The 115,318-nt window shown below is 37.3% G+C and overlaps 4 protein-coding genes, 1 long non-coding RNA gene and 1 pseudogene across 6 annotated transcripts; 5 read left to right on the forward strand and 1 right to left on the reverse strand.

The window, feature by feature from the left end:
* The first annotated feature begins 6,594 nt into the window (after nt 1–6,594).
* Nucleotides 6,595–20,596, forward strand: LOC306876907 (SH3 domain-binding protein 4-like). Its single transcript, XM_079428356.1, has 5 exons — nt 6,595–6,642; nt 10,610–10,821; nt 10,903–13,256; nt 18,666–18,854; nt 19,814–20,596. The coding sequence occupies exons 2-5, from the start codon at nt 10,701–10,703 to the stop codon at nt 20,036–20,038; spliced, it is 2,889 nt and encodes a 962-aa protein (XP_079284482.1). The 5' UTR covers nt 6,595–6,642; nt 10,610–10,700; the 3' UTR covers nt 20,039–20,596.
* Nucleotides 20,597–30,131: 9,535 nt separating this feature from the next.
* Nucleotides 30,132–31,649, forward strand: LOC306877126 (ADP-ribosylation factor-like protein 4C). The gene has a single exon (XM_079428656.1). The coding sequence runs from the start codon at nt 30,433–30,435 to the stop codon at nt 31,009–31,011; it is 579 nt and encodes a 192-aa protein (XP_079284782.1). The 5' UTR covers nt 30,132–30,432; the 3' UTR covers nt 31,012–31,649.
* A 19,113-nt stretch (nt 31,650–50,762) lies between these two features.
* On the reverse strand, nt 50,763–90,055 carry LOC306876864 (transmembrane protein 163a). Its single transcript, XM_079428301.1, has 9 exons — nt 89,948–90,055; nt 86,723–86,933; nt 82,780–82,899; nt 64,509–64,552; nt 64,017–64,108; nt 56,718–56,814; nt 53,791–53,902; nt 51,657–51,798; nt 50,763–51,562 (listed from the first exon to the last, which is right to left on the reverse strand). The coding sequence occupies exons 1-9, from the start codon at nt 89,960–89,962 to the stop codon at nt 51,502–51,504; spliced, it is 894 nt and encodes a 297-aa protein (XP_079284427.1). The 5' UTR covers nt 89,963–90,055; the 3' UTR covers nt 50,763–51,501.
* Nucleotides 57,358–61,061, forward strand: LOC306876865. Its single transcript, XR_013784857.1, has 6 exons — nt 57,358–57,497; nt 57,969–58,066; nt 58,685–58,991; nt 59,219–59,379; nt 59,783–59,873; nt 60,018–61,061. It is a non-coding gene; the product is annotated as an uncharacterized lncRNA (long non-coding RNA).
* Nucleotides 87,888–97,357, forward strand: LOC306876863 (2-amino-3-carboxymuconate-6-semialdehyde decarboxylase-like). The gene is made up of 11 exons (XM_079428300.1): nt 87,888–88,821; nt 89,040–89,252; nt 89,834–89,878; nt 91,200–91,296; nt 91,491–91,540; nt 91,815–92,051; nt 92,209–92,302; nt 95,932–96,027; nt 96,175–96,347; nt 96,595–96,693; nt 96,826–97,357. Exons 2-11 carry the CDS (start codon nt 89,196–89,198, stop codon nt 96,886–96,888), a joined length of 1,011 nt encoding a protein of 336 aa, XP_079284426.1. The 5' UTR covers nt 87,888–88,821; nt 89,040–89,195; the 3' UTR covers nt 96,889–97,357.
* Nucleotides 97,358–97,778: 421 nt separating this feature from the next.
* Nucleotides 97,779–108,283, forward strand: LOC306877336 (cyclin-T2-like; annotated as a pseudogene). Its single transcript, XR_013785853.1, has 9 exons — nt 97,779–98,027; nt 98,610–98,691; nt 99,267–99,395; nt 100,498–100,558; nt 100,919–100,981; nt 101,196–101,241; nt 103,611–103,774; nt 103,883–103,953; nt 105,716–108,283. The product of XR_013785853.1 is annotated as a cyclin-T2-like (transcript).
* Nucleotides 108,284–115,318: the final 7,035 nt, after the last annotated feature.

Genomic DNA, 115,318 nt, shown 5'->3' on the forward strand with positions numbered 1-115,318 from the left:
ATACCAAAAGTACAATTACAGGGCATTTATAATAAATATGTAAATGTATTTGTAGTATACTTAGCACTAAATAATTTAATTTCAAATACATTTTAGTATTTTGTTTTCTACTAGGGACCATAGGCAAATATTTTTATATTTTTTATATACTTATACTGTATTATTCTGCTTTCAGTAAACGGGGGAAAGGGAAGTGGTGTGTGGCCAAGTATGGTGACCCATACTAGGAATTTGTGCTCTGTATTTAACCCATCCAAGTGTACACACAGTAGTGAACATACACCCGGAGCAGTGGACAGCCAATGCTGCGACGCCCGGGGAGCAGTTGGGGGTTCGGTGCCTTGCTCAAGGGTCTCACCTCAGTCGTGGTATTGATGATGGAGAGAGTGTTGCTTATTCACTCCCCCCACCTACAATCCCTGCCGGGCCTGAGACTCCAACCCACAACCTTCTGGTTACAAGTCCAACTCTCTAACCACTAGGCCACGACTACCCAAAAGATTTTTGTAAAGTGTACAATGACGTTTGTTCAGGCACATTTCATGAAAAACTCTCTATTGTTAATTGGAATAATTAACAACTTCACAACATTACATTGCACCAAAATACATCACATTTAATTTTATATATCTTTGCCTAATCATGTCCAAGATGTCATCCCTAAATATGAAACCCTGTCAGCTAGGAATGTGAAGGAAGTCTCATAAATTACTTACTAATATAGCGATGGATAAATAAATTAAGAAATGATACATTGGCCTGTTTGAAAAAGGGATACTTCACCACTTATCACGCTGGGCCTGTACTCTCCTGACAGAACAGTTTCACACCTTTAGCTCTGCTCCTGGCTCACCTCAGTGCTACTTCATACGCAGTCTGTCTGCATCGGAGGTCATGGCCACTGACTGCAAGTCCTCCATGCTCACAGTTTGTAGAGGTAAATACCTTGTAAATTTGACAGACTGTACTTTACCGTTAATGCAGCATTGATTGATTTCAAATCCACTGCTGGAGTTTAGAGCCAAACCAACAAACACAGCTTCACTATCCAAAGACATAAACACTGCAAAAAGAATGTGCAAAAAGGAGATTTTAATTTTCATCAAAAGATATTAGGGGTGGATTGCAGTGCTTGTGTGGGAGGATTTATTGCCAAGCTGAAACAGGAATCATGACTGTCATATTACATTCAGCTGTTTAGCCATAAAACTCACTTATGAAACCACAGGGATATCTTTATATCATTATGGGCAAATCTAACTAATGCTTCCTGCATGCATTTTCTGCTAAAGAAAGGTTTTTTTACAGTGCCTTGTGTAAAATTCATGAAGATTCCAGCCCCCTCATTCTTCCAGAACCTGAGTTATGGTGTAAAACAGGTCTGGCGGTGAGCTTTATTACTCAGCTACTGAAGGCTGTAGATGAGAGCTAAATATCAAGCTGAGGTCTCAAGCTCAGAGGAAGCAACATTTACCCAAACCCCCCCCCAAGGGACAGGAATCATTCTGTTTGCTACAGACTCCTCACACAGCGGAGGTCAATGTCTAAAAATAAGCCAGGCTTGAGTTACAGTTGAGTTCAGTTCCGAGGAGAAATTACTGGGATATGGGAAGAAATTATAGGGCTTCATTCAGCTGTGAGGCAAACAATAAATGATGCACTGTCAGATCTGAATGCTATTGAACATTTGAAGGTTTCATTAGAAGCAGGTGATATAAGCAGCAGCTGTAACATCACTCAACATGCAACAGTATGTAAATCTAGGAGCTGTACAACAGTGATAAGCAAACAAGCAAGCCATTACAACAGCAACAAGACAGGAGCGTTTGTATGTAGTTGATACAGCAGCAACAACACCACTGAAAGTTCGCTAGGTAAAGGATACATGAAGGCCTTCTAGTATTCCCGAGGTAAAGAACCCAGAACAGGTTTTTACAAATATTATTCAGCGAATGCTGACAAATAACATACTAAAATACTCTGTCAAACTTTATTGAACTAATATTCAGTGGAATTCCTACTGAAGCAACAGCACATAACAAATTACCCAACAGTTTAGTCCGATTCCCCGATGAATGACTCCTCTGAGATGGTTCTTTGGTCATGCTGTATATTTTGGTACATTACATTATAGTCCAATTCCTGAACCAATGACTCTTATGAAAGTGAATCAAATTCATGCAACTATTGTGTTTTATTGAAAGACTGTAAGACTTAAATCAGTACAAAATAAAGGCTGGTTCCACAAAGAACCATTAACATCCATGAAAACTTTCCATTCCACAAAAGGTTCTTCATAGTGGAAAAAGGTTCAGTAGATTATTAAAATGTTCTTCACTACAAAAAATAAATAAATATATATATATATGTTTTGGGAACTGTTCACTGAAAGGTTTCTTAGGGAACCAAAAATTGTTCTTCAATTGCATCATTCTGAAAATCCCCATTTGGAACCTCTATGTTTAAAACTGGGTCCTCTATCTGAAAATATATGCCTAGTTATAGAATATGAATGCTATAAAAAAAATATTATAAATTATAAAAGTAAATTAAGTATATTAAATTGTTGGTTTGTTCAATAATGTTATTTAATATAATTAGTTTAACTGATGTATTTTCAAAATTATAAATGTCCTGTTGTTTGGTATTTAAAGCGTTGCACTGAAATATAGGCTATTGCTGACCTTTTGATATCTTATCAGAAGACAGGGCATATGAGATCTTCTAACCAAACAATTCTTCATATTCCCAAAACTAGATTAAAATCAAAGGGTGATAGGGCCTTTTCTGTGGTTGCTCCTGGTTTATGGAACCCTTTTCCAGTGCACAATAAATCTTCCCCATCTGTGAAGATCTGATTAGAGTGAACAGGATTTAATTGTGTTTGTGTGGATGTATGTAAATGCATATGTTGTTTTCATTATGCTGGAAAGCACTCTGGTCAATGGCAGTTAATATAATTTCTTAAAATATAAAATAAAAATTGTATTTATGTCTTTTTATTAATATTTCCTTCTCAAAGGAGGAGTCAGAATATGAAATCATTACAATTCTGTAAGTTTGCTACATTATTTCTCACACTGTAGTAAATATTCACACACACCAAACAGTTCTTATATCATACATAAGTAGGTTCTGAGAGACATTTAGGTTTATGCAAAGTATGAACCCTAGTTTTTATGGTGTGTTCATGTTACCAGTGAACTGGCCAAATCAATGCTGACACCAAGTGAAAGAAGAAGGAAGTGCACATGTAAAGCATTTTCTTTGCATGTCCTTTCATTTTCCCCTCTGTATATGTGAAACAGGACAGCCGCGAAGCCTGTTCTCCTTTTGAGTTGCCTTTATACATCCAGCTGCTCACAGAAGCAGCATGTAATAATCAATCTCTATGTGATCCTGTCGGAACGGTTTCACTAGAGCCGTTGGTCCACAGGTGTTTGTTCCAACTGAGCAGGACTCTTGATTTATCTAATTAACTGGTCCTAGTAGGATGAATCAGATGGTGCCGTTTATGGTTGCAGCAAACATCTGAGGACAATAGAGCCCCAGAGATGAACAACATTGGAGCAAGTGGGATTAGATTCATTTCTAGCCAGCTGGTAAGGAAAATCACTTCCTTTCTAAGCCCACAGGAGAGGAAAGGAGAGGCATATGTGATCTAATATTGTGAGTATTACTGCCAACAGATATACATTAATGCATCAAGTTAATAAGCTCTATGATTATTAAACCATGTACAGAAGAAACCGGCAACACCTTGTTGGCTCTAGTTCGATAACAAACACACTGGATGCTCTGACATACAGTAATACTAAAACCATCAGTGGCATCATTAAAATGTAATATTAATTATTTCAGTATTGTCTCTGTAAATAGCTGATAAATGTTCAGGCAGGTCTCTGGTCTTCCAGTTGGCAATTTGACACACAATTGCAGAGTGCATTCCACAAATGCATTTCGGCAGTACATATTTAAAGTCTTTCTTTCATTACTTTGACAAAATTCTCCTTTCAACAGATGTTATCAGAAAGGGAACGCATTTTTCTGAAGTTATGAATATGTTTCTGTTCCTCTGAATGTCAAACTTTTTGTCTTTTTTGTCACCGTTGATATGCTTTTCAAGATTCTGGTTCAGAGTTCCAAATAATCACACAATCGCTGTTGTTCGTCAAAAGGCTTTCTCTCACAGAGCACTTCTAAAGACACTCGTCAGGGGGTTTAAGAACCAAACCTGCATTTAACTTTTGATGACTTCAACGGTCGCTCATTGAGATCAATATATTTCCGCTTTAGAGAGAGAAATAAATATGGGTTGTTATCATGCTAGACCCAGTGGTTTATCACATCTGTGAAGCTTTTTTTCTTTTCCATTCAAACCCCTTTTTGAAAGACTAAGATAGCAATGATTTGAAATTTCATAATTTATATTCAATGAGCATTGATCTGTTTTCTTCTAGTCGGTCTTGCAGTGTGACACCAAGTGCTTGACAAGGTAAGCATGTGAAATAAAGGCTTCACAAAGTGTGTTTCAAATTATCAGAGCAGCTGCACAAAATCAATGCTCTTTAATTATAAATGAGCTCATTAATTGATCTCTTAAAAAGAAGAAGAAAAAAAGAAAATAAAGTGTGCCTGTTTCAAAAGAGATGCCAGTGCTCAGGACACCTTCAGGTCCCAAACATTTCAGGTGGTACTGGCTAAATTCACAGTAGCTATATGCATTATTTGATTAAATAATTCAGTTAAATTAATTGATATTAATTAAATTATTTGATTACATATTGTTTACTGTTCTCATTTAAAGCCTGTATAAACTAATTTAATTCAGTAACAAGAATTTCAATAATAATAACAATACAGTTTTCTGATAATAATGATCAGAAAATGATTAGGGAAAAAACATTATAATTTCAGATGAAGATGTTGGGTCAACTTCAGTCAAAAATGACAAACTGACAAATGACAAAATAAAATAATGAAATGACACTGAAATCAAATATCAAACTGAACAGACATATATATATATATATATTTTTTTTTTTTTTTTTTTTTTTTTTTTTTACTTTCCCATAATATGATTAACATTTGACACAAGATTTCACTTAAATTGGCCAACAAGAAATTAATTACAGGAAAATTTGCTGCCCAGTGTTTGAAATACATGCGATCAATTTCATGTGCTCTGTGATTTCTAATAACCCTACAAATTCCACACATATGTTAATATCATTAATTATAGTAGCCTAGTAATTACACTAAAATAAAAGTCTATTCAACAAAAAAAAAACCTATAATTTTATTTTTTGCACACAAACAGCTTTAACAACAAAAGCAAAAACTTCCTTTAAGCTGGTTTTGGATGACATCTTGTGGTCGTACCCTATCTGTGCAACTTGATAGCTGAGACAAACATGTCCATAAAAGAAAACCTTGTCTGAAGATGTGTTATGCAGCCATGTTAAAAGGCTCTTTGCATGCTCAAAATTTAGTGTAAATTATGCCCTTTCAGACCCACCTCTGCCCCATACAATGCAATTATGCCACCTCTGAGCAGCATTAAACAGTCTGCGTAAAACACCTATGGCACTTCAGAAGTTCTTCTGTGCCAGCTGTACACTGCAGTGTTAATTTGGCATGAGAATCAGAAACATCATTGCCATAAACCATAAAAGCATGTTGCCAGTTATGACTGATATGGATGAAACAAATTCACTCACATTAGACAATAATTTAGTTAAGAAATTATTCATTTATAGAGGACAATTGAACATGATATTATATAGAATATTAATATGAATGCAATTAAACTTTGTTCTAAAACAACTAGATTTAATTTTAAATAATAATAATAACAATAGGCCTAATAGATCCTTCAGCTTAGCATTGAGCTGACAAGTGACAAATTACAAGGAATGAAGAAAGAACTGGTTATGATGGCTGTTGACATGAAGCCTTCACTTTGAAAGTTTTGAAAGCCTACTTTATAACAAACTGCAATAGCAAGTTTGAAACCATAGACCTTAGTCGGGGTATAGCGCCATGTTTAAGTTTGTGAGGGATAGAAGTAGCCTACAGTGTGTCAAATGGATATCATAGCCTATAACTGTTGTTAAACAACATGCATCAACTATTAGGCTAATTGAGGTCTGTTCTTTGACTGTATAGGTCACATTTGAGGTTAAACGATATAGACAACCGCTTGGTTAAATGCCCACCAGGTGCCGCCAGATATTTATATTTAGTCATAGTCCCAAAAAAGGGTTGAACTTGATAAACTGATTAGGACTCATTTTAATGTCGCAACTTCTGATTGCCAGTAGGCTATATCAAAAATGCGCAGAAGCTCGCAGAACGGGCACTACATAATGAGCTGGATTTTCAGCGCAATTTAATATAATGCAACATGCCATCCTCAAAAAGTGAAACAAATACACATTATCATATATGCTACGTTAACACAATAAATCTTGGTGGCAGTTAAAAAGCTGTAAAGAGTCCCAGGGATTGTCCGTGAATTTTGTGCGGGACTCCTCCTGGCTGGTGACGTCACGCAGCTTCTCCTAATGTAAGTGAAGCGCTTGAGAGCGAGGCGCGCGCATAACGGACCACACTCAAGACTGACTGCATCTTCAAAAAAATGTAAGTAGAATTTATATTTTTTACATCGATTAGTGGAATATTGCTGTCTTCCACTGAGTTGCCACTTTTCCTTGCTGAACTCACAACTGCTATTTCTGACACTTCGGATTGAGTTCATGGGCTCGCTGTGTTTCACACTTGAAACTCGCATGAAATTGAACTAGGTCTTCTGAATGTCTTCATCTGTTTGCTAGAGGATTTCACAATCCGTTTCAACTTGTCTGAGGTTCACCCACCCACCGAAGACAGACTTTTATCTTATAAAGAATCTGAACCTGTTTCGCATTTAGCCCTAAAAACTGCACGATAACTAGAGAACTGCCAGAATATTTCTTTTGCACCATATTTTAGACTGATCAATGTTAGCTACTATAATGCAGATTTCATTAGTAGCCTATCAGGACTCAAACCTTCAGGAAACCACTCATGTCAAACTACCAAGAAGCTCATCTTAAATCATATATGTGACCCTGGACCACAAAACCTTAAGTGTCAATTTTTCGAAATTGAGATTTGTACATCATCTGAAAACTGAATAAATAAGCTTTCCATTTATGTTAGGATAGGACAATATTTGGCCGAGATACAGCTATTAAAAAATAGCTATATAAAAATCCAAAATTGCCTTTACAGTTGTCCAAATGAAGTTCTTAGCCATGCATATTACTAATCAAAAAAGTATTGGTATTTTTACAGTAACAAATTTGCAAAACATCTTCATGGAACATGATCTTTACTTTATATCCTAATGATTTTTGGCATAAAAGAAATATCGATAATTTTGACCCACACATAGTATTTTTGACTTTTGCTACAAATATACCCCAGCGACTTAAGACTGGTTTTGTGGTCCAGGGTCACATATACTATAGCTCCGCAGAATTAATGTTTAATTAAACAGCCTGTACATGATTTTCATTCCCCCATTTCTCCTCATAAGTTTTCTACATAGGCCTACATATTTTGAGATAGACGTAAAGTACTTTAGGCTACAATGAAACATGGTGCAGAAAATGTTTTGAACTCTGTCTGGAAGGTACATAGGCTACTTGACAAAAACGTTGTGTTTGTTTGTTCAATTCATTTATTTGGCGCAGAATTAAACATTACTGCAGTATTTAAGGAATTAATTTTGTTTCAATATTGTATAGCCATGTCACCAAAAAGCAACTGTCATGCTTCAAAACTCTGCATGCTTGTAAGACAAGTTCAGTCCCGAAAACGTCTCTACTGATGCCTAAAGGTCTATGACATTAACAATTACTTTAACAATATGCACAGAGATTCTTTTGACACCACAGACTGTGTGTCCTAACCTGAAGGAGTTTGCTATAATATGATGCAATATAAGTTTTGGGAAATCCAGCACATCCTTATTTCACAGGCATTTCCTCTGTATTTCTGAAACAAAAGGTTGAAACAATCGGCCTTTCAGAGCAGATCCTGTAGCCCTATAAACATACACACACGCGCACACACACACACACACGCTCATACACAAAAACAAATAAATAAAAGTGAAATCTGTTTCAAGTCAGGCTGTACCCACAACAGCTATTAAAACATGCCATTTTCAGACACATTTTGTTCAGTTCTGAAGAAACAAATCTTTAAAATACTCCACAGATCATTTTCAATATCTCTCATAATTATTTTCACAGCATAACATGACTGCTACCAATCTGCTGATCATTTAAGCCCATATTTACTCCTTATACAACGTATTTCTATGAGAACAGTCTTATAACACAGGGCCTAAGTGACTTTGCTTTCACTAACGGTTAAACTTTGTGGAGATCTACTGGGTTTTAAACATATTGAAGAGTCCAAACTCATAGCAATTAGCTTGTTGGAGTGATAATCTGCTGGATTACAATAATTAGTAGTTTCATAATATGTCAGACTGTTGTGTGAGAGACATTCCCAGTAGGCTACAGCTGGGCATTTTCTCTAAAGGCGCTTCACTGTGTGTGCTTTCTTCCCCAAGGTGGTAGTCATGGAAACCACTGATGTGTATTGCTGGAGAGCCTTTATAGTTCATGATCAGACTTAAGAGGATGCGGAGTTGCACTCAAACACTATCCTACTTTTGATTGCTAAAAGCAAGCAACGTTTGATCCTTAAGCTTGCATGCTGCACACTTAAAGCAGCTCAGATGGAACTTCTATGTGTAAATGAATAATTCAATCACTTCGCACAATATTTGAAGCAATCATTGGATAACAAAAGTCATTGCTGAAAAATTAAATCAATAGAAGTATAATAATTAATATTAAAAAAAGAAAAAGGTAGCAACTTTGATTTCAGGCTAGGCAGTTTATTTTATAAACCTTCATAGAGACCAAGGCCTTTTATTCTCTTTTAGTGTTCAAGAGAATGTCACGAATACGGTAGACGTGTCTGGACAAGAACAAATATTTCTGCCCTTATTAGCCTTACTTTAAGACATGTAGTGACAAAGTGTGGGCTCTCTTAGGTTTAGGGTGAGTGGAATGAGGCCATAAAACTGAAATTTTCCTTATATGATATAGACAGATATGGAAAGAGTTGAACGAGTTGACTACAATGGCTAATCTTACTGTGATTAAATTACTGATTAATACTGAATGAAAAAATTAGCACGGTCAATGGCGTGTAATCCTTGTTGATGGATGCTTGTTCTTAATCAGAAAAGAACTGTTACATAATTGTTAATTAACATTAGAAAAAAATGAATATCCGAAATCAATATTTGAGAAAGTGCATAACCAGCCAGTGTTCAAAACTATCACCTCATTTTAGCCCGATTCACAACGGTTATTTTATAATAATGTTTTCTAATTTGAGTGGTATGAGTAGGTTTTCGCAGGAAATTTGAGCATGGCACTGCGTCATTACGTCACGTCTGTAAACATAAAGAAGTTTTCCCAGCTAGTAGGCTATCGCATGTGAGGATCCTGCAGGTGGCAGATCTTTTATATCCTTTTCTCACAGCAGCTGGAATAAATTTATCATTTTGATGGCGGATTGTAATCCAGAAAGGATTATATGAAACACATGTGAATGAAATTTAATTATATTCCAGTTTTAAATGTGCTTCTGGTTACAGATAGCCTGGGATTACATAAAATTTGTATTTTAAAGAAAACCAGTTGGAAGTGAGCATAGTTTGCTTTTTGGGTTAAAAGAATTTCTTAATTATGACAATGGTATGACAATTAGATTAGACTGTACAGAAATTGAAATCTACACGCTAATACACATTATACTCATAGTCACGCAATGCTGATGTTGTTAACATTAATACTTCGAGAACAAAGTATAACAATGATAATACTTTGCACAGTTAGATGTGATATGAGCTAACTGATCTTTAGATTAAATCACCATTGGTAGCGCGATTTATTGTAATGCTTTTTTCCTCAGTTGGGCAGAACAAACGTAGCAAACTTGTTACTTCTTCAGATGGCAATATACGATGAAAATTCTTATTTGGGTCATATATTCCAAGACATAGGCTAGAATCAGTACAGTAAATATCCACACCGGTGCAGTGACTGACAGCTACACATTCACCTCAAAACATTAGATTCATCCGCATTGGAGCCATGCCGGAACACCGGATCACAACCCTGCGCACGGAAGATAATTCCGCAAGAAACTGCAATTCCAGGTTTTCAAACAGAGATGGCGACAAAGAGGCAAAGGTTATGGACTGCAGCGTTAATTTGCTGCTTATTAATAGTTAGTAAGGTAGTTGTTAAATTTAGGTATTAGGTTGGATTAGGGATGTAGAATATGGTCATGCCGAATATGTGCTTTATAAGTACTAAAAAACAGTCAATATGTTAATAATATGCATGCTAACAAGCAAGTTAATAGTGAGAATTGGTCCCTATACTAAAGTGTTATCCAAATTTCATTAAAGAATAAATTCAGCAGGAATTAAAAAAGCAAACTTATAATGTTCACCTTTACTTTATGACAGATATTATGGAAGGCCATTGATCTCTCACACTGAAACAAACATGGGAAGAAAAACTTGAGACAAGACGTGGAGTTCGGTAGCAATACATGCCATGGCTGCCCATCGCATTCGATCAGTGAACAACAACGCTGTGCTCCCTCGCTGCAGATCTGAGGGTGCTCTCATCGATCTCAGTGAAGGAGTGTCAGAGGCCACCCTTACAAATGTTAAAGGTTTCCATTCTTATTTTCACCTCACAATCACTATACTGTTAACTTCTAGTTTTACCCTTATTCACTTTTTTTTCTTAACAGTGCTTTCACCTAGTGCCTTGCGACTGGATACTACTGCCTCATTTGGAGCTGTCAGGGAAGTGATTGCCATTAAGGATTACTGTCCGTCCAGCTTTACCACACTCAAGTTCTCAAAGGGAGACTGTCTTTATGTTTTAGACACATCAGGTGGAGAGTGGTGGTATGCACACAACAGTAAAGAGATGGGATACATCCCTGCTGCTTACGTCCAGCCGATCAATTATCGAGATTCCACGTTCAGTGATTGCGGCATGATTGACAGCCTAAGTGACATTTCTGAGGGAGTGAAAGAAATGGATATATCTGGGGAGTGGACAGGGTCCGCCAAAACTACAGAATCTAGAAATGACAATCCTTATGTTAATAAACGGATGTCAACTAACCCTTTCCTAAATGGCACACTGCAAGGCACCCCTGACCAAAACAGCAACCAGAATTCAGCAAAGGCTTTGTGTTTTGGTAATCTCTCACCTCCCATCTCAAACACCAGCAGCACTATTAATATTAATGGTTTTGAAAGTGGGCTGTGTGACACAAAAAGTATTAGCCATGGCTCAGGAATTGGCCCAAATTTTCGTAGAGACAATCCATTTTTTAGGAGCAAGCGCTGCTACAGCATGTCAGAACTGTCTGTCCTACAGTCCCTGTCTGATGGGAATCAAGGTTCTTTGAGTTTTTTTGGTGGCATGAAGTCACCTAAACCTGAGCATTATCAAAGTAGAGAGGATTTCAAAACAGCATGGCTAAATCACCGTAAACTTACACGATCCTGCCATGACCTGGACTCCATTGGACAAAACCCAGGTTGGGGCCAAACCCAGCCAATAGAGACCAACATTGTGTGCAACCTGGACAGTTCTGGTGGTGCCGTGGAGCTGCCAGATACCAGTATCAGTATACATATTCCTGAGGGTCACGTTGCACCGGGTGAGACTCAACAGATATCATTGAAGGCCCTTCTGGACCCACCGTTGGAGCTTAACAGCGATAGATGTACAACCGTAAGTCCAGTGGTAGAAGTAAAACTCAGTAACATGGAAACCAAGACCCCAGTCACTTTAGAGATGAAGGTGTCTGTTGTAGTGAAGATAGAGAGCCGCAAAACCACGGAAGTGGTGTGTGTGAGAAGCGACTTCAAGGAAGGTCCGTATGTCCCGATTCCACATGTATACATGTATGGAGACACAGTTCAAGTGACTCTGGACAATTTAGAGCCTTGCATGTATGTCTCTGTAGTTGCCCAAGCACAAACAGTGGCCCCACACAACACAGTCTGGGAACATGTCGTAAAAAAGATCACTCTTGGGATATACGGGCCAAAGCACATCCACCCATCCTTCAAGACAGTGGTGGCCATTTTTGGCCATGACTGTGCCCCAAAGACATTGCTAGTGAGTGACGCAAAAAAGCACTCACAGTCAGCTCCACCTGTTGTCCTCCAACTCTGGGGAAAGCACCAGTTTGTACTAACAAAACCTCAAGACCTTCAGGTTGGCGTGTATTCGAACATGTCCAATTTTGAAGTGAGAGCCAATGAACAGGCAAGAACCGTGAGGGGATTTCAGATCAAACTTGGCAAAGTGACCCGCCTCATCTACATGATCGCAGCACACGATTCAACTGACATTTCAGACTTTACTTTGCGTATTCAGGTCAAGGATGATAAGGACTGTATCTTGGCTCAGTTTTGCGTTCAGACCCCAACCCCACCACCCAAAACAAGCACAAGAAGCTCTGTTCAAAGGCGCTTCCTCAAGAAAAAGGAAGTGAACAAAATCATACTGTCTCCTCTTGCAGCGACCGCAAAGTACCCTGTGTTTCAGGACAGACTAGTCAAAAACCTAAAATTTGCTAAGTTTCTGAAAACTGTTGTAAGACAGTCCAAAAGCCTGTATTTGCTAGAGTATCTTAAAGGTGACGTAATGGCCCTTTTGAGTGAAGAAAAAATAAAACTTAAAGGATATCTATGGACCAAAGAATGGTACATTGGATACTACCATGGAAGAATTGGGTTGGTGCATGCAAAAAACATTCTAATCATGGGAAAAGTGAAACCTGTTAATTTCAAAGGGCCTGATCTTACAACTACAATCCTTTTAGAGCAGCTCCTAAAGCCCTGCATGTGCCTGACGTACATCTACGCATCTGTGCGGACAATACTGATGGAAAATGTGGCGAGTTGGAGAGTGTTTGCTGATGCTTTGGGCTACGTCAATCTGCCTCTGACACATTTCTGTCGGACAGAGGCAGAAAGTGAGCCTGAAAAAGTGGCCTCTGTTCTTGAGAAGCTCAAGGAAGACTGCAATGCAGCTGAGGGCAAGGAGAGGAAGTCTTTTCAGAAGGAACTCATGAAGGTAAGCTCTGACATGGAAGTAGATCTATACTGAGAGCATCTTTATAGAAACCATTTTTAAAAGGTATATAAAATGTTATTGGAGGCTTTCTTAAAACTGACAACCCGATAATCATTTTCATTTAATGGCTGGTAACTGATAAATGGCCAATATTAAAATTTGATCATATATTTTTTTTTTAATAAATTAAAAATGTATCTTATTTATATTTAGTCATACACATTCACTCATTCATTATTTATAAGGCTTGCAACTGCAAAGAGAGATGAGAGAAGAGTGACGTTTTTGAAAGTTAGCAATTTAAAAGTCTGAAAGTCAACATCAGAAATATGTCCTACTTAAAATACAAAAAATGTCATTACCGAAAAAAGAAAAACTTGATAAAGCTGCATGCAATTTCCAGATAGAAAAATATTATGAATTTAAAAATTAAAGGTATCTAAAATCGAAATTAAAATGTCTGGTGTAAGACAGAGTTTGACCTTGCTGGTGTGATTGGAGGATTTACTCCAATCTTTTAAGTTTTGCAAATGAACAGATTTATTAATTAAACTATGAATAATATATGATTTCTCTAGTTGATACCAGAATGTGTCAAATAAATATTTCATAACGTTACTCAAAGCATTTGTCACAAATACTTAAGACTCAAAGCAAAGACCAAAGTGCCACCTTATTTGCAGAACACCACCAGCTACCCACTTTAACATGCTGTCCTGAATCAAAACAACAATATATGATCAATATAGTAATCTTTCCTAAATAAACTGACTAAAAAACATTCAATCTCTCACACAAAACCTTATCTCTCTCATTTGGTCTATATTACAATGATGGATAATGTGCTAAGATGCACGTTTGTCTGGTTGTCACCTGCCTCAACCACTCTGTGTCACTGTGTCAATAAAGCCTGAAGTGAAAACTTTGTCAACAGGAACCTGAAACAGGATGCTTCCCAAGGAAATATCAAGTTGCATACACTTCTATAAATCAGCTGTATGATGCATCAGTCATTCTGCAATAATCCCCTAAAAGAAACCTCTCTATATCAGAGAGAGCGTACACTGAAGTTTCCCTAAGTAAATATCACATATTTAAATCATACCCATTTAAACCATTCAATACATTTTTTAAAAATTATGTCAACATGCAGCAACACAGACCATATGAAGCATGCATGCGCAGACATGAACAAGTTTAGGTAATACAGGCACTGGACTAAAATAACAATGAGTTGAAACAGCATCTGTCCGAAACACATTAGGGTGTGATTGAAATGATGATATTGACAATATACATACATCATGTAGACTATGCCTTTGACATAATCATTGAAGTGAAGCAGGCTAAATGAATGTCAGTGTCAGGTACATACGTTTGTGTACACTGTATGAACTAAAATTAGGAAGGGTCATCTGTCTAAAACATGAAAATGCCGGAAGATGTGAACGTGTTGAAGGAGAATCTTAGTTGTGCAGATGTTTCCCTTTTTATTGTTATAATCTACACGGAAGCATCAGATGTGGAACAAGAGACGCCCTAAATTACACAAAACCTCCACACCTACAAATTCATTGCCAGGAGATTGCTAACAGACATGCATCTGCAATTCTCTTCACATCTGAATAAAGTACTTGCATTTTCTGCATAGAGAAGAATTAGCATTTTAGAGCAATGGGTTCCCTCTGGAATTTCTAAGGGATTTTTGATTTATGAATAAAATGAGATCTGTGGTTAACATTACATGAAGAGACCTTCCTGTTTTGTTCTACAAAATAAATTACACAGAGTCAAATGTGAATATTGAAACCCATTAGAAATTCCCTTAAGAATCCGTGGTGAATTAATCTTTTTGGGCTGGCCTACAAATTGACATCATGACTTAACAGCATTAGAGAACTTTGTAATTCCATTTTTAATCAGTAAAAGTTCCAGCTGTAATGCTTTCATGAGAAGGGTTTTTTTTCTGTTTTTGATTCCTCGGTATCCTCCCATTTCCCTTAGCCTATTGTTAGAGCAGAAGAGCGGCCCTGTATAAACTGTCAGTGATTTCTGACAATAGTTTATAAACAGAAGACAGAATTGTCAGCTTATGTAAAAGGAAATCACAAGAGGCAGGCAAGAGGAAGATAATAAAGGATAAGTAATATCATAAAATCAGATGTTAAAGAAGAGGAATTCAAAGTAAAAACATGTAAAGTAAATTTATGCCCAACTGTCTTAATAATGTAAGCTGCATCTTGCTGTGATTATGTCTAGTGAGCTCAACAGTGTTAAATTAAAGCTAAGTGAATGTATGAGTACACTGACTAATTCACAAGTTATGTTTTATGAATTTAAAGAGTTCCTGCACTGATTACCTGCATTGGTAGATCGATGCTAACAATACTAGTCTATTAGATTGACTGATTAAAAAATTGTTGCCTGAATTCACTGCAAGTTGCTTCGCATAAAAGTGTCTACCAAGTGCATGGGTCAAATTAATGAATAACTTTAGAACTATGTTTAAATTTGCCAGAATGTTAATCTGAAGAAATAAACTTTTCTGTGCCAATATCAGCCAGGTTCACTGGGTGCATTAATGCAAAACAAGTAACATAGAATCTGTACACCAAAAATTAAAAAAGAAACAAGAGGCTCAAAGCATTGAGGAAAGTTCAATGAACTGAAAAATTCACTTTTGTTGAGCATCTACACATGCTATCTTTTTTTGCATGTGCCAACGTGACAATGTTTTGTCAAAAATATTTTAGTAAAAAATAATTATGGGCCTCAATTAAAAAGCCTCTAATCAGATATGATTTATTTATTTAAATTTTTAGATTTGATGTGCAGATGTCTCATTACTGATGCAGCATATTACAGAAATGTTGTTGGTGTCTAAAGGAGCAATGAAGAGAACAAAACAATGAAACCAGCTTTGGCATATTTGTGGGCAAAATCGTGAAATGATCGAAACATCATTACATTAATAATTTGCTTTTCTCATTAAATTTAAAATGAATAACAAAAACATTACTGCTAATTTCATGCCCGTTAAAAGATGAACTTGAAGCTTCTACAGTAGTTCCGCTTGCCACACTTGACTTCATTTGAGGCATTAACGGTTGATTCAGGATTCTGTGATAGTCAAAAGTCTGAACAGACTGTGTTTAGATTTTGTTTGGCTTTCTTTTACTACTGTGTCTTTGTGGGGTTTACTTAATAAGTTCCTGACTGTGACAGAGGTCAGGGGTGAGACACCTCAAGAAACTGGTGCACATGAAAGGCTTTATCTTTCTTTGGCTAATGCACACAATCAGTGTGTACACAGTGTGATACATTCACACATAATACACGTCTTTTTCACTTTTATCTAGACAGTAAGTGGCACAGTAAGTCGTCCTGATCATGATTCTTTTAGCACTGCCTAATGTACAAGTCAAAGACATACCTTCATGTTTGTTTTTAGAACTACCAACTTTGATAAGCGGGAAGCCATCCAAGACTCCCGCTATCTCATTGCTCTGTTTGGAGCCAGACCTTTTCCGTCTTCTGGGGAATCAGCACCGTGTTCCTCCCCCTCTAAGCAGACTTCCTGTCATTCCAAACATTCCAAGCCATGGAACTGGAATCAGAGATTAGTGGGTTCAGGGCGTGTAGCTTTTAAACACTTACTGATTTTGTGTGTATATGTGCATTTAAACATATTAGAGCAAATGAAGAACACCTGCATTTTTGACTAATTTATATTTGAAAACTTAATAGTAGCAATATTGATTCCTTTCTTTGTTCTTTCTTTTGCTGTGGGGAAGTCGTGGCCTAATGGTTAGAGAGTCGGACTTGTAATCCAAAGGTTGAGGGTTCGAGTCTCAGGCCGGCAGGGATTGTAGGTGGGGGGAGTGAATGTCCAGCGCTCTCTCCACCCTCAATACCACGAATGAGGTGCCCTTGAGCAAGGCACCGAACCCCCAACTGCTCCCCGGGCGCATGTTGTCATCATCAAATAAGAGTTTCAGACATTTTGTAGATCAGTGAACGTCATATATTCACAAGGCGCAGTGAACGTAAGTCCTTATTCAGTTTTTTAAATGTCACTCCAAACTCTCAGGGGAGAAAGGGGCCCAGAGTAACTCTCATTATATTGTGCTCACAGGAGCATGCACGTCGCTTCCTGCATATCACCACATTTATCAAAGCACCCGGCTTGATGGCCTGAGCTCTGGATTGGTCTGGATCTTCTGAGGCAGTGCTTAGAAAACCACTGACGCTATCTCAGTATTGTAGTTTGTGTTGTGTATTTTTGTTAAAGTTTACTAATTACAACAGGCTTTACTTAGCAACCACTAAGAGGCATTAACTGGGGGGGGGGACTTTTTAAAACTGAAGATTTGGTATATGAGATTATGAAGGCAGATATCAACAATAGGACACAACTCTACAAAGTACTAATTTTAGAAGATTTGATTTGAAGGCTATTTGCATAGAACTTCAATGTCATATTTTGTATTAAATCATTGTAACTAGGGATACACGTGTATTAAAATTATATCCTAGACTGATATACTGCTAATTATGTTTATGTTATAGCTGACAGTGATAGCTAAAAAAATGGTCGCTATTTAAATTCTTAATTAAGAATAAAACACTAAAGACTAAAATAGTTGCAAATGCTACAAGACAATTTAGGCATGATTACATTATAATTTACACTATAAAAATGTATACTCTTTTTTTAAAATAGATTAATTTAGACATTTATTTATTGTTCACCCAAATATAAAAATTATGTTATTATTTACTCAATACCTATAACCCATATTATTTACCTGTATCACTTTAATTTTATGTGCAACTCAGATGTTTGTTTTTTTTTTGTTTGTTTTTTTTTTAAGTCAAAGATATCCAGTTTTAGAGACCACTGATTTTCATTTTATAGAAAAAAGCAGTTGAAATAATCTTCAAAATATCTTCTTTTAAGAAAGTAAGTCATAAAAGTTTGGAAAAACATAAGGATGAGTAAATGACAGAATATTAACTGCTGACAGAAAGTATCCCATTAACGGCATTATTAAATTATAAATCCAAGCAAGTACTAGATGATCCCGAATGTAAAAAAAAAAAGAAAATGGCATAATAAAATATCCATAATAAGCAATAAAATCCCATATTTTGATATTTTGTGCATCCCAAACTATAACGAGTATTAGACATGGTTAAGCCTCTCCCTGAAGTCATATTTCTGAGTAGGAATTCATTACAAATCATTATCTAGGATTTTTTTGACATTACAAAACTGGCATTTGGGATTTAAACGTAGCATTATTCAATTTGTGACTTCAAACACAGTGACATAAAGCAGAGTTATAATCTTTGCATAGTGCCTTGGTGATGATAAACTCATGGTCTGACTGTATATCTGTCATTCAGGCTCTTCTGAAGATGGACTGTCAGGGCCTGGTGGCACGGCTGGTCATGGACTTTGTGCTGTTGACTACAGCAGTGGAGGTGGCGGGTCGCTGGAGGGAGCTCGCTGAGAGACTGGCTAAAGTGTCCCGGCAGCAGATGGAAGCGTATGAAGCTCCACACAGAGACAGCAGGGGACAACTGGACAGTGAGGTAAAACAAACACTGAAAGCATTCAAGGAAATAGTTCACCGAAACCTGAATATTTTGTCAACATTCAGTCATTCTTCCAAACCTGTATGACTTTATTTCTTCAGTGGAACACAATCATTTTTTCATGCAATGAAAATGAACGATGAATGAAACTATCAGTCTGCTGAACGTCTTTTTTTAAATGTCTTTATGCTTCACATAAGAAATAATATAATTTAAGTTTGGAACAACATGAGGTTGAGTCAATGATGATTTAAGTAAAAAAAGAAAAACTGTGTTTTTGTATGATCAGCTTACGCCCTACTTACATTTAGAGTTGGATTAGTGGTGGACCTTCATGCTTACTTTTTTAAAAACAATATATATTTTATGTTTTTGTACAAATCACATCATACGAATTCATACAGAAAATACTTAGTTATGCCACCTTGTAAAATACTTATGTTTTCTCATGTGGTCAGGTTAGAAAAGAAGTGTCAAGTTTGCACAGTTTACACAGTGTTTAATGCGCACTGAAAAGCTTATGACGTGGCACTAATTGTAGATCAGTGACAGTACAGACAACTGTGCAAACAAAACACAGACAGAGTATGTAAACAAAGTTAAGTAAAATAAAGTATATAGAAACTATAGAATGTTCTATCCTTTGCATTATTAAAATGGATAAAGAACAATGTCCAAGTGAGATGGGCGAGAGAGATGGTAACTGACATTTCAACAAACCCATAAGTCATAATTACTGTGTTTACATCCAGCTCAGGAGAGGAACCTAAATGTTATGAGCTTCCTCTTGGGCTTTGTTTTACTGGCTTAGAATATTTGCACACATTCACTCTTTATGGAGAGCATACAGATTGGGTATAATCTTTTTAGGAAACTAAACTGAGGGTGCATAAATGTCACATTCATGCAGGTTTACATGTCAAACTTAAATCTTTAATTTTCTTTTTTTTGTGAAGGCCATGTGGAAACCTGCCTATGACTTCCTGGTCACGTGGGCAGCCCAGATTGGGGATAGTTACAGGGATGTGATTCAGGAACTTCACACTGGATTGGACAAAATGAAGAAGCCTATTACCAAGCGCTGGAGGCACATCACAGGCTCCCTCATCCTTGTCAACTGTCTGGATCTCCTACGGAGCTCTGCTTTCAGCTCCTGCTCTCAAGATGACTGCGCCATATAAAGAATGCCTTTCGCCTGACTTTTACAAGACCCAGATACACCTGATTTCAATTTTATTCATTGTATTGTTTTTAATATTCTTAAAAGCACTTATATGTTTGCACAGTAGATTTGTTGCACTGTAAATTGTACATTGAACCAAATTACTGAAAAGTGTAGGCCTATTGCTGACGTTTTAATACAAGCAAAGCTCTCTATCTCATGTAAAACTTTAATGTAAAATAATACGTGATTTTTCAGATTTTTTTATTGATTGCATAGCATCATGAATTTATACTTGTAAATGTTTGCACAAAAGATACACTTTTACATACTTCTACATTTTTCACTAATACTGTAACAAATTATGTTTTGTTTTGTGATGCCAACTACTGTATGCTAAACATAAACAATAGGCACTTATGAGCAAAGTAAAACTACTTTGCTCATAAGTGCCTATTGTTTATGTTGTTTAGTTTTAAGTAGCCTTGTGTTTTTATAAGTGAAAGTAAATGTTAGAATAAAAAGTAAAATGGAAAAATAAAACATTATCAGCTTAATAAAGAGATACACCACATATGATGGGATCACTTTAGTCCACTTGTAAATAAAACGTAAAACTCAAACTCTTCCATCAGCACAAGTTGGCCTATAACCAAAGCATCTAATCATCAGTTTACAGAAATTAAATGATTTACTCACCATTAATTTGGGACGCTGGAGGCTGAACATTTGCCTTTTCACCATTTTAGTGTTAGTGTTGTTATTTAAGCGTCTAATAAGATAGGATAAACTCCGCTTATACATTTGGAACACTCGTTGTATTGCAATAGTAATGTAACTTTAATTTATGGTGCGTAATTTTACATTTACAGTTCAAGGATTTTAACTACTATGTGCAGCGGAAGTCGAAACTTTGTTGTGCATGCTTCTATCCCGCGTTCAGGTGCGTACGAATTAATTCTGCTGCGGAGTTCCAAACGGGATATACAGGTGCATCTCAAAAAATCTGAATATCATGAAAAAGGTCATTATTTTTTGTAACTTATTTCAAAAAGTGAAACATTCATATATTCTAGATTCATTACATGTAAAGTAAAATATTTCAAAAGTTAGTTTTTTTGTTTTAATTTTGATGATTAGAGCTTACAGTTCGTGAAAGTCAAAATTCCAGTATCTCAAAATATTAGAATATTTACAATTGAGCTTCAATAAATGACCATCCCTACAGTATAAATTCTGGGTATCTCTTGTTCTTTGAAACCACAATAATGGGGAAGACTGCTGACTTGGCAATGATCCAGAAGCCGAACATTGACGCCCTCCACAAAGAGTGTAAGTTACAGAAGGTCATTACTGAAAGGTGTGGCTGTTTACAGAGTGCTGTATCAAAGCATATTAAATGCAAAGTTGACTGGAAGAAATTGGGTAGGAAAAGGTGCACAAGCAACAGATATGACCGCAAGCTGGAGAATACTGTCAAGCAAAGCCGATTCAAACACTTGGGAGAGCTTAACAAGGAGTGGACTGAAGCTGAAGTCACTGCATCAAGAGTCACCACGCTCAGACGTCTTCAGGAAAAGGGCTACCAAGCCACTTCTGAAACAGAAACAACGTCAGAAGCATCTTACCTGGGCTAAGGAGAAAAATAACTGGACTGTTGCTCATTGGTCCAAAGTCCTCTTTTCAGATAAAAGTCAATTTTGCATTTCATTTGGAAATCAAGGTCTGGAGTCCGGAGGAAGAGTGGAGAGGCAAAGAATCCAAGTTACATGAAGTCCAGTGTGAAGTTTCTGAAGTCAGTGATGATTTAGGGTGCTGTGGCGTATGCTGGTGTTGGTCCATTGTGTTTTATCAAGTCCAAAGTCAATGCAGCCGTCTACCAGGAGATTTTAGAGCACTTTATGCTTCCATCTGCTGACAAGCTTAATGGAGATGCCGATTACCTTTTCCAGCTGGACTTTAGCACATGCCCACAGTGCCAAAACCGCTTCCAATTGGTTTGCTGACCATGAATTACTGTGCTTGATTGGCCACCCAACGTACCTGATCTGAACCCCATATGGAATCTATGGGATATTTTTAAGAGAAAGATGAGAAACAATCAATCCAAAAATTCCAGACGAGCTGAAGGCTCAATAGTGCCACAGAATGATCGCTTCCATGCCACACCTCACTGATACTGGAACTAACAGCACAAGCCCCAGCGCCCACCATTCCACCATCCCTCTCTTCCCCTCCCTTTCCTCCGATCCTCGAAATTTCCCAAGCACAGGCATGCCTCCGCTAGCTGCCTCGGCGGCTACCTTTACAGATCTTGTCAGGTGCGGATATAGACCATTTTTCCATTTTGTCACCAATTTCACTTCCGTCCGCTGATTGCCAAATTGACTGTGACGAATTTTCCGTCACCTTAAAAAACACAGCTAACAACCCGTCACGTATCTTATCATTCACAGAATTCACGATCGCTTTCAACCGCTACACGGAAGTCATTTGCACCGAATTTCCCCTCAGGAGACGCGAGCTCGGCGACTATCTTGCGATAGTTGCCGAACTCACATTATCATATGGAGGCTCCCACTTCTATACGTACCACAAACTATTTGCAGCTAAATGCGCCATTCGAGTGGCCCAGTGGAATCAAGCCCCTTACTGGGGAGCCCTGGACACCGAATTCCATAACAGAGTATTTTTAGGCTGCCGTAACATTACATGCGCGGTCTGCCAATCCATTTCCCACTCCACCACCATATGCCCCTTCATCAACCCATCCATTCCCCCCTGCCCAGAATCATCTCAGCCCAAATCCACCAGCTACGTGCCAAGCATTCCAAACGTCTCATCCAACCCATCTCCTTTACTTCGCCACCGCCCATTTTCCTCCGACAGCCAGGTCTGCATCAGTTTCAATACGGGTAGATGCTCAAGACAGCACTGCCAGTTTATGCATGTTTGTGATTTTTGTGGCGGTGCTCACGCCCACTTGATTTGTCCAAGATTTGATTTGTAAAATATTTATCGACTTCTGTAAACATTTCCCGTTTATCCACAGAACTGCCTGATTTGGATTTCAGCTCGCACGCTCGACGCCATGTTTATCCTGGCTTTTTTCGGCTTTCTCAGATGCTCTGAGCTCGCTATTACATCTACCTTTAACCCAATCATTCACCCCACCATTTCTGATCTAGCGGTGCTGGACGATGACACTATCTCTTACTTCTTTAAGCAAAGTAAAACAGACCAGTCAAAGAAAGGCCACTTCATTTACATCTTCAACCTCCTATCGCCCATATTACCATACCAAGCCCTCCTAGCTTTCCTCCACCTCAGGAAATTACAGTCCAAACTCCCATCCGACCCCCTGTTTACAGACGACTCCAACCGCTCCGTCACTCGCTTCTGGTTCCAAAAGCACCTTAAGTCAGTCCTGCTCCTATCTGGTACCCCAGCCGAAAACTTTTCCAGCCATTCGTTCCGAATAGGCGCAGCAACCACAGCGGCCCATCAAGGCCTTTCCCAGCAGCAGATACAAGCACTTGGTCGCTGGTCGTCAGAAGCTTTCAAATGCTATATTCGATCGGACCGCTCCCACATCAAGGAAGCTCACCAAACACTAATCGGCCAACCGATACATATATTAGATACAGAGCCCTATCTGTATTTCTCCACTGCCGCTGCAGTGTCTGCTCCCGCAGGAGCCCTATCTGTATTTCCCCACTGCCGCTGCAGTGACTGCTCCCGCAGAAGCCTTTTCTATATTTCTCCACTGCCGCAGCAGTGACTGCTCCCACAGGAGCCTTTTCTATATTTCCCCACTGCCGCTGCAGTGACTGCTCCCGCAGGAGCCTTTTCTATATTCCTCCACTGCCGCAGCAGTGACTGCTCCCGCAGAAGCCTGTATCTCTACCTCCCTCTCATCTCTACTTCCAGACTCCACAGAAGTACTGCTACCACAGCAGTATCCAGCATCCCTTCAGCCCTAAGCCATGCAAGTTTTGGGGGGGTTATCAAGCCCCTCTTCGGCTGCTGTCCTGCAATAATAGCGTTTTGGGGGCGCACTCTGGGTCCGGGCTAAATGCAGAGCTTGTACGCTCTCCCCGGTTGAGGGGAATACCCCGGGCTCGGGAATGATTACCGAGCTCGGAGCCCTCTCCCTGGACAGCACGCCAAATACGCATAAACTTACTCCTTTATTATTATATGTAAGTGTGAACTCGTGAAGGGATGTTTTATTAACAAATTTCGCGCAGATAATTAACACAGCCAATTCCTCATCAGCAATTACACCACCTATCCAATCAGCATAAGAGAGAATCCCTATAAATAATCAAGCAGTCTTACCATCATTATCTCTCGTCTTCCAGCATTCCTCCACCACCCTGACTCCTCATCTTCAGCCAGTTCCTACCCCAGCACGGGGAGGAGCACTCGGGGGGGAGCACTCTGGGTCCAGGCTAAATGCCGAGGAATGATTACCGAGCTCGGCGCCCTCTCCCTGGACAGCACGCCAAATACGCATAAACGTACTCCGTTATTATTATATGTAAGTGTGAACTCGTGAATCGCCGAATATAAGAAGCAGAAAAACAGTTATTAAAAAAGTCAATTTGATTGTGATGTTAATTCCAAACAGCACTGTTTTTACCCAAAATGTACATTATATTAGTTAAGAAAATAATAATAATTGAATTTACATATTTTCACTTTGAGTGAAAAATTCAAATGTAATAAATCATATATTTAAGTATTATAGAATATTTCAGAACACTATTCTTTTTTTAGCATTAGAATGGAGAGAAAGAAAAATGAAGCAGTACTGAGGCAAGACATTTGTCTTTGTCTTCCTCAACAGAACTGAGGAGAAAAAACTCCAGTGCTCACTGACCTGAGAAGGAACACAGTTTAAACTACATGTTGAAACTATACCTTGTGGAAACTAAAAGCTAACAGCTGTGCTGTTGTTTTTCTAGCATATATGTCTCTCTGCTTTGCATCTTCCTATCATTGTACAAGGTCACAGTATGCCACAATAGATTTGCTTTACTGTGCAGATTCTAGGATACTGTTTTGTCATTAATTTAATTATATATTAACCTCACTGGACATGCTGAAAATAATCTTACATTTCTGTCCACCTTTCCTCCAAAGAGCTTATGTATCAAGTTGGCTTTAACTCTCACATTTGTAAGAGTTAATTGTTGCGTGTAGATGGCATGTCCTTGATAGGATGACTTTGTGTGACAAAACTGACTCAAATTAATCTGGTTGCAGTCAAAGAGTAACATTGAACATTATTGTAATTTTGAAGTTTTTCTTGCTGGGCTCACTGAGAGTTTTACAAACTTGCGATGTGAGAATTCCAGTCTTATCACTCCAACATAATTTTTCTCATTGCTTGACAGGCTCTCCCAACAAAAATTATGACCAGTGTAAACAGTCATCACTGTGGGTCTTACAAAAGTATGCTTACACCTTGCCCAAGACATGCAGACGGCATAGTTCACATCACAAGCCTTTCATCACTCTCTGGGGAGAACCCTGGACTACCGACAAAAATCTGAAAGATGTAGGTGTGTGTGTGTGTACAATATAATGAACATGTACAGTCAACTATGAAGATTTGATACAGTTGTAACTGGTATTTTGCAGATACAGTCAAGCAAGTGTGTGTTTATGAATGTGTCTGTGTTTGCTGTGATATGCCATAAATAAACTGTGTTCCTTCTCAGGTCAGTGAGCACTGGAGTTTTTTCTCCTCAGTTCTGTTGAGGAAGACAAAGACAAATGTCTTGCCTCAGTACTGCTTCATTTTTCTTTCTCTCCATTCTAATGCTAAAAAAAGAATAGTGTTCTGAAATATTCTATAAATAGTCCATCATTGTAAGATTTCAATTAGAGCAGTCCATGATTGAATGTTACATTCTGAGTCATTTTACTGCCTAAATAAGTAAATGGGAAACTAAAAAATAAGGCCAGTTGCTTGTAATTTCTCCTCTAACACTTCCATCACACATCTACCACCTAGTGGACAAACAGTTAAAATAAAGGACAAAGTTTTAGTGTAAAGACAATCCCTTGAAACATCCCAACATAGCATGTGTGTTATCAAACTCAGCAAATGTTGTTTGATTAATATCTTTAAATCTAACATTAACGATTGTTGTCATATGTTTAAGTTTTTAGAGTTTAAGAGGTTTTGGTTAGTAGCCTAGTAGCTTTAGTTCTTTTAATTGATTATAGTTATTGTATTGATTATAGTTGAATTTAAATTTATTGTAACTTTTCAGTCTATATTTTACCATGGTTTTATTATAACAAAAGTGTAGTAACCATGTTTTTTTGGCGCACTGATTACCATTTGTATAACCATAGTTTTACTGCATATACCATGGTTAAACTATGGTTAGTGTATAGCAAGACCATGGTCAATTTGTGGTTACCATGGTTTAACTAGTTACCGTGTTTTTTGGTTTTATATGTAGTAAAACCTTTATTAATTTCCGTAAGGGATGATAGTTTACCTAACAGTATAACAGCATTGATCATTGGTTTGGAATACTTTGGCGTATTGATTTGTCAAAAGTAGCTACTTCATATGACTGTTCATTTAAAAAACAACAACAAAAAAACACGGATATTAGAACAAATTGAGTAGGAGAGCCCAGGGGCAATTGTAACACACTCAATTCCTCCAATCAGAATCAAGCTAGAGTGATGAAACTTAATTTGCAAATGGTCAGTAAGATTATCTCTCTGCCTGTGGAAAAGGAGCACAATCATTTCACCTCACCAGAATTTTTTAACAAAAAATACTTTTGTGGTATGAATATTATTTTTTTTATTTTTCTGCTGCTGTCTAAAGTTTAGATGATCGCGAATTTAAACTGCATACGTTTGATCTCTAGGTTATTGATAGAAAATTAACACGAACAACCTATGCTAATATAGGTATGGCTAGCTAGTTTATGAGATTTTATCATTGCTGCAACATCGGGGGCAATTGTAACACTGTTGCAATTGCCCCCTAGCCACAGGGCCCAGAGTAAACACCTTGTTTTCCTGCACTGACATAGCTACTTTTCTGTTAGAAAATAAACATATTTTAAATGTAAAACATTTAAAATGATTAGTGTTGCTTTTAAATCTTTTAAAAAAATAAAATGATTATTATCTCCACATGATCTCATTGAGTTCTTCTGTAAATATGTTATCTTGTACCATTTCATTAAAGACTGTTCTTGACTCATCAGCTAAATAATGTATTTGAGTAAAATATATTTAAATAATGAAAATCTAGTTATCTCTAGAATAGTTGCAGTCTTCTGCAAAAAATATAAAGACTTTTGCTTTTTGAATGATGCCTGACATTTAAGCGAATTTGAACCATATATACAGTATATATAATTAGATATAACATATAACAAAAGATATAACATTAGATACTACAGCAGTAAATTTCCTTTTTATTTGAGATACAGTGGTTTAACATGGCTTATTTTTCAGTGTTACAACTGCCCCCAAACACTGTTACCACCAAGGGGGCAATTGTAACTCTCTGAATTCTTGCATTTCATTTAATAATATTGTCCTTATTAATTAAATTATATCAGTTGCTTTATTAATTAGAGCGCTATCTGTTTCTTGTATCAAAAGATGACTAGTGTATTTCAAGTAGTCTGTGAGTTATGAAGGAAAATTTAATGTTACAATTGCCCCCGGTCTCCCCTACCTACTATAGACGCCAGGTGGCGCTATATATTAAATAATAGCCACATTGTAAATCAGGGACGACTACATTTATATGAGGAATATAACGTTTGAGAAAAGATTTTAGCCAGACGATTTACCAAACTGTCTTTTCCGGTAAAAGTTAGAAGGAAAGTTAGTAAGCTTTTTAAAAGATTTCTGGTGAGGTGTGGAAATATTAGCAACCTATTTAAATGATTTCAGTGAGGTGTGAAATTGCGTGTCTAAAATTTACATTTTTTTTCCTTACGTGTTACAGGTCAGATCGGTACAATCTCGTTGACGCACCCTATAGTTTCTGTTCGAATGCCTCCCAACTTACACGAAAGTTAGAAACAACTAACCTGTGCACAGACTGCTGAGGGGAGTTGTGGAGGGCCATTTAATCCTTTAAACTAACTACTATCTATTGGCCTATCTGTACTATAGGCTACTAGAACTTATTTTACTAAGGCTAAGTTAGAACTTATTTTTATTAAATATCACTTGTAGGTATAGCCCATAATTATTTCAAAACTACCACACTGGCCAGCAAGGATACAATGGGGCTGCTTTAAGGAAAATGTGATTTTCACTACTCCCACAGTGTATGATTGCAGAAAATATATGTTTTATTGAACATTGATGGAACAGCACATTTTTGTGGGAAAATAAACCATAAAGGTTGTCTGTTTTGTTTAAAAATCTTATAAATGTATGAGGTGACCAGGGAGGGCCATTTTGCCCCACACTCAGGGTAAAAAGCTAACCAGCATTAGGCTAAAGGCAGTATTGATAAAAAATACTTTAGCTAAAGTAAAGTGTTTTGCATAACATGCAAGTTAATACATGTTTGTAACATTTTTTAGTTTTTTTGATAAAATATATATTTTTTTTAATAAACATGCTGCCATTAAAATGTTCATTTAAAAAAAAAATACTATATATACAGTGGTTGCCAAAATTATTAGAACATTAGTATTTTCACCAGCTAAAAAATGGTGTTAAGGCAGTTATTTCTATCTTTTGCTGTAGTGTGTCAGTAGTGTGTCATATCAGTTTACATTTCCAAACATTCATTTTGTCATTAATTGTGAAAATCCAGTGAGATTTTTGTTTGCACAAGGAGTCTGACAACAGCCAGTGCTCCACACAGAGATCCGATCTCTTCATCCAGTCTGTCTGGAATGACATAAAAAACAGAAGAAACTGAGACCGACTAAATCCAGACTAAAACTGCCGCAACGTCTCCAAGATGCTTCAAGAAACCTACACTGTAAAAAGTGATAAGTTGACTTAACTTAAAAAAAATTGAGGAAACCCCTTGCCTTAAAATTATCAAGTAAATAATAATTAAAAAAAAATAAGTTAAGTGAATTGTCAGGTTCACTTAACTTATTTTTTTAAGTTATCAACTTATCACTTTTTACAGTACCTGCAAAGCTACAGTACTGTTAAAAGTTTTAGGCACTTGTGAAAAAATACTGTAAAATGAGGATGCTGTCAAAAAATAAATGTCATAGATTTTATTTATCGATTAACTTCTATTAACTAAATTAAATAAACATTTGGTGTGACCATCCTTTGCATTTTAAAGCAGCTATTTGTCCTAGGTGCACTTGTGCATAGTTTTTCAGGGAGCTTTGCAGGTAGGTTTCTTGAAGCATCTTGGAGACGTTGCCACAGTTCTTCTGGATTTAGTCTGTCTCAGTTGAACTGTTTCTTCATGATGAGATCTGATCTCTGTGTGGAGCACTGGCTGTTGTCAGACTCCTTGCGCAAACAAAAATCTCACTGAATTAGTACAATTAATGGCAAAATTAATGTTTGGAAATGTAAACTGATATTTCCTACTGACACACTACAGCAAAATATAGAAATAGCTGACTTAAAGCCATTTTTAGCTGGTGAAAATACTGTTCTAATTATTTTGGCCACCACTAGCCTATATATCAGGGGTGGCGAACATTGGTCCTGGAGAGCCGCAGCCCTGCAGAGTTTTGCTTCAGCCCTAATCAAACACACCTGAACAAGCTAATCAATGTCTGAAGGGTTACTAGGGAGCTACAGGCAGGTGAGTTTTAATTAGGGTTGGAGCTGATCTCTGCGGCTCTCCAGGACTGGAGTTCGCCAACCTCGGCTATATATGATATAATTAATTTCATATTTAAGTAATGGGCCTCATATTTAGTGAAAAATAAAAAAGATACTCTTAAAATAGATAAGTAAAGTAACAAATGTAAAGGCCTACTAGGTAGTTTAAGGAACAGCTAGCTTGCCATAAGAGGGGTTTGTTTTTCAGTTTTCACATGAAATGCGGGCGGAGTTTCTCCAGTGTGAGGAGCAGCTGCCGCAGGGCCACTGCTGGCTTCCATTCATTCGCTTGTGTCCATCACCGCATAAGTAGACGCGTTCATGTTATGCCTAGAAGAGATTTCTGATCACATTCATTCATCGCTAATGTGAACGAGCGCCGTCAGGAGGGATTTTCATCAATTTGCGGTGGTTATGTTGATGTGAGCTGTTACTGCGGAGACTCCGCTCATAGAGGAGTGTTTACCGATCACAAGCTGATCTCACGCGCACTGCAATGATCGCTTCATCACATCCAGTCTGAATCTGGTCGAATCTCTAGTGCCGAGGGGACTGCATTAGGTGTAGCCTACCCCTGCTAACGAGGAGATCAAAATGGGGAACAGTTTCTCCAACATATCTGCGTTTCAGTCTCTCCATATAGTGATGCTTGGCTTGGATTCCGCAGGGAAAACCACGGTCCTTTACAGACTGAAATTCAACGAGTTTGTCAACACTGTGCCTACAATAGGATTCAACACGGAAAAAATCAAGCTAAGTAACGGCACGGCCAAAGGAATAAGTTGTCATTTTTGGGACGTTGGTGGGCAGGAGAAACTCCGGCCCTTGTGGAAGTCTTACAGTAGGTGCACGGATGGCATTATTTATGTGGTGGACTCTGTAGACGTGGATCGACTGGAGGAGGCCAAGACGGAGCTGCATAAAGTCACCAAATTCGCTGAAAACCAAGGAACGCCGCTGTTGGTCATCGCTAATAAACAGGACCTGCCAAAATCTCTGTCTGTGGCGGATATAGATAAGCAGCTGGCGCTCCAGGAGCTCACGCCTGCCACTACATACCACATCCAACCGGCCTGTGCCATCATTGGAGAGGGGCTTCACGAAGGCATGGACAAACTGTACGAAATGATAGTCAAACGACGAAAAAGCCTCAAACAGAAGAAAAAGCGATAACTCTCTCTACAAAGCCTGCACCTGCCTTTTTCCATTGCTGATGGCATTGGGTTTCACATTTCAACGCTGCACTGTTGGCATTCATCTGAATGGTTGTTTGTTGTCGAGTTGGATTTGTTGCATGTGATCGTGATGGCGCAGATGAACCAAAAAAAATGGAAGTGATTTGTTTAATATAAAAAGGGCTGGTCCCGATTAAGCTGCCATTAATTTGCATAGCCTGGTCATCCGTTTGAAGGAGTTATCTACTGAAGCACTGTGAAAAACGCTGTAACATCATGGAATGCTTGATATCTTATTTTGACTCTTATGGAACATAGAGTGAACTTCTAAGAACTTTATCAAGAACTGTAGCTTCAAAATCCCAGAATGAAATTAGGATTTGAGGACCTTGTAACTAAATGACTGTAACTTCAGTGGGCCTGAGTGAGTATGAGGCCTCATGAAGACGTCTAGATTTACAGGAACTCTGAAGAAGTGATGGACTATAAGCATTGCCTGTGACACGGTCCACCTCTAAGCACTTTTTTTTTTCTTACCAAGTTAGTATCGTACAACACTGTAGATCAGATATTAGACTGTCAGTGTATTACAAAGTCAAGATGAATCCTGAAGTATTTTTCAATTAAAATGTGTGTTAAAGCAACCACCTTCTCGTGTTCTTTATCAGGGTGATATGAGGGTAAAAGTTATTTGAAGTGAGTTCAGCTGGATAAATCTCTATGGATACATCTCTCATCTCAGATTTTTTGTTTTCAGAAGAAATTTTGATAACATTGTCTTCTATACCAATGGTTATTATAGGGTCAATGGAAGTTTCGCAAGTGTGAACTAATCTTTTGGGCTTTGTTAAATGGGAGGTAGTTTTCAGTCTGCCAAGCTTTCTGAAAATATTGAACGAAGTTATAAAAGAAGCAGACTGATTACTTTTCAGTTGAACTAGCTGAGTGTTTTACCTTCAACACACTGAACAAATTGTATTGAATTGAACGAACTGTATCCTGCAATAGTGATTTTTTTTTTTTTTTTTTTTTTTTTTTTACCAAAAGTAAGTGTGTGTGTGTGTGTGTGTGTGTGTGTGTGTGTGTGTGTGTGTATAACTTACAAACAGTGTGTTTTGGATAGCCATGCCCTCTTTGTTATATTAGCTTAAGAGAATAAGCCCCCTTTCCAGACATGCTGACAATAGTGTCTTTCTATCCCAAATAACTCTAGGGTTTCATCCCAAGACAAAAGAGATGGACAGTCTGTACAAAAACCCCCATTTACAGAACCTGGCTGGTCATTTACAGCCACAATTATCGATAGGTTAGGTTGTGGTCTTACCTGAAATTTGGAATTTGGCTATATTTTAAATCAGCAGTAAATAATTATATAATATTGTGTTTGTTGAATTTGGTCTTTCATTAAACCAAAGTCACAGTAAATAGAAGTTTAATGATACCTTTTTGTGGTTACTGTAAAAAAAAAAAGAAATCTGTTAAGAGAATCCTAATTAGAGGGGGTAGTTGGTAAGAGTCATTTGTCTTGATTTGATAGGCGAGATAAGAGCCTCACTGTAGGCTATATGAAACTTTGATGAAGATCAGGTTTCACATGGGGCTTTTGTGGAGACAGAAGGCAATTCCCTGAGGACCTCCAAATGGACAGCAGAAGATGATGCCATAATGAGGTCATCAAGGCAATCTTTACATTCGTCTTGTCTAAAAAAGACTAACCTAACATTCCTAACATCTAACTTTCTCATTTAAAGTTCAGTATCGTGTTTTATGTTCATAGTGAATTAAGAGTATTCAGTAATTGACATATTTAACAAAATCCATGATGTGCACGAGGAATATTGACTCAAAAAATGTATAATATTTTAAATGCAATGGTATACATTCAAGTCAATCAGGATTAAACACACTGTCATAAAGATAGAAACAGGTCAGAACTTTTGAGGTCAGCAAAAGCTGCGTTAACAGCTCTTTTGCACAGTTTTGTTGGAAACTGTTTCAGCAAAAGATGTATTTTTAACATTCTTTCTTGGTTGCACATGATTAAACTGAGGACTTTCCTATAACAAAGATAGAAATGGGGACAAAATAAGCAACTGTTGAGTCAGAAGGAAAAGCTAAAAATATTGCAGCAAACCATTTTAATGTTTCCACATTGCAGTCCTACAAGCTTTCACACTCTCACATTGCTATTCTGCATATATGTTGCGACTAAAACTGTTGCCAGAACAAATAATTGTTCTGGATATGATTTAAAGCAAAACAAAAATAATAATAATAATAATGTGAATACCAAAATGTGTCCAAATCAGAAGAAACCTAAATATTATTTAGGAGCATTTGAGATTTTGTGAATGTTTTGTGTTCCTCTACCTGTGGAACATGCTGATAGTCTGTTTTCTCAGCTGCAGCTTCTGTTGGATCTTATTGTTTTGAAGGTTGAATTTATACATATAGGCCTATTGGTTAGTATGTGTAAAAAAATGCTTATTAAGCAGCCCATCTTAACTCAGTGTGAGAAGCAAGTGTGACCCTCCTGTCAACCAAATGCAAACCTCTGGACCTATATGTGTAAATTGTGCTCAGACTGGAGGTGTCTGGAAGAAAGAAAAGTGTGAGATGTGAGTGAGAAATATAAGGAGGAGGGGAAAGCTGTTTACATTTCCCTGGAGAGGGGGATGGGGACAGAGACACATAATTGGTGAGTGTCTGTGCCGGGGGCAGGGGTTTGTGGGTGGATATCTCCAGGTTCCTTGAGGGAATAGCGCTACAGAAAGAAGAAACCCTCAGTAAATGGCTGCAAATCAATGCCTGTGTCCCTTCTCTCTCACGGGAGAGAGAAGTACAGAATGAGAGCCATGACCCGAGCCATGCCCATCAGGCCTGTTTCACCACAATTCAAGTATCAGGAAGCATTATTGGCATTTAGCACTTACATTCCCAATGCATTAATGAACTTGCACATACGTACAAAAGCTCAATCTAACAGTCACTTAATGACATGTTGTATCATAGTTTTAATTGAATTTCAGTACAGAGTCAGTAGAGCTGCAGAAAACAGTATGAAAAAGTCTGAACAAACATTAACAATCCTAAAACAACAACAAATTGCAAACCACTTATTTTGTCCATTACCTTCAAGCTCTGCGGATGGGAGTCTCCCATTGGATTTAGGGTCAGGTCACCCTCTTTTCCCAGCATGCTTGCTGCACATGCAGACTTTGTTTGGGGCGGTTGTGTCTGATGATTCTGTGTTGATGTTGTACAGTGCTTATTTATCATTGCGTCAGAGAGACATTTATGAGATTATCTGTAGTGAAAAAACTTGAGTAAACTCTGTACTTACCCCTAAAGATGATTTGACAAGCTTTACCACCTTTTAAATCTTTGGTGTAATACTTTTTTTTTTTTTTTTTTTTTTTTTATAATACTTCACAGCACGGATTTGTTTAATTGATAAAAGGTGACTCAGACTTGGATAATGTCCCATAGATCTCTGTTTCAAAGAATTAATTCAAACATTTTTAAATTCAATAAACCAAAAAAAAATTATTACCATTTCCACAAAAATATTCAGCAGTTTTCAACACTGACAATAGTAAGAAGATTTCTTGAGCAGCAATCAGCATATTAAAATGATTTCTGAAGGATCATGTGACTGAACGACTGCTGAAAATTCAGATTTGCCATCACAGGAATAAAATTACATTTTAAAATATGTTTTACATTTTTCAATATCATAAATTGTACCAATATTTAACTATCACTGAGTTTACTGTATTTTCAGTCTATGAAATGCAGCATTGACGAGCATAGGAGACTTGTTTCAGGGCCTTCAGTTGATTAACATGTTGCTCTCTTGCTCACTGTAGGCATGAGAGAGGCTTCTGGAACACTCCACCCCACCCCCACACCACAAAATACAGCATAATTAATCTATGAGAAACAAAGTGTGTAAACAATCTAAATCACATTGCACCAGCAGTCATGTAGAGACAAATTAATTAGGTCTTTAATCTAATGACAAAGGTCACCTGTCAGACTCAACAAACAGGCGTTTGACATCAGCAGACCACTGCAGCCCATGAGCAGTACTGAACTGCTGGAGAGCCACACGGCCCTTAGGAAAACAGAGCACTGAAGAAACCATCCATGATACATGACTTTATTCTGCAGAGAGCTGGATATGAAATATTAGCTTACGCACATGCTTCAGGCATAAAAGGCTTTTGAAAAGCTTCCTTCTCTCATGACTCGACTTTGTACCATCGTAACAGAAACCGCAAATGGATGTTTGATAGGCTTAAGTGTGAAACAGCAGCTACACCCAACATACTTTTTGTTCTGGGGAGAAATCTGGGTTTTTAGGTCATTATACAATAATTTAATTGTTTGTGCTTAGTGAGATGAGACTGAACTTTAACTTTAGGACAACAGAATCAGATGATAAAGCTGAATTTATATGCTAACATGTAATATAAAACAATTGTGGGGGGGGGGGGGGAGGGGGCTATTTCTGCCCTAAGATAAATCAACATCACTTTTGGCATAATATTGAGTACTGCAGAAAATATTTTTTAAATGTCCCTGATATGTCCATCCTTTTCTTTATAAGAAAAAAAAAGAGCAAAAATCTGGGTTGCAGTGATGTAGCCTACTCGGTTGATGTGAAGGGGGCCAATCTGTAAACATTAAAATACTATTTGCTATTTATTTTAGCCACAAGCTATAAACAATATGCAGCGTTATCCAGTTTTACCATTTCTCACCATGGTGTCATGCCTAAGCTTAAAATCACCTAAAAAATGACGAGCCCATCTTTACAGCTCAAACGATACAGTTTTAACAGAAGGATTGATGGAAAATTACTTCCATTGTAAATGCCTCACTGTAACGTTGATTTTTTTGCTATAGCAAAATGATTGTTTGTGCTAATCAACATTTTGCCACAAATTCTGTTGATTGAACTTTATGTTTTGAACATGTATTGAATATTCATTCAAGAGAAGCTGTATATCAGAGCATTATCTTAAATCTTATCACACAAACTGATCATTGATAGATAAGACTTTGTATCTTGTTTTGTACTGCTACTTTTCTTCATAAGTAGACATTTCAATGCCACCTCCACTTTTCTTGAGAACGTGAGACGACCACTGAAGTGAAAATTATTTTCGTTTTCAATCCTCAGCAGCCCAAGCTGGGGAACTGCTTTCAGATGGAAATGGAGCGACTTTCTGTTGCACTGCTCCCTATTGTTCCCTCTCTCTCTTTCTGTGTCCCACCCTATCTGACTCTCTTCTATTCTTTTTAAATTGCTTGGTCGTTGGTGGAGACTGTGGTGACTCTCTGACACATATGCCAAGAAGGAATCATTATTTCAATATTCTGGCTCACAGCCAATATGACAATCAAAAGCCCTTGAGCGAGGTCCATGCCATTTCACAAATACCATTGTGTTAGATTTCTCACCAAAACCACCATTGTCTAGGTGGGGTGATGCAAACCTGTCGGTTAAATCCCATGACGTGTACAAGATTCTTTCAGATTTTAAAGAACCTGTCTTTCTTCCCTACTACATAGCTGTGGCTGTGAACTGTTTAATATTGTAAGTAGAACACTACAACGTGTTACGTGACATAATGCATAGAATTATAATCATGACTTCCTCTCACGGGCTCTTCTGGTTGTCTTGCCCTAAGCTCACTGCAGTCATTCAAAGCCACATGCCTAATGTTTGTGTTCAGTGACCATTTTCAGCTTCTTCTTGGAACTATAAAGTCTGGATTTGAGTTGAGGAGGGGGATGATAAGAGATCTGCACAAAAATGCCACTTACTTGGGGGTTGAAGGCCAACCAGCACTATTTGCTCAGCGAAGACTTTTGTGAAAAGTGTCACAGGTCAAAGGTTAAAGTTCTACGAATCTACGCATGGCTGAGTAAACAAACCGGCTTGGAGTGCATAAGTCAAACTAATGCATGAGAGAAAGACAGAGCCATGACATGACATCCTGGAAAAAAATATATTCATTCGTTAAACTCAACAAGCCTCTGTTTTGAAGAAATACAAAAACAAAAGACAGAGACCAATTATAAACATCAAAGAGTCAGTCAGGATTGTCATTTACTTTTAATGTGTAACAAGTGGTGTAATAAGATTTTTAATTAATTCAGTTTTATTTTAAGACATAAGAAATAGTATATTTTTCTTGGTCTGTTTTTGTAACAGAAAGGTCATTTATGGCTGCATTATATGCAACTCATACAAATAAAGATTTTGAAGAACGTTTTAAAAATCTAAAGAACATTTTTCGATTATAAAGAGCCTTTTCTGCATTTGAAAGGTTCCATGGATGTTCAAGATTCTTCATAGAACCATTGATACCAAAAAAATAACCTTTATTTCTTAAGAGTGTATATACATTTCCAGAGTTCAATAATGATACAGTAATTCGTAAAAGATTGTTGTTTTTTTAAACGTAAAGGATAGATTTTTGGGCTCTCTATTGCCATCTATGGCTGAAACATTTAGGTTACTGCAAAAGGCTACTGATTTTTTGTTGTTGTTGTTGTTGTTGTTGTTGTTTTGTTTTTCCTTTTTTTGACTAGCTAAACTAAGAGAGCAATAGTAAGATGAAAACAAATCTAAGACATATATACAAAACAATATGTTGTATGGCAGAACCCGGGCCAGAAATAAGCCGAGGTGACATGACAGAAGGTGAATTACAGAGGCTGAAACTTTGAGCAAAATCAAGCTCAATATTCTTTTTGTTCCAGCCATTTTATGACCAGGAACAACATAAGCGTAACAAGGTGGATAACCCTGAGCTACTGAGCACAGTGTTCTTCTGAGAAGAGCTTGGTTAAACTCCATATGTACATCCCACAGATCTGTCATTCTTTTCAAAATCAAAAGATTTCAAAACCTGTTCATTGATAAATAGATCAATGTTTTTTTTTTTCTTAAAATGGCAATAGAGGTCAATAATGCGTTAGTAGGGTTTCAGTTATTGCATTAGCAAACTTGTTTTACAACTATGGTCCATAATACCATAACCAATGGAATTTTTTTATCAGTCACCTAATTTATATCCACTTTGACTCATGACTCTGTAAACTAGATGTTTGGTGACCAGTTCTAGACTGGCATGGAGCCATAAAGCATCACGTCTCCACAAACTCAGTTATAAATGCATGATTAATGACTGCGCTGTCTGCCTCATTATCTCCATCTAAACTCTTCCACATGACCTCACAGCATGGTGCAAATTGAGTGAAAAGCAGTGCAAGCGCGTAAGCCAAGGCACTTTGAAACAGAAGTCTTTGATTGTTTTAAAGGGGAGGAGAGATGTTGTTAGTAATAATGATGATCTGGGATTTCTTCATCCACAGCACAAACATTTTTAAATCGCTCAGGCTAAGAACCCTACAATACAAAGTATGTGTGGAGCTCATATACTTCACATAAGTCTCACCTCTTTCTTTTAAAAACCACCCAAAAATAAATGATCAGCTCATTTCAGCAACAGGACGTGCTAACATTTCTCAGTATGAGTGTCACTGAAGGTGTGAAGTCAGCATTCACACCTTTAAAAGCTGCTCCTGGTTTACTATTTCTTGCATTTCTGCATCTACATGACAAAAAAAGGTTTTTCGGTAACTGGCACAACATTTGCTAGGAAGCTAAGCTGAAATGTTGTGTTTTATGTCCACATACTACTGTTCATAAGTTTGGCATTGGTAAGATTGAAAAAAAGTCTCATCACCGCGGCTGCATTTATTCAATAAATACAGTAAAACAGTAACATGATTGTTTTCTATTTCATGGTAAATGTAATTTATTTCTTTGAAAAGCTGAATTTTCAACAGCCATTACTTCACTGTCACATGATCCTTCAGAACTCATTCTAATATGATGAATTTTATTTTACTATGCTTTTCATATTATTATCAATGTTTAAAAAAAAATGTGTTGCTTAATATTCTTCAAGATTCTTTAATAAGCAGAAAGTTGAAAAGAACAGCATTTATTTGAAACAGTAATCTTTAATTACATCTTTGCAGAATAAAAAATAATTTATTTCAAACATTTTAAATGGTAGTATATATATATATATATATAGAAATGACTTTTCAAAAATCTTTTTTCGAACAAGTGGCCCATGCAGGTGATTGATCCATGAGTGGCATTCATTCATATTGACCAACCTGATTCCCATCAGCTGAAATGTAAGAGAGAGGCAGAAGGATCTTGTAATGACATACAGCTTTGTTTATGATCAGGCCACTTTCACAAGAGTGAGAGGGAATCAAGAGGTTGACATGGCAACCGGTCCATCTGGTCACTCTCCAGCTGTCTTGAGAGAATCGTAGGGTTTCAGTGGGGGAAACTATTCACAAGAACGCCTTGAATGTGAAATTCTTTGCTTCCTCTAAAGCCGCAGATAACACTTAGTCCAATGTTCAACAAAATAAAGACAAGACAACCATCTTGAAAAAACGAAATCTATTTAATTGCAATCTTTTTCTGAAACCAACTCTGTATTATAAAATAAATACATGTGGTTGGACAGACTTAGAAATGAACATTTCCTTTGTCTTTCAGCTGCCTGGTAGTCTTCTTTGTGTGATGTCAACATTAAATTCCTATTTGATTCCTCAATATGATTTTAATAACTTTGTTGTATAATATATGACACCACATGCTTCTGTTTACACCCCTTTCCACTTCTCTTCACTACAAAAAGTTGCTATATAGTCTTCTCCCATTCTTCTAGTGACTGTTCTGTCAGGAAAGGTCTTCTGTGGTCAACATCTGTCATGCCATCTTGCTTCCATGAGCACAGATTACATCTTCACAGGGATCTATTGACTCTCTTGTGGTTTTTCCCGTTTTAATTGGTTACGGTCGACAGTTGTTTCTTCTGGTCCATGCTGCACAGTTTGCAGTTGTTTCTTTGTACGAAGATTAACAATGTACTCATTCTGCATCAAAGATTATGTTTCAAACCAATAAAGACACAGTCATATCCTCTCAGAAAAAAAGATATAAAAGCTGTTACAGTACTCCTTTAAAAGGTATTAATATTATTTAGGTTGTAATATGTACTATTCATGCACTATTATGTCTATTTTACAGATTCTAAAATCAAGTAAATGATCATGTAACACATTTTTTTAAATTCCCTCTTCAATTAAATAGTACAATCTGCAAGCACATTTTTTAAATTGTATGTGTGATATTAAATGAACAATCTATTTTTCGGCTCAAAACTATCTGGGCTGTGATTTCTAAAGGCTTTCCCAACTATTTATTCTCCCCCACTAGACATGTTTTGCACTGAGCATCGTTTGTTATCTTTAGCTGTGACAGAATTGTGTGTGGGAATGTGATTCATTTGGCATCTTAAATGTCATTAGTCAAATGCTGACCATTCATCCACACTTTTTGATGACTCTGAAATTTATTTAGCAAATTCTGTGAAAAATAGTGAGAGGGCTAGAGTTGTTAGCATTGCTAAATCAATAGCATGAGTCAGGGGTTCATTACTGGTGCAAGTACTGTGACTAATCTTTGTGCTTTAAAGATTTAGACGTTATGCAATTGATTCAGAACATACAACTGGATAACAGCGAATGTATTCAGACAGATAATATCTAAAAATTCCAATGAAACCAATATTGGTTGAGGAATATTATGGTAAATGAATTTATGAATTAACATGCTAACATTTACTGAAAAATAAGTAGAAATATTGCCATTCCACAAAATGTAAACAACATGGTTGGACATATTAGTGAGTCAAGCTAAACAGAACTTTTAAATTTAATCAAAGGGCTGAAAGGCATTTCTCCAGCATCATACAAATAGCCTAAATACCTATCTAAAGCTGCTGACTACTGAAGCCCTAAATTCAAGTTACCTTTACTGGCCCTCACAGGCAAACATTCCTCATGGAGAAAAGGACCAAGTCATTCATTGTAAAGCAGGTAGAATGGCCTTTCTTTGCACAACTACAAAAACAGCAAGAGTGAAAAGTAGACAGACAGAGAGAGAGAGACTCCTTGTACAAAGCTTGATTCATGGCTGAGACATTATTAGTCAGTAATAGAAGAACAACTTCACCCTGATGAAAGCTGGGAGGTGGTGGGGGTGGAAGCTAGCGATGAGGAAGGTGATTCTGCCAGGTAATGTCACAGGAACTCAAACTCATCTTTGTGTCCTCTTATAAAGGCTTAGAACAACTACATTATATTAGAAAGCTTGCATGAGCAATGCAACTTAAGGACGTAAAGAGTTATGTAATATTTCTGTCCTTATTATATTGATGGGGAGAACTTGTAATAATGGCTAAGCTTTGAAAAGTCAGGAAACATTTATCCTTAACTAAAATCTACACCATTATCCCTGAAAAAACACATTAGACATTGGAGAAACAGTATCTTGCCACATTAGATTAAATGATGGGTGGTTTTGGGAATTACAACAAAGAGTTCTTTGTTCTTCTTTTGTTCTTCTTTTTTTTCAACCACTCCCTCTCAGGAAGCAATTCCCACACACAAACAGCCTCACTGAGACTACAGCCCTGGTCTTTGTGGGACCTGAGGGTCAGAGGTGGTCATGAGGGGGTCCCCAGCTGGAGAATGTAAATCCAGACAAGCTTTGACTGCCTGTCTTCTGGGCTGCTTGGTTAATTAGCACGTCTCAATCAAATTATGTTAAATATGCCTTAAAATGCAGATTAAATACAGAGCTCATTACATACTTTTGACCATGTAAGATGTAAATATGATTTGTAGAATATCTTTACATCAGTGTAGTTGTGAGAGCACTCAGACATGTCTTAGCTTGCTCCTGTAGTGTTTGTCTTCTGAGTCAAATATTATCCAGTCTGAGCAAGCACTCTGGGTGTTTCTCAATAACAGGGTGTAGCAATAATAAGAGCTTGACTTTCATGAACACACGTATTATTTACATTTAACAAACAAACATGAAAGGAACACACAGTTGGCTTTTCATTTATAGCAGAAAACAGTAACTAAGTGCAATTTTGGAATTCGTGATGTACGTTATCATGCCTGTATAAATTCTGAAAAAATCTGTCCTTTTAAATCAGAAAACAGCTTATTATTAAATAGCTAGCTAAACCTTACAGTTATTTTAAACATAATTTACCGCTATTTAGGGAAATTAGATGCACAAGCTGTCAAGAAATTAGATAATAGCTAGCTAGCAAACATGAAAAATTTATCGATAGTTTGTGGGGCAGTCGTAGCCTAATGGTTGGAGCGTCGTACTCGTAATCCAAAGGTTGTGAGTTCGAGTCTCAGGTCCGGCAGGAGTTTTAGGTGGGTGTGTGTGCACTTTGGATGGGTAAATGCAGAGCACAAATTCCGAGTATGGGTCACCACACTTGGTCGTATGTCACGTCACTTAACATGTTAATGTATTTCCGATGAAGAGTTTTGTCAGTACAGAATATTTTTATTCACAAAGATTGAGGGTAAAACTGAACAGTTAGCTGAAAGTGACATACATTTGAGGTAAAGTACAGAAAGTGTTTCTAAAAAATCTTTTTCATGACATTTGAAATGTTGACAAATGCTATGCACTAAAGTTAAAAAAGAAACTTGCAAAATTGTATAGCCTAGATAGTTAGCATTTCCATTAGCTATGTAAACAGTTAAACCTTTTTTTCCACTTAAATTATATTTATATATTAAATATGTTGTCCGATTTGCATAAAAGATAAGGATAGGGATTTGTAAACCACATGTTAATGAGTATGTGGTTTATGAGATCATGTTGCAGCAGGAGATCCAGCCATAATCACATTAACCCCGCAACTGCTCTTTTACTGTAAACCATTCTAAAGCAAAGGCTGAATGATAATGTCTGATTTACCTCACGCTGCTGACTGTCCAAAAATAGCAAGTATATTTAGAGATACGTATAAGTGATAAACCTGATAAGCCCAAAATGGCATGTTAAAGCCAAAACTGTTTTGAAGGAGATAGAAAAGATTAAAGACAAGGAGACATACTAAGTGATATATCCACACAAGCTGTTCTACAAATCCCCAGCAGAACAGATAAACTATCTTTGACCTCATTCCAGTTCTTGTTAGCTTGCAGTTACATAAATTATCAAGACTGGCCTGAAAAGAAAGCATGTTTCAAGCTTGGTAGGATTGAACCAACTGGTTTGTTTTGAATATGAATAAACTTGGACAGCTAATACTTTATAGTCAATTATTTCTCTGTTCATTGCACCATTGACGCAGTTATTTCAATGGCATGTCGTAAAACAAAAGTGTGTGTATTTATTGCGTATAATCCCGGCACAAATCCAGACCTACCACGCCTGTTCTGTGTTCATTCATAATGTTTAAGGAATTCTGTCTGTTGAGGTCAGACTGGAATCTTTGGGTGTTTGCCACACATTTAATTACTCTAATCTCTGTGTCCTCCCTCCATTTAACTGTGTTTGTAAACAGTGCTTTGGAAACCAAGAGCTATACACTCTAAGTGGCCATTCACAAAGAAAGCATTATTGTATTCCAGTATGCTGTTTTTCCAATGGTTCTCTTGGTAACATGCGTTAAATGCGCTCCCATTTTTAAACAGAGAAATACTCTGTCTGAATGGTCCCTTGGAACATTTACTCTGTGATAAAGTTTACACATTAACATCCCCAGAGGTGTGTAAGGCCAGTTCTGTAGTCCTATTCCTTCATGAAACCTTTACACACCACCTCTGTTGCCTATTTTATGGCACTGGTGCATTTAACTTGACCATGCTGGAATTTTATTCTAAAACATGGAAACATGGAACAACTATGTAAGTAGTAGCAATTGACCCTGCACAAATACCCGTCTTCCCCTTTGTTACTGTTTTCTATGTCTCGCTCGTTTTCTATACTGCGCTCTCTCTCACACACATTGAAAAATACATTGCAGAGCAAAGAGGACACTGACAATGTGCCGACAGACAAGACAGAGCAGGTTACTTTTGGTATGAAAGAGTCAAAGTATAAGTCTCAGCTTTTAAATTGTGTCATTTTAAATGAATAAATATTGTTCTGCTGCTCACAGTAGTGCCTCTGTTCAAGCGGCAATTGCATGCAATAGAATGAAATAAACATGAATGAACATCAGAAGGTATCTTGTTTCAGTTGCAGAAAGACATCAGTACACACCATTTTTCAAGTTCAAGTCCTCTGAAGTTAATCTACTCTCCTGTCTGTTTTGTTTGTCGGACAAAAATGGCAGATTTGGCATTATAATTGGTCAGATCGCCTGTCAATCAAACTCCCTGCGAAGTATTCAATGAACGCAAACAGCGAAAGCTGTTCTGTGTCAGCTGTGCCACGCAAATACACTGTTTTGTCGTTTATGCTTTGATTTGAATGAAAACAGCGTATCCGCGTGGCGCAGCTGACACAGAACAGCATACACTGTTTGCGTTCAGTTGATACTTTGCAAAATGGCGCTAGGGTGACGCGGAGGAGTCGTTATTAATAAAGTCGTTATTTTTGTTTTCTTTGCGTACAAAAAGTATTATCGTTGCTTCGTAAAATTACAGTTGAAGCCCTGATGTCACATGGATTATTTGACCAATCTCCTTGCTACGTTTCTGGATGTTGGGGACATGGGGTAAGTGATTAATGACAACATTTTCATTTTGGGGTAGAGTAACCCTTTAAATATCTGCCAGTTAAATTTATTTTATTTTCAACATCACTTGTGTCTTCCCTTGTATTCATCTTCATTTTTCTGACAGCAAGTCTGAACAGATTCAGAATACTGACAGTTCTCAAAATATACTGGCACTTCAGCAGAAAAGCTTTTTTTTTCTGCCAGTTAAATAATTTCTCAGGTTTGTATATGTGAATGTTCCCTGTGGTAAATTGAGTCCATCTGCCAACACTGCAGACGTCTCCATCCACAGCTCATTGGCATTTATTAGATGCCTGTTTTCCCTTTCCCCCTCCATATGGCAAGCTTATGGCTGTTGTCATGGCAACAGCTGCTCCCCCCTCCTGTCTCCCATTGGCTGATACAGACATTCCATAAGCAGCAAATTCTGAGGTCTCAATCAGTCAGTGTCAGTGTGTACTGATGGGTGTTCATTTGTGTACATTGTGCATGTGTCTGGACTCTAATATGCATAAATTTGCTACAGCACAACACCAGTTTCCATTAGCATGACCCTCCAGGCCTTTGGATCAATACAGTGCTGTCTTCTTTCTGGACTCTACCCCCATGATACCTGATTTTCATCGAGGAAACTGCATCGTTTGATTGTTTGGTGGAAGACAGATGACTTGACCTAATTCTGACAAAGCACACAACACCTCACAACAGGACAAGTGGTTGCAAAGCCTCTGAAGCACTTACTAAAGCATGGCATGATATCATTCACAGTCACTATGCTAAAAAACAGAAACATCAATGCTGAATATCAGATTACAGTTATCTGCCAAACAAAAGAAGCCGTGGAGACCTTAAATATTATTTATTAATTTTATACTGATTGTAATCACATCATCATGATATAACATGTTGTGCACTCAGCAATGTTTTGTAAATGTTGCTTCCAATTGTCTTGGAATTTATACTGATGTATAAAGTTATTGGGTTCAGTTTTCAATGCAACTGCACAAATACCTTTTTACAGATGCATGTTTAGTTCATTTAAAGTGTTCAGAAATGTCCAAAGAGGTGACCATGTAAAACAGATCATGAATCATTAGCCAACAACTAATAAAACGGGTCTACTAATTTTCAGGTCTCTCTATTCATTTTATTAAGTAATGTAGGTACACATTGTGGGGGTTGTAATTAAGGGTGTGTTTGTGGTGAACTGATAACATATCGATCTGAGTACTTAGAACATAAGTGTTGTCTTTATTTATCCCTGTACTATAGATTACTACCAAATTCTAATCAAAATGGTTCAAAGAGATGAACTTTAAAAAGCCGACCCCCCTGAAAGTCATGGAATAATTCACACATTGGCATAAAGCTTGTCAACGTAATCATAAAAGACCCTGCATTTAGAAGATGATACTCTGTTGCTCTGTGGCCAAGGAGGCCAAAGCAACGTCAGAGGAGATGAAGATCTGCAGCTGTGAGCTGTAGCTCATATGATCTTGTGTTGTGGTATGCTCACATCACCTCTGGAATGCTGCTTCATTTAGCGGACAAAGCTTCACCCCTGCTTTAAGGTTCATCCACCTCAGAGGGGAGGAGAGTTTCGAACATGTTCTGAATTACTGGAGCAGCCTGACCAGCCTGCATGCTGGAATGAGAAATGTGAACCACCTTCTTATTAGTCAGATCCAAAAGCATGTACTGTACAGAACAAGACACTTTGACATCCATAGGCCTCTTACTTTCCGGTTCGCATTGATTCATGGCTTTTGTGTGTGTGTGTGTGTGTGTGTGTGTTTATATATGTATATATATGTATATATATATTAAACATTTAAGATTGAATGCTTGATACTTAGCTTTAAACAGCAACAGTGATTCTAAAGTAAGTATCCTTGACATGTAAGAGTGATGGAATCTGGATAAGTCAAAGTCCATTTTGCATATAGACTTAAGAGTCCAAAAACAACACTGAACAGCTGTAACTGTCATTTCAAACATGTCAGTCTGGGATTTACACCCGAGGCGGGTCTTGCGGGGGAGGATTGGATCAGGAGATTCCAGCCATTCCCTCTGGCTTTGGGGCAACATTTGAAAGCTCTACTCCCCTCTGAACCCCACTTCCAATTGCCCAAGAGAATTCGGCTGTTGTGGTCTGTCTGTCACCATGGCTCCAAGCTTGAGTTTGACTCTGTGCCTGCATCCAGTGTGAAATCTGTTCATTCAGCAGAGTTTCTCGCAGAAGTGCTCTGAAATCCAAGTACTGTCAGCTGAAAAGGCAGATGGTTGTTTGCACAAGTGCTGTTTGTTACAGTAGATTAGGCTGAAATCACACTGAATCTATAATAGAATATGACATAATTATATTTATACATGTGACTTACACAACAGATCTAATTCATTGTCAGATGTAATGTTAAAAATGTAATGTATACTTTAACTTTAGATTGTCAAGTTTTAGGTAAACATCCCTGCATCATCTGATTCAGATTATCTTTCACCATCAAAAAGATACCAAAACACCATGGCAATGGCATTACCATTGTTTACATGCAACAAATCTGATCTTTTTTCCTGCCTCCTACTGGTTGTATGAAGTATTACAATACGCAACTCAAAAATCTTACTGAACATAAATTCACCACATAAAGCCCTTGAACTTGTAATTGTATTACTTAAAATGAATAAAATAGTACAATAACTTATAGGTAATTAATACGCTATTTAAATACATTAAAAGTTGCATAGCTTTGTTTAGATGAAAGAAGAATAAAAAGGTGTTCTTTAGAAATATGTTGGATGCGGTTGTTTGTCAAAAAAAAAAAAAAAAAAAAAAAAAAACGGACACATAAGATTTGGTTGTTCTGTTGTGTCCTGGTGAATTTTCGGTGTATAACTACCTGTTAACAGCTCGCCATCTAGTGGCCATAAATTAAAATTGCAGAACACCTCCTTCTAAAAAATAAATCAAGATTAAAGTCATAAAAAGCGCTGATCCTGTTGTTGCAATAGGACAGGGGCAAGTTGTCACACATTTTCCTTGAGTAAATTTTTCCTAAGGTAGATTTAGTTGCTGTAACTTAAACATGTTTATACTTCATACATGTCTAACAGATTAAATTATATTCACTCAGGCTTCTCAGATATTCATTAACATAGACTGTGCAGCTGTTACTGTTACAGTAGCCTACTGAGTAATGTCACAACAAATATGACAAACTGACTCAAAAAATAATAGGCCTACAAAATAAGTATAGCACACTATTGTACACAATCCAAACTATGGTCAATAAAATCAAGCAATGTTTTCTAAGGAGATTTTATTTTTGTACAACCTTCAGGTCAAGCCATATTTCACATGTTCTACAGAAATATAGATCGGCATTACTATTGAAATAAACGTACATTCAGAACCTCTTGTCTATGTGCCAGACATTAGAAATGTGTTGTGTGTGCATTTGCTTGTGCATGCGTGTGTCAGTGTGTATCAGTGTGTGTTTGTGCTGCATTTTGTGGGTAAATGGTTGTTTTCATGCAAAGCGTAGCAGTGAGTAGGCCTAGGCTATTGCTTAAGACTAAACTACAGCATTATTACAGACTTCAGGCCTGAGCCAACTAAAGCAGGGTCCAGCTGTCAGTTTGTCTTTGGAATATAGACTGATTTATACAATCGTCACGACTTAAACTAAGCAAATGTAACAATTGTGTGACCTTGATGATCTTTATAGTAATGGATAAGCAACTACAGCCACTGAAGTCTATGAACAGACAGTGCTGTTCTCCTACGTGTCAGCTGATGGTACATTACAGCCTAACACATGCGTAAATTTACAAAACTAGCACAATCTGCCTAATGAAAATGAATGAATAAAGCAACTGACTCATAGAATCAACCTGCCTGTCAGGCAGTTGTGACCTGACATCTGAATATTATAAGTACTCAATACCAAATTTTGTAAACATAATACAGCATGAATTCGGCACATTACCATGGGCAGTCTACACACACATATGCAGTCTAGTCAGTACAGTTTATATAGGATTAGGGAACACTGAATTTGGAGAAATATTCAAGTTATAACACAAGGACATACACTGATACATATATGGAATGACAATGTTGTCACGCCAATTGAGTAAAAATCAATAATAGGCTAAATAAAAAAAATTTGCTGTGATGTAAAAGAACATAAATATGAAATATCCTGCTTCAGAGTTTCCCTCTTCAGATGAGATCACATTGAGCAGTAGACAAAAGACTTTGGGAGTCTGTGCGGCAGTTATTGGTCGACTCGTGATTGTCTGGTAATATCGGTGAGATACATAAATCAGCAGGTGTGCCGTAGATGAGCTGTGAACTGATCACAGTCTTTTACATTCAGTTACATTTATATCCCAATTATGAGAGACAGAAGCAAAACTAAGTTGTTTAAAATTGAGGAAAATATGACTGCTGATGTTGATATTGGTGATGTAAAAAGAGGAACCAGGATCCCTTTGTGTGACACTGTGCTTGTGAGACAGTAAAAAGATCTTCCACTGATGCTCATTTGCCTAACAGGAATTAGTGTTAGTGTACTTGGGATGGTCAGGGACAAAAGCATTAGATTTTAAAACACATATTTATGCTTAGGAAGCAAGTCGTGTAAATGTGTGAATAAATAATTAATGTTAATTAAAATTAATGTGCATTTTTATATTCACTGATGTCTTTTATATTTGAATAAAATAAATGGATTTTTAAAAACACTAAAGTTCAAAAGGTTGGTGTCGGTAAGATTTTTTAAAAGTTTTTGAAAAAAGTATTTTGTGCTCAACCAGGCTGAATTTATTTGATCAAAGATAACGAAGAAACACTAATAGTGTGAATTTTTACAGATTTAAAGAACTGTTTTCTATTTAAAAATATATTTATTGTGATGCAAAGCTGAATTTTCAGCAGTCATTACTCTAGTCTTCAGTGTCACATGATCGCTCAGAAATCATTCTAATATGCTGATTTGCTGCTTGAGAAACATTGGTTATTAATGTTGAAAGCATGTTTATGTAAACTGCGATTTTCTCACGATCCCTTGATGAATAGAAAGTTCCAAGAAATACCATTTCTTTGAAATAAAAATCTTTTGTAACATAAATGTTGTTACTTTTAAATCACTTTACTGCATCTTTGTGAAAGTAAAATATTGTTTTTCAAGAAAAAAAAAAAAAAATCTTACCAACCCCCAAAACTTTTGAACAGCCAACCCGATCTCATAAAAGTGCGTATAAATAGTACGCCAAATAAAATGAAAACTCGTGGTATTGATACGCAAAAATGGACTTTGGCGTGTATATGCTACGTGATGGTTAGGATTAGGGTTGTGATATGCATATGATACAACAAATTTAGTATCATATGCACGCGAAAACTGCGTATTATACGCACGCCAACAAATTTAGTATCATATGCACGCGAAAACTGCGTATCATACGCACGCCAAACAAGTTCGTATCATATATACGCCTAAGTCCATATTTAACGTATCAATACCACGAGTTTTCATTTAGTGTAGATTTGTGGGTAAGAAATGACAAACATTTGGATTTATGCTTCAATCTCTTTGTAGAAACAAATAAAAGGTGAAAAACTCATTATAATATAGATTAGTTTTGTTAAACAGTGCAGTAAGACACTAAAATGTGCTTTGTTTTGTCCAATGATTTGCTCTCCATTGTGGAATAAGCAACCCTGCCTCACAAACCCTCCATAATACGCCGATCATTCATTCTGTCTGCCGGAGCCCAACTCAATCATTTCTACATCAGACGATACTTCAGGCCATTCTAATCTTATTCTGTCTTGGCACGAAAAGAATATCTGATTAATTCATTAGCAAGTGGCAAACAGACACAGCAAAGCGTGCCACAGAAATCACCGGGTTAAACATAGCAGATCATCGCACAGCAAAGGTCAGATTAATCGATTGCTATGAAAAAAATGCAACAGTGCAGCTAAAAACAAGAATAAAGATATTTTGCATTGAATTGCACAGTTTGCAGTACAAGCGACAAAGTACATAGATTTAGGAATATTTCAGTTTTTGTCTTTTTTCCTGGTTGTGGTGCTAGAAATGGTTCAACGGTCAGGAAGTTCAAGCTGCTTTCTGTGCTGGTTAGTCATTTTGACTATTGACTCATAAGGACTCAATGTCTATGACAGATCACTGAAGCATTATGGGCCTTTCCTGTTAATATTGAAGCTATTTTTCCAATATTGATATTTCATATAATTATCTTACTGACCCTGAACGGTGGTCTTTAACCTATAGTATAGTTGTGCCAATTCAGGACATTTCTGTGTGCTTTCTTCATTTAAATGAGTATCACCTCTACACTGGAAACGATGCTGGTCTCTAGCTCTGAGAGGATATATACATTATTATACACTAATATTTAAAAATATTTTTCATTTAACAAAGAGTATAATATAGTATAAATCAATGTCTTCCTCCATAATTTAAGAAACGAAAACATAAAATGTGGCCTAATAGAATTTCATGGATGTGACCAATAAATGCTGATCCATTCAGGACGATATCTTGAGTGCCAGGAGAGACACCGATCCATTGACCAGCTCTTTCTTCTTCCTCCTTCTTCTCTTAAAAGCTGTGCTGAGTGAAAGAGGACATCAGGAGCTGGCCAGAGTGGTGATTCTACAATACGTGATGCTGAATTGGCTGCCAGCAGACTTTATTCCTGGATGTATTTGGGTATTGTGTGAGTTGAGAGAGCAGCAGGAACTGAGAGGGATAACTGGATCCATATGATGCCTTTTTTGTACTTCTGAACTAGCATTACTCAAAGCGCTCATAGTTTCGAGTTTGTCTTACTCGTGGCACCATGTCAATCAACAGCCTGCAGGAGAAATGAAGCATGGAAAGATTCATATTAGAGACATTATAGTGTGAATGACAGAAACTATCAGTATGTTCTCAGTGAATACACTTACTTGACCCCATAAGCTAGAATGATAAGTCCAATCAAGACCCCAATGGTTCCGTCCAGGTACCAGATATTGGGATGATGTCTAAATACCTCAGCACTGATGAGGATGGAAAATCCCATGACGCCTCCAACCATAGAGTTAAAGCCTTCAGAAAAATAAATGAATAAAGAGCAATTACATTTTATGTTGCTTTGAATTTCATCTTCATGACACCTTTAAGGTTTATAAACAGCAGTATTATTATTGTTAACTAATTATTTTCATTCACTGAAATAAAGCTTGAAAATTAGATGAAAAAGTAAAAAAAAAAAAATTAACTTGAAATATTGCTTGAAATAAGCTTATGTATTAAAATGACTAAAACTAAAACTGAAATAAAAATTAATAAAAGCTAAACAAAAAAACTAATAAATAAGAAAATGACCTAAACCAATGAAAACTGAATATAAATTCAAAAAATTACAATATCATTTTTTTTTTTTTATCGCTATAGGAAACATTTCTCAATGCTTTTTTTTTCAACTCTTCACACAGTTCTCCCAACCAACTTTCATCTTGGCACAGCAGTGTATTTCACATTCAAAATGCACTTAAACTATCAAAGCCCCTCATACATCTGAAACCTATGTAAGTGTTCAGCTTCATTCATTTGTTTTGATAGCATTTCATTTTTATAGATTTAGAATATATTTCAGTATGTTATTACTGTAGAAATGTAGCAAATTACTGTCTGTATTATTTTAGGTTTTGAACTTACCCTTGTGCAACCTTTTGGATATTTTTGTCATTTTCGCTTTGATTTTTTTGATCATTTTGCCTGTGTTATTGTCAGCTGCATATATTTTGGCACAGGAGTGTATTTTTATTGGAATTTTACTATTTCACCCCCATTTCCTTTAATAAATCTATTTTGCACTAGGTACAAAAAATAGTTCCTTTCAGGACCTTTTAAGGACAAAAAATGTCCCCATTAAAACGGCTACGTCACAGTGCCATTTAACTGAAAAATGATGCAATTTTTGTTAATAGGCTTTCATTCTGTTGGCAAGGCTTCAAAATAAAAAAATTTACAATTTTTTACTAGATAGTGCCATTTTTTGCAGGTTTGGCCTATAAAGCAAATACTTTCTTTATAATATGCAGAAGCAGAAAACAGGAATAGAGCCAACTGGATAAATAATGCAGCTATAATTGTGTGGGTGTGTTGGTATGGATGTCAGAGTGTGGGGTGTATGTGGGTCATAAAAAAAATTGTGCGTGTCTTCTTGTAATATTTGAGAGAGAAAAACGCTACTGCAAATCACTGTGTGCACCAGCAGAGTTTTGCTGGCATCTAATGGGGACAATTTGGTACTGCGCCCAAACAAAATCTTACTGAAAGCTAATTTTTTGAGATATCAACCTCAAATTTGGAACACAGCTTGTTTAGATATATGGCTTTGATTTTCTAGCAGGTTTAGAGTTCAACATGTATCATAAAATATATATTAATAGAGTTCAACATGTATCATAAATTGTTCATAAACTTATACCTAACTTTAACTTTTTTTGGTTTCATTTTTTTAAACATTTTTTTTCAAACATCTTCAGCAATAATCTGCCACGAGTCTTCTTTAAAGTGAGACCAAACTTAAATCTGTGATCCCAACCATAACATTTGTATGACAGTTTTTTGACATGGACATTTTTGTCCACTATGGACCTATGTGTAACTTTTTTTTATTGACACACAAGGGTTAAGTTTAACAGTTTTGATCAGAGCATTTAAATGTGCAAACTGGCCTGTAGATACATAGGCATTTGGTTGTGTCCAAATGAGAAAAGATGTATGTAATTTTAAAGATGTAGTCACAGAATGCATTTGGGCCCAAAGCAATAAAAATGATCCACAGTTTAGCCCACACAGATAGCCGTTGTGCTCACTATGTGAAGAGTTTTTTAAAAAGTGATCGAAGAAGTAAGAAATTGGTCCCTGCAATTGTAAAAAAAAAAAAAAAAAACTAATATATTCATAGTCACAGAGGCAGGTGGCACCATGATGTTGTGAGCTAATAATATGAACTGAATGAGAAACAGTGACATGGTACGTGCTCATGGTGTGTGTGTGTGTGTGTATGTGTGTGTGTGTGTTTCATACCATCAGTGATTAGGGCTCTGCTGGTCAAAATCCTTCCCAGCATGAACTTGGCAACAGCAAGAATGACACACATGAGGCCACTGACGATAGAAACGCTGAACAGGAAGTCATCCTGGCAGAGAAACAGACAGTAACAGACAGAAAGCAGAACTGTTCACAGTAGAAATGATTCAGGGTCCTTATGGTTGAATCGTAAATTGGGAGGTGGGCACAGGCAACACCAACACAGAAACATTAAAGCCTGAACTCTTGTGGAAGTAAAAGAAGGATAAAAGTATAACAATATAACAATATCAGTAGGTCTATCAGTTATGTCTTGTCGGCTCTTGAGGCGATACAGAGATGAAGTGCGGTTCATTTTAAGCACAAGTGAAAAGTATCCAACTTAATATTTAATAATAATAAGGAATTGAAAAAGCATGATAAGAGGATTAGACCAGACTAGACACAAAGACTAGATATAAGACTCACAAAAACTGGTTTACACAACAAACAGGATGGCTTTAAATACAGTTAGCAAAACTATTCTAATAGCTGTGGAAAATGAACATGTCTGTATCAGAAATATGGAAAAAACACAAAGGCATTACAATAAAAAGACATGACAAGATGCAAAACCAAAGACACATGAAAACATTAAGTGAAGATCTCCAAACAAATCACCAAGAAAAGGAAAACAAAAGGTACAAAAATAACTATTATAAATAATAAAACTGCATAAATGATTTGAATCAGTCCTGAGAACATTGTCAGGTGCATCGTAGATTAACAACAGCTGTTTTTGTCTCTTTTGCTTATCTCTTTTCTCTTAAGAATGTCTGCTCTCCACCCACACAACATCCAGAAACATTTCTCTTACATTTCTAATAAGACAGTTTGTTCAGAGACCTTCATCTCCGATGAACAGCTGAAAGACAAAGAATGTGTTTGAATTCAGACTTTGATCTTTTAAGCTGTAGACTGGCTAGTTAAGACTGGCAATTTGGATGAATTGGACCACACAGTTTTCAATAAGGCCACCTTAGAAATTCAGAGTGATGGCCATTTGGTCTAATGAATGTGGAACTGCAGGCTGATAGAATGAAAAAAGCACATTAAAGAAGGTGGAAGCCCATTTCCGAATCATCCATCCTAATACAACAGGAGAGGGCCGACAGATCCGATGGCTTCTGGCCAGCACAAATCCATCATTAAAGCTGCTGATGTGATGTTTCATTAGCACTTATGGGACTAAACAAGGCTTGAATGAATATATGAATAAATTAAACTATCTGTGATGACAGTAAATATTTGCATCAGATCAGCTTTGCAAGGAAGAGGTGACATTCACTAGTGACTTATTGAGTGATGACACAATACACACTCACTTAAATGTCAGTATAAAGTGGAACATTTAAATATAAATCATCTATCATTATGTGTACATTGGTTTAAAAAATGTTTTTTTGAGCAGCAAATCAGAATATTAAAATGATTTCCGAAGGATCATGTGACTGGAGTAATGATGCTATAAATTCAGCTTTGAAATCACAGGAATAAATTACATTTTAAAATATATTCAAATAGAAAACAGTTATTTTAAATAGTAAAAATATTTCAAAATTTGACAGTTTTTTTCCTGTATTTCGGATCAAATAAATGCAGGCTTGGTGAGCAGAAGAGACTTCTTTAAAAAAACATTACAAATCTTACTGTTCTAAAACTTTTGACCGGTAGTGTAGATATATCCAATGAAGTAATCATTTAAAAAATGCCATATTATATATAATGCAAAAAGTCTATGTTAGTAAATTAGTATACCGGTGCAACCAGTGTTATTTTAGTATTATTTATATGGTAATGATATTGTAGTATTTATGAATATTTTTAAATTAGTATTTATTTTTACATTTTCAGTTTTCATTTTAATTTCAGTTTTATTAATTGTATGCAATTTGTCCTTTTTAAATACTTTTATTTAGCTTTAATTTACTTTATTTCAGTTTTAGTAAATTTAGCATTTTTTACTTTATTTCCGTTAGTTGTCAAATCTAAATTTTTCTTTAAAGTTTTTCATCTAAAACTTATAAAGCATTATACTTAAGTTTGATTTAAATAAACCAACAATTTTTTTAATAGTTTTAGTTTTAACAATAACAATCTTGGGTGCAAGTCACTCATTCCACTACAGATTTTATTTACTACCAAGATCTTGGCAACATTTTTGTTCTTCTTCTAAAAAAATTTGACATTTAATATAATTTTCTGCACATTAGAAATTCATCAAATAAACCGCAGAGGACAGTGATAAAAACGCAATCATGACCCTCCTGCTGTGCATTTTTTCCATCTGTTATTCTTTCTCCCCTCCTTACATATTTCCTCACTCAGAATAAACACAGAGAGTATTTCGTGATGCACGGATAACTGCAATTCTCCAGACTTGGATATCAGTTAATATATTGTTGGTAGAGGATCATAAAAGTAATGTTCAGTAATGTCAGAGTAGGGATGTATCAGTTCTCAGAGATTTATCAGAGGCGTAAAAGAGATGAAAATAGAGAGTGATTAAAATCGCAATACCATTAATCACCACCTCTGAAATGATGATCCTGCAGCTATTTGGAGTGGTGCCAGTCTTTGATTAATTAACGGATTAACGGATAAAGACTGAACACATTGCTGTTAGCTGTGACTGTTGGAAAAATCCACAACTGACAGTGAGATGAAACACTGCAGTGTTAGAAAGAGTTTATCGGGTAACAAAGTCATTTTTTAGGGTCAAAAGAGGTAGAACGAGGTCCTTTAGTTAACAATTTATCATTTGATTTTTTTAAAGTGTGAAGATGATTGTATTCCATCTATCTGTCAAACTCACCATCTATTATATTTAATGTAGGAACATTAATCTTAAAATGATAAATATGACATACTGCCATTGAACTCACCACTTCAGGAAGAAGTTTGGTGGCCAGATCATGGATGGCCTTTCCCAAAATACACATAGAAGACAAGATGAAAATCACTCCCAGGATCACACATGCTCTGTTGATAGAGAAAAAATATGCTGATAAAATAATACATTTAATCAAATCTTGAATTGGTTTGTATGTTTTGAGTTATTCACCTGAACAAAATCTTAAGACCGGGGGAAACATTACAAGTATTCCCTTTTCGCACTGGTGGATTGTAACCAGGTTGTAAGTACTGCTTCAAAATCCGAAAAGAAGAAACAGAAGCAAGAGACAAAAAGTAGAGAATAGGCTATTTATTGAAGACTGCATTTAAACTCAAACAGGCTGTTCATCAGCTGATCAAAAGTTTAAGACCATAGCCTTAAAAAGTTCAAATCTGCACTCAAAAAAATGAAACACGGCATTTGTTGGTCCAAAGAATGTAATTATGTTTAATTTAATTAATTAAATTTCGTTTGTGCATTAAAATTAAAAGAGTTGTGTTGAGAGAATTAAAAGAAGTAATTCTTAAAATTTACACAGCTCAGTTAATTAAAATGAATGCAACAGAGTTGTGTTGCTTCTGCAGTACCGCATATCGGTCAGTAGGTGGAGTAAAATCTGCACATGCGCAGTTGGAAAACACCACAAGGAACAACGAAGCACATAACGATCACTCTTCAGCTCATTTAGATCGGCGCCATTTTATGAGAATCAAACACGGAGAATTACACTTCAAAACGTCAACGTGTTTTCCTCTATGTGAACAGACAGGTGAGATTTTCACTTTTTATGCATTTATATTGAGACTATGACAACATTTGAATCATTACTCACTTGTAATACCGTGTTGTGTATAGTATTGTCACGAAGTTGCCATATGCCTCGTGTTTTCTTTCACATTATAGTTAGATACATTTTTGTTTTATGCATTTATGTGAAATTTTACACTTGTTGAACTTTTATATACATTACATCACCCAAAATAAATGTAAATGACATTAAATTGCTAGTAAGGAATGGTTACTCCATTTTAATCAATTGTTTTGTGCTTGTACAGCAGTTATCCCCTTCTAATGTCAGTTTTAATAATTAATAATAATAATTAATAATCTTAAAAGGTGGTGTTGGCACATTGTTATTTAATATCTCGCATAACACATTTTAACTTAAGTTTAGTAGTTTGCAGCTGTTCATATTTTGTTATTATTCTTTGGTGACTCCCATTCTTTTTCTCCCTTACAGAGTTTTGAAACTTGAAGGCCTGTAGAGTCCTGTATGTGGCTGTGCAGAGATTGTGGATCGTCTCAGGCCTCCAGATCAAAGCTTTTAAAGCACTTCAGGTTGGTACATGGACATCATGGCCGTAAACACAAATATCCATGTGCATATTCTAACTGTCCATGCACTTTTAAAACCTGGAATGCACTGCGGTCCCACTTATCCAGATCACATGGCAGTGAGCAGCTACCTCAAAATTCTAGTCAAACTACAGTGATAAATTGTCATGTTTGTGCTGTTACTGACATTCCTTCAGTAAATGATTATTTTCTCCATATAAATAATCACTTGCGCAGTCATGAGACAGTTAGTTGTATGTTTAAGGGCTGCTCATTTAAAACAAACGTGTATGGTACATTCAAATCACACAAGAGCCGAAAGCATTATCAGTTTTCAGTAACAGATTTTAAAGAAGGAATCGTGAAAACACAAGAGGTTAGTGAAACATCTAATGACCCTACTTCAAATGAAGAAACTGAAACATCTTTGTTAGAAGACGATTCCTCTTCTACTGATACAGAAGAGATTTCAGAGAACCTGCCAAAGTTGGTAGAGCTTAAATGTGCTTCCTTGCTGTTAAAACTGGACAATCACTACCATGTTCCAGGCTCAGCTGTAGATGAGTTGTGTGGGGACTTGCATTATTTGCTGAGTGATGCTTCTCTCCCTTTGTCTCACAGAATCATGTTCTGAGCTAAACATCAATTCCCATAAGCGAAAAGGATCCATTGGAAGTCCTAACCAAGTGAAGAAACCGAGAAAAGCTGAGGTAAATTACTGTCCAGATTACCCAATGGGTGAAACAAAAGAAACTCTTGAAAATCAAAGGATTATACTACTATCGGAGGTGACTAAAAGAAACAACGAGCAGGTTATCAAGGGGCTGATGGACAGAACATTTGCTCTACGGAGACACGAGGTGGTAGAACACTCCCTTTCATTGCTGAATTCAAGAACAGATGGCCAGCACTCTTTACTGAGCGAGAGGTATGTCTTTAATGTCATGTCAGCTGATTAATTGCTTGGATGTTGTTATAATTCTAAACTATGATTTGAAGTCCTTTAGATGTAATTCAGGTTTGTTCATTTATAGTAAATGTATATTATCTGTGAGTGCTGGTAAAGGAAGTGTATGATGATGTCCTGTCAAAAATTGATCAGCGCCCTGATTTGTCTCTCTCTTTCTCTTTTGTTTTGTTTGAAAATTGTACCAGGTATCTGCGGAATTCTGCAGGATTACAACAATTCCCTTGGTGTCCAAATTCATGGGTCAGCTTGATCATTTCTCCTCTCAGCTCCTCAAAAATTTCAAAAAGAAAGGAGGAGTAGAGTAGCTGCACAGAAGATCACAGACATCCTCTCAGTTTTGGAACAGGTATGTTCTATAAATTCATCATCAATTCTCCTAATTCATAATAGGCCAAACTAATATTTTATCCAAATATAATTTTGTTATTTTTAACTCATCATTCAATCATTTTTATACTAAAATTATGGATTAAAAGTTAAAGGTGAATTTTCATTCCTGAAGCTCCAAATATCATGATTTTTTTCCTTTTGAAGCATCACTTTCTGCCTCTGTTATACATTAATAGAGTTATTTTTGCAACTACAATTAGAACAGCTCAGATGTTCAAGATAATTGTGTATCCCATGCAGTGCTTCTGATTTGGGACCACTTGACTTTCGTAAAATATAGCAGTGGGATAATTTGTGTAGTGCTACTTAAATTTAAGATGTACAGCAAAAAGTACTAATTCTCATTTCATTTTGATTAGAGCATCACCATTGAAAAAAAGCGTGAATGCATCCTGAAAGCCGGTGGTCTACCTAAATGAAGATCCTTCAAACCTAGTGAAGGAGTACATGGTAAGCTATTAACAGTTTTTTTTTTTTTTTTTTAAAGAAACTTTTCATATTTTTCTCTAAAACCAGTTCCTATTTTTACCTATTTTTATTGGTAATTGTTTTATTTTGTACTTAATATTTGTACTTGTCTTTTGTTATTTTTAGGACACTGAACATGATGAAGCCCAAATTTTGATGAGCAAAACCACTCTCGGAATCGATGCCATCAAACATGAAGGGGCAGATGTTGCAGACCCATACGAAGATGTTGGTGTCATCATCGAAGGCATCCAAGTACTTGAAAACTTGGACAATGTAGCTAATGCTTGTTCCATGATGGTTGGTCTAATCTATGCATTAAACTTGGCTTACCCCCAGGATCTGAGATATACTTTTGAAATGTTTCAAAAGATTTTCATGGAACTGGATGCCACCAAGCTGTCAAACAAAGTCCAGGTCTTAAAAAATAAACTCCTTTCATAGGCACTGTAACTTGAAACGAGGGTTAAGAGGCAGGACCTGTTTTGTCCATAATGTTGCACTGGCTGTTGTAGCACTTTTTTTCACTGCTAACCAGGTGATATCTTTAATAATATTTATTTCATCTTTACTTTTGATTTCAGATGTTAATCTTCAATTGATTAACTGCAATGTTGTTTACTGCTTTTTTTTCCAAGTTTCAATAAGGTATAGTTTACTAAAGAAGACTATTTTTTCCCCAAGTATATTTTTGAAAATCATTTAATTTAAAGACAGTATTCTTGTATTTTACTTTTTATTGGTGATATTATTTTTGTTACATCTTGTAATGAGTAAAGATTTTTTTTTTTGAAAAGTGAAGACAGTATTTAGATTTTGTAAACGTTCTTGTCTGAAAAAATGTAAAACATTGTAAAAATATTATTTTGCTTTCAAATGTCAATCATCCTTTGAATAACAGGTGTTTTTAGCTGATTTCTCAAGAAGGTGTACTTTATACCATTAAAGAAGGCTGATAATTTTTTCCAAGTATAAAAAGCATTTTTGTCAATCCTTTCGTTTAAAGGCTGCATGCTTTTATTTTACTTTATACTTTTATTAGTATTATAATAGTATTTTAAGACAGCATGTAGATTTTGAAAAACATTTTATTGTTGGAAAAACAATAGAAAGTATTAATTGTAAAACATTGTAAAAATGTTATTTAATAAACAATGAATCTGAAACCTTATTCCTATCTCATTTTTAACATAACAATATTAATTTTAGAGTAATTGAACTTAATTAACTAAACAGATTAATACAAAATAACAAATGTTACATTGATTGAACTAAACAAAATTACATTAACTTTATGTAATTAACTTAAGTTCACTGAAATAAATATTCTTTCTTAAAGGCAACTTAACTCAGTTACGTGGAACCTGTTGACATAAAAAAGTTAAGTAATGCCAATGTATCATTTTTTTGAGTGTGCGCAAAAATATGTCTTTCATGTCAGGCAGTCACACTGTCATGACCTCCTGATGGCAAAGGCAAAAAGTCTTTCTGTATTTGAACGTGGCAGGATTGTTGAGCTGCACAAGCAAGGGTGCGCGTAACAGTCATTTTACATTTCTTAAAAGATCCTGAGAAAAGTCCAGTGATAGACCCAAAAAAGATCAGTGAAACATGCAGGATGGTCCAAAAGAGCGACGTTATTCTCCTGGAAGATATCCTTCATCAGGCGGGCGTTGTGAACTGCAGCGTTCTTCTGTAGAAAGACCCAGTCATTACCACACAGACGAGGGCCCTCAGTCAAAAGGGATGCCTGCTGCAGCATGTCCACATATCCAGCCACCGTTTGACACCCCTGCACAACCTGAAGATCCATTATCCCATTGATGGAAAAAGCACCCCAGATCATGATGGAGCCTCCTCCATTGTGCTGAGTGGAAAACATCTCCAGTGGGATCTCCTTGTCATGCCAGTAACGTTGGAAGCCATCAGAACCATCTGTAAATTTTTCTCGTCAAAGAATAAAACCTTTCAATGTCCCATGTTTGGTGCTCCCTTGCAAATTCCAAACGGGCAAGTTTGTGGCATGGGGGCAGCAGTCAGCATCAGTAAGGGCCTTAATTTGGGTCGAGGATCGGTGTGTCATCACGGACAGCCAGTCAGATCATCCGGTGCAGTGCAGGTGAATTTTACCACTTTACTTTTTTGTCCCATAACTCTCAGGATCTTTTAAGAAATGTAAAATGACTGTCTTACTGCATCCAACCTCGGCAGCGATAGCGCATTGCGCGCACCCTTGCTTGTGCAGCTCAACAATCCTGCCACATTCAAAGACAGAAAACCTTTTTGCCTTTGCCATCAGGAGGTCATGACAGTGTGACTGCCAGAAGGACAATGACATGAAAGCATGTAGGGGTGGCGATGGCGCAGTGGATAAGACACATGCCTTTGGTGTGAGAGACCCGGGTTGTCTCCACTGTGAGACACCAATGTGTCCCTGAGCAAGACACTTAACCCCTATTTGCTCCAGAGGCGTGCGACCTCTGACATATATAGCAATTGTAAGTCGCTTTGGATAAAAGCGTCAGCTAAATGAATAAATGTAAATGTAAAGCCATATTTTTGCACAGATTTGAACTTTTTAAGGCCTTACCAACCTGGTTACAATCCACCAGTGCGAAATGCGAATCCTTGTAATGTCTTAAGATTTTGTTCAGGTGTGTATGATTTGAGTTACTTTATCGCTCAAATGTTTGGGGTCAGTAAGATTTGTTTTAAATATATTAATATTCAGCAGCGATGCATTAAATTAATTAAAAGTGACAGTAAATACATTTATAAAGTTACAAAATATTTGCATTTTAAATAAATGCTGTTCTTTTGAACTTTCTATTCATCAAAGAATCCTGAAAACACACATCACGGTATAAACTTTTTCAACATTAATAATAATCATTTAAATGTTTCTTGAACACCAAATCAGGATCATGTGACACTGAAGACTGGAGTAATGATGCCAAAAATTCGGATTTGTTAGCACAGAAATAAACTACATTTTAAAACATATTCAGATCATTTAAATTGTAATAATATTTTACAATATTACTGTTTTGGTCACCCTTTATTTTAAGGTCCAATTCTTACTATTAACTAGTTATGAACTATGACTTTTGCCTCAATAAACTCCTAATTACTGCTTCTTATTATGTAGTAAGGTAGTTGTTAAGTTTGGGATTTGGAATGTAGAATATGGTCATGTAGAATGTGTGCTTTATAAGTACTAATAAAACAGCCAGTATACAAGTAATATGCATGCAAATAAGCAACTAGTTAATAGTGAGAACTGGTCCCTAAACTAAAGTGTTACCACTGTTTTAATCTATTTGTGTACAAATAAATGCAGCATTGGTGAGCATAAGAGACTTCATTACAAACAAATGTTTTAATGGTAGTGTATATATTATACCTCTTCTATACTATACTGTATTTTTTGTAGCTGATGCAGATTCAAGGTTGAAGCAATAGCACTGACAGCCTCACAAAGGTGCACCTGGGGAACACTGGCCTCAATTGATTTACAAATGCTTCGGTTTTTTTATAGTAAACCTGCAAAAACCTGATCCACTCTGAAAAATAAGAAAAGTGCCCACAATACATGTTCAGATTCTCTGTATGACAAGCGGCCACCGGTACACCTACAGAGACCTGCAATTCTTCTCTAGTATTGCACTATAAATCTCCCTTTCTGACACATCGACCAGAGAAATTAGATTCACAAGCCCCCACAGACTGAGGATGAAACCAGCAGCACAGGCCTTTATCAACGTAATACGTCTTCAATTGACAGTCAAGGTGAAAGCCAGAAACTAGGCAGATCACTCAACAAACCTGATAAATCAAACATGTTCAGATTTAAAACATGTCACACTGAATGTTGGTAGGATCTAGTCGAAAGAGAATAGATTTTGTGTTCTACCTTGCTCCACCACAATCCCAAATGCACTAGCTTTACAAAGAATAGCACTGACAGTGAAATGTTGACTTATATTTTAAAATGTTTGGAATGTATTTTTTTTAGTGTTGGTCACAGAGGAAGCATTATTCATCCTTTTTAGTGTTTTGCTGCAGATGTTTTTGTACTATGCAGTGCCCTACATACCACAGACAGCTTGTCTTTTGTTTACTTACATGTATTCTCTATGGGCAGAGTGCACTGCTGCAGCGTTCCTATAGCGCCACAGCACTATAATGGAGGAAAGAACATCTAACGTTGCGTCAAACTGAAAAACAACAGTGAGTCATCAGTGCTATAGAACTAATGCTCATTACATCTCACTATGTAACAAACTTAGGTCCAGTGATACATTTATTCTAATTAAACACTCCCACAGCTGCCTTGAGCACAAGAATGTAATGAATATAAACGCAATAAATCAAAAACAAAACCTGGATCATAAAAAATATCCTGTTAGGCAGCTTGTTGTATTTTTTTTTCCATTGCCATTAGCGACCATCTCTAATATCCTACATTAGGTGTTGGGATATGCTTAACAAGCACGCCATTTAAATAATATTTACACATTTGACAACTGAACATTAAGCATAAACAAATGCACACCTTTCCAGAAACTTTTGCCTAAAAATAACATATAGCTTATTAACACTGAAGATTATACTTACGGCAAATCCAAAAGCTGATGCACTGTGTCTCATGAAGGATACAGCTATTGGGGAGAACAAAACAAGACAAAACAAGACATTTATATATTAATGTATTTATATATTACGTCACAAAGCATAAAGAATACACAGTACAGCACTTTACAGCACTGAATAATGTAAAGAAGCGTCTGATAGATATTAAGCTGTTTCTGAACTAATGTTTGGTAACAAAACATTAAAATAACATTAAAATAACAGTATTACCATTGTTGTTGAAAATGGTACAATGACAATACTTAGTATTTTTTCTGAGCAGCATATTTCCATGTAAATATCGTCTGTATTATATAATATGTATTATTCTATTCTGTCCTTTTCTATTCCACATTGTTTAAGGAAACACAAAAAATTATTTCACATCAAAAACAAACAATTATAAAATAGTAATATAATATGATATTATATAAACCTAAAAGCTGTAACTGAAAAGCTAGAAAACATTATAAATGGAATAAAAGAGCATGTCTTTAGGACAGACAAAATCATAGACAGTCAACAGAGGGCAACAGACAAATTGCTTTTGGAGAGTCTGGTGAGCGGATTGTTACTTTTGTGAAACAGTGAGTTTCACACAGAGAGAAAATGCCTCCTGTGCATGTTCAGCTCAAAGCACAGGTCTGTTGTACAATGTCAGCCGTTGTAATCAGATGGAAGTGCAATTGTCAAATCCTATGTTACATTTATCTGTAACAGAATGCACAGTCAACTCACCCCTCTATTTATTAAAATGTGAATTGAAAAAGGCTGCCCACTATGTTTTGACAAAACTGTAGAGATATGAGGCTCTCCATTTTACCAAGGCGTGAGCTTGCATTTGAGAGGCTCTATTTGCTGCCCCCCTCTTGAGTGGAGAACTCTCACTGTTCTATTGATCTCCAACTTTAAAGACCACCACGTGTCATAGCAACAGAGGGGCTGCACATTGCATGATATCCCACACTGCCCTTGAAACTCAGGAGCTGTTATGTATATAAAACAAAAGATTTTTTTGTTTATTAAACCAAATGATAAAACAAATGAGGACTCTTCAGAGCCTATAACAAATGTTGATGCACTGTAATATATAATATCCAACAAGTCAGTACAAGTGTTAATCAGTGGTTTAGTTCAAGTTTGGCCCAGATCGTGTTTCCATCACATTCTCTCATTTTATATCTCAACTCTCTCGATCAATAAAAATGTGGCAAAAAGGAAAGAAAAACACTACTAGTTGCACAGAAAAACAAGGACATCTAGATCCCTTGAATTTCTGCATTTAGCAGACCAACAAAAATTGTGGCTGGTGGGTCATAATACTAAATCGAACAAACAGCTTACGTTCTTAATAACTATGAACTATAGATTTTGTGAACTTGCCAATATGAGCAGATAAAAAGTACAGGTCTACCTGGAAAAGATAACATCCACATTCTTCCTGGCCTATATGCATATGAAATATTCCCCCAAAAAACTGAGCACAAGTAGGTCAAAATCAGTGTGAATGTCTCCAGTCCTGCATTACATCCATACAAGTATTAACAAGAAAAATGTATTTTTCTGTTGATGTAAATACATGGTTTTGAAATGTTCAATAAGCACATATCTGTGTTGTTCAGGTGTCAACATACTTTGATTTGTTTACCGTATATTAAGGCTCAGGTGGAAACTGGAGGTGGAAAGTGTAGGTTGGTCCAGATCTTTTGACAAACAGCAGGTCTGAATTGGGGAAATATCCGCATACTTAAAGTTTCCATGTCAGAACACAAAACGAAAACTCCCTGTTGGGGGTTTGCTAACAAGACACAAGACACGTATAACAGGAGAAAAGCTGTAGAGGAAGAAACAGAGAAGAAATAGGAAGATTGCTGGATCCTCTGATTTGCACTTAGTCACTATTTCACTTTCAGTGTCTCCTAGTCTCGAGTGTATGGTCCAAAGCCCCTTTCAAGGAATCTCAGTTCACCCAGCAGCTCTGTTTACAATGTCTCTGGATAGCGATTTCAGGCAAGATCAACTCTTATCTTATTGAATGGGGAAATAGTGAAATTTCCAAAAATACCTTCCTCACATTTAAATAACATCACAAATCAGCAACAAAATCAGACGTGAAATGTCTCATAAATGTTGTTTTAAATGCTCAAATAGTATATATATATATATATGTGTATTTATTGCAGGTAGATCCAGTCAAAACACAAGTGCAGTTCTAAGGGAAATCTCAGGTTTTTCTGAGAACCAGAGCTTCCAACAGAATCTTCAGTGATGCAATGATTTTACCAATTTATTTAGAAAGGTGAGTTCACATTTAGCATTGTTTTCTGAATTTTCGAGGGTGGAAACCAATCATTTCAATGGGATTCCTTGCAGTTCGCCCTTTGCAGGGAGTTTGATCGACAGGCAATCTGACCAATCATAATGCCAAATCCGCCATTTTATCCGACAATCAAACCAGACAGGAGAGTAGATTAACGTCGGTGGACTTGAACTTGAAAAATATTGTATTTGTATTGTATATTGACGTCTTTCAGTGCTTGAAACAAGATACATTCTGATGTTCATTCATGTTTATTACATGCTATAACTAGTAAAGAGGAAGAGATAATCAATTCATGTACCACTTGAAGGCGTGATACATTAAAGAGCCACAAAACATTATTTATTGTTTGATTTTCTTACAAAATATGAAAGCTGAGATTTATTTCAGAAGTAGCCTGCTCTGTTTTGTCTGTCAGCGTGTTGTCAGTGTCCACTTTGCTCCACGATGTATTTTTCACTGTGTGAGAACTTGTGGCGTGAGAGTGGCAAGGCTTGTCAGATGTAGCAACGGTAACGAAGGGTGGCAGGTCTTTTCGAACGGTAAATATGAATTTCGCCTGAGTGTGAATGATTTCCCCACACAGATTACACAAATTCGCACTGTTTAGAATGTGACTTCTGTGTGTTTGGTGCTTGCTTTATACATCTCTAAATGCCTGTGAAATATGCCTGAAATTGTCTCTAATTCTAATAATTTTTTTGTCTTTTTTTTCAATGAATCAGCTAATCCAGTTCACAAAACCTGTCTGAATGATTTTTTTCAGCTAAACTCACTGAGTCAGCGATCATATAGCAGCAGTTAAAGGTATAGTTCACCCAAATATTTTTATTCTGTCGGTAATTACGCTCCCTCATGTCGTTCCAAACCTGTAAGACCTTTATTCATCTTTGTAAAACAAATGAAGATATTTTTGATGAAATCCGAGAGCTCTCTGACCCTCCCATTGACAGCAAGGATCATAACATTATTAAGGTCCAGAAATGTTGTAAGGACACCATTAAAATAGTCCATGCGACATCAGTGGTTCAATCGTAATTTACGAAGTTGTTTACATATGTGATACTCTCCGAAATGGTGCCAGGGTGACGCGGAGGTGACGAATTGTTGAATAAATGTTCGACTACGTTTCTGGATTGTCTCTATTGTTGCTTTTATATCATTTCAAAAACAATAATCCTACATTGGTCAATAAACTATTAAAATATAATTTTCATTGCTCCGAAACAAACACATAGGCCTACTGTATGAGTTAAACAGAATGACAACAACATTTTAAATTCCTCTTTGTAATGAATGAGGAACGGTGGGAGAACCCCTCTCTGATAGCTTCGGGCCGATAATGGCCGCCGCTCCTGCTTTTCATCATGCTAATCCCAGTCTCAGAGGAACCGAGCTGACTGAGGATGTCGTCCTCTTGTAAGATTGTGTGTGCTATGAATTTCAAAGGAGGACAGAGACGTCAGCGAAACAGAATGTAGAATTTGCTGCTTCCTGTTGATCAGATTTCAAAAGGAAGAACACTTTAAAAGCTTTGAACTGTCACAAATATACATCAAAGCTTCATTGTTTATTTATGGTTGTGACTTGAGATGTCACCGGTAGTCCCAGGATTCTCTTTTTAATGCTTTATTTGTGGTGCAGTACAGCTAATTTGTTGTTATGAAAGGAAGAATCTTCCATCAATTTTCTGCAGTGGCAATCCAGTATATTTATAACTGACTGGGTAAATCAATAGCCAGTGTCTCGCTAATTCTACTGTAATCTATTTGAAATCAATTTTAGGAGCGCTGCAGAAAGCGTCACTTTAAAAGAGTCAATAGGCCTAAGCGAATATCAATACATAACATGCGCTTAATACCTTAGTGTCAGGATAGTGATTAAGTCATCCCGCATACGTGAATTTAACATTAGTCTGTGTGTATATGCAAAGGATTTAATTGCCAATTCCAATGCAAATGAATGCAAATTCCTCGACCTCATGTAGCAGTCACGTTAGGGGACACTGGCTATCACAACAGTGCTCTTCGCAGCTCTGCTGCAATATGTTGTCTTTAATAATTCACAACCTACAGTGCTGGGCTATTTGCCACATGCAGAGTGGAGTTTACTGCACTCACAACCCTCAGTGCAGTTCACCAGTGCTGCCATCAACTTTAGGGAATTTAATTCGAGAAACGGTCGAGTTTAGGCTTCACATGAAATATGATCATCATACAGTGCAAGGGAGCTGAAGTCATGTGCTCTGTGGGTGAGAATAGCATTGAATAAAGAAGTTTAAAAGTGCACCTTAAGGGTCTAAAAACTTTTTTTTAATTATGTTTCACATAACCTGATTTCGAGAAACTCGTTCTCACCACAAACATATAAACCAAACAACCACAGACCTCCGCACTCTTAGAAAGAAAAAAAAAAAAATACTAATTGAATCAGAGGGATAAAACAAAACAAAAAAACATTTGCATGATTATTCCAGAAACGGAATAAGGCACTTTGCACATTCATAAAGTAAGCTGTATTCACACCATTATTGGACTTCAGTAGAATATTTGTACTGCTAAGAGCCTTAGTCAAAGGACAAATAAACAGACGGAATAGTGAAGCAGTATACAGTGGGGTAAATAAGTATTTGATACACTGCTGATTTTTCACGTTTTCCCACTTACAAAGAATGGAGAGATCTGTAATTTTCATCGTAGGTACACCTCAACTGTGAGAGACAGAATATAAAAAAAAAAAACAATCCAGAAAATCACATTGTATGCTTTTTGAATAATTAATTTCCATTTTATTGCATGAAATAAGTATTTGATCACCTACCAACCAGCAAGAATTCTGGCTCTCACAGACCTGTTAGTTTGTCTTTAAGAAACCCTCCTATCCTCCACTCATTACCTGTATTAATTGTATTTTAACTTGTTACCTGTATAAAAGACACCTGTTCACACACTCAATCAATCAGACTCCAACCACTCCACTATGGGCAAGACCAAAGAGCTGTCTAAGGACACTAGGGACAAAATTGTAGACCTGCACAAGGCTGGGATGGGCTACAGGACAATAGGCAAACAACTTGGTGAGAAGGCAACAACTGTTGGCGCAATTATTAGAAAATGGAAGAAATTCAAGATGACTGTCAATCTCCCTCGGACTGGGGCTCCATGCAAGATCTCACCTCGTGGAGTATCAATGATCCTGAGAAAGGTGAGGGATCAGCCTAGAACGACACGGGAGGACCTGGTCAATGACCTGAAGAGAGCTGGGACCACAGTCTCAACGGTTACCATTAGTAACACACTACACCATCATGGATTAAAATCCTGCAGCGCGCGCAAGTTCCCCCTGCTCAAGCCAGCACATGTCCAGGCCCATCTGAAGTTTGCCAAAGACCATCTGGATGATCCAGGAGAGGCATGGGAGAAGGTCATGTGGTCAGATGAGACCAAAATATAAATTTTAGGTATAAACTTCACTCGCCGTGTTTGGAGGAAGAAAAATTATGAGTACAAGCCCAAGAACACATCCCAACCGTGAAGCATGGGGGTGGAAACATCATGCTTTAGGGGTACTTTTCTGCAAAGGGGACAGGACGACTGCACCGTATTGAGGGGAGGATGGATGGGGCCATGTATCGCGAGATTTTGGGCAACAACCTTCCCTCAGTAAGAGCATTGAAGATGGGTCATGGCTGGGTCTTCCAGCATGACAATGACCCCAAACACACAGCAAGGGCAACTAAGGAGTTGCTCCGTAAGAAGCATTTCAAGGTCCTGGAGTGGCCTAGCCAGTCTCCAGACCTGAACCCAATAGAAAATCTATAGAGGGGGCTGAAACTCTGTGTTGCCCAGCGACAGCCCCAAAACCTGAAAGATCTGGAGAAGACCTGTATGGAGCAGTGGGCCAAAATCCCTGCTGCAGCGTGTGCAAACCTGGTCAAGAACTACAGGAAACGTCTGACCTCTGTAATTGTAAAGAAAGGTTTCTGTACCAAATATTAAGTTCTATTTTTCTATTGTATCAAATACTTATTTCATGCAATAAAATGGAAATTAATTATTCAAAAATCATACAATGTGATTTTCTGGATTTGTTTTTATATTCTGTCTCTCACAGTTAAGGTGTACCTATGATGAAAATTACAGATCTCTCCATTCTTTGTAAGTGGGAAAACTTGAAAAATCGGCAGTGTATCAAATCCTTATTTGCCCCACTGTATCAGTGACTCATTGCCCCAGTGACTTGACTGTTTTCTTAGCTTACTGTTCAGCTGTGAGCTGGTGGAAAAGTGTGACTTTAAAATTGATGTGTTTATCCACAAAATAATTTACACACTGCCTTGCACACAGCGGCACACAAAATACTTCAATGCATTTCTAAAGCATAATAAATGTGCAAAAAATGCAGGCGTATTTGTCTGCGCTTTACAAGACTATAAACAAAAAACGCTTTAGTTAGCTTATAATGCCAAATTTGAATTTTATATGGTACTTTTGATTTACTTTAAGTCAGTTAATAATGCAAATAATAATAAAAAAAAAATTGTATTAATTTATTTATCCATCCATCCATCCAATGGCTATACTGAATAAAATGATTTACAATTATTATTGTTGTTGTTGTTGTTGAGATTGATACACATCAGTTCTTGATATAATAATAATTTGTCAAAATAAAAAAAAAGATTGATAGAAGAGATTTTATGAATAATTTCTAAAAGAAAATGTTTAAATGTTTAGAAGAGTATTAGATTATGACTATTAGATAAGATTATAAATTATGCTGTTATAATGTGGAGATGTTGACAACAACAAAATAGAATCTTTCACACATTAGGAAATATTACATTTCATGCAATTGTATAAAATGTGCCATTTTGAAAATGCATTCCTTTAATTATTTTAACAAGTTAGAGTTAAATATCTTTTAAGGCATATATCAAGAAAGAAGTCCCTTTATTCACAGAATTATTCACAGATTCCAGGTATTCCCTCCTGTGGGACCAGCCACACGTTCGACCCGCCTCCTCGCCCTCAGAATCTCTGTGGTACCGCATCCAGGTTCCAGAGACCTAATATAGGTTGATTTATTGAGGTCACACTCACAGCACATGCAACTCACGTCTGAGCTCGGCTTCCAGGAGCCCCTTGAGACCAGAGACTCCCCACCAATATGGTCAGTCGAGCAGATTTGTTAGGCTGCAGTTTTGCTGTTAACAGGAAGAGAGCTGCACCTGCTTTCTGCTGCAGAACACTATCAAATACTGATATAGGCTTCAGGACATGCCAGATTGACAGTGTTTCTTAGGACGTTTTATGGTTTGCATTTTTCAAGGCATTTCAATTTAATGTGGTATATGTGAAGAAGCATGCGACAGGATTGGCATGCCCACAGACACATCTGATTCCCAGTCTCACGTAAACACCCCAATGGTGATCGAGTGACTGAATAACTGAATACATTCTGCAGGACTGAAAGAAAAATTTACATCAGTACACAGTAAAGAGATTGTACATATTTCTGGAAAAAAGAAAGCTGGAACAATATTAAATGTTTTAATTATTTAACCTCTACTTGACATCAGAAGTTTATTATTTTTACTGCATGTGGCTGAAATTAAATAAAAATGAACAAATTAATTTAATAGGCACTGCTAACAGAGATAAAACATCTAACTGGACTGAAGTAATCTGTTAAAATTGCTATTTTGACATTTTTTGGGTGGCACTAAATACAGGGAAAGATTTAATAACAGGACAAATTAGCATTATAGCGCAGTTACATAAAAGTGCAGATGGGAGGGGAAAATTAACTAACAATGCGCACATTAAAGAACACAGACGCAGCCAGATCATTTCCATAATGACCAGCGCAATCTACCAAGAGCAGCAAATTACCGCCTGCTTTAAGGCGGTATTTTTGGGGGTGTTAAATAATGGCGCAAATACCAGTAATTTGACGAGTGCAAAAATGAATAAATCACGTTGCGTGATTCATTTTAATACTCTCCTCCCATAAATTTTGCGTCTGAAAGGGCAACTCCTTCAAATTCATATTCAATAAGATCAGGAGCAAAAAGAACTGTGTCCACGCCTTTCCAGCGCCAATTCTTCACTGCACATCTTAAGTAAATCCTGACAGTACTATTTTAATGCTAAAAGATGGTTTGCGCTGGCGCAAGCTGTTAGTAAATATGGCCCACACTCTTTGATTTTAAATATTTCTGTTTAAAGTTTCAGCCTGTTTAAAGTTTAATCAGAAAAGACTAAATAGAAAAGACCTGCTTTGTTGGTATAATGACTTCATATTGCGCAAAAGCCTCTGGTGTATTTTAGAAAAGTCTATTAGACTGTGGCACAGTGGAAACTATAATTACATCACTAGATAAATATTTAATCGCCTTAAAAATATATTTCAAAATAAATATTTTTTTATTAAAACACAATTAAATATTTTGACTTCAAAATTCTTTACAGTGAATTTTAAGAGTTTTTAGGACTCTCACATACAATTATGCTTAAAGCTAAAGTGTGTGATATCTGAAACAAATAAGGTCACCAAATAGAACAATGCCAAAACAGTAACTGTATTCAAACAGATGTTCTGAACTCTCTCCCTGTCTGCCAATGGTCAAACAAACAGATAGTCCCACCTCCAAACTTATGTAATTGGTTGGCCATACATACTGCATATTCTCCCATTCATAGTAATATATGTGCACTGCCTTGGAATTTCTAAAGTCTTTGGTCAAGCTGGATGGGATGCTAAAACTGGCATAACACTACAAAGTGCCACACACTACAATGTTAACACTTTTCAATGGAATCATCCTACAAATAGCTTACCTATGGCTGCTTATTAAAGACAATGCTTTAACATTAAAAAAAATAAACACTTTTTAGTTTTAAGATTTTTTTTTCCTCTACATTAGGTTGCCTGCAGACTGTGGCACAGGTTGAAAGCTGACCTGACAAGCTGACATGCTTTAGGAACACCTGCTAAGCGCGTGTCTGTGTGCTGTACATGAATACATGTCTGAAGCCTTGACAACAAGCTGCCAGAGCAGCAGCTGTTCCTGTCCATATTTTAATATGAGCAGTACAGGAGTTCAGGTGAAATAGACTGTAATGTCCTAGTGTTAAAAGACTGTAATGTCCTAGTGTTAAATATGGTGTCCTTTCATGCATTCCTACATGACATATCCAGTTATATTTAACCACCATTTTTTTCCAGGGCAAAATAACTTATGTTTTTTCACAGGCTTTTATAATTAGTGCTTACTGAAATTGTTCTTGAACTCAATTTATTTTCAGCCGTATACATTTTTGTGTAACATTACTCAGAAACAACATCATTCAACCTCAATCCGGCTTTCTAAACTGTAATAGCCAGGATGAATTCAGGACCATGGACAGCATCAGCACACTAGGTGATTTTTACTACCTTTGAACAATACAATGAGAACACATAGACCAGAAGATCATACAGCTGGAATACTTGTGCCGGCTGATGCCACTGAATGCTGACAATAGTAGGAACATAGTGGATAAACAGCTATTCTCTCAACTTACATATACACAGCATTAGCATATTTTGTCAATGTATTCTGTGTTTGAGGGCTTACATTGAAGCATTATGAGAACCAGTTGTTGCTGTAGTGCAATAATTCTGAACTTAAAAAAAAAACATAAGGAGCAGGCAGAGAAATTAATTTAGAAGCTAAGATATTATATGTACCAAATGGACCACCACACTTTGTATTCCATCAACAAACATCTTGAGGCATTACTAGGGATTGAAGGAGGAAAGGAAGGAAATTGCAATTTTTTTTAAAAAGAAACTTGAGAGATTACATATATTTTAGAAATGCAGAAAGAAATGCAGAAAGAAAGAAATGCAGAAAGAAAGAAATGCAGAAAGAAAGAAAGAAAGAAAGAAAGAAAGAAAGAAAGAAAGAAAGAAAGAAAGAAAGAAAGAAAGAAAGAAAGAAGAGCAATTTTTGTAAAGAAACTTGGTAAACAGTATTTCAATATGAAAAAATGAAAGAAAGGACGAAAGAAAGAAAGGACGAAAGAAAGAAAGAAAGAAAGAAAGAAAGAAAGAAAGAAAGAAAGAAAGAAAGAAAGAAAGAAAGAAAGAAAGAAAGAAAGAAAGAAAGAAAGAAAGAAAAAAAAAGAAAGAGATGTATTGCAATTTTTGTAAAGAAGCTTGGTAAACAATATTTCAATAAAGGCCGAAAGCAAGAAAGAAAGAAACTCAGTAGACAAATTATTGAAGTAAAAATGAAAGAAGGGAGTATTGCAATTTTTGTAAAGAAACTCAATATTGACAAATGATATTATTTCAGATGGACAGATAGACACATAGACAGGTAGATAGAAAGAAAGGTGCAGAGTTTCACAGTTACTGTGATGACGTGTCCCATAAACACCAGCAGCATGGCTGCCATCAGGACACTGGTTCCATTATTAGAGAACAAGTTTGTGATGTCGGTCCTGCCTAAATGGACTGGAAGGAGAACTCAACACCGAGACTTAATGTGTTTAGACAGGTTCCTAATGGAGCAGAATGGCAGACGTCTGCAGCGCTCTGCTCAGGTTACAGGGCCAGTAAAATACATGCAACTCATTTAACCAAACCTTTCTTGATGCTTTAAGCAGGTCCTGCAGAGGAACAAAAACATCCTCAGTTAACAACAGTTGGGATGAAAAAACTAGGACAAGACAATAAACAATCATCATCTTATGACAACACGGTCAAAATAGCCTCAGGCAGCAGAACACGTTGATAAGGTGAGAGAAGAACATTGAGTACGTGCAGAAAATGGGCTGTGACTTTAGGTGAAATGTGTTGCCGCACTGAAAATGTCACCAAGCACGGCCTTTTAAAGGTGATGTCATATCTCAGTGATGAAAGGGAGTGTCTAATGATTTGGAAGAACTGGGCTTACATGTGAGAAACCGAGAAATAAAATCAGTTAAAGTACTCACAATGCATCTGAAGTAAAACTGTTCTCCTAAATGCTTGGTTGAACTTGATATAAGATGCCTGTCATCAGGACAGGAATAAAGACAGGCAGCTGGGAATAAAGTTCAACCGCAGTGAATAAATCTTCTGTCTTTTGGCACTGTGTGAGTGGATATAATCCATTATACTGTGAAACTAACAGCTGTAGGGCATGTCAGGATGAGGCTGATAAAGACAGTCCCAGCGTAAAGATACAGGTCTCAAACAAGACCCAACAACCTCTCAGTGAAGCTGTTCTAATGGGCGATGTTATATGTCACACACACACACACACTATTTTCATATAACTCTGACCAGTATAACTCTGACCAGTGCTGCATGTATCTGGAGAACTTGGCCTCAGTTGGCTAAATGTCAGTTCAATTAAACAATGCTAAATTTGGATCTGATATTGCCTAGAATCCCATTTGAAATGTAAAATTAACATCATGAGATATTGGATCTTTGGAAGTAATAAAACTGAAGACACTGATGAGGCTGAAAAGCAGAGTGACTGCTGCAGTGATAAAGCACCACACGTTAGTTCAGTTCACTAAAAAGGCTGAAATGACAAGCTAATGACTCATCATTATCACTTCTCACTTTCAGGATTATTTTGGTAGCAAGCAACATGGGTTCACACTGGAAGGGCTTAATTAAAATAGAAGTCTCAAGGATCTAGTTATTATGCAACATATGTGACCTTGGACCACAAGACCAGTCATAAATTTGAAATTGAGATTTATACATCATCTGAAAGCTGAATAAATAAGCTTTCCATTGATGTATGGATGTGTGCATAGACAGTATTTGGCCAAGATATTGCTATTTGAAAATCTGAGGAATCTGAGGGTGCAAAAAAATGTAAATACTGAGAAAATCCTCTTTAAAGTTTTCTAAATTAAGTTCTTAGCTATGCATATTACTGAGCAAAAAATAAGTTTTGATATATTTACGGTAGGAAATTCATTAAATGTCTTCATGGAACATGATATTTACTTAATATCCTAATGATTTTCGCATAAAAGAAAAATGGATAATTTTGACCCATACAATGTGTTTTTGGCTATTGCTAAAAATGTATCCCAGCGATTTAAGATTTTTTGTGGTCCAGGGTCACATATCATGACTTGAAAACTAGAATACTGATTTCCCATGAGGGCCACATTCCACCACAGTCTGATTTTTGACTATGAATCCCGTTCTTCGTGTAAAACCATTCAAAACTCAATTGCACACCCCACTACACATATTCACACCACTTTTTCAGGAATGAAAAACTGATGATCACTGATTCATGAGTGTACTTTAATTCATGTGACATGTCATTATAATACATCTGAATTTCCTCCCTGCCTGCCTCTTAAATAAGTCACTCATAAAAATAAATAAAACATTTATTAATGAGAATAGTTCACCTTGTTTGTTGCACTTTATCCCATGGAAGCTAAAATTTATTTTTAAAGAATGTTTTGAAGATTTGGAATACTTTTTTGATAATACCATCGATTTATGTTTTTTTAATCCTTTTTATAGTGTCTGCGATATACCGGTAGACACTATTAACCAGTAGAAATTTGCAGCTCTTAAAGTGACAGCAGTCCAATGTTCCTGATATCTGTCATTCCTTTTAATTAAACAACAAAAGAGAGAAAATCTATCACTGCTCTTGACTACATCACAGTTTAATAAGAAGAAATATATATTTAATTTACATAGTGAAAAATATGCAGTGTGTTTATACATTTGATTACTTTACAGGCTACAATGTATGTAGCATTTCTTATTTATTTGCGGTACTACAGGGAGAGTAACAGAAATAGAGCAGGAGTATATATTCACTATATTATGTGTAAATATAGTGAATGTAGCTACTGCAGTATGAGGAATGTGACATTGAAGGAATGAAAGAGATGATAATTTGCATAAAAGGCAAATGTTCTCTGAACACATATCTGGCATTTAGCTAGTGTAAAAATCCAGATTTAATTTGTGCTGTGTTGTTGTGCTTCACCTGAAACCAAATGCAAAATACTAATGTTACTATGCCATTACTAAATGGTACAAGTTGTTTAAAACACAAAGCATGTATCACATCACCAGCTGAATTATACTGACCCTTCATTAATCTTTCTGAATCTTTCTAGTTATTTTGCTAGCTCCGCCAAGCTTTCCAACAAGCACTGGATCTGATTTCTGCATTGTAAGTAAATAAACTCAGGAATAAATGGATAAGGATTTAATAACCCTGCCTGCTAATTTACTTAAATGACATAACAGAATAATAAGAATGATAATAGGGTAATAGGATAAATCCTAAAAAATACAGTGCAAATGAACATCCTGACTTTCCACATTGACCTGAATGAATGAAAGCCTTCACCGATACAGATACATTTCTCAGTACACATACTGGATTGACTTAAAAGTCATTGTAAAGTACTGTAAGGCACACTGAAAATATATTGTTCAAAAGACTGGAGTCAATAAGATTTTTTCAAGAAATTAATACTTTTAAAGATAATATTTTTTAGCAAGGAAGCGTTAAGTTTTAAGACAGGCCCTTATTGTGAAATCACTGCTGGATAGAGATACCAAACCACTACTCATCATGACAGTTACTGATGAGAGCAGAAATAAAATGCCAAGCTCTTTTGCTGATCGGTGCATTACATTGTAAAAACTAATAAGACATGGAGTTATGGGTAAATTTTGCTTAATGTTCACATAACATCCATCTTATGAAAAGTTATCTGATATGTTGATAGCATATATGTCTCTCTTTGACAACACAAATCTTTTACACAGCATCTAATTATGCAATATCTGACCAAAGAATCTGTGCAAATATTAAATGCAGACACCTCATAGAATGACAGAAAACCTGTGACATATGCAGATTAATTATTTCTAACTGCCAGTCAAATACATTGTTAGCTTTAATAATCCTTTATGCCAAATATACAGACAAGTAAAAGTTTGCACACATATCGTATGTTAAGGGAATGTTAACAATGCATTTTCATGCTAGTCTACTCAGCTGAACTACTGAATAAGGCTGGATTGGAGTATACAATTTCCTTCTAAGAAATATCACACACACACATATATATATATATATATATATTACACTGAATCTTAAATAACTACAGAGGAAGACTAATCTTTTTCATATAAATACTGTCCTAGATAAGAGTTTTCTCCTCTCTTTAAAAATATATGAGAACAAATGAGACATTTAAGTAGAACAAGGAGCTTTATACTGCTGTAGATGTGTGTAACCTAAAATATCAGATAAATCAGTCATTGAAAAAAATTCTGTAATAAAAATGATTCAAATAGTGTTCATTAACAATAAGTAATTTAGGATGATTTGAGAGAAACATTCTCTTATTTAATCCTTTCCTTAAAAGATAGAACCTACCCAAACTTTGCTATCATTTACGGAGAAGTAAACGTCTCAGTAAAGAGAAGTTTACTAAGGAGAAGTAGCAATATGCAATTAATGAAAAATCTTTCTTGTGAGTCAAGTCTGGTCAATGAAGCATCAATCCAAATCACAAAAACATTCTGAATCAGACCAATTCAGTACTAAAGGTCATTTCACTGATTCAATGGTCAACAACATAGCACACTAGAAAAGAAGGTTATCAGTGAATAACAACTTTGAAACTTCAGTCTGTTCATCACACAAAGCTATCGTATGGTTTCAGAAGACTAAGAGTAAACTGAATGTTTAAGATGGACCACGTTAATGATATTGTTATGGTGCTTGTGCATCATTTTTGAAGCTTGAAAGCTCCATTCCTCACATCACTCAAATTATTTTGTGTTACATGGAAGGTTCCAAGACATGAGGGAGAAAAATTATAACAGAATTGTCATTTTTGAATACTTTAACAATTGCTGAAATGTTCCACTAGACTAGAGAATATCCTGACTGATACTGATTGAAAAAGTCAGTAGAGCAAGCAAATAGTTCCTGCTGTAAGCCTTAATAAATTTCTGAGCTTTCCAAATAAGATGCATTGCCTGAACATAGTTTTTATTATATATATTACCCTTGAGATTCTGTAAGAATGTTTTCAGATACAGCATATCATATGATTTCCCAACTCACTTGCATGAAATATCTGGAAAAATACAAGTATTCAGGCCAAACCACAAAAACAAAGATGGGTGTTCATCTCCTCCGAATCCAAAGACGGTCACAAGCCCCACACCCCTGGCAAGAGTCATGATGTCTGCTCGGTGAAGAACGATTCTTTACGGTGTGACTGTGCCATAGAGAGACAGTGTAGTTATGCCACATCATTATGTGTTACAAAACACAGAGGACAAGTTAAACTTGCTGTTTCAGCATGAGACATTCAGACTGCTCATGGACAGCTGAGCCACGGGCTTTACATGAATTAAGGGTACAGAGGCAGAGAAAATCAACTGAAGTCCCAGTCAATGTTGAATTCAAAACAGAAATTTTACGGTCTCTGATAACACAGTGGGTTTTGTCATGTCAAATGTCCAGCAACCATACACTTTATCACTGAAGACAACTCGTGATAAACATATGGGCCAAATGCCAACTTCCTCTTCACTGTTAATCATCATGTTACGACATAAAGATTACAAACAGACAGAGATTATGTAATGAAAAAGCATGTGGAAGTATGGTTTTGTGTGTGTGTGTGTGTGTGTGTGTGTGTATGTGTGTTTGAGAGGTATAGGTGAATGTAGGTAGATAAATATAAAAACCTTTATATATAAAATATAATATAAATATAAAAATAAAATATAAAAAAGCTACAGGGGTTGAGAAATTGCTTTTCTTCTTCATTTCAAGGCCGTAGCATAAATCTTCATTTCTCACAGCTAAAATAATTCCTTCTCAATTTAATTTAACCTGCTCTTTTCACAAGATGTATGGTCACAAAGCAGCTTTACATAGAATAATGCCTTAAAATCTCTAATGACTGAGACAGTAGAAACCTTGGCAGGAACCAAGACTCAGCTGGGGAGTCATCGTCATCTGGCAACCAAATACTGAAACGTCCTGTAAACCCTTTACATTTAGTTTCTCCTTCACTTCATCTTTGTGCATGTGCAAAAAAAGGCTTTATCTTCATATACTCTATACCGTGTTTCAGTATGATATATTGAAAGCACATTTATTGTAATGAAGAACTGTGTGGAAGACCTTTTTGTCATCTCTAAATCAAGGTTGTGAAAACAGAAAAAGCATCAATTAAATTCCATGTAAATTCTAATGTTCCATGTTAATTAAGCATCAATTAATTCCATGTAAATTCTCAGATCTTTGACATTTTAAATGAGTATCTGCTGCACAAATGTTACACCTCCTTTAAAATGAGTAAAATTCCTTTGCTGCATTTTGCCTCATGCAGTCTTATGAGTTAAGAGGCTAACGTCAAGAATGTTTTAATGCCAAGGAACCTATAGAGAATGACCCCCTCCTATTTTGAAGGTATAACGCTATAAGAACGTAGCTTAACAGAACGTAGAAATGGCAACACTAAAGAATCAATGCAAACCATTACTGAATATAAGTACAAAAATGAGAGACACATACTAAAAAACAAAGAATAAAAAAACTACAATATATAACTTTTACAATACATTTTGTAACTTCTTTCTGAGAACGCCAATGCTGGACCGCTCAGACCGCTTAGTTGCGCCACATAGCCACAACTTCAACTGTATTGCGATTCAATCTACGAATAGCTTAACTATAGTTGTCTCTATGAAGTAATCTTGCATTGCAAGAGTGCTTCAACAATGAATAAATTACACACATCAGCTTTAAATAGCAGCAGAGTTGCTGATGTTTTCTGCTTTAAAATTGTTCACCTGACAGAAAGCATCTGCAAGACTGCTCAAATATAAGCACAGTCTATTTTGCTGATAAATTTGATATCTTTCCAAATAATTTAAGGTAAATTAGGATATGCAATAAGTTACTTTATTGCATAACATTTATAAATACATAAAAATACAAATAAATAAATAAATTAGTACATAAATAAATATCTTTAAAATGAATTAAAACTTAAAACTATGTTGTTGTTTTTTATTCATTAATTTATGTATACCTCGGCTATAAAAAAAATAAAGATATGTAACTGTCTATTTTCTGACCAAAAAAACAATATATATATACAAAAATGTTTAACTATTATGACAGCAAACAGCTCTGTTTTTGTCTTCTAATTTGTCTTCTAAATCTTCGTCTTCTAATTAACATTATCAATATAATGCAATAAAAGTTTCCTGTAATTACCAAAGCACACCTCAACTACTAGTAAAGCCTAAAATATTCAAGAAATATAACTCAGTAGTGCCAACTATTCTGACCGCCTACACATCACAGTTACCAGTTCTAGCCTAAACTTGAATTTACTGAAGACTGTCTCTGCCAGTTCTAGTCTCAACTAGCTGCCCACCCTGATGGATGCCACTGGCAGTTGAAGCAAGTCTCACAAAGCCAGGGCTTTGACTCAAGAGCATATGGTCTGGTCCACATTGCAGCTTATTTAGGCCAAAAATGGCCCACTTAGACAGGAAGAGATTCAACTAAAATGTTATATGTCATTTAGTCCATTTCATTTATCTTAAATTCATTAGACCACAGTAATAGACTAAAAACTAGGCATGAAAACAATTAACTGTGGGGCATCACTGCAAACGCTTGTAAAGAAAATATGTAATCAGAGTAATCATAATTCAGTCAGCCAATCAGACTGAAGCTTGCCAGACTGAGAAAGTAGTATTTTCCAGTTTTGTGTGTAATATGCACAAGACATTCAGTGAACAGACTGTGGGCGGTCTGTGGGTGATTGAAAATACTTCTAACCTAAACTAGCTGAACATCATGAAGGCTGCCTGCCACAGACAGGAAAAGCATCACCATGAACTTACTGAAGCCTGCCACAGCCAGGATGAGCGTCACCACAATGGAGATCCAGGACACCCACAAAGCTTTCTTCCTGTAACTCTGAGCTTCGTGAGGCTTCAGGCGCATGCTGCTCTCCAAGAGACCTGTCAAAAGAGTAAATAAAACACTGGTTAAAGGCCATTATACAATTAAATTAAGTGCACTAGGAGAACAAACAACAGGGGCTGATTATTTACTCACTGGACCATGACAGGCATTGAGCCTGATGAGGGTAGCAATATTAAAGAGCTTTATGTCAGACGCAAAGATGAGCAGAAATGAATCTGCACTGTCAGATGAGCATTGGCTCTGTTTAATTAGCAGAGCAAAATGGTTTCAACAAGATTTAGATGCCACTAAATTATGTTTATCATGTATCAAGTTACAAAGGATATGACTTTAAATGCTGTTCGCGAGCAGCCCTGGGAGATCTTTAGCTATTGGAAGATGAGACGGCGATGAAAGCCTGTTTCCACCTCAGAGTAAAATAACAAAGGAACAAAGAGTAAATTAAACATATTAAAATGTATTTGTGACCTTATATATCAGAATTAATTTATATCTTGCTGTTTGACATCATATCACATGTCAGTTTTTTTCAAAGGTTTGGAATTGGTAAGATTTGTTTGTTTTTGACAAAAGTATTTTATGCTTTTGTCAAAAACAAAAGCAAAAGCATTAGGCTGCATTTATTTTATCCAAATATGCAATAAAAACTAAAATGCAATATATCGCAAAATATCACAACTTTTTTATTTAATATGTTTTAAAACGTAGATTATTCCTGTGAATGCAAAGCTGAATTTTCAGCAGCCATTACTCCTGTCTTCGATGTCACATGATCCATCAGAAATCATTTTAATATGCTGATTTGTGTCATTATTTTAAACTTTGGCTCACACTTATCATAAGTGGCATAAACAGCCTTGACATACAGTTCCCAAAGTGTAGGAAACTACATCGGTGTCCCTCAACAGTCTTTATCAAGGCATTATTAGAGATAAATTCTACACCACAGGTCACAAATTCAGTCCATGAGTGTAATTATGAATAAGACTAAGTGAACTGAATCAGCAGAATCTGTTGACTGTCTATTGTATAGCCTCCAAGCAATGTTAATATTGTGCTGTATTTGCCAAAGAGGTGAAATTCAAATATGCCTCTGTCATCTGTTCAAAATGAATGGCAGCTATGTCATGGTGACAGTGGGTGGTTGTGTATATCTTTCCCCATGCTCACCGAACTGATCTGTCGGCCTGTGGAAGTCACATGCTAAGGGTTATGAGCACAGAGTCAATAGGTGGTCAGTCAGTGTGATTGTAAGAGCTGAAAAACAGAGCTGGGGAATGTGGCCACTCACATGATTTATTTCATCAGTCAGGATCGCGAGCATGTTTTGCTCTCACACAAATGTAACAAGTTCCAAACTATTTCATTTCCAAACCAAAAACACACTCCAGTCCAGCTGAACTTTGTTCTTACTGATATATTAGAAACCTTTACACACAGTGAGTTTGCTCAGTTTGTATTTTCCCATGCAAACTCTAGACTATAGGCACATAAAATGAGCCGCAACTCAACATAAAGGTCTTGCCCCCACTCCGCCTGTCTGCTGATCATGTGGAAGCAGGACATCCGCATGACCCAGCATTTCTTCCATGCTTAATAGCGTTTGCATGAAAGAGAGAGAAACATTCTTCTTAATGGCTTAAAGGACATCGGCTAAAAGATTTGCTTTTTATTCAACTTGTAGGAAAAGCCGTAAGTGGAATTAAGCCATTTTGGCATTAATGATGTAACTTAGAAAAACAGGATATGCTTCACTTTAAAAACATATGCATTATTTTTGACAAAAGGACTGCATGTCCAAATTCAATGAATAAATATGAAGAAACTGTTTTTAATCCATATTATTTTAATAATCAATTGTGACCCCCTATGCCCCGGTTTCACAGACAAGGCTTAAGCTAGTCCCAGACTAAAATGCTTGTTTGAGCTGTCTCAACTGAAAATATCTTGATCTGACATATCTTAAAATATGTCAGTGCCATGGTTCCGTTTCAAGATGCACACCTGCAACATTTTCTTCTAAGGCATTTTTATAAAAGCTGCTTAAATATCTTCATTTAAATAAGGCCTAGTCTTGTCTTAAAATAAGCCCTGTCTGTGAAACTGGGCATCACTGAGATTAAGTAGACAAAATACAAAATCTGATTTTTTTTCTTCTTCTTAAAACGTATAAGACAGCAGTGCCAACAATTCTGACTGCCAACTGGCCATGTCGGCCTAAAGTTTATGCTTGCTTTATGTGCCAATAATTTACTGAACTAGCTGTCCATCCTGATGGCTGCCACTGCCGGTTTAAGTAAGTACAAGTCTTGTGAAGACCTTATCTGAAGTACATGATACCAAAATAGTAGGCTAGCATAAATTTTCAAAAAAATAATAAATAATCCAAGTGCTGAGACTGTAAACAACAAACTGCTATTTTTAACTAAAACTCCTGTTTCTGCTTCTTCGTTAATTTCTTTTTCTTAGCCTTGTTAGTCTCATTCTAATGCCCCCACAATTTTCACCAGTGGAGAATTGAAGGGTCTTATGAATTATTCAGCGGCTCAAACTGATTGCACATGGGGGTGCTACAGCATACAGCCACACTCAGATCCTGCAGGTGCAGAGACTAATGCTGCTTCAAGAGTAGAAGTGCTGATGTGAGATCAGATGCACCTCTGAACAGCTCCACTGGAGGTGCGAGTCAGTGTAGATTCAGTTTGAGGAGTAGCAAAGTTTCCAGTCTTTTACAGCAGACGTAACCATCATAGATGACCAGATCGTAAACTACAACATTTGTTCCCTCCAAGTTAACAAAAGCTTAAGAATGCATTAGTTTAATGCAATAAAAAAAAAAAATGTAGGTCAAAATTCAGAGATTTGATTAAAACACACACACACAAATACAATCTTCATTCGCTTGAATCTTGACTACAACTAATTTTAAACTACTAATTTCTAACCACTTTCATGTCAACACAAACACAATAAACAAAACGAATAAACAACTTTTTTATAAAGATTCATATGTATATCGAGGGATGAGAACCAGAAAGGCGTAAGTGACATTTCACCAACTTTACAGAAGAGACAAAAAAAATTTTTACCATAGTTTGATCTGACTTTGTGTACTGATTTCAATTGTTTATAATAAAAATGTCTACACTCATGGATGACAGTATAGACAGTAGAAAGAGCTCATTAAGAGTTTTCATTTGATATCTCCATTTCACCAAAAATATATATTACGCCCTTCTGGTTCTCACCCCTCGATATATACTAATTCCACAGAAATGAATAATAAAACGCTGACTTTATATAGTAACAAAGTTTATGATAATAACATAACGAACGAAATATAGCCTATGCGATATATTAGAATATCCACAAAAAATATTTTTGCAAACATGAAACTTATGGAGCCGCTCGTTTTGAAGTAGCCTATAAAACAGACTCAATGCGACACACAGAGCGCGACGTGACGAAACTGAATGAAACAAATCAAGCTGCTCCATTGAAACAGACAGAACAATATTTCATATAATAAACAATGTCCATCTATTCACTTACAAGCTAATCGTATTTTGTCTGCAACCCAATAAATGATGTTTAGTCTCTCTCTGCTCTGTTTCTTAACTTAAACTGCGAGTGTTTTGTGCTCACCTGAATTATTAATATCTTCAAGAGCGCCTGCGTGCTCCACTGGACTGCAACCTTCTCCAGCCTTTCAGTCTTATTCACATCACATCCCAAATAAATTAGCCTACTTTAAAGAATCTTACTTTATGGACCATTGTGTTTGAACCGCATTTCTGAAACTACTCCAGAAAAGTATAGCTCGATCTGTTGTATGTTAGAGAGATGAGGTGTGTTTACCTTGGCCCTCAACGCTATCTGTGATTTTCATCTCCTGGTCCCGGTCCATGTTGAAAGGATCACCCTGGCTCCCTCTTTTGGGTAGGTTCGGATCCTGGGCAGCGGCGCATTGTCCGTTTAGCACAGCCGACGGGTCCACAATAGTCGGATTGGGAACAGGGCATGGATCAGAAGTCGTACTGTCTGTCATGTTTGTTTGCTTTCTTCCTTTCTGAAATCAGATGAAGACCTCAATATATGATCTCACGTCGAAGTGCGACGCGCAGCCATCCAGTGGCAGCATTAAGGGTAGCGGAGCAGAGATGCGGAGATAAACGCAATCTGCCCAGCATCAGCAACGGACCCCCACCCCACCCTCCCACCGAGAACAACTCCAATCCGAGCGCAAGAACTGCAGCCACCCAACTGTAATTTGACATGGGGATGAGGAAGATGTTGTATCGCTGTCTGGTTTCAACATATCTTGACTTTTGCGCATCACCTGATCGAGGAGATAAAGCGTCGTATATCTAACAGTGACTTGAGAAACGATCTCGTCAGGTGCCATTGATACCTGCCACACATAGCTGTCTCCAGCCTTTAGTCAGATAATGACAAACTTTATAATTTTATAATTTTTTTTTTTTTTTTTTTTTGCTTCCATATAGCCTATGCTTTATTCTATTTATTCAAGTCTTAAATATGCTAGCAGCAATAACACAACACTTGTTTTAAATACAAAGTGTGATTGAATCTAATATAACACAATTGTGATTTTGATTTACATACATAAGTAGCCAAACAAGTTTATATTTTTAGTAACTTATGTTTCAGGGGGGGAAAGCAAGGTTCACCGTTGTTCCACGTTTCCTAGTTGGTCAGACCAGATGACCGACAGAAAGCTGCTTGGTTTGAAAGTGAATTCTGTGTGAAGAGTCATACATACATCTCTACACTACTGACAGTGGACCTTTTTTGCCCGAAATTGTGGAGAAAAAGGGGCCGCGCATATTGGCTATATTGATTCAGAGCGAACGAAAAAGAATCCAAAGCGCCAAGCTTCGCATGTAACCAAGCAACGGACAGGATTTAAATCAAGTGGAACGAGTAACGGTAACTTTTTCCCTCCCTGCTCAAACCTTTCTGTAAGGCTCACGATCCAGTCCGGGATTTCCATTTGCTCCTTAGTGAAAGAAACCCGCTCCGAGCGATGAACAGGGTTCGAGGCATAGATAGGCCTATATATTATAATTATACGTCTATATGTCTATGGTTCGAGGGACAATAACTGATGGTTGTCGTTCCATTATCGTTCTCTATTGACTAGTGAGATAAACCAGCTCCAAACTGCAGGCAAAAGATCTCCCGCAACTTCGCTTCCATTCCCGATAGAAAACACGCAAACAGAAGGACTCCGTGAACACAGACACTGTTTTTGCGCGCATTGAAAAACACCGCGAAGAAGCTCCGCCCCTTTCAGTGTTGCGCTCGTTGTCTTCTGTCTTCCGCAGGTATTTCGTACGAATTTAGAAATGAACCGCTCGTTTTAAAGTGTTCTACTGATAGCCTATTTGTTATGACATCCGCTTCGAACATTATAACGTTCGTTAACTGTACAATAAGTAAGCTACATCCACTTCACCAGCTAATTACTCAACAGTGATAAATGGACGTTTAAAAACAGTAATTTTGTCGTGTATTGTCACGTGATCCTGGTCCGTTTTTTTTTTTTTTTTGAATGAGAATTGAACCCGTTTAAACCCAATTAATGATGCCTCTTTTAGCCCTTTTCCCCAAACGAAAATACAGTAGCCTACGTAGATTAAATTCATTTTAATTAAAGACACAGTTGTCTTAAAAGTAAAATGTTGCTGTTACGTTATCAAGTTGAAATAATCACATATCAGCTATGATTTTTAGTTTCTATATTTTAAACATTGTTCAATATTATTCGCATATGTGGCAATCAATAAAACTGAACAAACTGTCAACAATGAAAAGGTTTCCTGCCTGTAGCGCCCTACCCCCAGTAACCGCTAGAGGACACTGTTGTGAAGGATGTACAGTTCATAGATAAGGCAGAGCTGATAATTCCTGAATTCATTGAAATACTCCTGAAGGTAATGTAGACAGCATTAAGACAGACCTGAAGACTGCAGACAGCAGTCTCTCTTTATGAATTTTTAAACCTTATTTTTGTGTTTATTAATTTTAACCATTGGTATTGCATGTAAAAGTCTACCATATAGTTAATAAGTTACAAAGACGTTAATGTGTTCAGACAATAAGTTTGAATTCTTGCAGGCAAGCTAATACTGGTTGGTGTGTCTAATCTCAGGGGTTTTCATTGGGCCAGAAGACAGGACAGGGGTGGGATTGTTTGTCTTCTGTTTCACACACTGCTGAACATTCACAACGGCACGAGAGGTGAAGATTCCGTTTACAAGCTTGTCAAATCTTCAGGCCTACGATTTGAGCTCTCGGTATCAGCAAAATGAAGATTGATATTCATAATCATATTTTACCAAAGGAATGGCCTGACCTGAAACAGGTAGGTTGCTTAAGGAGGGAAAGTTATCTTAAAATAATGTTCCATCATAGGTTAACCAAGATTACCTTGCTCATAACATATTTGTCAACAGTTTTTAATTATTTAACATTTCCTTGCTTCTTCAGACAGGCTTCTAATTGCCCTGCTGGATTTTAATATATTTTGGTCAGCTGTTCTGTTCTGTTTTCCCCAGCATTTAATATACAGAAAATGTCTACATATTAAGAAAAATCTGCTTGCTAATTTTAGATTATCAGATATTATGTTAATTGCTAAACCAAAAATGGTCTTTTAAATGCTGAAAGTGTTAGAAAAGACTACTACTACCACTTTACTCTTAAAATGTATGCATCTGTTAAACATTAATGAAAGGGTTTGATCACTAACCCTGACCTTTATTGCTTGTTTATCTGAGCAAGCTGAGGACGACTCTATTAATCATTTCTCATGTCGTAACATGCAAATTAAATCAAAATGTATTTTACATTTAAGTATTTAAGCTGTATTTGTTTCTATCAAATGTATTTATTTGCCATAGTAAAATGTAAAATTGCATTTTAAATTCTCTTCATGTTTCACAGAGATATGGTTATGATGGATTCATTCAACTGCACCATCACTGCAAAGTAAGTTTAACATTGCAAATATCTGCACTGGAACATGATAAATGTTCTCCTAATACACCCTTTACACACCTGATCATTGCTCATGGAGAAAATCAGCTCAGTCTGCAGTTTAGTGTGATGATGGTAGAAGAACACCAGCTGGACGAAAATGGTTCTGCATGCTTGGCCATAGATCCAGCTGGCATGATCTCTTGCGAGCTCTTCCAGAGAGAAAGTGTGAGTGTGTGAGAGTATGTTACGACCCCCATGAGGAATGAGTGGGCAGCAGAGACAGATCTGATCCTCCACTCAGAGCAGGAGGATGTTAAAGCATCTGCCAGCTTCCTTTATACCTGCAGGCCTTTAGAGTAATTGGATTGTTCTGTACTGCGCTTCAGCTGGTGTCTCAGGTGGTTTCTGGTCTACTCGGATGCTCAGCTTATTCTGTTCTTCAGTGTAGTAGGAAGAACTCTAAAACAGAAACACAGAATAAACATAAGAATAATGTACTGAACTGCTCATTAAACATTTTGATTTGAGTCACTGCAGCCCAGTTTATTGCAGTAATTCCTCTCCAGGCTCCACTGCTTTTCTTTGAAACCAAATGAGCAAGACTTCCTAAAAGCACGCATTCTTGAGAATATCGGCAGGATAGGAGAGCTTGTGTGTGTGGAAAAAGAGAACAGCAGGCCTTCCCTACACTCCCTGTCCGAGCAGCTGTAGAGCTCGACATGGGGTTTAGCTTCAGTAAAATGTCAAACTAAAACAGTTCACCTTGAGCACAACAATACGGCTGCTGCATATATAAACACACCCACACATAGACATTGATAATTCTTACCATTTCAGCTGTGTCTTAAAAACATAATGTCCCTTGTAAGGCTTTCCTGTAGTAGAGCATGGCGCTAGCAACGCCAAGGTCATGGGTTCGATCCCCAGGGAAAGCAAGAGCTGATAATGTAAAAACTGTAACTTGAATGCAATGTAAGTCGCTTTGGATAAAAGCGTCTGCTAAATGCATAAATGTAAATGTAATAAATGACCAACAATATAGACTAAAGAACTGCAATAATGATAATTGTAGTAAACATTTTCATCATAATTTACCACTATGAAATGAAACTCATATTCTCTGCACTGCAGATGAACATTGATTGCTGATGTAAAATGTGATTATCATGCTAAAAACTTTGCACCTCCTTCCAGACTAAAGTCAAAAGCATTGAATTACTGTATGTATTTGACTTTTCTCCACACTGCCACCAAGTGGCTGAAAATACGAAGTGTAGAAATCAGTGCATTTTTCCTGTTGAAAAAAACAGCATGGGTTTGTGTGTACCAGGGAGAAGCTAAAATGATGAAGGATGGAAAATTGTTTAGAGTGATCCAGGAGAACTGCTGGGATGCAGAGGCTCGGATTCTAGATATGGACAAGCATGGTAAAGACAGTAAAGCAATGGTTATTTCTCAATTAAATGTTTTATGTGGTTTTGTTTTCAGATGCTTTTTATCAAATAAATAAGTTTTATATCTAAAATACTGATCTATATTTATTTCTACATTATCTTCAGACAAGTTCAACTTTAGTTCATTGTTATATTTATTACTGAGATTTGTTTTCTTTTTTTTTTAGGTGTTACAGTACAGGCCCTTTCCACTGTGCCCGTGATGTTCAGCTACTGGGTACGACGTAACATGAAAATGAACATGAGAATTTAAGTGACACACTCTGTCATGTCCTTTTAAAATACTTAAATGTACCATTTAGGGGTAAATAAGATACACATAAACACTTTTTAGATTTTGTACCTCACAGTGACAGCTTTCTTCCCTTTTAATACTTTTTCCCTATGTTAGATTATATATTAGATCATATTAGAGATTAAATTCCTCTATAAATAGACATTCATCACTTTTTCTGCTGAAATCTTTTTGATTGTTCTCTGCATTTCTAAAGGCCAAACCCCATGACACACTGGACCTGTGTGGGATACTGAATGATGATCTAGCTGCTACAGTGAAGCGATATCCAAAGCGTTTCGTTGGGCTGGGTACTCTGCCCATGCAAGCCCCAGATCTGGCAGTACAGGAGATGAGACGGTGTGTGAATCAGCTTGGATTCCCTGGAGTGCAAATTGGCTCTCATATAAACACATGGGACCTCAATGCCCCAGAGCTATACCCTGTCTATGCTGTAAGTCCATTTGCTTTTGGTAGCACATGCCACAGCACACTAAAGTATTTGGTCTCTTTTGTGATTATTTTGTCAAGTAGTCATTCAGTTTTGTCTCAGTTTGTAGGCCATTTTAAAACTAGAAATATTGTTATCAATATTTTGCATCTTACTACAGGCCGCTGAGGAACTCGACTGCTCAATATTTGTGCATCCATGGGACATGCAGACAGATGGTAGAATGGCAAAATACTGGCTGCCCTGGTTAGTTGGTAGGTTTGATTGAGTGTCTTGACGTGACATCCTACAGGTTTATGTATGTATATATATATATATATATATATTGTTGTATTTCATATACCGGATTAAAGGGCTAAAACTTCTGATTCTCATTTATCACACTCATAAATGGGTCATCAGATATATAATCACCTTTCAGCTGAGTTGATATTGGCAGAAGTCTCCTGTCCTTTCCCCTGGTGTCGGTCCTGGCTCAGCCCAGTTCGGGCCTCTTGGAACTCGTAACAAGGATTTTATTCAGGTTCTGATAACTGGTTATTATTTATTAATCACTCAGAGACTTGTTTAAAAGGGTTAACGAATCACCAACACAATGGTTTTGTTTTATTAAAAACAATAACTCATAAGCAAATAACAAAAATAACTGTGAGTAAAGAATCTTCACCACGAATGCCGGCCTCGTACATCCGTTGTATCAGCATTTTATAGCCTTGCATATCATTTGCATTAATCACATAACAAAACCTCCCATCATTTTCCCCTCTTCTGCCCCTGTCTGTGTTTGCCTCCTCTGCCCGTGCAGGCAGGAAATGTAGCCTTTGCCACAGAAGCTGCACAAGACAGGGTCAGAAGTTCAACAGAAAAAAATATAACATCTTTAGATAGCAAACGTGCATACTGCCATTTTAAACTATAAGGAAAATTGTATACACAACGTCTGAACCACTATATCACATCAGTAGCAGGTGTGAGTAACACCTTAAGTCTCGGTTTCGACTAGAAATTCCATTCTGCAAGCAGGTTGCAAAATGCATCTCCTAGTTTCGGCCGCTCTCTTACAAAATAAGCAAAATAACCACATAACAATTGTAACCACAAATCAATCAATACCTGTGCTCTTAAATATACAGCACATACTTTTTAATATAGCATCTGACATTCATGTGTTTATGATTGGAGTTCGAAGTTCTATTGTTTCCAAATCATTTGTTACCATTTGCAATTCAGCTGAGAATTCATACAACTTAAGTATTTCCCTCATTAACTTCATTATTCTTTTATTCATCAATTCTTGTTTCCTCATTAACTTCAGGATTGCTCTCATTTTGAAGAAGATCTTTTGGTCCTTCAGTTCCCTTCTAGGTCTGTTTCCTTCGTTGCTTCTTCTCCTGTCTCTTGGCCTTCTTATCCTGGAGACGCTGAAGTCCCTGTGCTAAAAGATAATTGAAATCAATTTCTATCTTATCTGAACGTTTCTTACTGCCCCCGGCTGGGGACTGATCAGGAGATCGCATATCGGTTATGGCAGGAAATGCCTCAATATATATACATACATACACTATATATATATATATATATATATATATATTGTGGCGGGAGGAGCCAACGACAGACACAGTGGGCGTGGCGTCAAGCCTCGGAGAGGTTTTTATTAAACAATATTTAAAATAAAGTGTCCAAAGGGGGAAAAGTGTCCAAAATAAACAGGGATCTGGTGTCCTCGTTGTGCTGCGGGGCTCGTGAAGGAGGGCAGTGTTCAGGAGGGAAGGGTCCAGGGAAGGGGCGGAGTCCGGCGGCCGCACGCGCTCCCGTCTGGAGGTCCCGGGGCGCGGGTGACGGCGGCTTCTGTGGCGGCTTCGTCCAACTCCTTCATCCCCGGGTGCTCGACGGGATTCCACGGCCCGGCGTCCTTGCCCGACGGCCGTATCGCGGGTGCAGTGTCGGCCGGACTGCGGGTCCGGCCGCTCGCGTCTCTGGCGGCGGCAGGTAGTTCCCTCTACGCTCCCTTTCCTGGACCCACGAGGACACCAGCGTGCATGCACGGGGAAGAGACCGGTCTCTCGAGGAGAGGCGCGCTCGGCGTTTAAACGGCGGCGGTGATGAGGCTCCATTCACGTCAGGTGCGCCTCATCACACGCCGCCAGCCCTGCGTGTTCAGCGCCCCTCCTCTCTCACACACCCACTCCCGTCGGGAGCCTGGTGAAGGGCGGCGAATACGGGACGGGGTGGTGATGATGGACAGGGGGGAGGCAGCCGACTCGTCACAATATATATATGCTTCTAGTCCATATATATTTTGTATCGACAGCAAGCCGTGAATCATATTCAGGACATGGGCCAGAGACTAAATGTGTATCCTTCAGACACACTGACCAACAGTAGCAGGCCCGTTTCTGAAAATTTTCAAATTTTGGCTCTGTATGCCACCAGAATAGAATTAAAATGAAACAATCAAGATGAAATTGAAGTGCAGACTTTAAGCTTTAATTTAAGGGGTTGAACAAAAATATAAAATAAAAAGCTTAGGAATTACAACCATTTTTATACACAGTCCCCCTCATTTTTAGGGGCTCAAATGTAATTGGACAAATAAATATAATCATAAATAAAATGTTAATTTTTTATATTTTGTTGAGAATCCTTTGCCGGCAGTAACTGCCTTAAGTCTGGAACTAATGGACATCACCAAAGACTGGGTTTCCTATTTTGTGATGCTTTGCCAGACCTTTACTGCTGCTGACTTCAGTTGTTGTTTGTTTGTGGGTCTTTCTGCCTTTAGTTTTGTCTTCAGCAAGTGAAATGCATGCTCAATCAGGTTGAAATCAGGAGACTACCTTGTCCATTGCAGAATATTCCACTTTTTACCTTCAAAAACTCCTGGGTTTCTTTTGCTGTGTGTTTTGGGTCATCGTCCACCAATCAACTTTGCTCCATTTAACTGAATCTGGGCAGAGAGTATATCCCTATACACTTCAGAATTCATCCAGCTGCTTCTGTCCTCTGTCACATCAATAAACACCAGTAATCCAGTGCCACTGAAAGCCATGCATGCTCATGCCATCACACCGCTCCACCATGTTTCACAGATGATTTTGTATGCTTTGGATCATGAGCAGTTCCAAGCCTTCTCCATACCTTTTTCTTCCCGTCATTCTGGTACAGGTTAATCTTAATTTCAGCCATCCAAAAAATGCTTTTCCAGATGTGGTCTGGCTTTTTTAGTTGTTTTTTGGCAAAGTCTAATCTGGCCTTGTTTGCACCTTGTGGTGAAACGTCTGTATTTGCTCTCGTGAAGTCTTCTCTTGATTGTAGACTTTGACAGTGACAGGCCTGCCTCCTGGAGAGTGTTCTTCACTTTGCTGGATGTTGTGAAAGGGTCCTTCGGGGATGTCCACGCCCTTTTATGTTGTTGATTTTACCTGCTCAATTGATGTAGAAATAACAAAGGAATAGCCCACATCTGTCCATGAAATGGCTTTTGAGTCAATTGTCCAATTACTTATAGTCCCTTGAAAAAAAAAAAAGGGGGGGGGGGGGGGGGGGGGTACAGAGCTGTAATTCCTTAACCTCTCCTCCAACTGTGATGAGAATTCCCTCAAATTAAAGCTCAGAGTGAAGAATTAAAGCTCATTATATAACTGTAACTTGAATATGTTTTGGTCAACAGCTAAAATAGCAAAAATTGTGCCTTTGTCCAAATATATATGGACCTAACTGTATATATTATAGCAGAATCTGTTTAGTTAATGAACAACAAAATCTGATTGTAATCTTTTTTATTATTGAATTTTTTCATGTTTTTAAATATGTTTGTGGTTTTGTGGAAGACTAGTACTGTGCAGTATGTTGTAATCATTGTTTTTTTTTTTTTATTCTGAAGGTATGCCAGCAGAAACTACAATGGCAATTTGTTCAATGATTTTTGGAGGTGTTTTTGAAAGATTTCCTAAACTTAAGGTCTGCTTTGCTCATGGAGGTAACAAAATATTCATATTATTATTTAGATAATCAATTTATAATTTATTGGAAAGCAAAACATCTGTATTGATAACCTTGAGCTATAAAGACTGGTTTTACGCCATTGCTTGTCTTGAGGGATGTGGTATCACACTTTGGGTTCCAGGTGGTGCTTTCCCATTCACCATTGGCCGAATTGAGCACGGCTTTAAAGTGCGACCTGATCTTTGTGCAACCGACAACAAGAGCAACCCACGCAAATACTTAGGATCTTTCTACACTGATTCTCTAGTGCATGACCCACTTTCACTGAAGTTACTCACGGATGTTATAGGAAAGGTATCTATTTAAATTCTTACATCAACAGTAATACAAAATCTACCTATAATATAAGAGGCACAATAATATTTAGTTAGCACCTTACATCTAGATTAACTCTCACTGATGAAATGGCAAAGATTTTCGCATCCAGGACCTTTGTATTCTGGAAATAAAAACTGTGCAGCAAAATACATCTCTGATTTTAGTTGCTATTTTAGTTTTAGTTTGCTACTTTATTTTTAATAAAAGATTCTGTTTCTTGCAGGATAAAGTGATGTTAGGCACAGATTACCCATTTCCACTGGGGGAACTGGAACCAGGCACATTAATTGAATCCATGGATGAGTTTGATAGTTCACTAAAGGTAAGATAACCATCTGTCTATCTATCTGTCTATTTGTCTGTCTGAACACACTAGTTTTCATTTCAAACATCAAATTGCAAATACATTGTTCTTGTCATTTTACAGCTCATCTCATTGTACTCTTTTGTTTAGGATAAACTGCTTGCTGGGAATGCTCTGGAGTTTTTAGGACTGTCAAGAAAACAGTTTGAGTGACTGCCGATCAGTTGTACTGATGCATATCAGAAGATTGATTATGGTACCAAAGAGCTGGATCATAAGAATTAAACCTTACTTTATTTGTTTTATTTTGTATTGATTTAAGTAAGACACCCTTTTTAAAATTCTTTGTAAAAAAACAACAACAAAAAACTAATTAAATGGTTGAATATGGTTAAATGAAAAGTGTATTAAATAAATTGTGTTGAAGCCACAACGAATAAGTAATATTTATATACACCTATAGCCTATAAAAGGATGAGCCACCTTTAAAAAGGAGTCTGGTGTTTGCTTTAAATAATTAACTCAAAAGGATTCAATAAAACAATCTTTTTTATTTTAAGGTATTACTCAAACCACCCATTTTTTGTACACATGTGACATCCACATTCATAAGCCCTATTCGCACGGGATTAGTATTATCTGGGGACCCTGTTTGATTTTGAAATTAAACGCATTAAACCTTTTCAGCTTTCTCTTTCTGCAAATTGTATGGTGTAGCGATACAGCACCCAAAATACTATCAAACACTCCATTGCAGCTCCATTCTTTGCGAAAAATTGATAAAAAGGCGCACAGGAAACAAAAACCTTGAAAAATGATATACGACCCGCCAAATTCTGGCCAAATCACAGAGATGCCGATTCGCACGGGACTAATATTATCACAGGACCTCGGTGTTCGGCGAAATATTGTAGGTCATTTGCGGGGGAATTTTTACTTTACAAATTACAGACATGGCCGATTCGCACGGGATTAAAATCACAGACAACCTCCGCAATTATTACAAATGACTGGAGGTCACCAGGTAATACTAATACCGTGCGAATAGGGCTATACTTGATAACGATATTAACAATAACACTATGAGCGAAAGTAAAACTACAGTTCCCAGCAGAACCGCGTTGTGAGACGTACGTCAAGGACTTGACGCACCGCGTACGTGACGCTCGTTCTCTGTTCGTCTGCTGGACGGTAATGGCGGCGTGCCGGGGATCATCGTCCAAATGGTTTTTTACCCGGGAACAGCTCGAAAACACCCCGTCCCGCCGCTGCGGAGTGGAGCCAGACAGAGAGCTGTCGTATCGACAGCAAGCCGCGAATCTTATTCAGGACATGGGCCAGAGACTAAATGTGTATCCTTCAGACGCGCTTATCAACAGCAGCAGGCCCGTTTCTGTCTCTCGCTGTGACTGTTGTTTGTGGCGCCTTCACACCGATAATATCTATAATTTTTGTGTACCATGACTATCTGTAATAACTCTGAACTCGGCTGAAATTATGAGGTTGACAATGAACCCCACTTATGGTAGCAGCACGCACTTAGTCTAGGGCAGGCGCTTGCTGATTAATGTTAATGTTATATAAATGATTAACCTTCGATTTATAAATCTATCTACATATCATCTATATGTAACACAATAATGAGGTAGTTGAATTTGTTGTTTATGTTCAAGTAGCTCAGGCACATTTGTGATGTCAGTGGCACGCGAGCAGGCCGGTTACCGTAAATATTAAAGCCGTTCTGCACTACTAAACCCTGTCACTGAATTATTTATGTAAATATTTTGACGTTTGTTTAAAAATATTAGTATTGGTATTTCTGGAAACTTGTATTTGTACGACACGCGAATACCTAAAGTATTCGTAATACGTTCCGTTAGTAAATGGCTTAAGTTACGTAACCCTACGTAACATTCCTTAACTCTAAACATCAGTTCTCAACTCACAATAAATACTGCCATTGTTTACATGCACAGATTTTATATGTACCACTCTTTCACCAAATTCCACAGAAATGTAAGTGTTTCCATCCACACTGCCTGCATCTATTGCATATATACACTTTTCAACCATATGAAAATGCATGAGCCATGTAGGATGGTCTTTCAGTGCAACTGTTAATGCGGTTTCCAAAATGAAAGTGAAATAGATACATTATACAACTCTGTGTTACCCACAGCAATGAACCTCAGAACAAAACTCAATGGTACTATATGAATAAAAGCCTAAATTAAGTCTGTTAATTTAAAGCGATTGGGTCAGAATACTAAACTGCACATTTAAAGGGATAGTTCACCCAAAAATGAAAATTCATCATTTACTCATCAAGTAGTTACAAACCTGTATGAATTTCTTTGTTCTGCCGAACACAAAGGAAGATATTCTGAAGATAGTTTGTAACCAGAATTTCATTTTTGGGTGAACTATCCCTTTAAAAGTATCTTCATTTGTGTTTTGAAGATGAATTAAGATCTTATGGGTTTGGAACAACATAAGAGTAAATGACAGAATTTTCATTTTGAGTGAAATAACTTTTTAAAGTAGGCTTGCATCTTTTGACACGACCGTGACATTTTTTCTTTCCTCTCCAGACCATCTCCCCAACGACATTATTTCTGGCTGCAAAAGTTGAAGAGCAACCACGGAAACTCGAACATGTCATTAAAGTAGCGCATGCGTGTTTAAACCCCCAGGAGCCTCCACTGGATACAAAGAGTAATGTAAGTCTGAAGTATTATTGTTTTTTTATTTTCTTCTTTAATTTCCTCAACCTTTTCATCACACTGGATCATTTCTGCTACACTTGCATCCATGAGAGTGTTTACATTGTCACTACAGAATCAGGCGTCTCACTAGTCAACTCCAAACAACTTGACTTTGATTAGGGTTTCAGCGGTTTTAAAAATCTTGTCCTCTTTTGTCACATGTCTGTCACATACACTAATTAAAAGTTTAGTTCACCCCCCAAAAAATAAAAATAAAATATCATTAACTCAACCTCTTGTTCCAAACCCATAAGATTTGTGTTCATGTTCAAAACACAAATGATAATAAATAAATATATCTAAATAAAAGATGTTTAATGAAATATGATTTTTTTTGCCTCTATTTCAAGTATTCACCCAAAACTTTAAAAAGTTGATGAAGCGATCATAATTGAATACATTTATTTTCAGCTATTGTACACATATAAACATTAACCACGTTTACATAAAGCGTATCAAACATGGTTAAAGAAAGCTCAATCATGCTTGCTTGACACCAATGAGGTTTGATCTCGTCACGCAAGTTCCCCTGACCACATTTGAAAGTTTTGAATGAATTAATGAACTTTCAATGGAGGGTCAGAGATCCATTTCCAGAAATCCAGAAATATTTACATTTGTTTTGAAGATAAACTAATCTCTTATGGCTTTGGAACAACATGCGGGTGAGTAAATGAGTTTTCATTTTTGAGCGAACTATTCCTTTAAGAATGACAGAGGGGAGACAGATTAAATAAATGCCTCTGTTATTTCTTTCCCGTTCATGTTAATCTCACAGAACCCGTGACTCCCTTCGATTCTCAAGCAACAACGTAAATGAGGCTCACATCTGAAAATGGACTAGTGAGACACTGACATTAGACATCCAGCATGTCAGTGCTGGGACAGAAATCTCTCTTGAATGAGAAATTTGTCTTGAAAAAGACAAATAGAAAATAATTGTGTGGCAAACAATTGTTGCCTGTAATTGGAAGAGTGCAGAGAATTCAGTTTATGGGTTGAAGATACAGAAAGACACATTACAAGCCTCATGTAATGATTGTCTATTGAACTTCAGGCATACCTCCAGCAAGCTCAAGAGCTGGTGATACTTGAAACCATAGTGCTGCAGACTTTAGGTAAGTCTATAGAAGGAGGTTTCTTTCAACTGAATATTAGAGTGGACATAGAAGATTTGCTGACAGTGGGTCACTTTTGAGAAAATCAAAAAAGCATTTCCAGTATTTGCCTGAAAAGTTGTATCATCATGACTAAATTCTCCAGAATGATGAATTTAAATGTTGTTGCAAGGAAGACAAAATGATTTTCAGTTAATCTGGAATGTTATTTATCAGCATGAAACATGGGTATCATCTCAGCAATTCCACATTGTTTTAAAAGCTTTGTTCTAACTAATGCATGGTTATCTTTCATAATCCACAGGTGTTGATAGCAGTGTGATTCAGCGTTGAATGAAATCCGTGTGCTTTATATTGCAGGCTTTGAAATAACAATTGAACATCCACACACTGATGTAGTGAAATGTTCCCAGCTAGTGCGAGGTATAGATTTTCCTTCACATGCTCTCTGCAATCAACTTTAGATATTAAACAGTGCTTACTTAATCTTTGAATCAAACTATGGCTAAGCATGCAGTTCATGGAGAGGTAAACCTCACTGTGTTGAGGGTAAATGTGTTATGTCTTATTCGTCTCTATAGTTTTACTCGCTCTCATTCTTTTGCCATTATCTCTCTCTCTCTGTTTACTTTCACAGCAAGCAAGGATCTGGCACAGACTTCCTATTTCATGGCTACCAACAGGTTGTTATCCAGAACCTCATTTGTTGCACTGTGACTGCACACTATAGCTTCCTTTACTGCAGGGTACCCTACCAGTGTCCAACACCCTCCTTGCACCGGTGGCTACTGGGACGCCCCCCCCTCTCAAACATCCCCTCAGAGCAGGGTGGGGAGGGGGTTCGGTGGCACCGGCCCCGGTTGCAGTGCGGTGTATTGTACGGGGGATCATTGTTGGCACAGAGGGGTTGAATGCACAATGTGAAGTGTAGTGGTGCTCTTGAACCTCACGTTTGCTCGGTTACAGAAGTGCATTTGTCTAAAAAAGACACTTTGGTAGCCTGAATAGCAGCTAAAGATTACACAGATGTAAACATTACATAGAAGTCCTCACGGTAAGTACCCAGAGCCCTTTGTTTTTTCCTATGATTTTGTTATTCTCAAAGTGATAATTGAACCTTTGTTTTGGTCTTTTGTATTCAGACTATTTAGAAGTACATTTTTTATTTATTTTAATTTGTTTTTGTCATTCAATGCCTGAATTGATTTTGAGATACAGACATCTGTTGTGCTTCCGTTGTGAATTATCTGTTTTAATGCAAATAAACCCATTAAGGACCTGTTTGGTTTTCTTTTTTTAATTGAAATAGCGGTTTCATTGGCTATGTATTTTTATACCCATTATAATCTTGAAAAGTTGTTGATCTCAGGCGTGTAACAAAAGGTCCTTAAAGGGTGTAGTCATCATTGTAATGTAATCAAATAGAGGATTTTTGTTGTTGTTTTTGTTTGTCCCTCTTTGTATAGTTATTGTCTTCATTATTTTTAAATCAGGTTAGCTGTCATTAGTGTTTGCCCCCTTGTTTGCTTAGGGATACCTCAGCATTGTATACGATGTCTGAACATGGGACTAGAGCGGCATATGTTCAACACATGGTCTGAAAATAATGTGGCCATCAAGGTTTTTTTTGGGGGGGGGCTTTTGTTTTGCCCTCAAACAAGAGTATGTTACCCAAAGGATGTGGACTGTATAGGTTTTGAAACACAATTAATGGAACTTAACTTATAAATCAACCCCAGTTTTGTATGGCCAATGTGTCTGATGCTGGATGCACCTCATAATTTTTATTCCCTTGTGTGTTTTTCCTTGCATTTTCTTTTTTTATTCTTTTAAATTCAAGTAGAGGCTGTTTTTTTAGGTCTTGATCACCTATAGCTAAAGCAATTAATGAATGTTGCAGGTATCGTTTGTCTTTGTTGCATTAGAATTTAAAGGCTCCTCTTACCCCATGTCCAAACATTGATTCTGTTCTGTAGCACCGGGTTACCATCCAGCTTTGACTGAGGCTTCATTTTATTTTTATTTGTCTCAAATGTCAGTACAACACTACTATGTTCAATGTCAGATTGTTAAAAGATCGCTAAAAGATTGTTAGCATTTTTCTTCAGGGACTATTGATGTAGTTCAGATGAATTTCCTTTTTTTCCCTAGCAGAAAAAGTAACTACCTTCCATACTTTAAAATTCTAACATTGTTTTTAGAGATGTTGACAAGTTTACAAAGATTAAGGAATAAGCACTTAATGAGGCCAAACAGTCAGCCCTGCTTTGTTTTTATGTGGGCTTGCAATTCTTATGTGGTAAATATGGATGGTAACCATATGCTTGCTTGCTTTATTGTTTCCTATGATTCTGTTGACTGCAGGCTTTTATGCCTGTTATTGAATGTACAGTAATATGTCAATAGTATCAAATTTATCCTTGATTATGAGTAACAAACATTATTTTATTTTTTATTTTTTTTGCTTGCACAGATTGAATTCCACAAAGTAAATTTTTAAACTTTCTACTGCTATTCTAAACTTAAAATGTAGGGCTGATACAATTGATCAGCTGCTGATCAGAATTGGCGGATTGCACTCTATTGCACTGTCTATTAGGCCTAATAGACCATTTCCTCTTATGCCAGTCTGTGTTATCTTTACACTGATAACTTTAGTGATCCTGCTTTTTAAGTAAAAAAAAAAAAAATCGGTGCTTCCCTTCCTCTTGTTGGCTTTTGCCCTTCAGTTTGTACCCATTGTAAAATACCGTCTACCTTTTTTTTTAGAGCACAAAGCATGAACTGTAAATTTGGTGGGGGGGGACTTTCTAAATTGTAAAATGTGAATAAATTGCAAGGTGCTAAATCAAGCAGTTTCCGAACTGTGCAGGTAAATTTTTGAAGTATGTTACTCACAACTGGGGAATATCTTAGTGGCTTCTATGCTTCCATAATAGTATTCTCTAGATGTTGTTCTCTAGACACTGCCTTCTATCTGCTCAGTGACTGATCATTTTTTTGCTCTTTCTTTGTTGTTTTTTTCTTCCTCCATAATGTGCTGCTCTTGCAGTCTGCACCTCACAACCTTCTGCTTGCAGTACAAGCCCACAGTCATCGCCTGCGTCTGCATTCACCTGGCCTGCAAGTGGTCCAACTGGGAGATCCCTGTTTCCACCGATGGAAAGCACTGGTGGGAGTATGTGGACAGCTCAGTTACACTTGAACTTCTTGATGGTAAATGGGCCTTCCTTAATTACTTAATTGCTTAATTACCATGTAAGGCTCATTTTGCCCTATTTGTAAATAACCCATGATTTATATTCATTTGAAATTTTGTTGTAGAACTGACCCACGAGTTTCTGCAAATATTAGAGAAGACACCCAGCAGGTTGAAGAGGATTCGTAACTGGAGGGTAAGTGATAAGAATAGATAAGTCATGCATTTGGTGTCTAGGGTTGGGAGAAAAAAATCGATTCTGAATATATCAGAATGGATTTTGAGCTTGTTTTTTTTCCCCCGCATATGGCACGTGTGCACGCTAGAGACGCTGCAGGCTTCATTGCACAGAATTTGCGCTGTGAGACACGTTCACATTGCTTGACAGTGTGTACTTCCACCCGCCGTGTTTTACTTTAGATATGCTTTCATTTATACCGTTTGGAATGCAGTACTATTAGATGCACGAAACTCACGCACTGACAGACTTTAACGTGCGCTTTGTGTTTGTTTGTCCTGAAGTTCGATTGCCGCAGCGGTTAAATGCACTTGCATTTTCAAATACTTTTTTACTAAATTTATGTACACACAGTCAGTTTAGTTTTCAGAGCAGGACAAAACATCTGATATATCAAAATAGATCTGTGCATTAGTCTAAATGTGGCCTGTTAAAGCTGCCACTGTCTGATCTCATCAGTAATAATCAAATGGCAATAATGCGGAGGAAAAAAGAAAAACCCATAACTATTGTCTGTAAACTTTTGGATACTTAAAGAACACTTATTTTAAAGGGGACCTATTATGCCCCTTTTTACAAGATGTAAAATAAGTCTCTGGTGTCCCCAGAGCTTATATGTGAAGTTTTAGCTCAAAATACCCACAGATCATTTTTTATAGTTTGTTAAAATTGACACTTTTAGGGTATGAGCCCAAACGCACTGTATGAGATTATGTTGCTTTAATGCAAATGAGCTGTTGCCTTACATTAGCCTTACAGAGTGCAAAGAAGCTCTTTCTGAAAGGCAATTTGGAAAACAAAAGCATGATACTTACTTTGTCTGGAGCTGACGTTCGCGCACAAAGCGTTGGTATTAATTCCTAAACTTGTAGGAGACGTTACCCATTTTTTCTGTGATTTTCCATCGAAAATTAAATTTAACCACAGTGTCCTCGGCTCAGATGGGGGAAGATTATGGCGACTCCTATGTTCATTAGTGCATCCCAAAACACAACACTTGTAAAGCCTCTTTGGCGCTGACATTGTATATCTTCAGTAATGGCAGACCGCAGCTTCTCACTCAGGGCTGTGTTTATGCTAATAGGGCAGAGAGCATCACAAATGGGTGGGACTTTTCAACCTCAGTGACGTGAAGAGAGGGAGAATCTGAAACGGCTCTTTTGGAGAAACTGTTTATGATTTATTGGTTTTATTAAAAAATTAGTGGGCGGCCACACAACTTGTTCAAACACCTTATAAAAGTGATTTTTGCATAATAGGTCCCCTTGTTTTAAAATGTAGCCTGCTTATATAATAAAAAAAGTAAATTTTGCACAAAATAAATTTGATTTAAAATTGAAATGAAAATGTTGCCTTGTGCAGTAGGCTAATATTGAAAACAGAGTGTGACGCATCCTGATATTGAGTTGATAATGATAATCGTAATTGAATTGAATCATGAAACCGCACCCTTTTAAGATGGCAGTACTGACACACAGAGATTCCAACTATAAACAAAAAGCATAGAAACTGCAATTTTGGTTGAGATGTAAAGTTGTAAAGATGTATTTGCACAGCAGAAGAATTAATTGGGGGAAAAAATGTAGATCAAGAATAGTTTTGGAATCGGATCGTGACTCTCGGAATCGGATCAGATCATGAAGTGCCTGAAGATTCCCACCCCTAGTCTTTACATTGGTTAATTTGGATAACACATAGTTGTTGTTGTGTTTATTTCTAGGCTACACAAGCTGCTAAGAAGCCCAAATCAGATGGTCAGGCCTCAGACAGCAGCTCTTTAGCGGGACCTTCATTAACCCAGGACATGTCCTTGATGGATGCCCTTCCTGGGGTTTCTACAAATACAGCATTCTCCAAAGCCTCAGCATCTTTTCCAGTGACCCTGCCAAGCAACTTAAGCAGCAGTCTCTCTCTTGATTCCATTGCCAACATGCAGGGAACCTCATACACTTACACCGCCCCCAGTGATTGGCCTCAGGACCAAGTGCGCTCAGACCAGTATTCTGTCAAACAACTTCCCCCACACAGTTCTATGCATCCACACCGGCCTGACAAAAGCGTAGAATTCAACCCTGCCAAACACGAACACAAGGTCAGCGGTGGGGCGAAGCACCAGGCCACGGCCTATCCTCCACCTGCAGCACCCACACAGAAAATGTCTCTGGACAAGTACAGGGAGAAACACACTGCTGAGCTGGCTGTGCAGAAACGCAGGCAAGAGCAGCAGAACGTGGAGACAGAGGTCTATGTTGCTCAGACGGATCACCGCAAGCACCTGTCTCACGGGCAGCTGGGAGCAGGAGCCACCACTGCCTCGCCCCTGAAGATGAAGCTGCCCGTCCCTGGGCAGGACAAGCTCCAGGACAAACGCGAGAAAGGGAGCTCTTTAAAACTGCGTCTTCCGGTCCCCTCCCAGAGCGAGAAGGGGGGATCAAGTAAGGAGGAGCTAAAAATGAAAATAAAGGTCTCCTCTGAGAGGCACAGCTCTTCTGACGAGGGTGCTGCAAAGAGCAAACATTCCAGCCCACTTGTGAGCAAGGAGAAACACAGAGACCACTCAGCCCATCGTCACCATCACAAACATGGCCACTCACACACGCACACACATAGCGGCAACGGCAGGAGCAGCCTTGAGGCACCCGCATCTGGTTCGGCCCTTCGGAGCCCAATAGGTGGCGATGGCACAAGCTCAGCTTCCAGTTCCTCACGCAAGAGGGTGAACCCCGAAGCCAGCTACAATCACCACTCCAAAAAGAACAAAAGCTCCAAAGGCGGTGCAGGTAGTTCCTCTCATTGTTCCTCTGTTCAGCAGTGTGTGTCATCTCACAGCTCTGTTCTTAACCTTCCCTTCCCCCTCCCCCTGTCACATACCAGGTGGGCTACGGACATCTCAGCACCCTAGTGAAACTGGACAGGAAACCAGTGGAGAGCCATGGCCCTGAGGGCGCCGGCCTAGCTAATGGCCTACACACAGACTACAAAGATACTTTTGACACGCTTGACTCGCTGTTAAGTGCCCAAGGAATGGACTCTTGAACTGATAGGAAAGAGGATAAAATATAAAAGAAAATCAAGCATAGATTTCATTATTAGGAAGAGGAAAAGAACAAGAATGTGAAGAGTAAGAGAAAGACAATAAAAATGCTTCCCGATCTTCTGGCAGTTCGGTTCAGTCTCGCCATCTCTGTATAACTGCTGCTTTCCTCAGTATTCCCTCACGAGCAGTCTGTATGAATGCGTGAGCCAGTATATGAATGTCAGGGCCATTATAGTAAAAAAAAAAAGAGAAAAAAAACTTTATGATAAAAGTGTAATGAGTGATGAAAGTTTTTGCCACAAGAAAATTTATAAGACTGAAAGCACCCTCTAAATTGACTGACGTCCCTCTCATTTGTTAAACAAAGTTAGTAGAAGGAATGCAGAATCAAGATTTAAGTTCCATAGTTCCTTGAATGTTTCTTTGTTTCCTTTCCCCTCATCTGAGACCTTCTGTGTGAGCTGCATGTTAATAATGAAAGGGATGAGATAGTTGTTTACTGATTGTGAAGAAAAATTTACATACATTCTCGTATGTTAAAAGCTGTACCATAACTTCTCAGGTTTGGAGCTGCTTGTAAAATATATATAAATATATTGGGGTAGGGGGGATTTTGTGACTCAGTGTTAGAATCTATCACATTGGCATTTCTAGCACAGCGTTCCAGTGATGTGCTCTAGAACTGGTGTTCCATGTTGCTATCAGGAGAGGGTGAACTAGCAGGAAATCCACACCCTGCCAATTACCTGGCATGTTGTCAGGGGCCATGCAATTTGTACCTTTTTTGACCTTCAGGATTACCTTAAGCTGGATGCCAAAGGCTGTGCCTCAAAAAGTATAGTTCTATGAAGTTTACATAACCTTCGCTGTGAAGTGCATTTTATATATTTCTTGGCTTGAAGCAGTAGCCTATTTTGTGCAACTCTTTAAGTCAGTAACAAATGACCAGAAACATACGTGGGTAAAAGGAGATTGAGTTCATTATCACAGTGCTGATCCAAAGAGATCTGGGCTTTCACAGGCCCTTAACATTATTTCAGAGTATGAATGAATGGTTTTGTTTTTTGATTTTGATTCTTTTTAGTGTGAAGATATTGGTAAATAAGTTCAGCATTGTACAAATCATCATTTTACTTTGGATCGCTGAATTTGCAGTTGGATAAGGCAAGTGCAAACCCTGGCACTTTTTTTTTTTTTTTTTTGTCTTTTCCAAATTTTATTTAGATTTAATAATAAATTCCATGGTTCCACTACCTTAACCTCAGTCTTTATGTGATCATTTATGCGTTAAGAACTTATTGGCACATTTGTCAAATAACTATTTTCAGATCTTCACTGTTATTTTTATAGATTACATTTTTCTCCATGTTAAATTATGTTGCCTCACAATGTCAGTTTGCTTTGTATCATTGTTTTTAAAAGTCACTTTTTGATTTGGTGAATTAAGTTTTCAGTTCGTTGGCCTATTGCAGGCCTGGCTGTGATGAGAGATGAATGGATGTCTTAACAGTTCCTCTGCAGAAGGTCGTTGCTTTGGATCTCTGCAAAGAGGAAAATTGTTCCACTGTTACATAACAAAGGATAATGTGTGGAGAACTTACACCATGTCTATACCGGATGCGAGCGGCGCAGCGCAAAAAAATACCACAGGCCCCATTATAATCAGTGACGCTGTCTGCACTGGATGCGACACGACAAATCCCCGACAGTAAACTGATGCCTCGTTCTATTTATGATGTACTGACACAAAGTTCAAATAATTTTTAATGGCTGCTTTGTCGCGTCCAGTCTAGACAGACATTAGCTGTTGTGGCGCAACACGACAACTATCGCATCTATACAACAAATACAATATACAACAAAATAAAACATTTGCACAAAATAACCAGAGCAAACATTTAATTTCTGAGTAAAAGAAAATTGCCTGGTTAGGCAAGCCTTGACAAAGCCCTTTGCATGTGTAGAGAAGTCATCAGTCAGAGATGGCATTAAGCCCTTTTGAGCCCCAATGTAAAAGAGGGCAGCCATCTTGTTCATGTGAGCAAGGGGTGGCTTTCCTGTGGCCATTTCATACACAGTGCAGCCAATGCTCCAGATGTCTGATTTTCGTCCATGACCTGTCGCACTTATCACCTCTGGTGCCATCCAGTACGGGGTACCATGCACAGACTTCAGAAGGTCACTCTTACTTCCAGTTGAAGTCTGAAGACAGCTAAGACGACGAGCGCAACCAAAGTCGATTAGCTTGACCACTCCGTTGGGCATAAGCATAATGTTGTTCCCCTTCAGATCTCTATGGATGACCCTGTTAGCATGAAGATAGGCAACACCTTCCAGAATTTGTCTAGTGTATAGAACAAAGACCTTCTCTGGCAAGGGTCCAAACCGGCTCAAAATATTTGAGATGGAGCCACCTGGAACATACTCCATGAAGATGTTTACAGTATTCTCAAAGAGAGCTGTGCCCAAGAAACCAACAATGTTATTGTGATGAAGGGTCTTAAGAAGATCCACTTCTCTCTCAAGGCGTTCATACTCTTTTTCTGCCATCTCTGAAGTTGAAGCATCCAGTGCCACTTGTTTTACTGCAATCAGCTGACCTTGACTGGTTAGCCCACAATACACCTATGAATAGTAATATAAAATAAAACGTGAAACTACAAAAGCTTTACATTTGATTAGACTTGGAGAACTTTTTGCAAATCATGATTGTTTACGTTAAAGCTAAGAAGGGTGCTTTAAAATGATTGCATTTAAACACTTACTGTTCCGTAAGCTCCTTTACCCAGAACCTCTCCTTTTGTCCATGTGATGGCATCATCTGAGCAAGATCCATTAGTGTAATGCAGTTCACCTGAGGATGAACCCTGATGGACAACAGACACTCAATGTTAAGGCCCATAAAATAGCGAAGGGGTAGCCAACCCTGCTCTTGGAGAGCTATCATTCTGCAGATTTCAGCTCTAACCCAGTCAAACACATCTAAACCAGCTCATCAAGATATTCAGGGTTACTTTGTAAACTACTGGTAGGTGTGCTTAAGCAGGGTTGTAGTCTGAATTATATTGGAAAGTAGCTCTCTAGGAGCAGGGTTGGTTGATGAACAGCTGAAATATGTTAGAATGTTACCTGATTTAAAAAAATTCTAAATCTTGAAGGCACGTTATGTTTGAACTCTGTGCTATCTTCCTTTTCAGTCTTGAGTGTTTTGACATCTCTTCTCTCGAGTGAGATCAACTCCTTTGCCAAAGACCTCAGCAGGTCATCTGTGAGTGGTCCATCGCCAACCTCATCTAGAAAGCTGTGGTACACAGGTGAGACTGTTCCATCACTTGTCCAGGTATTGATAAGAGGCTGCGATGGCAATTTGGTTTCATGTGACATTTCAGGTTCGCTTTTGGCACATGCATCAATTGGAGATTGCTCTTGATGTATTTCCTTTATAAGACTTGTTTTGAATATAGTGTTGGAAAGTACTTCCTCAATCACTGATAGTATGGGAGTACGTTGTCTCTCTGCGCTTGATAATTCCCTTCCATCTCCCTCAATGTGCATTTCAGATTTATTCTGCTGGACAGCTCCACAAGCAGAAGTTACAAGGCCATGGCATTTATTCTCTGAAGAAGGTGGGTTTTTCTTTATCCCTTTGGTAATATTATCCCTCCGCTTGAGTTGCCTGCACTTACTTCGACTGGATCTTTCTGATTGAACTTGTTTCCTTCGGTTAACCTCCACTGGTTTTTGGCCCCTCAGTTTTCCATTGGTTTGTCTTTTAACTTGAAGTGCTGTATGGACCTGTCTGGTTCTCTCTGCAGAACTGTCAACTCTAAGATTTTCATAAACCGGAGTCGCAAACATTTCGTAGATTGCTGGACCTTCATCTCCCTGACTGATCTTCAGAAACATGTCATTGTAAGTGACATAATCCACAGCAGACCTTGTTTGCTGTCCTGGTCCTTTTGCTGGCTTTTTGGATGCTTTTGCACTTCTTAAATCTCTGTGAAGTTGGTTTTGGCTGTTACTGCTTACTTTCTTGTCATCACTCAACTTCATGTGTTGAAAAGGTTCAGAGATCCCCCTTGCTGTTGGGGCTTCATGTGCAGTTTTTTTACAAGGTGCTCTTGGCAAATATTTGTTAGTAGACTCTCCTGCAATAACTAGGCTGGTGGGTTTACTTTCTCTGAGTTGCATCTTTGAGTGAATTGGTGAATTTATCCTATCCCTTGTGGTTTTAACAGTACTTTGTTTTCTGTGTGCCAGAATATTGAATGACTGATTTGTCTGAATAGATGTTTTGCCTTTACTGTCACTTCTTTTGATCGTCTTAACTGGTTTGTTCTTTTCATGTGAAGTTTGTTCTGCTACACCAGTATTCACAGTGGTGAGGTGCTTTTCACCTGCAATAAAACCGGATCCTATGTCTATAGGTTGTGTTTGTCTGATTATGCTTTGGGGTTCTTGAGAGGCAGAGCAGAAGTTCATAGTTGGGGACTTCATCTGAAATTCAGTTGTTTTAATAGACTTGCATTTTATTTCATCCTCTACTTCCCTGACAGTCAATGATTTGATAGATGAATAGCCTTTCTTGTTGTCTAAAGTCATATCTTTTCTAGTATTGTGTATTACTGAACTGACAAATTCCTGAAAATCCAAATAGGTCCCCAGTTCCAGATTCAGTGACTTATCTAAGTCCACATCAAGCTTGTGTGTATCTTGAGGCACGGTCTCATCTTCTTCTTGGCTACTACTGCTGCAGGAGTTGCTCTCTTCACTTCCTGCTCTGGTGCCTCTGGATCTTCTGGAAGACGGCCTGGAGATCCTTTCCATTCTTCTACTGGACTGTGGTGAGATGGGCAAGATGCTACTTTGTTTTAAGAGCAGTGGGTGCTCAAGACTCGAACGTGCAGAGCCATTCCTGAATATATTGTCCAGCGGAGCAAGATGTTTAGGTGACTTTGAACATAGAGTAGGTAGTGTCTGGAAATCACAGCACAACATTCAAAATGGTATTAAAGGCATGAGGTTTTGCAGTTGTTGAAATGTAAAAAAAGAAAAAAAGCTTCCTCACCCTTTGTCTACTATCGTCATCCCCTATGTTAACTCCTCCAAGTCCTGTAGTTAATTGAAAACTTTTATTATATGCCTTTCACATGACAACCTTCTCAACAAAGCTTTTCATTCATTACAATCAAAGTTGCACACAGACACTAAAACATAAAAGTAGAGTTACCTCCAGCTATCTTAACTAAGTGAATGTTTGTTTGAAAATTACCTCTTGAGCATCCTGTAATCCTCTACCTTATGAATTGTACAAAGTATTAGTGAAGGTCTCCTCAAATGCATGGTCTTCTGATGACAAAATTCCCTAAGTTCCCACACTCATTCTTCTCAGACACAGCTGATTAGGTGAGGAGACAGCTGTGGAAGCTCTCCACAGGCAAACTTCTGGGGTAAATGTTGCTCTGTCAGGATTATGTTCTCTAAAATGGTGAGTTCTTCACTCTCTTTTAATCCATTCTGTTTTTCTAACTGTAATGCAAGCTCCTGGCAATACAAGTAGATGTCTCCTTGATCATAGACAAACCTAATAACAGTCTCTACATAACAAAAATGATCAAGACTCGCATTACTTCCCTTCTTGATTCTTATGTTACTTGTAGATGTTCTTTGGAAACTCTTACAGTCTCATAAGAAAGAGCAGTTAATGCTGGATTTCATGGGCATTGGGAAACCACTCAGACTAGGTAACACTCAAAGATTAACTGGTGTGTTTGGGGAGCAACATAATGATTGTGGCTGTGAATCCACAAACACTTTTGTACATCCTTGCATATCGAGTCTGGATAGCATGCAGCTTCACTAAAGGCTAGTTCCCAGGCTAGGTAACCCCACAGCAACAGATGCTGACAGGGGTAACACATCGATTGGACTAAACCTGACAAACATGTCTGTTGGCATTGGTTAGCATCTATCGGTGCAATGTGAAATAGCCTTAACTTGTGGACCCAGTTACATTTGGCTTACTGTGCTTGTTTATTGAAATGTCAAACCACATTACAGGAAATGCATGTCCTGTATGTGCATATTTCTGTATGCATCTAATTATCAGTGTCTTTTTTTTTTTTTTTTTTTTTTTTAAATGCAAGCAAATTCTTTCACAATAAACAACTGTCTATACTTACTATTATGAATGTTAGTTCGTGCTTGCAGCAGCACACTTGCATCAAGAAGAGGGTCCATTAGCACTGGTGCTGACTTACTGAGCTGTGTGCCATGAGCAGCAGGAAGAACAGGTATTGAGGAAGAAGTCAAACTGAGTGATGGATGCAAGGACCTTATTTTGCCCCAGTCTTTTCTTTTGTTCCATAGGCTAGGCAAGGATGATGTCCGACTAAGTGAAAATGTATTTACATTAGCATGTTCACATTGTTCAAAGCATTTACAAATTAGCTATATCTTTTTCTTCATGCTGAATGTTTCTTAGCAGTGAGGGCAGAGTTAAATCTTCCTTAGACAAGTTCTCCTCCCTTCTCTCTCTGGATAATGGTACACCCTGGAACTGTAGTCTTATGCTGACAACGGCTTGATCCTGTAACTGTACTCCTCTATACAGTCTTTGTGTAGAAATGAGAGAGAGCCACTGAATGGACATGAGGTTTCATGTAGGCAAATTGTTTGTGAAGGCTGTCTGTGCATTTTATGTTTACACAGCTGCTGCTGTTGGTGGTGTTTAAGTGTGATTTGTTGACTTGTGATTGGCTCTCTTGTTTATCTGAATGCTAATTTAATTTGATGAAAAAGCGATGAATGGGTATGTGGTCAGCTGGCTAACCTGCTTCGCCGCTTCTCATCTCTGCCATCTTGTCTGATGTCTATCCATGGCTCCATCCAACCCTCAAAGCAAATCCTGTTATCTGCAGACAGCCAAATACACTCTGGATCAAAAGGGTCATGTAAAATGGTCCTCATAGTTATGCTGCGGAGCTAATATAAAAACTGACAACACCTATATTACTGAAGGAGAATGAGATGAGATGAGAATTATGAAAAATGTATATACTTTTTTTTTTTTTTTTTTTTTTTTTTTCTTAAATACCAGAATGTATATATTTTCCTTTTATATATAAAAAGGTTTTGGAGTAATGACTACTTCAAATTAAACTTTGCCATCAGGAATAATTTACATTTTAAAATAAATGACAAAGAAAAACAGCTGTTTTGAATTGTAAATTGTCTTTCAAAAACATTTTAAAGACCAAATCTTTGAACTGAGCATATATACACACAACTTGTAAATTAAATATATATACAAAATGTACCTTTCACATAGTCAGTCCTCTAAATTAGCCCAAGCTTCAGTGAAACCAAATGTTTTCTGTTCCTGTGAGTCTTGCATAAGCCTTATCTGTGAATGTCAGAGGTTCTCAGGTGGATACCTTTGTGTAGTCTGACTCATTTGAAACAGATGAGCCCAAAAAGCAGAGTCAGACACATCCCTCCTATTGTCATGGATTCTCTGAGGGATGGGCTGAGATGGCTGTGTGTGTGTGTGGGTGGACAAAGAGTCGCTGTCATTCTATAATGATCGTGCAGGTGTACCTATGACACTAAAATCTGTCTTCTAGGATTAACAATGAACAAGTCTAGTTGTTGACTGACCTTGGTGGATGTCTGCATGATCCTTTTGTGCCATGATAATCTCAGCTGAATCTTTCTGCAAAGCAAAAAAAAGTTCAGTAAAGGAAAGTTTATCCGTGACACGGCTGGTATGTAGCAAGAAACAAAAGCGGTGAGGTTGGCTGTCCCTTACAATAACCTTTCACAGAATCACATGACACATTCACCTGTTGACTACTGACCATCTGGAGGCCATCTATTCAATCAAATAACACCATCATTAGCCAGCTGTGATGCCTGTGACCAATGCACAGCCAAATGAAACGACATGAAGGGCTTAATCAAAACATTTCAGAGAAAATAAACTACATTTAATTGGCTATGCATTTACAATCCCACTGAGCCTTATTTATTATTTGACTCTGTTTATGCCGTCATTATGTTTGTATGCTTTTGTTCACATGCCACACTGCCAAGATTCATTATATATAATGAGTAAGAAGTGAGAGCACCTGACCTTCATCCCATCTGAATCTGGTGTCAAGCAGCCACGTGTAGGAGAGCAGCTTGGGAGTACAGAAGGACTCGTTGGCCAGTAAGAGGTGTCCAGACACGTGAATATTGTTTCTCCAAAATACAATACAAATACTAAAATAAGTCATCTCATTG

This window comes from Barbus barbus (assembly GCF_936440315.1).
Source record: "Barbus barbus genome assembly, chromosome: 11".
NCBI classification, from domain to species: domain Eukaryota; kingdom Metazoa; phylum Chordata; class Actinopteri; order Cypriniformes; family Cyprinidae; genus Barbus; species Barbus barbus.

What these genes read in the sequence shown, in the direction of transcription:
- LOC306877126 (XM_079428656.1), top strand. Translation starts at nt 30,433, where the DNA reads ATGGGGAACAGTTTCTCCAACATATCTGCGTTTCAGTCTCTCCATATA.
- LOC306876907 (XM_079428356.1), top strand. Translation starts at nt 10,701, where the DNA reads ATGGCTGCCCATCGCATTCGATCAGTGAACAACAACGCTGTGCTCCCT. An exon ending in CACCCTTACAAATGTTAAAG is followed by an intron (nt 10,822 to 10,902) that starts GTTTCCATTCTT and finishes TTTTCTTAACAG; the next exon opens with TGCTTTCACCTAGTGCCTTG. An exon ending in TTCAGAAGGAACTCATGAAG is followed by an intron (nt 13,257 to 18,665) that starts GTAAGCTCTGAC and finishes TCTGTCATTCAG; the next exon opens with GCTCTTCTGAAGATGGACTG.
- LOC306876863 (XM_079428300.1), top strand. Translation starts at nt 89,196, where the DNA reads ATGAAGATTGATATTCATAATCATATTTTACCAAAGGAATGGCCTGAC. An exon ending in AGCTATACCCTGTCTATGCT is followed by an intron (nt 92,052 to 92,208) that starts GTAAGTCCATTT and finishes ATCTTACTACAG; the next exon opens with GCCGCTGAGGAACTCGACTG. An exon ending in CTGGCTGCCCTGGTTAGTTG is followed by an intron (nt 92,303 to 95,931) that starts GTAGGTTTGATT and finishes TTTATTCTGAAG; the next exon opens with GTATGCCAGCAGAAACTACA.
- LOC306876864 (XM_079428301.1), bottom strand. An exon ending in CAGAGCCCTAATCACTGATG is followed by an intron (nt 51,799 to 53,790) that starts GTATGAAACACA and finishes ATTTTTCTGAAG; the next exon opens with GCTTTAACTCTATGGTTGGA. An exon ending in ATTCTAGCTTATGGGGTCAA is followed by an intron (nt 51,563 to 51,656) that starts GTAAGTGTATTC and finishes TTTCTCCTGCAG; the next exon opens with GCTGTTGATTGACATGGTGC.